This window comes from Diospyros lotus, chromosome 1, assembly GCF_014633365.1.
Source record: "Diospyros lotus cultivar Yz01 chromosome 1, ASM1463336v1, whole genome shotgun sequence".
Classification (NCBI taxonomy): domain Eukaryota; kingdom Viridiplantae; phylum Streptophyta; class Magnoliopsida; order Ericales; family Ebenaceae; genus Diospyros; species Diospyros lotus.
This window is the reverse complement of record NC_068338.1, coordinates 30,851,252-30,953,389: the sequence shown is the minus strand read 5'-3', so window position 1 is coordinate 30,953,389 and position 102,138 is coordinate 30,851,252. Positions and strand designations below refer to the sequence as shown.

The 102,138-nt window shown below is 34.9% G+C and overlaps 7 protein-coding genes across 11 annotated transcripts; 4 read left to right on the top strand and 3 right to left on the bottom strand.

Moving 5' to 3' along the window:
- Positions 1-24,392: 24,392 nt before the first annotated feature.
- On the top strand, positions 24,393-29,050 carry LOC127791364 (pentatricopeptide repeat-containing protein At2g28050). Its single transcript, XM_052321191.1, has 2 exons — positions 24,393-26,257; positions 28,911-29,050. The coding sequence occupies exon 1, from the start codon at positions 25,245-25,247 to the stop codon at positions 25,803-25,805; it is 561 nt and encodes a 186-aa protein (XP_052177151.1). The 5' UTR covers positions 24,393-25,244; the 3' UTR covers positions 25,806-26,257; positions 28,911-29,050.
- Positions 26,820-35,044, bottom strand: LOC127791351 (P-loop NTPase domain-containing protein LPA1 homolog 1-like). 2 transcript variants are annotated; one of them, XM_052321170.1, is made up of 8 exons: positions 34,644-35,044; positions 34,247-34,395; positions 32,977-33,296; positions 30,243-30,324; positions 28,846-29,271; positions 28,016-28,747; positions 27,805-27,915; positions 26,823-27,543 (listed from the first exon to the last, which is right to left on the bottom strand). In XM_052321170.1, exons 2-8 carry the CDS (start codon positions 34,391-34,393, stop codon positions 27,145-27,147), a joined length of 2,217 nt encoding a protein of 738 aa, XP_052177130.1. In that variant the 5' UTR covers positions 34,394-34,395; positions 34,644-35,044; the 3' UTR covers positions 26,823-27,144. The 2 variants fall into 2 exon arrangements, with proteins under 2 accessions (XP_052177138.1, XP_052177130.1); XM_052321178.1 differs by lacking the exon at positions 34,644-35,044 and having other exon boundaries at positions 26,820-27,543; positions 32,977-33,232; positions 34,247-34,370.
- An 8,100-nt stretch (positions 35,045-43,144) lies between these two features.
- On the top strand, positions 43,145-47,237 carry LOC127797178 (uncharacterized). The gene is made up of 4 exons (XM_052329803.1): positions 43,145-43,350; positions 45,570-45,865; positions 46,734-46,849; positions 46,948-47,237. The coding sequence occupies exons 2-4, from the start codon at positions 45,602-45,604 to the stop codon at positions 47,036-47,038; spliced, it is 471 nt and encodes a 156-aa protein (XP_052185763.1). The 5' UTR covers positions 43,145-43,350; positions 45,570-45,601; the 3' UTR covers positions 47,039-47,237.
- Positions 47,238-49,119: 1,882 nt separating this feature from the next.
- LOC127813231 (RNA polymerase I termination factor) lies at positions 49,120-53,236 on the top strand. The gene is made up of 3 exons (XM_052354100.1): positions 49,120-49,325; positions 50,306-52,163; positions 52,966-53,236. The coding sequence occupies exon 2, from the start codon at positions 50,372-50,374 to the stop codon at positions 52,145-52,147; it is 1,776 nt and encodes a 591-aa protein (XP_052210060.1). The 5' UTR covers positions 49,120-49,325; positions 50,306-50,371; the 3' UTR covers positions 52,148-52,163; positions 52,966-53,236.
- A 1,808-nt stretch (positions 53,237-55,044) lies between these two features.
- LOC127790160 (OVARIAN TUMOR DOMAIN-containing deubiquitinating enzyme 12-like) lies at positions 55,045-74,349 on the bottom strand. Of its 2 annotated transcripts, none has more exons than XM_052319467.1 (11): positions 74,112-74,349; positions 69,768-70,179; positions 69,528-69,700; positions 68,554-68,627; positions 68,306-68,360; positions 68,060-68,134; positions 67,858-67,931; positions 67,717-67,765; positions 64,085-64,169; positions 56,260-56,316; positions 55,045-55,070 (listed from the first exon to the last, which is right to left on the bottom strand). In XM_052319467.1, exons 2-10 carry the CDS (start codon positions 70,105-70,107, stop codon positions 56,264-56,266), a joined length of 978 nt encoding a protein of 325 aa, XP_052175427.1. In that variant the 5' UTR covers positions 70,108-70,179; positions 74,112-74,349; the 3' UTR covers positions 55,045-55,070; positions 56,260-56,263. The 2 variants fall into 2 exon arrangements, with proteins under 2 accessions (XP_052175427.1, XP_052175419.1); XM_052319459.1 differs by having other exon boundaries at positions 55,045-55,084; positions 74,112-74,348.
- Positions 74,350-76,204: 1,855 nt separating this feature from the next.
- LOC127796106 (ATPase GET3B-like) lies at positions 76,205-85,672 on the bottom strand. Of its 2 annotated transcripts, none has more exons than XM_052328150.1 (11): positions 85,464-85,672; positions 83,557-83,732; positions 83,387-83,449; positions 83,190-83,300; positions 81,044-81,118; positions 80,856-80,924; positions 80,724-80,789; positions 80,317-80,394; positions 80,143-80,241; positions 78,744-78,878; positions 76,205-76,763 (listed from the first exon to the last, which is right to left on the bottom strand). In XM_052328150.1, exons 1-11 carry the CDS (start codon positions 85,597-85,599, stop codon positions 76,626-76,628), a joined length of 1,146 nt encoding a protein of 381 aa, XP_052184110.1. In that variant the 5' UTR covers positions 85,600-85,672; the 3' UTR covers positions 76,205-76,625. The 2 variants fall into 2 exon arrangements, with proteins under 2 accessions (XP_052184110.1, XP_052184109.1); XM_052328149.1 differs by having other exon boundaries at positions 83,557-83,771; positions 85,464-85,671.
- A 6,220-nt stretch (positions 85,673-91,892) lies between these two features.
- On the top strand, positions 91,893-96,279 carry LOC127810823 (uncharacterized). Of its 2 annotated transcripts, none has more exons than XM_052350385.1 (10): positions 91,893-92,191; positions 92,327-92,377; positions 93,248-93,364; positions 93,530-94,009; positions 94,096-94,526; positions 94,829-94,928; positions 95,029-95,088; positions 95,201-95,290; positions 95,587-95,706; positions 95,792-96,279. In XM_052350385.1, the coding sequence occupies exons 1-10, from the start codon at positions 92,153-92,155 to the stop codon at positions 96,110-96,112; spliced, it is 1,809 nt and encodes a 602-aa protein (XP_052206345.1). In that variant the 5' UTR covers positions 91,893-92,152; the 3' UTR covers positions 96,113-96,279. The 2 variants fall into 2 exon arrangements, with proteins under 2 accessions (XP_052206345.1, XP_052206353.1); XM_052350393.1 differs by having other exon boundaries at positions 92,314-92,377.
- Positions 96,280-102,138: the final 5,859 nt, after the last annotated feature.

Here is a 102,138-nt window from a genome sequence, read left to right as displayed (position 1 = left end):
GATTGATTCTTTTAACATAGATGATGATCAAGTCCCAGATCTGAATGACTTCACACTGAAGTTTTTTAATATTTGTTTGGGAGGTAGTGGACTCCGACTTTCTAACTGCTATGCTGAATTTTTTTTTTTTTAATCAGAATATTTATTACGAAATGTGAATGTCATGATGATCAATGTTGTCTTTAAAGTATCTCACTTGAAGTCTGTTTCCCATTTCCTAGTGTAATATCTTGTGTAAGGTCATTATCAAGGTTATATTGGCGAATAAGTTGAAGCAAGTGCTCCCTAGTTTAGTGTATCTAATGCAAAATTACTTTGTCTTCGACAAATCAAAAAGTGATGATATTTTATTAGCCTAGGAGTTATTTTATCCACACCACCTCCGCAAAAGTATGCCTCGTTGTCCTATGAAAGTAGATTGTCACTTTTTGTTGACAACCTTGAAGGTTGGGCCAATGTATCTGAGTTTTTTGGGACATAAGAGAAAATATAAAAAATGAACTCCCAAATGTAATCGTTGAAAATTGAAGCAAATCTGAAAGAGTGAATCTAATGAGCCAATCGGCAATCGAGAGGCAACGAGCCACCAGTGACAGCGAGCAATGGAACAAGAGGCAGTGAGCCACCGACCGGTCACAACCCACAAGGACAAGCGACTGAGTAGAGCAGCGAAAGACGATGCTTGCTGGGTGAGCGACTGAGCAGCGAGCCACTGGCCACGAGGGCGAGGCAAGTCGGGTGAGGACGAGCGACCGCCGACCGAGCAGTGAGAGGCGAGAGAGCGAGAGGGTGAGCGTGAGGTCGAGGGCGAAGGGCGACGGCTCAGCAAGAGGAGAGAGAGGCAGGGAGCGACCGACGACAGAGCAGTAGTGAGAAGCGAGAAGCAATAGCGAGGGCGAGACGCGACGAAACAAGAGAGGTGGGGCTAGGGCAGTGAGCAAAAGAGAGGGAAGGAGAAATTTTGCAGACGGGAAAAGGGTGGGCGGCTGGGCTAGGCTGGGAAATAGGCCCTTACAAATGGAAATATTTTTTATTATGAGTCCCTAAGCAATGAAGTTTCCATGACATTTCCATGGGCCTTGAGACAGCTGTCTCATGGGCCTCATGGAAGGTTCAATATGGGGTTCCTTCGCCACCCCTCTCTCTCTCCTTATTCTTGCTATTCTCTCTCCTTATTCTTGCTATGGAGGTGTTATTGGGGATAATGGCCCATCATTCTTAATTGGATGAGTTTCAGTATCATTGCATTGTTAGAGAACAAAGTCGATGTTTACAAAAGGCCTGCTATGTTTTTCTATGCTGAGTTGACTTCTGTTATAACTTTCAAGACTGTTTGGGTCATTTTGTAGATTTATCGGGCTTGGTGGTAAATCCTTAGAAGAGCCACTTCTTCATGCGTTGCTATGATGAGCCTCTTAGTTAGAAGTTGTTGGACATGCCTGGTTTTTGTAGGGATTAACTTGCCATTCTTGTTCCCCAAATTACTAAGAACATGACTTTTGCAGATTACAGACTTATTATTGACATAATCTTGTAGTAGATTGTCGGGTGGAAAAGTATGGATTATTGTCTTTTGGAGACCATGATAATGGTACATGGCCAATCTTATGATTCTTATCGCGAAAACAATGTTAACAATTCAATTTATCGTGACATTTTGATATCAAAATATCACAATAAATTAAACTAAAAAAATCAATAATTTGAATCCGTTGTCTTCTCTCTCTCTTTTTCCCTGTCTCTGTTGTCGACTTCTTCTCCACCCATTGTTGCCATCGACTTCTCCTCCACCCGCCCCTTGCCTACTCTCTATCTCTTGCTCTGGTCGTCGGTCTCTTGCTCTTTTTCTTCTTCTTCTTCTTCTTCTCTCTCTCTCTCTCTCTCTCTCTCATTCTCGCCCTTGTCGTCATTGAAGTTGTCACCATCAACGCTTTTGGTCGCCACCGTCATTCACTTCCACCACCACCGCCAATGCTTCCATCTCTTTCTCTCTTTCTTTCTTTTTGGGTCTTCATTCTTTCTCCACCGACGCCTCCATCTCTAGTCCATCGCCGACGCCTCCATATGTTACAAAAGCGTCGATTATTTTGTTGTCGTCTTCACATCTGTTCAACGACTAACTAATCATTTTGCTTCTAATTTTTTAAAAATTAAACTAACACATATAAATATATAGTATATTTACTGAAAATATATTTGAATATAAGTTTGGGTTAAATACACATATATTTTTTAAATAAAAGTATAGACTAAACAGAGATACAAATAAATAACATATTTTGGGTTCAACATATTTTTATACTATTATTTATTTGTATTATTTGCATAACATGAAATATAATGCTATGATTTTGTGTAACTTAACATATAATTTCTTACTTTTATAAAATGTGATATTATGATTTTGTATAATTTTACATACAAATTTTAACCTTTTAATTCTAACAATATAAATAAATAATAATATAAAAATATATAATTATTTATACTTGAGATAATTATAAAATATATAAAATTTTATTTTTTGTATGAATGATAAAGAGAAGAAATATAATTTTATTGTGATTGATATATATGAATATATCTTTTTATTAAAAATAAATATTATAATATTATAATTTCATTTCATTTTATAACTTAAAAAATGAAACAAAACTACAAAATATTTTTTTAAAAATAGCAAGCCAAACTATTCTCTTAAAAGGTTCAACATATTACAAGTTATGCTCTTAAAATTTTTAAAAGTTGTAAAATAGATTTAATTTGGTCCAAATAATTTTGTATAATATATTTTTAGTTTATAGTTATATTTAAAAATATATTTGTGTATATTTATATATATATGTAAATCTTTAATGTAATATATATACTTAGTTTGTGTATATTCATATTTTATAGAATATACTGAAACAGTGGTGAATGGCGACAGAGGCAGCTATGTCGATGCGAAATAGTGGATGTAACACCCGAGAATAATTTTGAGGATAAAAATGATATTTGATAAAGGGCATAATTAGAATTTTGGAAAAAATAAGACTATAGGGCACACAAACACAGCTTTGGACGACCGAATTAATCAGAGGGAGTACCTCAGACCCTAGATAACCAAGGAAAATGGTATAGTATCGACGAGAAATTAAAATTATGATTTTTAGTGATAAAAGAAATGAGATCAGGAACAGTTTTTGGTACAGCAAAAATACAGCTGTCAATTAGGCCGTATTACCGAATTGTTGTAAACGACGGCCAAAAAGTCAACGGAGAGTGCCAAGGACTAGTATTCGATGTATAGAACAACCCTTAAGTGGTTTCAGGTTGAATCGAGTGGATTTGAGGTCAAATAAATCAATCGGGCCTAAGTGTAATTTCTAAAAAATTGCTCGAGGGAGGTCTAAACGGCAATTTTTCAAAAGTTTCAAGGGAGAAATGAGAAGTGCTAATCTTGAGGGTCTTAGTGAGGGTGTTAGAAAGATCAGGGGCTTGAGGTTAAGGGCCAAAATGCAAAAGAAAAATTTTAGGGGGCTAAAGTACAATTTTCATAAAATTGCTCAGAAATGGCAGATCTGGCCGAGATTTTGGCCGGAAAATACGGCCATTTGGACAGCCTAGGACCGTCAGGGAATGGCCTAGGGTGGCCTAGGAGGCGTGGGGAAGAAGGCTTGGCCAGAAATCGGCCACGTGGGAGTTGTTTTTGGCTATAAATACCGAAGGTATTCGACCGAGAATGAAGCACCAAATCGAGCTCGTTTTTGAATGATTTTTGGAGCTTTGATAGAGGGCTTTTGGTCTCTAGGCATCAAGGATCATTTTGGGAGTATTTTGAAGCATTTTGGTGAGCGTTTGAGGGGGTTTCAAGTTTGGCCGAAGGTTTGAGGCGGTCCGCCTAGTCGGACCTGTAACCGGCCATTTGGGCCATTTTCCGGTGGCCTTTCGGCCTGATTTTTGTGGCATCGTGATCGATTCTCAAAGAGCTTTCGAACGGCACCGGTTTCATGGCCATCGGAGCAACCGCCGGCGACCGACTAGAGGTAGAAGACGGTGGCGCGTGACTGCCACGCGCCAGCAAATTTTGTCCAACCACTCGCCCGCGCATGAGGGCGCGTGAGGCCTTAGGTAATTTTGAAATTTTTTATTTATTTTAAGAAAAATAAAATAAAAATTATGGTAGAAGAAAATTTTGAAAAATGTTGGAGAAAATTGTCATTTTGAAATTTTCAAGGTAAATAAGGCTTATGAAAAATAGGAGGAGATATTGAAAAATTTTTAGAAAATTCCAGAAGTTAGGAAATATTTATTTATGAATTTTTATGAAGAGAAATCGAGAAAAAATCTTGAGTAGGAATTTATTAGAATTTTTGAGGAGAAATATAAAGAAAATAGGAAGAAATTATGAAAAAATTGAAAAAAAATGATATGATTTTGAACAAACGTGATGACTAGGGTATCGTTGAAGCTCGAGGTTGAAGTATAAGAGCGTCGGGCGCAAGAATCGAGGTCAGACACGCAAATTGAGGTGGGCACGCAAATCGAGGCTACTCGCGCTCTTCAAGAAAATTGAGTTACAATGTGAGTGTTCGCCCCCAACTTTGTTTTGACTTGTGAGTGGTTCTACCCAAAAAGACTTTGAGTGACATGTGAATGGTTTACTATGAATGCTCATCCCTATGGCTTGATTTATTATGATTGTCCAAACAGTTATTTGCACATGCATTGAATTTCGTACGGTAAATTGCATATATTGAGATGTTGATTTTATGCATGTTATGATTTTTCGGCATTGGCATATTGTGTGGTTCACGTAGGACATGGGTTGTTAACCTGTGACGTAGCCCAGAGTGACAGCACTCAGGATGCATACCTAGGATTAATGCTAGGTGACCCACTTGGGACGGGGCTGAGACGGACTTCACCCTATGGGACCCAAGTGGCGGGGCTGAGAGTGGACACCACCTCGGTTGTTGGCTCAAGTGGCGGGGCTGCGAGTGGACACCACCCCAAGTTCCTTTGAGCAATAGCATTAATGCCGAGGTGACATCGATTCCGAGGATAGTGCTGATGTGACACTCTTGGGGCTAGGGTTGCATTGGGTTTTGGAATGCTTTTGAGTTGGAGCGTAAAGCCTAACAATGACAATGGGGTGATTCCCGGGTTCATGTGTCGAGGTTGTCCCTCTTAAGCATGATTGTGTTTGCCAATGGGCCGATGGGATCGTGTCGCCTTTAGAGAGATTGTATTTTTCCCGATTAGGGTTAAGTGCTATGTGGGATTCTCTTAGGCTGGTGCATGTCGGGACTTGTCGGTTTATATATGATTTTGCATATTTGCATGAAAATGTTTTGAACTCTCATTTAGATGATTCAGCATCTAATTTGGACTATGTCCCTGAAATATTCAACGTTCCAGGTGATTGTAGTGGCGCCAAGGGAAAGAATGTCATCGAGATGTAGCTGTTATGATTAGTTTTCATAGGTTTTGTCTATGAATACGATGTTCAGAGGTTATGTAATATTTTGATATTTTCATGTGAAACATCGATTCAGTTATTATCTGTAAAGGAAATTGTCAGTTATATATCATTGAGGTTTCGATCTTGCTTCCGCTGATGTGATTGATATTACTTGTCTTAGTCTATTAATTATTCAATTTTGATATGCTAAGAAGGTACGATCGGCATTGTCGGGAAATGATTATGTCGAGGGTATGTATATCAAGGGACTTATGTTGTGTATATGATATAAAAAAAAAAAATATTCCCAAAATCTCAAGGTAATGCACGTTGTGAGAAAACGGGGCGTTACAGTGGAGGTTGCAACGGCAGCAAGAACGAGAAGAGAGTAGGGGAAAGAGAAATGAGAGAAGAAGTTGAAGGTGAGCTCTCGACAAACAGATCAATAGCAAGATGGAATATCGAATGGACTGCGAGAGCGTGAGATTGACTATTGGTCACGCATTGCACGACAGAGGACCAAACGGTCATAGGCAAGAACCAGAGAAAGATAGAATACGTCAGAGACGTCAGATCTAGACCAAGTGCCATCGGAATCTAGCTAAAGAGACGATATCAAACCTGCCCAGATTTAACTGAAGATGTCGCAGTGAGAAAGAAAAGAGAAAAGAGCGAGAGAGATACGCACACACCTAGCAAACTAGATACGTACGTAGGAGACACACACGCAGCTTGCAAAAGTCGACAACAATAGTGGAAAGAGAAAAAGAGAGAATGAGGAAGAAGCTATGGGCAAGCCTTCGAAATATTGGTAAGAATAGATCTATAATTGCAACAGAGATAGATGTGTAATTTCAACTTGGGTTATCCACCAAATTATCATCGAGATTAGTTGTGTAGCATTATCCTGGAGGCCATTGTGTTCTCCAGTACCATTTGGTGCGATAGTCTTGAAGGTAAAAGCTTTTAGTTCCTCCATTTACCTTACGGTTGTCTTTCGTACCAAAAAAGATCATTGGATTCGAGATTCTATAAACCTTATGTGAAATAAAGGATTGGTGATGGGCATTTTGTTTTTCTTGGGTTGGATCCCTAACCTTAAGGGCATTTTGGTAAAAGACATAATCTCTTCAGTTAGCTCAAGAAACAAGTCTTCCTATTGAGGCTCAAGTTTCTAACATTATTCAGAGCCAGCCTAACAGAGTTAAGGGCCTTAGGCGAAAAAATTTGTTCAGGCCTTTCAGTATTGATTTTTTTAATAAAAAAATAAATAATATATTTTTTTATATAAATATTTTATCATTTTATTAAATAAAAAAAGTTAAAATTCAATCAACTACAAAATATAATGTCTCACAGATAAGAAAAAAAAGTCAAACAACTTACAATAATAAACAAAAAATAAATAGAACTAATTTTTCTTGAAAGTCGAAGAAAATCAGTGCGAACAAAAAACTATACATTAATGGTTCTCTTATAGAGAGAAACAAAATATAACATTAAACTGATAGTATTAAAAGATAAAATTCACCAAGAGCAACTTTTTATTCTACAAATATGTGTTGGACTATGTTCACCTTTATATAAAATTAATTTTTCTTGTCTTTTGAGATGCAAAATTATTAATTAAATCTCCATAATCAAGTTTATCTAATAAATCATAAGTTTTATGGGGAACACCACAGCAATGGTTAAAAAATGAAAAATGATGAAGGAAGTTAAAAAAAAATAAAATGTTTTATATTTAATTTTTAATAAAATATTAATTATTAAAAAATAATATATATATATATAAATATTACAAATTTTTAAAATCTAGAGTCTAATGCCATGGCATAAATGGCTTAAAGGTAGGGCCGGCCTTGACATTATTCAAGAGGCTCAAAGTCTTTCTATTTTTTAAATAATTAATTATTTTTCACTAAAAATTATACAATATATTATTATATATTCAAAGTATAGTTACTTTTTAAAAAAATTAGGAAAATTATATATTTTAAAAAATAAAATATAGGTTAAGTTATTTTAAATGAAAGCAACCAACCCTTGTTTAATTTATAAGTTAAAAGCACAATGATTTATAATGGGACTTACTATTTAAAAAAAATAAAGAATTTTACCCTTTACTTTTAGATATATTTACATAGATGTGAAAAGTTATATTCTATTTCAAGCCAACCCAATAATATTATCTATTTCAATAATCCCAAATTCAAATTTTATATACACACAGATATAAGAACAATATTCTTAATTAATCATAAAACTTTTATAAAAATAAATGAAAATGAAATAGCATGGTAGTAACACCTCTGTAATTCAAAATTAATTTGGTAAGTGTTTTTGTCCTCGACGGCCCATACATACTCTCTTTTGAAGAAATAAATGAGTCACCACCCAACAAAAAAGAATAAACACTAAATAAAGAAAGAAAGAAAGAAAGAAAGATCCCCACTTCAGATAGAACACTAAAAATTTCACTGCTGGAGTCCACATAAAGGACAAGAGTATTTTTGTCGTTTTGGACCCAACAGTCTCCACAAGTATAATTGAAGAGGGGAAAGTAAAGGGCAAAAAGGTCCCCACAGAAAGAAAGAAAGAAAGATCGAAGTGAAAATTGAAATTCATAAATGGCCACGTCACCGTTGTACGGACGTAGGCCCGGTAAAGCTTACGGTGGACAGCCTCATGAGTGATGATAGTGAGAATCCAGCACCCACATCATTTCCGGCCCCTCCCACAAGCAGTCATATTAGGTGACAAAGAGTACCCATTTCGGCCCCCCAATAACAGAGCACAGCAATTCGAAACGTGTACGAAGGATTTTTATTTTTATATCATGGTGTGTTCGGGTTTAACTTTTGATGAGGGTGAAAAATGAGAATAAAATTTATTTTTTATTTAAATTTTAAGAAATTTTATTAAATAATTTTTTTTTATGAAATTTGAATTCCATCTTAGTTCAAAAAATAAAGATTTTACTTGAAATCAAAAAATTAAAATTTTTAAGGAGTGGAGTGAGAATTAAAATTTCACGGAATTGGAATTACACATCTCTTTCTACTCTCCAATCAAACGCACTCTTAGTTGTTACGAATTTTTTAATTTATCTTTTTTATTGACATAATGAAATCGAGCAGTGGAGCCGTATGTGAAAAAACATCATCTAAAAAAAAAAAAAATACTCATTTCAAAGAAAAACGTTACCTTTGCATATGCTAAGGTCATGACATTTGGCAACCTTGGTTGCCTTATTCTTATTCATTTTATTCAATTACATTAAATAAAAATTTATCAAAAAATAACCTAATTTATTTATATTTATCATATAAAGTGATAAATAAAGTTTAATGAAGGTAATTTTGCATCCAAGCACACCATGAATCATATACAAAATACAAAAAAAATTTAATGTAGTAAAATAACCTCTTGTATTAGATAATATGGCATTACATAATATAAAAGATACAGAGTAATTTTTTTTCTTTCTTTTTTTAGAATGTCTATCTCTTTTTAGGTTTCTTAAGAGAGAGAATTTCATCAATCTAGCATGTGTCGCCATCAAATATCGACTAATTATGTCGTCACCGTAGTGAATCAATCGATTTTTGATAACGATCCCCGTCTTTTCTACTGGTTCTTAGACCACCTAATTAAAGTTTTCCCTTTCATTTGTTTGTGGTTGCTTCTTGACCCTCGTATATATTCGACTCCTATCTATTTCTATCCTTTCTAATTCATAGTTTTGACTCCACCTTCTAATCTCCTATTGTGGCCTTGGCGGAGACTTCATGAGTTGTTCCTCGATCGGCTCAGCGAAGCAAGGTATGTGAACATGGTATTGGAGCAGAGGGGATGAAAGGAAGGACTCAACAAAGGATCGGAGTGGTACTCGATCGGGGCTTGTTTGAGGCTTGACGACATTGAAGATTTTTTTCTCCTAGGTTGACGGAGTGGCATGTCCGATGTCAAGAATTAGATGCCATGGCAATGATATTCCACTCTTCCTTTTGGCATTCGGTTACTGATGAATGGCAACAACTTTAATCATTTTGTGGTGCTTTTAAGGGTTTGTTTTTTGGCCTCTTATGTCTTTTTTTATGGGTCTACTACTTAGGAGTAAGTTTTTGGGTTCATGTTGGTTTTGTCGTTGACCCTTCTATTATTTTTTAGTTTAGAGTACATCCTTTTGTTGGCACTGTTGTTAGAGGTTGAACTTTGTAGTATGAGATTTTGTATTTCAGTACTTTGTTCCCAGTATGGATTAACTCTTGTAATGAATGATAAAATAAAAAAGAAACTAATTCAAGGATTATACTAAACAACAATAAAATGTAATTTAATAGGCATCCCAAAAATTCTTATTAGTCCATGTAGTATTTGTTAAAATGAGTAAGATAAGATTATATTAAAATAAAGTTGAAATAATTTCCGGACTAACATATAGAATAGTCAAAATAAAGTTGTGAAGCATTTCAAGAATTTTATCAAACTATTTGTTAATTTTTTTGAAATACATTGAATGACTCATGCGCTATTTTTTCTTATATGTAATAATTAAGATAATTTATCTGGAGGAAGAGAGATAAATTTATCTAGAAAAACCCAGATAAAAAGTCGTTTGGCTTTTTTTTTAAAGGTTGTCAGATAAATTTAATAAGTATAATAGAAAATATTTTTGTCTGTAATGCATTTCATATTTCACTTTTTTCAGTCTATATCTTAGTTAACATACAGTACCCCAAACTTTTGTATCATTTTTATTTTAGTTAAACAAAACTCTCACTCACTCTCATCATAATATGAATTATATATATTACTTTTATTTTCTTAAAATATGTAAGAGAGACAAGATGAGTTAATATATATTTGTTATAAGGTTTAATAGGTTTTATAGACCTTATTTATTTATATTGTTGTAGTATAACCTCCGAAGGAAGATATCGTTATCTTAGAGAAGATTTTTCTCTCGGAGAAAGTACTTTTTCTCCTAATTCAAGAATCACATAGCATATTCACTTAGTTTGAATCACTCTCTAGAGAAGACAACAAGGGAGATTTTCTCCCAAACAAGCCACATGTAATAAAGAATTTGTTATTGCCCCGTGCAATGGCTGCTCGCCTTAAGGCATTCCTCTTAGACGATTCACTAGATTCATACTCTTTTGAGGGGGTTCCTTTTATACTTAACTTGAGACAACTCTGTGCACACTTCATGCATGTGTGTCACGTGTCCCACTATCATCATTTTAAGGGGTAGTTGTCTTTCACTTATAAGATGATCTTCTTTAATTTTCAGATGGACAATCACAACTAAAATATCAACATCACATACTTAAGTTTAAGCACGTCATTAAGCTGCTTACCCATAGCAATTCCATTTCTTCTCTCGAACTCTCACTATCATCATTTTAGGGGGTATTTGCCTTTCACTTATAAGATGATCTTCTTTAATTTTCAAATGGACAATCACAACTAAAATATCAACATCACATACTTAAGTTTAAGCACGTCATTAAGCTGCTTACCCATAGCAATTCCATTTCTCTCTCGAACTACCTTTGACTTGCTTCTGCATAACGGCCATGACCTATGTTGACTTAAGCATCAAATGGCTTATGCAGAAGGAATCCCTACATGACTATTGACAATACTATTCTGTGTTACAGCTATTCGATCCCAGACAATAAAACGCTCTTCCAAACAAGTTTTCATCACTCACCTTCTTTAACAATACTGCTATACTTGTTTGAGCCCACAACTACTTTTTCAAGAAACCAAAGCTTGTCCAGCTCTCTCCTTAAAGCAAGCATTTCCTTTTCTCCTAGATTGGTGATCACCTTGACTTCTATGCCTAGCTAATTTATTTCAGCTTAATTTCTCGCATTATAAATTATAATTATTATATTTCTAACAACATAAATAAAATTTATTTTCTTGCATAGTAAATCTGCACGGAAGAAGGTCGCGATGGAAATTAAGGTTTTCAGACTATGTTTTTAAATATTGAAACAGAAAATAAATTATCATAAAACTAAGCATGAACGGGTAAGACCGTTTTAAAAACATAAAGGACTAAAAACCTGAAACATATATCGACAAAGGAATCAACATATGAAATCAACAAATTAAGCCAAAATTAAATAAATCACCTTACATTTAACAGTTGTATATACACTCGCACATCTCTCTCTCCGGAGAAATTCCTCTCCTCAACCATAGCCATCTCTCTCTCTCTCTCTCTCTCTCTCTCTCGCACAGACAAACGCGACTAGGGTCGGAAAGTTAGATCTCAGGCTGCTTGTTTTTAGCTTCCTTTTCTCTCTTCTACTTTTTACTGTGTATTAATCTGGTTTGGAATAAGTAGATTGAAACAGTTAATTTTATGTTGCTTCGAATAGAACCTCTTCTTCTTTTGCTTATGTGCGTGTGTATATATAGTTATGTTTTTCGATTTAGCTCATCTAGGGCTACAGTTAATCACCCGCCAGAAACCTGACATGGGTAGATAGCCCTAGCATATGATTTTTCTTCTTCCAGTTTTCTTTTCTGGAATTTTTGTCGCCGGAAAATCTGATCCAAATAGTCAAAGTCAATAAAGGCTTTTTCTCCAAACCCTAATTTGCAAAAGTGATATATGTTTCTGAAGAAGAAAGGGAGTTTTCCCGTGTTGTATAAAAAAATGAGTTTTCTTGTTTTTGCCAAGTGTGAAAAATGAGTTCAGTTCTGTATAGATTCTTCTATATGTAGTATCCCCATATCATAGCTGTAGGTACGGTAACAGTTCACTGTTCTCTCTTGGCCATTGATATGCTAAGCGCTAGCTGTAGCACAATCTCAAATCTCTCTCTGTACTATGCCCTATCTGTGTGTGTGTCCTTTTTCTGTAATTTTTTAGCTAAGTTCAACTAAATAGATCTAGACCTCTCTTTCTTCATCGATCTCTGTTGCTTTAGTGCATGGATTGATTGACAGTCGTTGTTTGCGGGTGTAGCATCATCAAGATTCACATGCAGATGCTCGGTGGTGATGTAATCTCTCTCTCCCTCTCTCTCTGCGCTATGGCTTTTTGAATGTGGGAATCTTGATGATGCTGCATCGGCAATAAACGACTAGCTAGCTACAATGTTCACTACTGTGAGATACATAATGGAAGGCCTTACTACAAACCGAGCAACTTTGCATATCTTTATTTCAGGTGGGTAATTAATTTCTAGTTTCTGGGAGTATTTCTAATTATTCTTTGAAATCTGTAGGAAAAAAATATACATTCTGCACCATTAATTTGAGGTCTTTGACATTGTGAGAGCTAAGCATTTTCAGATCTTTCTCATATATCTATTCGTGTTGCAGAGACTCGGACTTGATCTTGAACCTGATTCCTGCTGATCGGTAGATCTGTGATTATTCTTCTGATCTTAGTAAAGAAGCTGTGATGCAAATGGAATCTCCTTGCTGAGTTGATTGAATAGGGATAAGGATTTGATACTCTCTACGAGGAAATGGACAGATATATATACTTGTCGTCGGGTATATATTCTTTTTGCTTGTTTGCGGAAAGATCTACAGCTGAACTTTCACAGATCGATCTTTGTTCTTGATTGTCTTTTAAAGATTAATGTGCTGTTAGTACAGAGCAGATCGGAAGAAGATCAAAGCACAGTCAAAAGGTGAGAGAAGAAACCGAAATCCTTTTTGTGCTTTTTTTGATCTGGTCTTTCTTGTGGTTTCGGAGATATATATCTTCTCAATTAGCTAGCGGGCTAGCTAGCTAGCTATTTTAATCATAAGAAATGGAGTTCGAATTTTTTCCATCTTCATAAAGGCTGCAAAGTTGTTTGATGTATATTTCAAGTAAAATTCTTCCTGGTGGGTTTTTGTCCTAGGAAGAAGCAGGTCAAAATTGAAACTAAATATGCCCTAAAAAATTTCAATGCAAAACCTTACTGTTACTAGTGCTCTTGATTGAGTCACCGTATATAGCAGCTTGTTTTCTTTTAAGACCCACCCTCTCTCTCTCTCTCTCTCCATATATATATATATATATATATTCTTGATCCACTCATTTCATTTCAACTCTTATAGAGATATGTGTGCTTCGATCACTATCTTCAATAAATGTGTTATTTTACATAGTTTGTTTCACTGAGCAACCAGAACTTGTGTGAAGTCACTAATTTCCTAACTGTACGTAACCTGCGCTATTATATGTTTAGATATGAATCTTCACCTTAAATTAACAACTAACTCAACTAATTTGTGTGTGTGTGTGTGTGGAGAGAGAGAGATTACATGTACTAATTGGATCTGATACTACGAGGGAAAGATTTGATATTACTGTCAAAAGATGCTTAAGACATAAGTGGCCACGGCCTGTGTTGTATTCTGTCAGAAATTCATCAGCAGTAATAGGATGTACACTGAGAAGCACTCATTACCACTACTAGTCTCTATGTATATGCTGTCACAGTGCTCCTGTGGATGGGGCACCACGATGAGTTGCTGTGTCCCTTTTTTTTTTTTTATTACATCTCATTACTGCGTCATCAACCTCACCCTAGAACTACACTGAAAAGATAAATGGAGGGATGTGTCTGCAGTGTCCCTTCTTTGTTCTGCTTGTAGACCCATCAAAGCATTTGCTCTATATTGCTATATACATGTGTGTGTATGTATTAGCTAATTATAGCTTCCTGGTTGCTTGATTCATTATAGTAGTTACCACTTAAATTTATGCTGGCTCAATTCTTTCCTTAAATCTTGATTTACATGCAATTAGGTAACTGAGCTGTAGGCTGTAGCTGCAATGGATCTTCATTACTGGTAATTTAATGCTGTGTGTGTGTGTGTGTGTCAATGATGCTGAACATCTTTAGAAACCTACAACAAAATTCTTGTTGGTTGGAAACTTTTGACAGTCTTAAATTAACCAGTTTTGAGCAAAACGAGTTGGCTGAAACGTAGATAATTAATTAATTGTGTTCTACCAGAAAGAAATTAAAGTATGTTTAGCGGGAGAAACAAAGCTCTGTCACCATTACTGTACCTAGGACAAAGCATGAATGCCTTGTATTAATGTCTTGATGAAATTTTTGTCTACAAATTGTAAATTTTAAATAAAAGTTTATTGATTAATATGCTTGACTATTACAATTTAGTTTTTACTATTTACACAGGCAAAATTTCAAGTAAACTAGTCTTTGTATCATGGTAAAATTGTTTTCAAATTAATTCTAAATTATAAATCATAAATTCAAATCTTATTAACATAGTTAGTGCCTGTTTTTTTAAGCAAGTTATAAGAAAAATATTTTTCAAAAACACTTCATAATAGAATAGAATAGATATATGTATAATTTGTCCATTATTTTTTCAAGCTTGAAATTTAGAGGTCTAGCTGCTCCTAGAATGTGTACTGAGGGGTCTAGAAGCTGCTCAGCGATGGAAAAATGACATTTTAATCATGTTAGAAATAAACCCAAAATATATAATTAACATGTTAATTAACTAATGTTACCAAGTTTTTTTGTTTTCATATATGTTAGATAATAACTCCTCAAATTCATGCATGAAGTACATTTAGTTTCTTAAATAAAAACCTATTTCATCCGGTTGTTAATAAGCATAGAAATAGGTATAAAATTTAAATTTGTCCTTTAGTTTAACTATTGCTAGACCACACTAATAATATGTGAAATAATATAGCCAAATTATTGTAGGTATATGTTTAGAGTGTGTGCCAATAACCAAATAATTACAAAATCTCTAGTGTACAGTGTTAGTGACTCGGTTATTTAGAATAATTAGGATTGTAATGATTAGTTTTCTATAGTATCCATGTAAATACGTCCTTAAGGGAGGATGTGCAAAACTACAAATTTAGCATATTATTTCATTAGAGAGATTATGGATATTAATATTGAGATCGAACCACGTTAAAAATGGTATACCTTCTCTTGATTTTATGTATGATCCGATCCTAATAAGTGATAACAAAATTGTTCTTTAAAAATTCGTGATTTTTATAAAAATTTGTTTAGAGAAATAAGAAATATTTTACTCCCCAAAAAAAAGTTAAAAAAAACATGAGATTTTACTTAGAGAAGTCGCAATTGATGATCAAGTTGTCAACGATCACTATTGGCTTAGGAAGAAAGTTTTGTCATCAGTAATGTGGCACATGTTTAAGAGGGAGGTGCCACATCACTTATGACATTATATGATGCCTTCTAGCATTTTTCATTGGCAAAAAGAGAACACCTTGTCATAACTGTCGCATTGCATTGAGAGAGAGAGAGGGAGTGTGAGAGTCACTCTATCACATGAAGAGAAATTATAGAGCAACTTTAACAAAGTTCATAAAATGGTAAATATGTTTTGATGCCATCACCACGATTGTTGTTTTTAAAGGAGGCCACATGGTGAAGGGAGGAAGCAAGCTAACATTTGAAGAAGACACTTGCGGAATAGCTTTAATAAAGGATCCATTGGCTAGACAATGATGGAGTCAAACATGATTTGATCTAGGTTTATGTATGTGACTTCACTTGTCTGGGTAAATATACATAAATAGATTTGGCCCGCATATGTGTTTTGGGATCACTTGATTGAGATAGAGATTCCTAATAAGAAATTTAAGTCAATTGGTGAATTATTTGATAACTCATCAAGTTCATATTATTTGATAGATATATATAAAGTCTTTCACATAAAATAACTTAATTGTGAATAAGAGTATAAGGGTTTTTAATTTTTAATTTTAAATTTATTTTTAATTTTGTGTTTTGAGTGTCTATTTTGAGATTGCTGAAAACGCATTTTTTTGTCTGAAATACTTTTTGCATTTTAAAAATTTGAAGTGTGTTTGTAATGAAAACTGTTAAAATGACTTTTTATTTTAAGTTTTATTTATAATTTTTTTTTATTTTTAAAAATGTATTTTTGAAAATATATAAGTACACATATTTTCATTATTTTGAAAAATAAAAAACTAAAAAAAAAGGCATATAAACAGTAAAAAAAAAAAGAGTACGGCCTAAGATTCTCTAAAAGTAAAATGTTTTCCTTGAAATAGCCATGGCTTCCCTCAACCTCCCCTGATTGCTATTGCTAGCATTTCACCAATCAATCCCTTTCCCTTTTCTCCTAACACTCTGTGAACATATTGATTGATGACAGTAAAGAGCCAATCAAAAATCGAAAAATGGTGTCCTCGGACACATCATCCAGAAAGTCTGAGGAATTCCAGCCTCGACGAAGTGTCATTTCCTTTTATCATTTCTACGTTCAAAGTGAAAATTTGATTATTTTTTAACACTCTTTACGCGCTCTAATTACTTTATTTATAATTTTAAGTGCTCTTAAGCAAGCATTAATCAAGCAGAGATGGAAAATGGACGGGTCGGCCCAGGCTATGAGACGAGCCGGTCCATTTCTCATCTCTAAATCAAGCCACACTACCCCCGACACCCAATTTTAATTCTTATTATTATTGTTTTTAAAACACTAAACATTACTAGCTATTTTTTTCCTTTAGACCATAGTTGGGACAAAAATATGTCGGTGGAAAGGAGAAAAAAAAAGTATATGTTTTTGTAAGGATATTTGTACCTGCATATATGTATATATATATATAGTTTTCTTTTTTGCTTCCACTAATTCTTATTCCAAACGTGCCCTATCTTTCATTAGTTATTTCAAACGTTAATATAATCATAATTCACAAATCCTATTGTATACCATAGTTTTGGGTCCAAATTGATAATTTTGAGTTTTGACATCCGAAGGGTTTTGGAGCTTCAAACAAATTTTAGGAGTGAATGTAAACAAAAATTGACAAAACTTGAAACGAAAATAGAAAATAAAAGACCCCCAATAATGCATTTGTAATTTTGTTAAGGTAATATCTTAACTCATATATTCCATCTCCTAAAGTCAATTATTAGTCGTTATATAGCCAACTTATAGACACCGTAGGCACTACGCTTATTCTACTTCAATGTGTTTATATATGATATGTATTTGTATTGTATTAATAAAAAAAACACAAAATCATTTTCCACACTTATTCCTCACATGGTATTGAAATAGGTCATCCTTGGGATATCTTCTACATAGGTTCTCATCTCCCTCCAAGGCCCCAAATCCTCTTTTCCATCAAAGATCTGCCCCATAACAACGTCGCCAGGTTAGATTCGGCCAATGCCCGCCCTTATGCATCACTACACAACATTGCTGCCAAAGCCAAAGATCATATCTGCTCCATCAAAAATCTCCTTCCTACGCTCGCCGGCCACTTCGTCGCCGTCTTCATCAATGCCAACATCCTGCCATCACCGTTGATATGCTCCTATCTTTGTTGTTGGCCACTTCGCATACAACCAACTACTATCGTCGTAGCCTCAAGCCACCATCAGATCTTCATCTTCGCCTAGATCTACATCTCTAGGCCTAGCGCAATTGCCATTCACTTTCGATTTGCGTCATCGCCTCAAGCCATCACCAAATCTTGTTGTGCCTTGGGCCACCACCAAATCTCCTTGAGCCGCCAACGACATACGCCCATATCTGAACACTTTGTGGCTTCAGATCTACTGCCAGACATCGTTGTTGTGGCTTATGCCTCAACGTTACAAGAAAAATCGATTTTAGTGACGGAAAAATCCGTCACTAAAATTTTAGTGACGGGGTAAAAATCCGTCACAAAAAAGGGCGTCACTGAATTTTAGTGACGGGGTTGAGCAATCCCGTCACAGATCTTTTCCATCGCAGATCGTTTTAAATAATAAAAAAAATAAAAAATAAAATATTAAAATTAATTTTAAAATAAAATAAAATAAATATTTATCTAATTTATAATATTAATTCTAAATATTTGAATTGAAATTTTATTTATTATTTTTAATGTTTTATGTTAAATAGAATTTTTTGTATTTTTTAATGTATATATTTTATTTATAACAATAAAAGTAAATTGTATTACATTTAAAAGTAAACTATTAAAAATTACAGTATTATATCAACATTTCCTATGTATTTTATTTAAAATTACAGTATTATATTTTAATTAAAAGTAAATTTTTTCAATTAAAAAAAAAAAAACACAAATAACCATTAAACTAAACTAATACAAAATAACTATAAGTAAACTAAAATAAAATAACTACAACTAAACTAACACAAAATAATCATTAAACTAAACTAACACAAAATAACTAAAACTAAATAACACAAAATAACTAAAACTAAACAACACAAAATAATTACCTCATTGACTGAAAGAGTGGCAGCAATGGCACCGGAGCAATAACAATACCGGTGGGAGACAGCAGCTGCAGAAAAATCAAGAGAACCAATGGGAGAATAGAGAAATGGCGTCGAAATAGGGGGAAGGGAGCGAGAAAGAGTGAGAACCAGAGAAGGGAAGGGGGAGATGGCTGTTCGGGATGGGGGTTTTAAACTTAAATTAGTGACGGGTGTGCCAGTCCCGTCGCTGATCAGTGACGGGCATGGCAGTCCAGTCACTGATATGCGACGGGCAAGGCATCCCCGTCACTAATCAGTGACGGGCATTGCAGTCCCGTCACTTATCAGTGACGGGCAAGGCACGCCCGTCACTAATCAGTGACGGGAATTGCAATCCCGTCACAAAAAACATGGCAGAAAATTTAGTAACGGGACTGCAATGCCCGTCACTGATCAGTGACGGGCATTGCAATCCCATCACTAAATTTTCTGCCATGTTTTTTGTGACGGATTTTCGTCACTGAACCCGTCACAAATTAGTGAGGGGTGGGCCCTCGTCACAAATCCCGTCACTAAATAATGATTTTCTTATAGTGCAAGTTTTCGTAGCCTCAACATGTGATTTACTCCATGCACTTGCCAGATTCGGCTAGATCCACTAAACAAGGCTACTATAGGTGCTAGATTTGCCAAATCTAAAAGAGATCTCGTCTGAGTATCGTTGTCGGTCCTCTTACCCACGACCACTATTGTTGTTCGTTGCCACCTCGTGTCTCGTGTTTAACTGTCGTCGCCGTTACTTTCGATAGCTGCCTTCTAATCGTCGTCGCTGCTAGATCTGATAGATGTAACAATTGCCTCCAGATCACGATCTCTTCGCTAACTCTATGCCACGTCGTTGCCATCCCTAGATCTACAATCTTTAGTTATAGTAATTTCTCCAACGAGTCAAATCCATGGCTACCTCACATTCTTCTTTTGCTCCTAGTGTCACACCTAACACTCAGTACACAGCTGACTCTCAACCCAAACCAATAGTCTTTTTAATTTAGGAACGCAGATAACACTAAAGCTTTCTACCTCCAACTATCAAGCATGGCGTCAACAAGCGCGATCCCTTCTATCTGACATGAAGCTTTTTGGTTATGTGGATGGATTTACTCCCTCCCAACAACTTGAGATTAATCAAGATGGTGCCACCATTCCAAATCCAAATTACTATGAGTATGCTCATAGTAAGCATACTCATATCCTCTATGAATGAAAGAAATAGTATAACTCTTTCGACTTGTGAGACTTCATGCCAACTGTGGATGGCTCTTGAAGCCAAATATGCGAATCCATCTCGCTCTCACATTATGTCTCTCAAAAATCAACTCCAACGAAGCCGCAAAGGCTCTCAGTCCATCATGGAATACCATTTTCTATCAAATGACTCATTGATGAATTATCTGTTATTGATCATGACATCTTTGATGATGATATAACCCTTTATGTGTTAAATGGTTTAGGTGCTAAATACAGGGATATTGTTACCTCCATATGCACAAAAGATCGTACATTCTCATTTGAAGAACTCCATAGTCATTTAATTGCTCACGAGGAGTACTTGAAACGTAATGATCTTCCCTCTGAAATCTCCATTCCCACTGCCCATATTCATAAAAAAAACTGCCTCGACCAGCAAGCAATTTTAGTTCAATCAACAACGTGAAAATGATGGGTTATATCCTCACAATCCACCTGGAAATGGTTCCTTCTCCCATAATCACGCCTATAATCATAGCCTAGGTGCCCAATCACACATACGTACTTTTGGTCCACAAAGTCACGGCAACAGGCCCCTTCCCAAATGTCAATTTTGTGACCTTTAGAGACATATAGCCAAATATTGCCCACAACTAATTCAATGTTCTCTCAAGCCTTTTGTCAATTTTGCAGCCTCCAACACCCCATCTTCATCCAATTGGGTGCTTGACATAGGCGCCAGTCACCAGTGATCTTCATAATCTCAACCTCCACTCTCATCATGATGGCCCTAAAGAAGTATCAATTGGGGACGATACAAGTTTGCCCATTACTCATGTTGGTTTAGCAAAAATTTTCACCCCCACCTTTGTCTTTAACTTGCATGAAGTTATGTGTTTTCCAAAAGCTCGTCATAATCTTATCTCCATTTCTAAACTTTGTTAAAAACAATAATGTTTCTGTTGAATTTCACCCTTTTTCTTTTTTTGTTAAGAATCATACCACGGGAGCGACATTGTTGCAATGGTCAAAGTAGTGGCGATCTCTACACCATCCAACCTACACCAAAACATTCAATCACGAGACCAACTACTCTCTCAACCACTCGCTCCACTCAAATCTTCTGGCATACTCACCTTGGCCACCCATTCCTAAAAATTCTACAACACGTTCTCAAGGACAATGACTCCATCAAGTTCAAAGCTTCTTTTCACTGTTCTGCTTGTTAATTAAATAAGAGCCATAAATTACCATTTATTGATTCCTCTGTTACTTCAACCTTACATTAGAACTTCCGTATTTTGATATGACCTTTACCAATTCCTTCAATCAATGGCTTCTGTTATTATCTCATTTTTATTGATCATTTCACTCGGTATGTCTAGTTATTTTTGTTGAAATTTAAAAGTGAAGTGTCTGACATTTTTCCAACATTTCATGCTCAAGTAGAATCTTTCTTTCATCACAAAATCCGCTCTATTTACACTGATAGGGACACTGAATACACCAAACTCAAATCTTTCTTTCAAACTCATGGCATTTTACATTACATTTCCCCACCATACACTCCTAAACATGTTGATCTTGTTGAACGCAAACATCGTCACATTGTTGAAACTACCCTTGCCCTCTTCACTCACGCCTCCATGCTTCCGAAATTTTGATGCTATGCCTTTCAAACCGTTGTGTACCTCATAAATCGCATGTCCACACCAACTCTACAACATGACACCTCTTTTTCCAAACTCTTTCACAAACCACCATCATACAAAACCCTAAAGGTATTTGGATGTTTTTGTTATCCTTGGCTTCGTTCATATTCCAATCACAAACTTGATCACCGTAGCACTCCTTGTATCTTTCTTGGCTATTCTTCCCAACACCATGCCTACAAATGTCTTGACCAAGTCCACAACAAAAGTTACCTTTCTCGGCATGTGGTCTTCTTTGAAACGAAATTTTCATTCTTTTCTCGTTCACCATCTACTCCTTTATATACATTTTTACCCCATGGGCCCACACCTATGTTTCCTCTGTCACGGTCACCATCCTCCACAACAAATCAAGTTTCCAATCCCACTCAAACTCTTGCATCTCATCCCCTAAGTCAACGTCTCTTATCCCTCAATACTCTACACTCACACCTATTCATTCCTCATTCTACCACTCAACTTCAAACAACATCCACTACAAGCCAACCAACCTCCGACCCCATGCATGTTGATACCTCCTCCTCATGTGCCAATGCCTTATCATCACCTCTTGCTTCGCCACTACTTGCTCATGCATCACCAGTCGCTCTCTCAAGGCCAGTTACTCAATCCATGCACAATATCCATAAGCCTAATAAAAAATTCCTTTTGACCACTAAACATCCTCTTCCACCCCTTGTTGAACCAACATGTGTTTCTGAGGCAATGAAGTCTCCTACATGGTGTGAGGCTATGAGCAATGAATTTAATGCCTTGCCTGCCCAAGGTACTTGGAATCTAGTTCCACGAGATTATAAGCAAAATGTTATTGGATGCAAATGGGTCTTCTGTATTAAAAGAAACCCAAGTGGCTCAATTTCTAGGTATAAAGTGAGATTAGTAGCCAAAGGATTCCATCAACGACTAAGCCTTGACTACACACAAACCTTCAATCCAGTTATTAAACCTACCACAGTTCGCTTGGTACTCTCTATTGCTCTCCAACACCGTTGGGTCATTAGACAACTAGATGTGAATAATGCATTTCTTCATGGCCATTTGAATGAAGTGTATATCGCTCAACCCCCTGGACCCATCACTCCTAAATTTGCCACCCATGTTTGTCATTATGGACTCAAGCAAACCCCCTGAGCCTAGTTCACTACTTTACACTCATTCCTATGCTCATATGGCTTTCATGCCTCCAAATCAGACTCATCTCTTTTTGTTCTCCATTGAGGTAACGTGCTACTTTATGTTCTTGTATATATGGATGACATTTTAATTACTAGCTCCTCTATTTTGGCCATCAATCATTGCATCTCTTCTTTAGCCACAAAATTCCACATCAAAGATTTAGGCTCTCTTCATTATCTTCTGGGCATCGAGGCTATTTCTACCAAGACTGATCTTTTTCTTAGTCAACATAAATACATTCGTGACCTTGAACAGACAAAAATGGCAAACGTGAAAAAGGTTCAAACTCCACTTTTAACTAGCACATCTCTCACATTACATGATGGTACTATAGCTATGGACTACTCTGAATACAGAAGTATTATTGGTGCTCTTCAATATTTATCCATGACACGGCCAAACATCGCATTCGCAATAAATCGCCTAGCTCAGTTCATGCACAAACCCACTATTATGCACATGGTAGCTCTTAAACGCCTACTACGCTATCTTAAAGATACAGTCTTTTATGGCATTTATCTTCATAAAGATCATCCCTCTTCTCTCTATGCCTTTAGTGACGCAGATTAGGCCGGCAACAAGGACGATTACACTTCAAGATCCATTTATCTTATTTTCTATGGTGGGAATCTTATCTCTTGAAAATTTTCCAAACAACGTGCAGTGGCTCGCTCATCTATCGAGGTCGAATATTGATCCTTAGCAACAATCTCGACTGAACTCATATGGATTCGATCTTTACTCTCTGAACTCTGCATCCACATAAATCCTTACCATCTATTGTGACAATCTCTGTACCACTTATCTTTCCCTTAATCTAATGCACAATCGAATGAAACATATAGCAATTGATGTGTACTTTGTTCGCGACCTTGTCCAAAAAGATATTCTCTGCGTGCAACATGTCTCCACCACCAACCAACTTGCTGACTACCTCACAAAGCCTCTATCCAATCAGCATCATCACTATCTCAAACACAAGATCGGTGTCCTCGATGGCACACCACTCTTGTAGGGATGTGTCAATGCAATATCTTAGCCCATATATTTCATCTCTTAAAGTCAATTATTAGTCGTTGTATAGCTAACTTATAGGCATTGTAGGCACTACCCTTATTATGCTCTAATGTGTATATATATGATATATATCTCTTGTATTGTATTAATAAGAAAAACACAAAATCATTTTCCACACTTATTCTTCACAAATTTATTAACAAAAATTCAAATTATATACAGCCTGCTTGCTTGTTTACGGTTCTAAAATTATATTATTGAATTTAGTTTCAAGAGAACATGTTGAACAGACTTAGTTTCAAAACTTATTTAAAAAAAATTATACTTTGGAAAAGAAAAAAAAAAGGAAGCTGTTAGTTTAGTTTTAAATTATAAAAGCTATTTTAAATGAAAATGACATGTGATGTGAATATAGAAGGTAGCAGTAGCACCTAGGAATACTCAAATGAAAAATTCTAGAAAGTCTGATGAGGTTAACGAAAGAGGATAAAAAGATGATTCTGCCCTCATGTCCTGCTCTCTCCTTCCCCTCTCATGAATTTGTCCCGCTCCTGCTGCTCTCACCGAGGCGAGTCAGTGATGGCAGAGAGGCGACGGAGGCGAGGCAAGGGGATAGCAGCGAGGCGATGACAGCGGCCATGGCAGGGGAGGCGAGAGCAGCAGGACGGGGGTAGTGGCCCGCTTTGCAAAGTTGTAAAGCAGGAGAGGGCAAAATCATCTTTTTGCGAGTGGGGGCAAAATCATCTTTTTACCCCCTTTATGTGAGCCGCTCAGTAAGCCCGTCGGGCCCTATAGAACGACTCTACTCAAACATGGACGTTGGTTTCGGAGCTTCAATTTCATGTGGCAAATATCAATCAAAATCGTCAAGAAAAGTCGTTCTACGAGGCTCGACGGGTTACCGAGCCCTATCTCTCGTCTCCGTCTCCAACCCCAACTCCAAAGCCGACTGACAAAGACGTTGCAGAATCAAATCATCCCCACAATCCTCAATTCCTCCTAACTCTTCTCAGCCCCTCCTATCCGATCTCACTCCCAGCCATCTCCATCTCCTTCTGTCGGTTTTGACATCGGTCCCACATCTCAAAACCTCAAAGTGCATCCACTTCTTCAGTTTCCTCTTGGAAAACCAGTCTTTTTTTTCCCATTCAAGCTTGATCTTCAAGCCCATCTCACCCTTCTTTACAGGGCAATCAAGGCACGGAAGGTCACAGATGCTGAAAATATGTTGTTTTCGCTCTCAGTGGATGAGAATCTCAGGAACCCTTTTCCTGCTCTAGCTTCTTCTTTGAGAATCACTATGAGGAACCCAGGGTTGTTGCTAAACGGTTCAATTTGGTGCTTAAGAGTTTTACTCTGATAGTCGACATTTTAAAGAGGCTGTGGAGGCTTTCAATTATATGGGAAACAAGGGGATTGAGATCAGTGACAGGACTTGTAGAGTTCATTTGGTGGCTCTTGTGAAATGGGACCAGGTGGACTCTGCCCTGGAGTTTTTTTGCCAAATGGTGAAATGGGGTGTTGATGTTTCAGTTTTTTCATTGACTGTCGTGGTTAATGGCCTGTGTAAGAGTGGAGAGATCAGGAGGGCCAGGGAATTAGTGGAGGAGATGGCGGGCAGAGGTCTAAAACACAATATCATCACTGGCAACACATTGGTGGATGCTTGTGCCAAGAGATGGAATTTTGAGGAGTTGGAATTGATCTCAGGTTTGATGGAAAGGGAAGGGGTGGAATTCAGTGTGGAGATGTATAAATTTTTGATAGACGGGTTTTCAAGCTCTGGAAAGATTGAAGCAGCGGAAAGGATGATTCAGGAGATGCTTGAGAAAGGATTTAAGGTAGATTCCCATTTGTACACCTTGGTTATCAATGAGTATTGTGGGTTGGGAGATATGGATCGTGCATTCTCCTTGTTTGATGAAATGACCAAGAGAGATGTTAGCCCAAGTGCATCTTAGGTACTTGTAGCTGAGCTACAGGCGAAGGAAATTGAGTTGGATTATGAGATACATAACGGGACATAAGCCGCCAACCCGAAGCAAAAACAATGAAATGGATTCTGCAATCCTAGCCAGTTTGACACTCTTGAGACTCCATAGCTGATAACTTTACAACAAAAGAAGTTAATATATAATAGAAGAGGGGGCTCTGTGTTGGTGTCTTGTGATCGAAGTGGCCAATAAGGAAACCAAAATTTCAACTTTCAGTGTAGAAAAATAACCCCTGAAAATTTCAACTTCCTGGATATATGCCTAAAGGCGAAAAGCACAGATAGAGGAGTCGTGGGGCTAAGTGGCTAACATCAATGCAGACATTCGTTGTAGCCATAAGGGCAAGATATTTGGCATCAAGCAAGAAGCATGAACTGCTGAACTGAAGTACGATTTCAAATTGAATGGAATGGACAAAGGTGAAAAATGAAGAATTTTGCCCTATTTTTTCGTGGAAGGCAGCTTTTTATTTCCTATGGTTGTCTTGACTTTTTGGTCTGGGTTTTCCCTCATGGTAGGAGACAGTGTCAACTCTAATAAAGTATAATCTATGTGACCTCCATGTCATAATGGAAAATCTTTACCATACATCCAGTGCAACTTCTTGTGATATATGCCAAGCATTCTATCAAATATATATTCTGTTTTTCAGCATTTTTGCTTTAGAAGAATATTCAACTTTGTGTTGTGCTGAGTTTCTACCAATTCTTCGCGCATTCTTTTGGGGTGTAGGAAGTTTATCCACCTTCAATGGTGCGTGGCAGCCAACCTGAATTTAGCATATATTGATTCAATCCAGTAGCAAGTCAGGAAACTTGTTATCTTCTTCCTTGTGTTATTTTGAAGTCTGCATGTGGATTGAGTAATCACCTCAGAAGTCTCTGTTTTTCCTATTTAAACCCGAAACTGAGACAAAGGAGAAGGGTTGCACCTAATAATCGCCAGATCTTATACCATATATTTTTTCTCTTAAAACTATATATTAGGGTTACATAGCCAAAAACGAAAGGAAAAACTAAATATTAGGGTTCATCATTATCATCCCCAAACAATTTTGACATACAGTGGGGGATTAAAATCAGAGGTGATAGTTTATTCAGAATCTCATTCATGATATTTCGTTTTCAATAAAACACTTCAAAAAATCTACCTGCAGAAGTTAAGAAAGCTTGTGCACCAAGCTAAATTGCTAGACCAGACAGGAATTCAAGCATTGCATTCCTTAAAACACTATACAAAGTAGAGGAAAGTCTCTTAAAAAGCAACAGAAGAAACTGGAAGGAAAAGCAAAAACACAAATTTTCAGCTACCTTTGTGGAGTTCCAGAGAGAATGGGATCTTTAGCCACTGAGCCATGCTTTCCACAAGCTGGTATGCTGCGAGAACGTCTTCCCATTTTGAAATTACCAGAAGATGGCAATGGCATTATCTTTTCGTTCTTCTCCCTCAGTAAACAAGAGTAAGAACAAGGAAGTTCCAACATTGTTTCACTCCTAGTTTCCAAGGACTGGTCAATATTTTGTTTGTCCTCTTCTCCATGGAAGCCAGTAACTTTGCAAGCCAATTTTTCCCCCAACATTGGCACTGCTTTCTTCATGCAATCATTGTCATCTGACCAGTAGCCATTCTCTTGGATATCCTGCATCGCTAGATCATCATATTCTTCGTCTGATTTAGTGGACTCCTCATCTACTGAGCCTTCCATCTGGAAGATATATTGTTTTAACATATGAACCATAACAAAATACCAAGCAAAACAGAAAACTTTCCACTACTGTAGAGTAGATCCATTAAGGAAAACAAAAGCTCAAAGGAAACTTATTCCTACTACATCAGCAATCTAATGAAATTATATAATCACCTTGGTTAGACCTCATTGCCTATGACTACCCAAATTATCTCTGTGCAAGCAAACAAGTTTTTTGCAAGATGATGCACCGGGACTCTCAAATGACTATAATCTTACCTCTTCATGCATTTGTTTTAGACCATCATCACTAAGATCCTCATCACTGTCCAACTCAGGAGGATCGTCAACCTCCTCATCGCTACCATGCACAAAATCCTCCTCCTTGAGCTGGATGAATAAGAAATGTAATATCAGAACAGCAAAATGATGTAGGAACAGATGTGGAGATTACTGTAAGGTTTTGTACTTATCATGGTTTTCAACTTACCTCCTTGGCTGGTCCATCAGATATCCTAGGAGAGCTGCAGCAGGACGAGTAATATCTACTACCAGTGTCAGTCATATCACCCTTCGACTCATCAATACTGCCAGCATGACTTGTGCCACCAGTTTCACTGGCCCAAGCACTAATGCCAAAGTGACCAAACTGAAGATTAACAGGTTCGGCCTTACCAATTTGCAATGGCCCATACATTGGTGCTCCTATCCCCTTCTCAGTCAATTGGCCCACTATGGGCTTTCCATTACCATCTATTGGCCATGCCTTTGCCACAGAACCATCAGTATTCAGAAGAGCCATTAGATGCCTGCTAGAACCTTGTCTTTGAATAAGTTGGAACATGCCCTTGGAGCTCAATGAATTGGCAACACACTGGTTCCTGTATTCCTCATCAACCACAGTGACTGTATTTGTCACAGGATCATAAAGTTGCTCCCCTGCCTCGCACCTTCTAAGGCAACTAAATACCGTAGCATGGATGGCAGCCACGCTCTTGTCAACATTAGTGTTATTTATTTTGGGGACCAGATGCTTGTCAGCTCGCTTGCAGAGATAATCTTGGATTGTCCTGATGTTTCGAATATATTTTACATACTTGTTTTTAGCAGGATCTAGTGTCATGTACTTAGCACGAACTGCAAATCTTTCCAAGTGTTTATCCTCATTTGTTATGTATATCATAAATGGTATAATTGAAGGATGTTTCTTCATAAGGTTCATCTGAAAATCATGGCACAAGTTGTGACAAAAACAGAAAAAGAAAATGCTAGTTGGACAAGTAAACTTTTATGGTAGAAATGCATATTCATTTCACTTACCACAAAATTAAGGCTTAAGTGGACCCCCTCAACAACTACTGATTCTTTTCGTTCTTCCCAAGCAGTGATCAGCCGATCAAGACTGTCAATGACCATTTCACTTTGCGCCTTAAATCCTTCAATGGCCATCTGTCTTGGACTGATAAATTCTGCAGAACTGGAGGCCACTTCTGGTGTTTGACTGTCAGATTTTCCAACTATAGAACAATTTGATGCATCATCCTTTGGTGGGAGCTGGGAAACAGCAGCTAATTTTTTAGCTTTCTTTTTGGCCTTTGCAGCTGCAACAGCCTCTGGATCCAAATATTCCCCAGCATGGTATGTTGAAGCCCAAAGCAAAGGATTTTGCTTTTCATCTACGAAGCTCCTCATCATATGGCGAATTGAGTCGGTGGATATCACAGTTGTGATGCCCAACCTGCTACCCTGTAAAGTTGATTCAAAAGCCTCAAGTCCACATGTGTACTCAACAAACAATGACAGCATATTTTAAGAGAATGACGACTGTAAAGTTTTCATGACCTTGAATGCAAGCATAAGTTGCATTTTTTTTTTTTTCTCTTTTTTCTTTTTTGGCTAGAACAGAAATCAAGCCAGAAGCCTACATAAGTTGCATTTTAGTTGATTAATTAAAAAGAAATATTTGAGAATGAGCTTTCCAGGATTGTAACTCGGGTTTGAATCTAACATTGTACGACCCAACATTTGTGAATATGAACTATCAATAAAGAGGGATTCATTTTAAATCTGTCCCACTAAAGGATTCTACTTACACAGCTTCTAGTGGGATGTATCTCTTCTGGAATTAGCTTCTAGTAGTTGGATGTACTCTTTTTCAATCAAAAACCTGCGCTGCTACACAGTATAAACCCAATGTTTTCTTCCAAATCCATACTGCAAATCAATCTAAATGCTACATGACCCACAATCTCAGATCATAATGCCCATTCCAGTGAATTGTGAGCAAGACATTAGTCCCCTATACCCGTTGAGCAGCAGATCACTATCTTGTACTCCGTGGATCTTTTACTTAAAAATAAGCATCATGGACAGCATAGAACAACTTGAGAACAGCAGTATGAGTACAAATATTCTTTTATTTAACTAGAGCTTGCACTAAAATCAGCACATGCAACAATTATCTATTGAAAGCCACTCATGCATCAATCATGTATTGAAACACCACTACGGTCCCACCAACAAAATTCCAGAATAACTGTAACATACATACTAGGGATTAACATCTTGATCAAAAATAAGAAAGAAAACAGGAAAAAGGACTTAGTAAAAAAAAGCTGAAAAAGGGCACGAGGCAGAAGTGCAATTAAATTTCCATGCCTGGACAGTAGAATATAGAGTATTGTTTTCCGCGCAGAAAAAGGAAAAAGAAGGCATACCAGCAATGCTGACAATGTAGATTTGCCACAGCCACTTGTTCCACACAGCAGCACAGTTACAGATTCCTTCCTTTCACGAATTCTGAAACAACAAAATTTCTGAAGAGTTATAAGATCTTTACACACTAAGAAAAAGATATTAATTCCTTTGAGCTGAACACCACAAGTTCCCCAATATCTCTTGTATTAACCAATCAACAACATAATGCAGAAATTAAAGCTGTAGCCAGTTCACCTATTCAAAGCACTGTTGCTGGCTGGTGCTTTCCACCCTTTTCACAAATTTGGTTAGTTGTGATTGGGTTAATTAAAATAGTCATGATACCACCAAATTAATTTTCATACTTACTTAAAAATCTAATATAAATTATCCATACAACAACACCAGATGTGAAAACTTTTGCTCCTACAAACCATGTTAAAATGGATTCACATAATGCTAACCACAAAATTAGAATCCATTATCAGCAATCAGACAAGATGCACAATATAATGTGAACAAAATTACGTATAACCCAGATAATTACACCCTCATGCTACTGAATTCACTATTTTAACCAATTAAGCAACAATTATCGAAAAGCAATAAAAATCTTTCTCCTGTTCATTGCAAGGGGGTGCAGATAAAAATCAAATCTAGTTCAGGAAGTTTATCCAAGTTTCTTTAACTAGGTGGCTGCCATTTAATTTGGAAAAAGAAAAAGAAAGTTGAAAGCAACAATACATGCGGATATTGACGGCTTTAGTGCACTACAAGGTCATTCAAATAATAGTTTTTTGCCATGGTAACGGATATGGAGTGTTTGATACTTAATTACCAGTGGAAGACAACGGCAGTGGAAGTTTTGGCTTGTAAAATAAACTTATATAGTATGGATGAGTCAAGCAAGAAGGCAGAATTTTAAGATTGTGATTGATGAAATTGTGAACATTTTTTCTTGAAATCATTCTAATCAACCAAATAGTTAACAAAACATTTACTGGTGGACTTAATTGGCTGTAACAATAATAATCATGATATTAATAAAGAGCATTATAATAGCAAAGGAATGTAAATGATTGGAACAGGACTAACTCAGCTACCCCTGACCACAAGGCCATTCAAGTAGTTGTAAGGAATCACTCCACAAACAATGATCATAACCACTAACAAGTAACAACCGACATTGATCGTTAAAATTGATGATGTAGAGAGATTCACTTCGTCAAAAGAAAAAAAAAAATTCTAATGTTGTTTGAGGTAGAATTTAGATGTGAATCATACAGTTATCTTAGTCCAAATTCTAAAAATAAAAAGTTTGTGCAAGTCCATTTGTGTATTAAAGTTGCTACAAATAGGACAGACAGAAACCGTCGCTAAATGTGCAATGGGGTTACGTCAAATGTTTCTCTGACCAATATTCAGACCAGATGACGCCAAAAAATTAGGTCAACAAGTTTTCAACAAAAGAGTTAATTGAGAGTTAATGTAGCAAACCTCCAATGCATTTTAGTTTACAACTCACTGTTCAAATTCTGAAACAACAACAACAACATATCCAAAATAAATTTTATATACAAATTTATGAAATTGAAAATATTGAATCATAATCATCATCAATTGCAACTTTTCAGCTAAAAGTGCTAGCTACTGTTGGGTTGGTTCAATCACCAACTAACAATCAAGTCTCATTACCTTAAGGGTCTCTGCAAACCCAACAAGAAGTTATTTTCTCTGACCCTTGCCAAAAAATAGAAAAGTTATCTTCCACTAAGGACAAAAAAGGTGTTCCCAGTTCCCACAATTTGAACAATTTAATTTAGCATTACAACACCCCCCCCCCCCCCCCCAAAAGAAAAGAAAAAAAACAGCTATTCGTAAGGTTTATTTAGGTATAAACTCAATTTCGTGTTTCTCTTTCTTAAGGGCACTAATGTTTCTAAGGTGCAGTAAATAACTTAATGAGTGCTTAAAATAGTAAAAAAAATCTTGGCAAGAGTTGGATATTTCCTAAATTTTGGTTAAAAAAAAAAATCTAGGCATTCAACATGCTAAAATATGCATATAGGAGCTAATGAAGACAAATTAGTACCATAGAACAAGAAAGGAAAACATATGACATGAATTGCCGCTCCTGATTTCCACATGTGATCATGATGGAGCTTCGACCGCTTAATACAGGAACCTTAACTCTTATGATGTCAAACAAGATGTAAATGGTGGTGAAAATTTTATGAAAAGGTCGACTTTTGGATTTAAGAAACAGAAGATTGTATGTAAAATTGTAGGAAATAAGGACGTGGTTATAATATAGCCAGGGATGGGTTGGAATGTCAAAGGATTGGCTATTAAACATTTCAGAAGTAAAAACTAACATAACTTGAGTGACAACTGAAACGCCAAAATAAAGGGGAAAAGGTCAGGATTTATTAAAGTTTCTGGGCTAGTTATTTAGTTATGACGTAGAGGCTGTAAATAGAACTCCAGGAAGCAGACAGATTTTGGCAACTAGCCACTAGAATCTAACAAAAAACTAAAGCGTAAAATCACAACAAATCAAAAAATTAGTATACGTACATACACTAACATATAAGCAGTTTGACAGAAAGAAACGATATTTGTCTATCTGAGCTACTGATAATGGTTCATGTACGAGTAAGAGGCATCATAGAAAATTTGATTCCATTGAGACATGAAGGGTGGCAGACTGTCAGGCAATAATATCAATTTTCAAATGGTAACATAACATTGTACCTGCAAGCTAAAACCAAATCCGCTCTCTGGTCAGGGCCCACGTACTTGTACTCAGCCAGAGCATCACAAACAACATCCAAGAACATTTTTCTTCTGATGACCACAGTTGTGCGCCTTTTGTACAATTCAAATGTTTCACTCTTATCTTTACCATTTCTGTCTAGAATCCCCTGGCTAACCCCACCCACTTTGTTCAAGCGACCATCTTCTTTCTGAGACTGTATTCTAGGAGGATGTGAATCCAACATCTCTATCCCTGCTGAAACCAAAGCATCCGCAGAGCATTCACTTTTCATCAATTCAAACACCCTTTGGCTAATCTGATGAGAGAAGACACGTGATATTCAGTGGAAATCACAAATCCTTAGGAATAGTCTAATGTTTAAAGGAAACACTAAAAATTCTCTGAATGAGTCCAAGCTTTAAGCAAAGACAAGAGAGCCACGAGGTCCTGAGTTGCTACGTCAAGCATAATTATATTTTTGTGACCTTCAAAAGGTTCAAAGTGTGATCTGCACCGTGATATTTTAGGATGACAAATGTATTGCAAAACATTGTCTCCAACTCCCTGACAACCAATAGAGGACAAAGATGGACACAAGAAAATCTAGAAACATATCTTTAATTAAAGAAATATAAAGGCACTTTACATGTTAGTCCATCGTGAAGGTAATTAATTACACAGAGGCTACTAGATAGAGGCCTTCACGTGCGAACACGTTTAAACCTTTAAGTGAACATAAGTTCAGAACATCATTCCAACCTATGCCAACAGCTGAATTTGCTTTATGCTTGCATAAATTTTTCACATTACCAATCCAAAACCAATGTCTAACGAGGGAGGAATGAATCCTTTTCAAACACAATGCTGCAAGCGAAAGATGATCTCATCCACTGTTTTGGCTTAGCTGAGAAGACCAAGGCTACAGCCTGCTACATGTTAAAGATTGAACCACTTGATGATTCTCAAGAAACTAAACCGACATTATGCGGACGAAATTACAAATAGTAATAATAGACAACTGCTATGACGAAACTAGAAACAGCAAGGCCCAGCCTAACTTAAAAATCAACCCCGCCCACATTTAAAAAATAGTAATTGTGAAAGATTCATATTAGGTTACTCCTCGTCCAGTCTATAACCCAAAAATTAGAACATTCTAAACAACTAGAAATTTGAAATTAGAGAAATAAAAATAAAGCTCGCATGCACAGATGAGATATAGATTGAACGCTGGGGGGGGGGGGGCTGAAATATGAAAAAGAATACCTTAAAAGCATGGCGAGGTTTGCAGCCCATGAGCTGCAGAGTACTCTGAAGAACAGAACGCGTGTACCGGAACGACTCTTTCCTTGTCTCTCTCCTGTCCTCATCATCCACAACCACTACGTACAGCAGCTTTGTCACCTCTCCCATCTCTGAACCAACCAAAACACAAAATATCAATACAGAATTCACAAGCAGAACAGTAAAACAGAAAAGCAAAAGGCGAAAAGCAGAAAACACAGAACGAGAAAGAAAAACAATTCTTAGAGCAATGATGACTGACAACCAGATCGTACACGTTTCAAATGTGAATTCGACGAAATATCCAAGGGGTGGAAGGGATTGGCGAAAGAGAAAGGCAATGTAGGATCAAATGCAACAAGAGAGAGAGAGAGAGTACCTAATTAAGATCAAATTTGATCAGATTGAAAGGAACGAGAACAAGAGGTGCTAGGGCTCAGAGGCAGGCGTCCCATTCCGACACCGATCCCTCACTCTCTCTTTACATATGTCTGTATATATGTAGGTCTCTCGCCATTTGCACTGTCACCTGTCTTCCACGCATCACAATCTCAAATGCTCCACGACTCTCTCTCTCTATCTAAATAGAAAGAATGCGAACACAGACAAAGCTCTCGCTTCCCCCCTCTCTCTCTCTCTCTCTCTCTCTAGATTCTGATTAATTGACGGATTTCGCCTCCGATTTGGACGCGAATTTCCGCTGGCTACGATGAACCAATTGGAGCGGTATTTATAGGAAAAAGGGGCGGGGCAGAGTGGAATCTCGAGGGTGGCAGGATCTGTAATTCAAGGGCAGAAGGAGGGCGAAGTGTTATTTGGCTATAATTCCTTCGGACTCTTGATATCGACTGCGCTGCTTTGTCCTAGTGTAATTAATAGAGAAATTAAAGCAAATAATTAGGCCCATAGTCTTAATGCCCCACCGTACAAATCCACCATCCATTTACACGGCGCGGTGAGGCCCACGCTAGCACAGTGGACTCACCCTATGATTATATAGAATTTGTTAATTAAAAAATAAAATATAAAAAAAAAATTAAATTAACAAATTTTATTATATTTAATAAATTTATCCAATAATTTACTGAAAATAAATCGCTAACTTATTATCTCTCCATCTAAATAAATTTATCCAATATCTTTCAAATAAAAAAAATAACCCATATGCTCCTAATACATTTTTAAAAAAATTAATAAATAATTAAATATAAATTTTTAAATAGTTCTCAATATTATTTTATATTTTAATTTAAAAAATATTATTATTTTATTTTATTTATTTTAGTAAATACTACGTAATTGTATAATAACGATGGCAATGGCATGATTAGTGGCTTTGAATAGATAAATATTTTTATAGAAAAACAATTAATATATTTGTTTATGTTTATTAATAACACAATTATATACTTTTAGTACTTTGGTATAAACTTTATAATAATATAATTTTGGCAAGTTGTACCATTACGCTTTTGAGAGTTAATAAACAGATCAATTGTACAAAAATCTTGTATAGTTTGGTTGGAAGAATTTTGTAATTTACTTTTGATCAGACACCACATTTAAAAATATTTAAATTACTAGAACAAGAGAAAACTAAATTATAGAAATTTTTAAATCATTTTAAACTTTCGGCCAAATGAATCAAATTATATAATATTTAATTTAATCTAATTTAATTTTAATTAATTAACCAACATGACATTTATACTATTTGTAATAGTAGCCTTCTGTTACAGTTAATTAACCCCAAAAAAATGAAAAAAACACGCGCGCGCACATGCGCAAAATCCATTGTACAAATGGGACCAGAAAATGATAAGACGCGACAGTGAAATAGTGAAAACGACATGAAATGGCGTTTTATATGAATGGATAGATCTCCTTTCATGTTCATTTGCAAATTGGGCAAACTTTATGTGTCCATTTACTTAAATTATATTATATATTTTTATGTCTTTAAAAATAACATCAGCTTCTTCTAAATTCTATAAATGTATATTACTTATTTTTTTTGTTACTAATAAATAATTATGAATGTTTTTAAAATTCTAAAAATTATTCTTGGAACCTAAAATCAAAAAACTTATCTGAATTCATTCGAACTTAGTATTAAAATCAAATTCCGCAAATTAAGAATACATCAAACAAGAAAAATAATAATACATAAAAAATTTATATAATTAAATTTAACAATGAGTCGCGCTACTTCTACATTATTTATGTATATCTTGAATTACATAATGCGCATAAATAACATAAATACCCATCGCTACATTGTGCCTTGGGTGAGAGCATTTTAAATATTAGAACATCATTATGTAGTTCAATATGTATCTCATAATGTATCAATAACACTTTTCTTTAACAATATACGTTGATTACTATCTCACCATATGGGGATAGTTCACTAGTCAAAACAAACTAATATTAAAGCTTTAGTTAACCAAAAAATCACATATTAAAACTCTAGTTATTAAGTTACACAACACAAGCACTAAACGAGTCACACCTATTTATAAGTGACAAAATCAGGGTTATACTGGGATTAGGATTCCCTTAAACCTACCCCAATCCCCTAATTAAACTCACTGTTGAAATAGAATTAATTTGATAAAATTTTCTTCTAACATTATCTGTAACCTAAACTAAAGAGACAAAAATACAACACAAATAAAACAAAATTTGAAAAGTTATTTCAACACTAGATTCCAAAAAAGAGGGATAGAGAGGGAGAAAAAAAAACTTACCAACTAGTTGCATATTTTTCGTCTTTTCTAATGATCTTGGTTTTGATTGACAAAATTGACAATAATAAATTATTTTAGATATGAGCTTTTCAGGTGAAGGATAAGAGAATTAGGTTTCTAAGTTAGTGAGGTTTCGTCAAAAGCCCCATCACCACCAGTAGGTTTCTACTAAAATTTAACCCATCAATAAGACAGCAATACATCTTAGATTGTCTTAACCTTAACAAGGAAAAGAAGCTATACAATTGATGTGAATTGTTTACATGTACATAAGATATTTATTTTTAATATGATTTTTAAAGTACAGCATAAAACAAATTATTATATTTTTTTCCAATAACTGTATTTAGTACTAAACAAGTAGTAAAGGGATAGGCTGAAAAGCTTATCTGGAGATTTCTAATGTTGGTTCGATTCCTGAAAAAGCAGAATATTTCATCCTGGAAGAGGACCTTAGGTGTGATATTAGTGGTGCTTAGATCTATCACCCTGATCACTTGGGCACATTCCTTAATTTACCTCCTTAGTGTAATTCTAGAGACGAGGTGGTCGAGTACGTCAATAATAAATCGTAATAAAAAATATATATATTTTTTATATCATTAATTCATTTAAGAGGGAACAAAATCCATCATAGATTGTCTTTTCTTTTTTATTATTATTATTATTATCCTATGTTGTCTTGTCAGTTTAGTATTTTGATAATAATTTATTTAATTGAATGCTTTTGACCGGCCAAAGCATCATACTGTTTTGCTACTTTAGCTTTCTTCCCTTGGGCTCGATTCGAGGACTTTGAATGCGTGACACTGAGACCAGATTTTTTATTATCGATGCATTTATTTATACTAATTACATTATAATAATTAGCATGTCATGTTAATTATTAATTTTTGTGGGTCATTTACATGAAAAAATCTTGGAGTAACCGCTTATTAATGTAAAAAGTTACTTTTTAAAAATCTTAAAATGCAAAAGTTCATTAAGAATATAGTCTTTAGTATAATTTGATATTTTTTTAACGATAAATCTATTTGGATAGAATCTATCTGGATAGAAAAATATTTAATGCTTGTTTTATATTATTTTAATTATATTAAACAAAATAGAAAGACAATTTTAACCTTATAAAAATTTTAACTCTTCACTCGTCTAAAATTCCCGCCTAAAATTACTGCCCAACATATTAAAGTTGCACATTTCCAAAACAAAAAAAATTAGTTATGAAAATGAATAATGACAATCACGACATTTAGGTGGCAGCATACCATTGACTGTAATCAATGTATTCTCTTTGCATTTTCTTTCTATTTTATTTCATTCATGGATTATTTTACTTTGTTCGAATTAATTGACGCATGGAATGACTAAAGACATCAAATAATAAAAATATCTTCATCTTAAAATTATCAACTTGCCTCGAATTAAACTGGCGGACTTCATCTATATTGAAGTCCGCCTAGCATCAGCCAGCATATGCAGCCCGCTGGCGGACTGCATTTAGATGGAGTCCGCTAGAAATTGGGAGTTGCCTGAATTATTGAGCGAGTTTCATTATTGATATTTTTATTATTTGATGTCTTTAATGATCTCGTGCATCAATTAATTCGAACAAAATAAAATAATCTGTATTTAAAGCCATTATGACTCTTGAGATTTTAAAAATTGTGAGAGACTAAAATTTAAATTTAATAAGGAAGAGAGAGAATGGAATTTTGAATTGTGACTAAAGAGGGTATTGTTGGTAAATAAAATATTAAATGACATAATTATCCTAACATTAATAATTAAAATGACAAAAAAAGACAATTCTATCCGGATAGATTCTATCCAAATAACAAGGTCTATTTTTCAATTAGCAACATAAACTAGTTAAAAGATTTGTGTTAAATAAAATTTAAGTATTAAAAAAGTTATAAAATTTACCCCCAATCGCAATCAATCAATTAAACCTATAGAAAATCAACGCAACCTATAATCTTGATTCAAAATCGTAATCCTTAATCAACCATGGAACTGTAAGGTAAAGAAGATAAATGAAGAATGGAGAGAAGAAGAGACTAAACAAAGGGGTAAAAGAGAAAGGAAAAGACAAAAAGGAAAGAGATGAAGACGGCCGAACCGGAAGGAGACGGAAGGTCGGCGCGCAGGCGCAGTGACAATCCTAGGAGTGGCAACTTGGTAATAAAGTGTGAATGCGTGGGCATCGCTGTATTCGCATTTTTTTTTACTTTATCGAATTAGTTCTCGCCGCGTTTTATCAGGTGATCGATTTGGTTTGGCGTTCCTCCAAATAAGGCCCACGTGCATCTCTCAGGATCTGACACTCCGGCAGTGGTCCCGTCCGTGCGCAGGCACGCCCTTTAAGAATCCAATCCCATCTCAAGTATTGCTCAGAATACTGATTAAACTATAAAAATGTATTTTATTTTTATAAAATTATTAAATTAATCGTGACAATATAATGTTTGCGGGAACAAATTCAGAGGAAACGTGAAGCTCCCCTCCTCCCCCTCGCACACCCCTTGCACGTCTAGGTCGGATAAATTTGATGTAGGTAAGAGGATATTTTTTTAATTTTTAAATAATATATTTATTATATTTTATTTGTAATATTTAGACAATTTAATTGATTAATTAAATATTTTAAAATATGATAAATCTATTATTAATTAATTAAATTATTTAAGTATTAAAAATAATATATATTTTATTAAACTAATATATATTTATTATTTATTAATAATTATTTTTTAAACAATAATTAACATTCTTTTTATAAAATAATATTATTTATTGACGTGATATTATATTTTAATTATATTTTTTCATCTATTCGTATCACGATGGTACATTTGTTTAACGTAAATATCATTTAAACACTTGGTTATAATATTTTAATGATAGTCATGAATTAACATAATATATATTTATATTACTATTATATAAAATACTCACGCATAAATATTACTAAAAATATCACAATCAGGCCATCAAATAACATTTTAATTTACCTAATTTGGTAGGTGATTGTATAAATTGATGATTCAATCGGATTAATGGAATTATTTTATTATAACTGAATCAAATTAAAATTTAACTCAAACAGTGAACATTCGCATTTCGCTGAATTTGTGTTTAACTAAAAAATAAAAAAAATTACATTCTGTAATTTGCTAATCCATCAAGCCCAAGGTTTATATTGTACAGAAATATTATTTAGATATTAAAATTTGATATTTAAAATGATATAATATATTAATATATGAGTATCATTATAAAAATTATTTGGCATTTTATTATGAGAATAATAGAATGTGGTGAGCCATTTCTTCTGGTGACTAAGAAGAAACTCGAACGGTTCCCATAAATTTGAGTGGTTTTTTAGTGCTAAAATGGATGGGAATGTATTCCATAAGCATCCTATTCTTTTCTTTCCAAAAATCACTTCTTCAAGGAAGATCGGATCCATAATTTTATGTTTTGTGGTTGGTTAGTTTCAAAGCGTCCATCCGCATTAAATAGATAGACGGCGCCTAATATGCATGTACGTACTTGGGAACTTTAAGAATATATATTAAAAATGTTGTCATGCTTATGCTAAGAGAATATCATGAACAAAAATAACACCTCTAGCTATTCTAGTACGTACCGTGGAACATTTAAAAGTCAATAACCAAAATTTTATAAATATTTAAAGAATCATGCTAAATGTAGACCCATTTTATATATTTTGAACTATATAAGGGGATATTATGACCAAAATACCTTGTGCCTCACGCGCTTCATGAGAGATTTTTAGCCTAAGATATATAAAATAGGTGTACCAATAGCATTTTACATGTTTAAATAATTATTGAGTTTGGGATGACAAATTAAGAATCGAAATTACATACCTTTATTCTTTCTTTGAACTTTGGAATCAACAACATTGAATTCTTAGGTACATTAAGGATATTATGGGTATTTTTTTCCACAATAAATATGAAAACCTCATAAGGTAAGATTAGTGATTAATGAAGTTAAAGTGACTAATTTTTTAACAAAATTTTGGCAAGTCATTTTCTGTTTTGAGACTAAAACTAAGCTTATTTATTTATCAAAGCGATTGGTTGTTTTTTTATAAATTTTATAATTTCTTAATATTTTATTAATAATAATTAACATTTATTTTGAAAAAACTTAACAAAAGTTGAAAAGGCCAAGTGCAGGTACAAGGGCTTGTTTGGGGGAGGCCAATGTAGGCAAAAAAGAGTGCTCGATTCATTGTCCAAGAGAGCATAGAAATGTCTTCGAAAGGGTTGCCTGAAGAGACTTCCAAAAAGAGAGATGATTTGCATCGCAGAAGATAGTTAGAGGGCACATAATATTTTTTTAGTGTATGCCTTTCGATACTTAAATGAGTCACTATTATAGTAAAGAGAGTACATAAATATAGTGTGCATGTGGTTCATGATCCAATTATGTGAAGTTTATCCCAAAAAGTTGCTTGAGTCACCTGAAGAACTAAACATACTTAAGTTAGGAGTCTAAAAAATGCGGAACTAAACTTAAAAGTCTCAACCATGAAGGGTTGAAAGATATTCATAGACACTACTTCGTAATAGGAACATGTGACACACATGTAGAAAACGTGCAACTCCTTGAATTATATGTTGTGTGACTTTCCTGATCACAAACAATATCTCGTGATTAGGTTTAGGAAGAACCTTAGTGAGAAATTCTCTCCTAATGAATGATCCCTTAAAGAAAAAAAAAAAAACACAAGGGGTAGGCCACGTTGTTTGAGACAACGTAGGGGTAAATCAATATCGGAGACACGTCTCTTTGAAGGCTCAGCTTGAGATGACTACTCAACCGGGTTGTTGCATATAGAAGAGGTTCGTAGAGAGCTAGCATTGGAGACTCATTTAGGGAAAAGCATCTTTCCCACAAATGACCACCTCCTCGAGAGTTTTCCCCGAAAACTGCTTCAGGGAAATTGCTCCAGAGGATGGGTAACAAAAGTTATAAATTTTAAATTATAATATTTTAATATAGTGTTACAAACTTTATAATCCCAACCCAACCCAATTTTATTTAAATTTAGTTAAGTTAATTTGATCTCGTATAATTTTATAAAATAATAAAAATTTTAAAATATAGTTATAATTAATTTAAATTTATATAAAATTTATACTGACCAAACCCTTTCTATAAGTTTAATCCATTAAACATTCTGGAAACCTTAAAAATTACTTACACTTTTCACTCCAAATTTATTTTTATTTAAAAAATAAAATTAAAAGACAATGCACAACTGAATTCATTATTCTTAACAAGCTTGTCGAGTTGTGTAATTAAGTTAAAATTATATAGTTTTTTAATATAATTAAAATAATAAATTTTTTAAATATCTAAATAAAAAGTATATAAATATAAAAAATAAAATATGTATTTAGCCAATGAAAATGATGTTGGGCTTTATATTTATTTATTTTTATAAAATCAAACTGCCATGCCTTTCAGATGGTGCACAACTGAACTCCCAGGGGAGCAGCTACCATACTAAGGACAAACACCGATTTGACCTGTCTCTTTGATTTTATTATTATTAACTTTATGTCACGATCAAAAGTATTTTTAATTAATTTATAAATTCCTGTTTACTTCCATTACTGTCTATTACATTTAATGTCCTTATTACAAATACCATTAAATTTTTTGAATGATGGTCATTTTGAACAAAATTTTGTCTTTTTGAATAAATCCATTTTTCATAATTTTGGTCCGATTTGTTATGTATGAGCTGGGTTGCCAAATCATTAGAATAGCTGAATGCTCATCCTTGCTAACTTCTGCAGATTGGGTGGCCCAAATCAATTTTTTGGGCTGGGCTAAGCATATTTACCATATTTTTGGTGTTAAAGCTCCCATTTGAATGGACGATATAATATCAATATTTTATAATTACAAATTTATTTTGAATATACATTAATATCAACATTTATGCACAAAAATATTATTTTTATGTATTATTCAAATATTGAATTTATTTTAACTGTAAATTAAAAAAAAACAAAAAAGAATAGGCCCGCGGCCCGGCCCGGTTGTCTACTGGGCAGATTTTATGGGCAGTGATTGGCCCTCTCTATCATTCTCTCATTCAGTTCGCTAATTCAATTTCCGGAATTACCAATTACGATCTCAGCAACAATCCCCTCCCCTCCCTTCAATTCCAATTCCAGAAATCAACCATTACAATCATCCGGTAGCATCGATTCTCACTCAATCCCAACTTCAATCGTCTCTTCTCTCTGCTGTGAAATCGAAATCCGAAAATCCCTCTTGAAAGAGGTAAACATCGATTCTTGTTTCAAGATTTTGTTCATGTAACTGGTGTGTTTGATCAAAGGCAATGTTCAATTGGTGGTCGATTGACGACGCATGACTTGCTTCTGATGGCTCTTTCAATGATGACATTTCAGTTAATGGTTGCAACTGGCTAGTGTTCTTGCTAGGTTTAAGGTAGCGATCACGATGTGGTCGGTCCATTTGGATCCAGTAGGTCGAATCTGTCTTACAGATGGTAGTGTATCTTTCGTGATTTAGGTTCTTGTGTAGTTTTATGCAACTAGTTGAAATGCTATTATTGACTCAATTGACCATGATGGAGCCATATAGATGTGCGAAGCTAGAAAGAAAAGGATGTTAGACCCTTCAGAATTGACAAAATATTGGTTTAGTATGGTCAAAGCAAAAAAGTTTCTTCCGTTTAGATTTAAAGAAGGCGAATGATGTAAAATGCTTGTTGCTGCTTGCTAATGATGTAAAACGCTAAACGCTGATTTGATTTTAAAGCCTTTAAAATGTTGTTGCAGGTGCATTTTTGATTGTTGATTGTGTTGCTTTAAAAGTTAAAATGCTGCTAGTTGTGATTGTAGATTTTGACTTCTGGTCATGTTGTTTTTGTGAGAATGGTGAAAATTTTTATGTGTTTTGATATTAGTATTATTTTAATGAATAATGCACCTCAAAATGAAACTAGTGTAATTTGAAAATTTATGAATAATGCACCTCATAATGCTCTTCCTATTCGCCTCATAGCATCCTAATTTTTGTTGCTTGTAAAGCTGTTAAATAATTTTTAAAGTAAAAGTGAAGATATTTTGGTATAAATAAATTACTGATTAAATCATAAAGAGAATGGATTATTTACCACTTTGATATATTTATCAAATTTTCTGTCATCGTCTCTTGTATATTTTATCAGTATGTAGTGAGGCCGTAGATGATTGCATGTTTGTCAAATGAAATGCTTAGCAGAGACATCATTTTGTCATTATGTCTGTGTGTCTAGTTTTTTTTAACAATTATTCTCAAGCCTGTAATGCACAGCCAGCCATTTAGTCATTTAGTTTCTTCACGTGGTAGTTACTAGTTGCAACCTCCAATTGGTGGTCATAATTTTATGTGAATTTCCTTTGTGATGAGGGATCTTTCTTTCCTCTGTTTTTTTTTGTGCGTGTGTGTATGTGCAGGAGGGAGAAAGGTTTTCTCTGTAACATGAAATAGAGCATGCTATTTTCCATGGCCTCAATTTATTTTTGTTGAGATATAAAATGACTGATTTTCTTACACAGCTAAATTACCATGCTAAGTTGAATCTTACCAGGGAGCTGCATGGGCCGCACATATTTGATCATTTGTAAATTCTGTGTGTTTTAGCCTTGTGTACTACATCATATGTTTCAAATATTGACATAGTAGCCAGTGTACATTCACATGAATTATACAATGTGAAAAATTTCTCATACTAACACCATGGCTTACAAAGAGTTATTGATTTCTCTGATCTACTTGGTACTAATACTAATTATTTGTGTTATTGTGTTTCTCACACGGGAGATTTCTTGGTATTGATGCTCTTTTTGTGAGCAATGTATGGATACACATGATTGTTGTACTCCTTGTTAATTCCATGTTGTAAAATCTGTATAAGTTCTAGAATCTCACTTTTCTTCCCTGTATCATCTTAAGTGGATGTTCAATGGGGTATTTCAAAGTTCCAATGTCGTTGATGTCCTACATTTCAAGTTCTCTGTTGTGTGATTTCTTAATGCAGCTTAATACCCAGTCAGTTCTCATGGACCATCCTCAAGTCTTACTCTAACTTTTTGTAGCCATACTTGTATACTGTTTTACCATTTAGACAAGTCCATCCAGTAATCTTCAAACGCCATATGTGAGTTGGAGGCTTAGCATATTATCCACTGTCTAATTTTACCATACTTGCTTCTTATATAGAATCTTAGTTTTGATCTTCCTGTTTCAGATCCAACACACTGCTACTGTAACTACATTTAGAAAGCTGTTTTTATTAGAAATATTTTTTTTTTATTATTGATGAAGCTGCTTTTTCTCATTTTTGAAGAGAGTGCTATTTTCTGGTTAGAGATTTTGTATCCAAATAGCCAGTGTGATGCATGTGATGCCAGTGATCTGTTAAAATACAAAGCATAGTACTAAAAACCTTCTATAGTCTAACAAATGACGTCTATGCTGAAAACACCCAGCTTTACCTTCATCCCAGAGAACATCACCTCCAATGCTTATGAAGCACTTTGTTTCCAGCGTTATTCCATCATTGGGATTCTCTTCATCGTCAAGACATGTTCTTAAAACTGGGGATGTTTTAAAGCAAGCAAGGATTTTTTCAAATTCTGATGTTCTGGAATATTCAAAGTTGAGCCATGACTTAAATCCTTTGCATTTTGATCTCGAGTGTGCCCAGAGTAGTGGATTTGAAGATCGACTTGTTCATGGGATGCTTGTTGCTTCCTTGTTTCCAAGGATAATTGCTTCTCATTTTGTAAGTTCTTGTCCTGGTTTTCTCAACTTCTCTTTATCAATTTGCTTTCTTGTTGTAGAAAAAGCAATTGATTATTATGTTATAGTAAGAAAATGTGACTTCATCCATGGAGTATTAAATTACCAATTACTATTTTTTTTGCCAGTTTTAACTTACAAATCCTGCCAAATAAAGAAGGGAGGGGGGGGGGGGGGGGGGGGGGAATATCTTGTTTGATCTGACAAGTTTAAGACAGCCCTCCTCCGTTATCTGGCTTAGGATTGGCTGTAAATAGGGGTCCACGGGCAGCGTCGGAAGGTCTAGAATTTCATATATTAGATATGCGAATCAGTGAGCTTGATTCTTGATTCTGTGTTGTGATCCAAAAGTACATCAATCAAGTTAATTTTATTATAATCAACAGTGTGCCATGCCACATCTCCTGGAAATAAGTTTTTGTTGCAATACCATAACCCGTAACAGAATCACTATATATACACGAGTTACAACTCTGTTCTAGGAAGAACTTGACCATTATTTGTAAGTGGCACAAGATCCCTATATGAGGGCATAAGCTGCAACTTTGATCTATAAAAATGTTGGCCATTATTTGTAAGTAGGATCAAAATGAAACAAATTCATATCCACCATGATTGTCATTTTTTGTGTTCTTTTCTACAAGAATGCCGATGCATGCTTCGCAGACCTAGTGGGTTCGCATGTGCGCACACATACTTTGACCTCATAGTTAAGGGATTTCCACAACTTAGACCTCTCCTTTGGGTTTTCTGTGGTGCTTGAAAGCCGTCTTGTTCTTATTCTGTGCTTGGTGTCTGATGTTTACGAATCGGGTTCAGCCGTCTAAATGTGTCATTTGGGAACCATGCAGCCTGGAGCCGTGTATGTTTCACAGAGCTTGCAGTTCAGATTGCCAGTGTACATTGGAGAAGAGATCGTTGGTGAAGTGCAAGCAACTAACATAAAAGAGATCAAGAACAAGTATCTGTGAGTAGTAATATTAACCAGATAGTCCTGTTATCTACTCTTAAAATGCAGTGCTTCTAGTAGCTCTAATCCTTTAGATGTTTGCTTTTGTCGGGCAGGGCAAAGTTCAAAACAAAGTGCTTTAAACACGGCGACCAAATTGTTATTGATGGTGAGGCCACAGCCCTTTTACCAGCTCTAGCTCTTTAGCACGTGCAATCTTAAGAGAAGTCCCCTTTAGCCTTTGGTGAGGCCCCATATGGCACTTTTTATTGATTCTTCTTTCCGCTAAATTGGGTTGGTACTAGGAGTTTATAATAATTTTTTTATGTAATTCGGGTTTAAATCGCTTTGAAGTGAATTTATATACAGATAAAAGAAAATGGAAGATATTTCTGATTTATTCTAACCCTTTCTGTTTAATATTTCTGCAAAAGTAAAAAAAATATATGCTAAAATACTATTAAAATTTACATTGAAGCATACAAGCAAAAATCACTATTTATCCAATATTATTGATATCATGAGAAAATTCGAGAAGATCTGAGGACATCGATATGACAATGCAAGTTTTTTTTTTTTTCCTTTTTTAGTTGCTTTAGTGGTTATGTTAGCATAAATTTTAGTTATGAATTTTGTGACAAAAAAAGTTAGAAACATAAGAGAAAGCGATCCTTCTGAGCCAATCATTATCCAACTTACTATTGTTTTTATTCTCTAAGAGAATATTTAATTCAATGTGATGCCCTGGATATTCTAATTCAGTTATTTTCGGCTGCTGTGTATATAAATTTTAAGTACATGGCATCTCTCTTGTTGGCTTGAAAACCTTTCTCCTAACACAGCACACTCAATCCTTTGTCATGTTGTAAGAACTGTCTGGGCTTAATATCTATGGGTGATAATGGTTTTGACAGATTTGATAATTAATTCAAAAATAAGCTATTTGATTCAACCCCAATTGTTCTTGGTAGATTAAAAGTTTTGTTGTATTGTTTTTATGTACTTTTAAAAAGTGTTAATTATAGGTTTCAGTTTTTTGGGTCTAATTTTTGTATGACTATATTTGGTTATACTTTATTTTTATAATTACTTTGTAACAAAGTCAATTTTAAATCTAAATTATAAATGAAATCAGAGTCTAGGCCTATCTAGTCCTTTTTTTTTCTCTACCTGCGTCCCAAGGGTACAAAAAAATGAGCATTAGTTACCAAATCTGAGTGACAAGTATTAATTTTCATAGCTTAGACAATATTATTAACTGCAAAAATATAATTTTTCTCTTAATATGAAATTCAATTAAAAAATCTTAGTCATATACTAATTTTTCATAATTATTGATTAAAAAAATGATCTACAATCTTAAAATAATAAAAAAAAAACTAATCAATTTTTAACTAATAAAAATATTAGATTTGTTTGCTTCACACATTGATTATTAAGGAATAAATATTTTTAGAAACACAAACAAGCTGTTAATCTTTAATTAACATACTCAATATGCATAATTTATAAATTATTACGGAATAATTGAAAATTTACTGAGGACACCTTCTAAGAATAATAATAGTTGTAAAAAAAAGTATTATACATAAAAACTAAAAAAGTAAACAAAGTGGGGGTGGGGTAGAGGTGTCAAAAGGGTCGGGCTGGCCAGAGAAATTGGGCCTCGGCCCGTTGGGCCCTTATGGGCCAGTAAAACCCTTACTTATTTTTTTTTAATTTTGTTATTCTTTAGTAATTATTAATATTGGATACTAAAAAATTTAATTTCGTAATATATATAAATAATAACCATCAATTTATTTAAAATTTTTAAGTTAAATTTTTTATATATTTAAATTATAAATAAATATTCTCCTTTTTATATGTATATTATTTTTCATATCAATTCACAAAAAAATTTATAAAGATATAGAATTTTGAAATATAAAATGATGAAATAATATTTAAAATTTAAGAATTAAGATAGAAAATATTTTAAAAAGAAAAAGAATTAATTTTATATATGTATATATTATATGTATTATTTTTAAAAAAATTATTTAAAAAAAAGGTTGGGCCCACTGGACCCGACCCGCTAGGCCCTGTGGGCTAAGGGCCCGGCCTGGCCCTCTAGCCCACGGGCTGGCCCGGCCCGGCCTTTTTGTAGGGGGCTGTGGGCCGAGCAGGGCCCTATCTATGGCAAAAGAACTTGGCCCGACCTTAAAAAGGCCGACCCGATCCATTTCCCGTGGGCCGACTCGAGCCGGCCCTTTTGACATTCTAGGGTGGGGACAGGGGAGCGCAAACTGGCAAAGCAAAGGGCGCCGGCAAATTGTGAAGGCCCGCATGGTTAGAGCACCGACAATAGCAAAGAGCAATGAGCAAAGAGAATGAAATCGATCCCCAATTTTGATTACTAAGTAGGAGGAGGAAGCAAAGGGAGCGGGAGGAGACTACTGCAAGGCCGATTGTCGCCGCCACGTCGTGAGCAAGCCAGGCCAGCCGCCCGCTTGTAAGCTTCCTATTCCATCCTTCGGTCCTTCCTTTGTCTTCTCTTCTCTTCTCTTCTTCATTTTTCTGCAATCGCCGGCAACTGTTTGCGCCGCCGGTGCCAGAAATTTCGGCTCCTTCTTCCCCTTTCCTCTTTCTTTTCGTTATCTGTGATGTCATCGCCAACGCTTCGAAGGACTGGCCGAAACCCTAGCCAGAGCAGAAACTAAATCAGTTGAGGGGAAAAAGTTTGATGCCGACCTCCGATTTGTTTGTTCTCTTATTTTTTTCTTCGGTACCACGAGGCTATATTATGTACTTGTTTCCACCTATCTTAGCATCAGATCTGTTCTTTATCTTTTGCGATTGATTTCTTTTGTTCGAGTTAATTAGTTACTATTTGATTGGTTAATCAGCGATTTTGTTGAATTTACAGTGGGATAAAGACTTGGTACGTTGTTGTTGTTGTACAGTTGAGAGTTCAATTATAGGGGAGACGCATCTTATGAATGTCTACCATGTTTCTTTGTGGTTTAGCATATTGTTTCTCAGGTGTATGCGTCCCAGAGAATATTAACTTAGCATATTGTTCCTGAGATGCTATGTTTGTAATGTTGAAGCTTTGATTTAAAAAATTTCCATTTCAGTCAACTATTCTCAGGGAAAATTAGGCGCATCTTTTGGTTATGTAGAACCTACGGACCAAGCTAGAAACAAAAAGGGGCGGCCTTCTACCTTAGAGGATGATATAAGTATAATCTGGCTGATACTCTTAAATATCCCCATCAATCCTGTCTCTAAGGTGTTTTGCTTCTCTGAAATTCATGCAATTCTCAAAAGGCTACCCTCTTTGTGCTTTCACTCTAAATTTATTGAATTTTTTCTGTTGTTTCCAGAATTTTTTCTTGGTTTTCTTTCAGTTATAAACTATGCAAAAAATGTTCCATTTCCTTTGGAAGATCTGTCTTTTGACTTATCCCAGTTAATTATTCTACTTTGCAGAATATCAGCAAAGGGGCTTGACAGAGGTTGTATAGGGTCGGCAAGACTGTGGAAGAAGAGGCAGCTATGGGAGAGCAGAGAAAGATGTCTAAGGAAAAGAAAAAATGTGTGGCCAATCTTTCAGAAGAGTTGAGTGACTATGGTGGTGCAGCATTTAATGAGGGGAATGGTGGTTGTAAACCAAGAAAAGAGAATAAGAGAAAGAAGAGGGATGAGAGGGAAGGTGAGGTTTCTATTGGCCTTGGACTTGATGATACATGTGATGAACATATAAATGTAGAAAGTTTTGCAGAAGTGGATGAATACCATCCAAAAGAGGAAAGGAAGAAGAAGAAGAAGAAGAAAAAGAGAAAATTAGATATTGTTGACAATAATGCACAGTTGGACAATGAAACTGATATGGGAGGAGAGGAGAGGAGGATCTTGGAAAAAGATAATAATGAAGTTCTTATGAGTGGCGATGACATCAAAGCAACAAAAAAGAAGAAGAATAGGCTCAAGGCAGACAGAGCGAAAGATAATAAATATACTTCCTCCTCAATGAGGGTCCCCAACGAGAAAGATGCAGAAAAGGTTGGGGAAGTTAAGGAGCAGAAAACTGCAGGTGCAGAAAAGCTTGGTAAAATGGGGGATGATGTGGAGGTTAGTGATACTGCCAAAAAGAAGACCAGTAGAAAGAAGAGAAAGAACAGAGATGATGTGGGTGAAGGAATGCAACAAGTGATGGCTGAGGAATTGGGAAACCACAACCTTGCAATTGAAGGTGGCAAACTTAATACTCTCACAACTAGAGGCAAGATACAGGATGCAAAGATGAAAAAGAGTAGCCGAGCCAATATGAAGAAGTCAAAATCTGTTGAAACTATTTTGGAAGATCCTAAACCTAAAAGGAGGTCCAAAAAAGTTAGTTTTTCTGGTCATATAGAGGTTTTCCCTTTATCTGATGATCCAAATGAGGGGATGGAAAAGAACCAAGAAGAGGAATTAGTGCAAGGTAAGCGATTTTCACCTGAAGAAGATGCCCTGGTCAAAGATGCTGTCTTTAACTATATACGGGTTCATGGCTTGGGTAAAGAGGGTTTGAATATGGTTATGAATTGCAAGGCTCACCCGGAATTAAAAGGCTGTTGGAAGGAAATTGGAGCTGTTTTGCCTCATAGGCCTTACACAGCTATATATTACCGAGCTCATACATTGTTCGAGAGGGCTGAGAGCCGTTCCTGGACTGCTGAAGAGCTTGAAATTATAAAAGAGTATTATGATAAACATGGACCTAAGTGGAAGAAGTTAGCTGGTGTACTTGGGAAGCACAGGGTTCACTTAAAAGATGCTTGGCGCAGAATAAAACTACCTAATGCTAATAGGGGACGTTGGTCTCAAGATGAGTATCAAAATTTATTTGATTTAGTGAACTTAGATTTAAGAATGAAGGTGTTTGAGGAGAGGAAGTCAAAATATGGCATGTTGAGAGATAACATCAGCTGGAGTGCAGTTAGTGACAAGTTATCAACTCGAACTGTTGCAGTCTGCTGTATGAAATGGTACAAGCAGTTAACATCACCTATGGTGGCCGAAGGAAAGTGGGCTGATACTGATGATTATCGTCTGCTTCATGCACTATATAGCTTGGATGCTTGCTGCATAGAGGATGTTGATTGGGACAATCTTCTTGACCATCGGTCAGGAGATGTATGCCTGAAGCGCTGGAACCAAATGATCCGTCACATAGGTGAATATGGGAACAAGTCATTTGCCGAACAAGTTGAAATTCTCTCAGAGCGATATTGCCCTGATGAGCTTGAAGCAAGAGAGGCCTGGGATAGAAAACCTGTTGTTCCCTGACTTCAATAACTATCTGGTACTGCACATTATCAGTTTTGTCAGAGAGTAGTGTGTATGGCATACCTACCAAAGATTTTTAGCTTTTGAATCCTTGTTTGTTCCAAACTCATTATTTGGTCGCTTTCCCTCTTAATTTTCTAGTTTTTCGTTGAATGCAAAAATCTCATCCTAGAGTCTATGTAAATATCCCACAGCGGGATTAAGGTTGGTTATGTTGTTGTTGATCCCCAACCTTTAAAGATAAAAGCCATATCACAATTTTGCTCGTTTGCATTTAGCAGTTAATTGACTGCACCAATGATGCAAGTGAACAACTTATAGGTTCGCAGATTAATGGAGGAACTGGTTAAGTGCAGCAAACATTTTAATCAGTTGCTCGTGTATTTTCTTATGCCAATATCCAAGATATACCAGTTATCAGACCATTTGTACCGTTATCACCTTTCTTTGCCTTATTCATGTACTACTTTAATGTGTGGCCCTGTCTCTCCTAGATCTTTAATTTTGTTGATAGATTACAGTGAATGGTCATAAACATTTTAAAGTGGTTTATCTTGAACTGTTAGCTGGTTACCTTAAGTGAGAAGAGCTTGAATGAGATCATTAATTGTGATCCCATTGATATAATCAGATGTGCTATCTTCTAATTACGACTCATTTTTCCAGGCTTTGTCTGGTTAGGGTAACTTCTATTAATTTTGCATTTTAGTTTCCTAGCAAACCTACTAATATATGAGAAGACATTAATGGAACCTGTGATTCCAGTTGACAACTAATTTTTTCTTGGTAATTACTGATCTGCAAATCCTTGTCTGCAGGTGCGGTTCAATATATGCTGGAGTTGTGGCGGCTTTTTGTACTCGCAAAACTCCCTCTAATGTTTCTGTTCCATTCTGCTTAATAGTTTCTGAGAGATTTTGTACCCTGGCCAACAGGAAACGTGATGTACCTCATCTTGGTAACTTATTTTCCTTAATTTATACTGCAGCTGAATATGTGCGTGGTTTAATTCCAGTGTCCCCCCAAAAATGAAACGTATTAATTGAACTTATGTATTACGTCCTTTGAGCTATGGTACATGTTTTGACATATTCTTCTCTAGACCCCTAGGGATTTTACACTTTGTATTCATTTATTGTTTTGATAGTAGATTGCTTATCTCGTTGTGGTTCATAAACTTAATTAGGGTTTAATAAATTTTAACATTTAATAGTTAATTTTTAATGGTTAATAGACCAATCAAAATGTGATAAATAAAGCTGCTATGTGGATGGGTTTAGAAACCCACCAAGTTTTTCAATCATATTCCACATAGATGTTTGGGAAGCATATCCGCTAATGTAGTTTATAAATTTGGTCAAAATTGGAATCCGGTGCTTTTAACCTTCCTGAGGCTTTTCACCTCTGCTTGGCCTGCCTAAGAGCAAGTTGTTATATCCTTCAGAGGGGTATTTTTGGACTTTAAATTGGCAAGGTATGCTCATTCATGACTCCTGAAGGCCCGCGATGACCACCTTGGAAGATTTATGCATTCTAGCTAGCTCCATTGAGTAGCAAAGGAACCGTAACATTTGGTCTGAATTCATCCCACTTTTGCAATGCAGTTGCTTTTTGTGATTTTCTTGCTTTCCACGGTAGAAAGATGAGAAGAATTTGGTGGTTTACATCTATTGTTGCATCAAAGGGGGGCCGTGCTTGGAGACCTATCGGTAATAGTTTTATGGCCAGAATTTTACTATATTAAAGTAATTTAGTTATTATTATTATTATTATTACTACATCAAAAATAAAATAATATACAATAACTACATTCGTAACACAATTATATTATAATATGATAATCTAAAATAACAAATTATATGAAAATATTAATCATTGCTAACATATTGAATTAATAACAGTTATATCAAAATTCAATATATTACATAATAATATGATTATATTCGCATGTTATATCAATAATGTAGTTATATTTTAAAATAATATAAAATAATATTAAATTAATTTAATTTCCTACAATTATTAAAATGTAAATATATTTAAACATTGATTTGTATATCGTATTACTAATATAATTATATGAACAATTTATATTGGTATAATTACATTTTAATTATCTTCATAGATTCGTTAATAATATAATTATCTAAATTATTTAGTATTATATTGTAGAGTTAATAATAAAAAAAATTATCAAATTTTAGCCAACGTGTCAATTCTACGATAAATTTTGAACTTAAAACAATTTTAGATTTAAACTATTAATTTTGCATCGATCTAATCTGGCATTAAAAAGTTATATCAACTTGTCCCATATATGTGATTAAACTTCCACCTTGGAACCAGCAACATTTTCGCTCTTCGTTTTTAATATTGGAGATAATACTTGGAGCCACACACTACTTGAAGAATCAATTGTAGGTCCTAATGCATGTTTGCAGCATGCAGTTGGGTTTTTCAAATTTGAGAATAAAGGATTTGAATCAGTGCAGTGCTTCTTCGACACACTACTAAACCATTCTGGCACACAATTATTATAAAACTTGCATATATTAGTGCATATGCAGTTATAAGATTTTGGGAAATAGCAATTAGAACCAGACAATAGTTTGTTGAAAAATCGAGTTGCGTTAAGGACATAAATGAATACATGAGGTCCAAAGCAAGGGCCAAGGAGGCCTAGGCATAAGAGAAAAATGTGCAGCAACTGTAGTATCTGACATCTAATCTGAGATTGCCGGATTCTCCACGAAATCAAAGTTAAAAGAAAGTTGGAACTTTTTTGAGAAGCAACTTAAGAAATAAGGTAGAAGACAATAAACATTACTGTTTCTGTCAATTACAATCATCTGGTGATTCAACATGTTTATCTTGAAAGGTCTACCGCCTTTTCTTCCCCTCTTGGTTGCAAATGCAGGCAGAACTGGAGCATGAATGCTACATGTAAGTATAATTACAATCCAAATCAGTTTAACTAGCATTCCAAGACTGTTATGCCATCACATATTGCAGTTTAACATAAATCTGAAAAGAGCCACGGAAATTATAAGAATTTCAATCCACACGCAAGATTCATAATGAACTAGATCCACACAGCCTTAGATTAGATACACTTTTGAAGTCAGCTACACATTTTCTAGCTTCCCTTTTTGTCCCAATCATTCAGCTACGGTGGCAAATCATGAAGATATGCAGAATTTGTGTTTTACTAATTTTAGAATAACACAATAACTCATGTAGTAGAGAAACTGGCAAACGAAATCCTTCAGATTAAGGCAATATTTGTTAGTCCTCTTAAAGCAAATATGCACATTTTTAGCATATCTTGCCACATTATTCATATACCAAATTCTGATTCTTGTTGATTAAAGTAAAAATGATTGTTTCTGTTTTATAATCAGGAGATCTATAATCATTGATGAACATCGCAGAGGACTCTCTTTTTGTTAATAATTCTTTGAAGCCCAAGAAAGGGCCATCAAAGGACATCAAATTCTTTATAACGTAATATATATATCTGCAAGAACAAAAAGTAGTAAATGAGAGTTAAAAATTTTGCAAATTTCACTGATGGCAACTGGATCCGTACTTACACATATATGTTACCAACATGGATGATTGCCTGATTGGGACTTCCCCTCCCCCCCAGGGGGGTCATGAGGACAGATTTATTGCATGAAAGGACAGAAATATAAAGGCCAGAAAACAGAAAGTTCAACATCAGTGTAACTGTCTTGGAGTCAGGTTGCTTCCTGCCATATAACGAGAATGTAGGGGCTTGTATTCAGAGTTTGCAAACCCTTCAATCTTTCCTATCGCTCTACCATATACCATCCATCTCTTATTCCTCTGGGTTTCTGAATTCCTTTGCCCCCTCTTCACAATCTTTATTGCCAGTATATTATTTCAAAGAATTTAGGATAAACTACAATTTCAGTTCTAATCTTCATTACCGTCATGCTTAACGTTACACAGTTATCATTTTAGTAATGTGGAAACTGAAAAGTAACACTGTTGCAGATATTAGATTACCAAGGGATTTTTGTTCCTTACTATTTGACCAAAAGAATGTCCAGTGTGTGAATTAATATAGGAAAGACTTGCATATTTACCTACTTAAGGATATATTGAGTTGTAGTGCACCTCAGCCCAAAAGCTCAAGAATATAACTGCACCAACAAAAAACACACTATAAAACTAACATGCATTTATATATACATATATCCACATATCCACAAAATATTCCTTCAATGAAAAATGAGCAAAAATTAAATGCAAGGAGGGGCCATTTTTTCAGAGCACATATGAGATTTATTGGCAAAAACTTGTAAAACATTAAAGTTAAGAGCATTGCAAAAGAAAAAGATAATTTTCCCAAAAAGTTTTCCATAAAAGTAAATTCATTACTAAGATTATCATAAAGAAAAAGACAAATCCCCTGAAACTAACCACCAACTATATACATTCAAACCATGCTATCCTCAATCAGAAAACGAGCAAAACAAGTTAATGAAAAAGCAATAAGTTTCTCTACAAAAAGGCATATTAATAACTTTATCACCTATAGTATGAACTCTGCCAAAACATGAGAATTCTCGAGTAAACTAGTTATTGAAACAAAGAGAGCTTCAGCTTTCAGAGTTCCAAATTTTCAATTGCATCCCGATAGTGAGACAGAAATATGGGCAGTGATCCCTTTTCATTGACCAGAACGGGTTCAAACATATGCAAGCTAACTACAAGAAATACCAACTCATTCACTCAATTAAATCACCTGAATGCTAAGCAGTGTTGTTGAAAACGTGTTCAACCACCATTAAAGCACAAAGCACAGTTCTAGTGCTTTCAGAGAATGCTACCCAAAATGCATGTTGAGTAAAAAAAAAAAAAATTCAGTTCCCCTAAACAAACAATCCCCTCTCCCCCCCTCAAAAAAAAAAAAAAAATAACAATAATAATAATAATAATAGTAGCAATCCCTCCTTTGAAATCCAGAAGCCATTACTTCTCCCTCCTTCACAGATAGCCTCCACCACTTCATATGCTCATTACACTCGTATACCAGCCAGCCTTGTCTCTTTTCTGTTTTTTCCTTTTTCCCAAAATCAAGATTTCAGTACACACTGTGTCTGAAATAATTATATTCAATGTAGTATTAACTTAGAGCATGCATTGTTCATACCAACACTGACTAAGAACCATATACCAATTTGATCCAACTTCCCCTGGAAGACATGAATGCACCTCTAAATCAAATCTCTGCTACATTCCTACAAGATGATGACACTTCTCGTGCCTACGGGTTATGCTCCAACATTATGAGAAGCTTGGCTATTTGTTCCACAAGATAAATGATAGTTCCCAATAAATCATGTTGGCTTTGGTCTTTGGTTAAGGTGAAAAGTTGGGGATAGATGAACAGCATGGTGTTGAAATAGAACCATGCTCTCAATATTACCCATCACAGAATGCAAACATACAAGCATGCACAGAAAAAGAGGAAGGGGGGAACAAATAGCAGCAAATATCAGTCTCAAAGCTGAGATGAACGAGGCTCCAAGTGAGAAAGCGCGACCAAATGTATTATCAACAAACCAAAGCCAGTGAAACTACAAATTTCAAGTCCTTCCGACTACAATAACCTTCGTATTAATCAACATTGCAATAACGTAGATGTTGCAATGATATAATGATTCTTGGACAAGGGCAATTTAATGGTTGTTTTGACCATTTTAGCCTAGACAGATTAATAGCATTAACTAAAATAAAATACTACAATAATTTGTTTTCCAACTACACCAGGCATTGGCATATGAGGAATATAAAAGAGAATCTGGTCTTTTAGACAACTACCAGTTTTCTTTTCTTTTCTTTTCTTTTCTTTTTTCGAGGTGGAATACAAAGCATACTGGACTATATATTGTGGTATTGTAATTTAAAGAAAAATTCAATTGTGGCTTTGACCATTTTTCATTAAGGAACATTTTTTTTAGAGAAGTTCAGTAAGCATCATACCATCTCTTCTCCTTTTAATTACTTTCTTCTTTCTATTGTCTTCACCAGTTTTAAGAGAATATGTCTAGGTAAATATAAACTCGTGCTGCTAACCCTTCCATGATCCATCAATTGAGTTCTTTTATGGATTCTTTCTAGATAGCTTAATATGTATATATAGGCAGTTCATTTCCAGAAAGAAAGTGAATGTGATGGGAACCAGAAAAGAAAATCCACTGAAGTTCTATTCAATTCACCAACTCAACCAGATTACAAGAAAAAGAACTGGGCATTCGAGAGACCCTTAACTCTCCCTAAGAACTCAATCAAAATTCTCTTCCCCCCTACCAATTTCTCCCTCCCCCCCCCCCCCCCCCCCCTACATATTCTTCTCCCCCTCCTCAACCGAATTCTGTTTCGCACTTGCTGACAACCCAGCAATTTCCCCACTCTACCCCTATGCACATGGCTGGCTGTTATGCAAGCCATCCAATTTACCACCCTGCCCCTTGGACCTTCTTTGATAAATCCAGTCAACTGGGGGCCTATCATTACTCCCCACCCCCCCACTTTCACCTTGTCCTTAAGGTGGAAAAATGGAAATTGTTGCTAGATCAAGTGGTAAGGCTCCCAAGTAACTTCCAATGAGGGTAGCCCCTTCCATTGTATGAGCACCTCTAATCCTCGTAAGTTCTTCCCGGTTCCTGGCCGAACTCCAAGCACTACCTCCAGTTCCACCAACATCTCAATGTCTTCATTCAGCTGTCGAGGAATCTCCACATTAGCTTCCAATGCCCCTCTTGCCTCTCGTAGTTGGGACACATGAAAAACATGATGGATTGGGCAATGAGGTGGCAGAATCAACTTATAGGCTACCGGACCTACTTCCTTCTCAATTTCAAATGAACCATAATACTAGGTAGCCAACTTTTCATTTGCACGGGCAGCCAATGATTTTTGCCAATATGGCCTTAGTTTCAAATAAACCAAGTCTCCTTCTTTGTACTTCACCTCCCTTCTTTTCAGATCTGCTCCCTTCTTCATCCCTGCTTGTGCTCTCATCAGCTGTGTGAAGGATTACATCTCTCTCAATCAGCTGCTACTCCACCATTGAAACATGGGTAGTTCCCTTCTCAAACCTCAATAAGTGTGGTGGTTCTTGCCCATACACTGCTTGAAATGGAGTCACCTTGGCAGCAGTGTGGTAAGAGGTATTTTACCATAATTCAGCACAAGGTAGCCACATGTACCATGCCTTCGGTTTAGAGGAAGCAAAACAGCGCATGTAGGTTTCTAAAGTCTGATTAAGTACCTCAGTTTGTCCATCCATTTGAGAGTGATAGGCTGTGCTTCTGTTGAGTTTGGTACCTTGTAGTCGGAACATCTTTTCCCAAAATTTGCTCATGAAAATTGTCTCTATCCAATACGATGGACCTTGGTATTCCATGAAGCCTCACCATTTCCTTAATAAAAATTCCTGCCACCTCTCCAGCTGTGAACGGGTGTTTAAGGCCAATAAAATGCTCGTACTTACTAAGTTTGTCCACCACCACCAAAATTGAATCCATCTTGCCCGACTTTGGCAATCCCTCAATAAAGCCATAGCAATGTCGTCCCAAATTTGGTTCAAGATAAGAAGAGGTTGCAAGAGTCCCCTCGATGCTAAGGCCATATATTTATTTCGTTGGCAAACTGAGCAATCACTTACATACCTGTATATATACCTCTTCATTCCCTACCAACAGAATTTGCTGCCACCCTCTTGTAGGTTTTTAAGAATCTTGAGTGCCCCCCTATACTCCCATTGTGCCCCTCATGAAGTAACAATGGAATGAGAGTGGATTCCCTTAGGTAAATACAGCCTGCCCTTGTAAAGGAGATGGTTGTCCACTAGCTGGAAGTTGGGGTGTGAAGTGGGATCAGCTTGGAGCTCCTAGATAATTTCCTGTAGTCTTTCATCTGCCTTCACCTCACCGGCTAACTTATCTAGTTGGACCACTTTAGGCACTATTAAGGCCATTATTGTTGCTGGGTGGCAGATTCATGACAGCCCATCAGCAACTTTATTCTCCAAACCCGGCCGATATTGTATCTCAAATTAAAACCCCATCAATTTCACCATCCATTTCAAGTATTCTGAACTCACCACCCGTTGTTTCATCAAGTATTTAAGACTCCTTTGATCTGTTCGAACCACAAACTTCCTACCTAACAAGTAATGTCTCTATTTTTGCACGGCAAACACTGTGGCCATCAGTTCCCTCTCATAAACAATTTTTTTCCCTCCCCAACTGACTAAAAGCATGACTAAAATAAGCAATCGGCCTTTGTTCTTACATTAATACAGCCCCCATACCTGTTCTCGAGACATTAGTCTCAATGACAAAGGGCTTCCCAAAGTCCGGCAGGGCTAAAACAGGTAGGGATACCATTTTAGCCTTAAGTTGCTGGAAGGCCTGCTCGGCTGCCACATCCCAAAAGAAGTTGTTCTTTTTTAATCTCTTCGTTAGACGCCTTGCTAACTTGCCATAATCCCTCACAAAGCGTCTATAATACCTCGTGAGGCCAAGGAACCCCCTCAATTCCTTTACCGATGTAGGAGTAGGCCACTCTAACATAGCTTGTACCTTACTTTGATCGGTTGAAACCCCATGATGAGATATAACATGGCCTAATTATTCAATTTCTAGTTGTCGAAACACACACTTCTTCCTTCTGGCAAAGAGTTGGTTGTTAGCTAGTATTTTTAAGACACAACGTAAATGTTGTGCGTGCTGTTCAAAATCCCTATTATACACCAATAATCATCGAAGAATACCAACACAAAACGCCGCAAATATTCTCTGAAAACGTCATTCATCAATGATTGGAAGGTGGCTGGCGCATTCGTCAGCCCGAATGGCATTACTAGGAACTCGTAATGCCCTTCATGAGTCCTGAAAGCTATCTTGAGAACATCCACCGACTTGACTCTAATCTGGTGGTAACCAGATTTCAAATCGAGCTTGGAGAAGACCCTGGCACCATGCAACTCATCAAGTAACTCCTCTATCACAGGAATGGGAAACTTATCCGGTATAGTGACCTTGTTCAAGGCTCTATAGTCCACAGAAAAACGCCACCCTCCATCCTTCTTTTTTACCAACAACACCGGACTCAAAAATGGGCTGGAACTAGGTTGTATAATTCCAGCAACCAGCATCTCCCCCACCAATTTCTCAATTTCATTTTTTTGCAAATAAGGGTATCGGTAGGGCCTCACATTAACCGGTATGGTTCCCATAACCAGATTGATGGTGTGATCCTTCCTCCTGTAAGGTGGCAACCCTTTTGGTGTAGAGAAAACCCTCTCAAACTCAGCTAACACCCCCCCCCCCCCCCTAGCATCACAGGGGCTTCCTTTTGAGCTTCTTTGATCTCTGCTGCCATGGTTCCCAATTCTAATAGCATTCCTTCTCCATTCTCCTTAAAGGCCTTCACCATCGCCTTCAAAGACACCAAGGTCTTGCTCAAGCTAGGGTCCCCTTGCAATGTTACTGTTATGCCTCCTACCTGAAATTTCATCGTGAGGGCATTCCAATCCATATTCATTTTTCCAACAACTGCTAGCCACTTAATTCCCAAAATCACATCTGAGCTCCCCAAGTCCAGAGGTAAAAAAAATCCTCTATAATTTGCAAATTTTGAAGATTAAGCTTCACTCCTTTGCAAATTCCAGCCCCTTGCACTGCCATTCCAGTTCCCATAACTACCCCATATCCAGTTGTTTCCTCCCTTGGTAAAGCCAACTGTTGTACCAACTTGGCTGCTATAAAGTTATGAGTTGCCCCTCCATCGATAAGCACCACTACTAGCTGCCCCTCTATATCTCCTTTGAGCTTCATAGTTTGTGGTGTAGTTAATCCAACTACAGAATTCATGAAGAGCTCAATGACCTCCCCCCTTTGCCTCGGCTCTCCTACTACGTCTTCCAACATTTCTCCCACATCTACCTCTTCTTCTACCTCTTTATCATATATCATCATCACTTGTAGCTCTTTACTTCTGCACTTGTGACCTATAGTATACTTCTCATCACATCAAAAACATAGGCCCTTATCCCTTTTTGCCTTCCACTCAGCCTCGCTAAGCCGCTTGAAGGGTGGGTTACTCCCTCTCCCATTGGCCTGTGGTTGATAAGGGTTAGGAGGACTAACCATCGTTTGTTTTGGGGGCTGTTGTGAGGGTGGCAAAATTCCCCCTCACTGGTAAGTCAAATTTAGGTTCGGCATGGCCTGTCCTTTGTTCAACCATGATCCACCCGCACCTCCCTGAACCACCTGATTCCGCTCCTATATACGTTGAGCGAAGTCCATCATCTACTCCAAACCCCTCGACCTCAACACCCTCAACTCGGCCTTGATATCAGGTTGTAAACCATTTATGAAATGTCCTTCCAGCATGGCTTCTGGCAAGTTTTCAAGGGACAATGCTAATGCCTTGAAACATTGGCAGTACTCCATGACAATTCCCTTCTGTCAGAGGGTTAGAAACTGCTCTTTGACGGAGCCTTCTTGGGTGGGTTGGAAACGGCTCCTCAATAGGAACTTGAAGTCCTCCCAATTCCTCACCCTTCGCCACTTCTCCTCCCATTGGAACCATGAGAGTGCAGCACCCTCCAAACACAGTGTTGTTGTGTCCATCTTCTCCTCGTCAGTCAGCCCAATCACCACAAAGTACCTATCAGCTTAGAATATCCAGCCGTCAGGATCTTCGCCTTCAAAGAGAGGCATCTCCAACCGTCGCCCTCAGATCTCCGACCGCCAACCCTCCTCGAAACCCCCTGCTTCAGCTCACCACACCCCTATTTTCGGCATCGCCTCGGAATCCTGAATAAATTTCAGAGGCTAGCCTCCCAACTTCTCTATGTTCTTCCTCTCCCGTTCCTGCTCCTCCCACCTCGTTCTCATCCAAGCAAATTGTTCCAGCAAGCTCGCTACATTCTTCTCTATCGATTGAACCTCACCCCTCATGGCATCAACTCCCCGTTGCATGCATTCCATCCTCCCTTGCAATTCACCTACTCGATCCGTCAGGTTCACCATTAAGATCGGTGATGCTCTGATACCAAATTGATGGGAACCAAAAAAGAAAATCCACTAAAGTTCTATTCAATTCACCAACTCAACCTACAAGAAAAAAAACTGGGCATTCGAGAGGCCCTTAACTCTCCCTAAGAACTCAATCAAAATTCTCTTCCCCCCTACCAATTTCTCCCCCCCCCCCCCCCCCCCCCCAACCCCCTCCTCAACCGAATTCTATTTCGCACTTGCTGGGTTGTGTAACAACCCAGCAATTTCCCCACTCTACCCTTACGCACATGGCTGGTTGTTATGCCAGCCAGCCAATTTACCACCTTACCCCTGTCCCTTGGACCTTCTTTGATAAGTCTAGTGAACCGATGGGCCTACTAGAACAGTGACCTGGATTCAAAACAGAGGGCCAAGGATTGCTTAGTTATGTAATATTAAGTTGCACTTGCTTGGTAATAATTAAACAAAAATCACTAATAAGAAAATAAGACTTGCATATATTATTCATCCAATTATTTTCCCAAAGCAAACATTGTAAACCAAAGCCAATCTAAGAATCCATACCCATCACAATACAACCATGCATTATAAAGTCAACTTTCTCTAATTTCTAAAAAATTCATCCAAATACTCTCACAACACCAAATATATACCATGAAGCAATGCCCAAATGATCAAACTATCTTTCACACTTTTTTATGATACCACTGGCATTACAATAGATTTACCAAGGTAATGTTATAGTCAAATCCCTATCAAACATAACTGCAATATAGTTGTTCACAATGGTTAATCCAAACCAAAGGTAACAGAATGTTGTTGAATCTTCAAAAAGAAACGAATTAAATCATTAAGACTTAGGAAAACCAACCTCGATTTGATCTTTGAACATTAGGAAGAATCTCAATGTAGCAGGTGTCTTTGAATGATGTTATGACAAATATTTTCACCCCATACTGCAATTAAATCAATAGCATGCATAAGAATACTATTTACTGAATATACCTACTAACTTTTTCTTGGGAGGTACCACCATACTCAAAGATGCTCAACAAAACTGACAGGTTTAATTCCCTGAAGAACCTGATGATAATGAGTTTGAAGATCGAAACAAAATGGATGATTTAGGGACGGAGGTTACAAGAAGCATTATGGGTGGCAAACTAGTAGACTGGGAACATTAATGGTTGTGAATAATGCCAGTTGTGCTTTAGCAAGAGGGATGCTTTTTCCATGTCATGCCTTTTTTTTTTGCTTGATATGTCATGTCTTTTTAATAGTGTGAATGATGAATTCTAGTAGGTGTTCAGATGATTCCTTAAACATACACTGTAAAACTATTGTTCATTGCTTTTAGATGACAAGCTCATTGCGGTTCAGAAGGCAAATTCAATATTTTTAATTTTAATAGATGAACACTGTATTATCAAGGAAACACCATCAAAGAGGTGAACCTTGCATAAGGAGAACACAGAAGAACAGGCAAGACTATTTCTATTCTTTTCTCTTTTTTTTCTGGTACTATCAATGTATATATCAAAAACACCATAAGCAACCAGAAGTTCACTTATCCAAACAGTAGATTCCGCACAACACTGTCAAGAGAGGTGGAGAAACACTCACTAATAAGTGTCTCCTCATCAGAAACCAAAGAAAACAAATCCGCGTGCAACTCATTCCAAAACTCACCCTTTGAATAATTTATTCAGGAGTCTCCCGAAACTTTCATGATAGCCATTTCCATGTATATTTTTCTCTGTTCACCATTCCTACCTTGGAGGCTTTTTAAAAGATTAGAGAAGTTACAAGATAATTTCCTTTGGGGTAATTTAGGGGACGAGTTCATGTATCATAAAGTTTGTTTGATGAGAGTTTTTACCTACCCATGCAAACTGGAGGATGGGGCATTAGAAGCACTGTGCACTAGAACAAAGGCCCTTTAGTGGCTTTGGAGATTTGCATGGGAATGACACCTTTTGGAAGAGACTGATGGCAAGGGAATTGCTAGCATGTGTGCACTACTACTACAAGGCAAGTTAGGTCCTCTCATTGGGTTGGAAATAGAAGGGAATTGATATTTTACTCTTGTGTTTGGTTTTGATGATGAAAAACAAAATCAATTTATTTCCTAAGTCATTTGTCAAGAATATGATTTGTTGAAGATTATGATTTGTCAAGAATATGAAAAACCAAATAATCTATAATTTTCTATAGATGGAGATTTGCACAAACAAGCTTTAAGATCTAAAAGAATCTCCTAAATGATTTCACCAAATTGGTTTTGAAAAATTGGATAGTGGATATTTTTACCTTTAATATAATTTTTCTAAGTCTAGAAAATTAGAGCATTATAAGGAGACATATAAGAAAATGTTTTTATTTTGAAAAACTATCTCCTGGTATTTTGATAGCTAGTATTCATTGTTGTTAAAACGATTTTTAATGAATTTTTCAATAAATATAGGGTATGTATTTTGAGAGTGAAAAATTTGTTAAATCCCGAGTTTGTACTAAAACCAAAATTCTATTTTCTTATGGTTATGGATTTTGATTTTTTAGATATTTTTATTGAATCCAAATAGGGGGTACTTTCTTATTTACATTTATGTATTAAAGTAAATGGAAGGAAAAATATAAATTATAGAAAATGAGGACATTTACTTAAACTAAAGAAATGTAAATATGTTTTGTATCATCATGCCTTCACTCTGTCGACTACATGCTTTCACTTTGTCGACTAATATATTGACTTGGTCGACTAAGTTATAGGATCTGTCGACCAACAGTGTGCTTGTTTATGTCTTGGTCGACTAACAGTGCTTATATTGTGTCTTGGTCGACTAACTCTTTAAGTCTGTCGATAGAGGGACAGCCTTGGTTGACTAAGTGTCATGCCTATTTTTGTCTTGGTCGACTAAGTGTCCTGCTGTTTTATGACTTAGTCGACCAACCTATTTTATCTGTCAACCAAGCTTGTTATTTTGCCTGATTCTGTCGACTAACTATTTTTATCTGTCGACTAACTCTTTTCGCAGAAAGATTCCAACGGTTAGTTTTTCAAATCCCAACGGTCACAAACGGCTAGTTTTCTCTTCAATCTTTTGGAATGCCTATAAATACAACTCAAGGATAAACTTGAGAAGGCTAATGGATGGGAATGAAGTGAAGTGAGCTTAAGGATTATTTCATACTTCTCGATTTACATTTGTGCTTCAACTTTTCTCTCAAAAGGCTCTGTACTAAATCTGTTTCATTTGATTCAAGCCTTGTATCTTTATTGAGAAACATTGTAACTAAGAGTGTATACTCTTAGAAACTCTCTTTTGTATATTTCTTGTTTTTCCTAGCTTGTATTGCAAGAGGGCTTGCTTTTCAAGCAAGAGATTGTATTTCCTAGCTCGGTGCTAGAGGGCCTATCCGAAGTGATAGGAGGTTTTAGTGAATTGTTTGCAAAATCCTTAGTGAGGAGCTAACGTAGTGGATTAGGTTTGGGTTAAACTGAATCACTATAAATCCTTGTGTCCATCTTGTTTGTGCTCTTTGTTTATTTATCTTTTCAAGCATCTTTATATTCCTCACTTAATTCGTATATTTAACCTCTCATTGAAAAAGATTTCATATCTTTCATTCTTGTGTTCTTCATTGTCAAGACAAAATTGTCTTTATACGGTTGATACCTCATCGTGCAATTTCAAGGTCTTGAGTTTAACGAAACCGTGGTCTTCACAGACGACATCTTTGTTTATCAAGATAATTTTTAATGGAAAAGATTTTTATATACCAATTCACCCCCCCCCCCCCCCCCCCCCCCCCCCGCGTGTGTGCCATAGCACTTCTATTCTATCATATCAGGATTTGGCATTGCTTCTATGACTTTGTACTTTGAGGTTGGTTGTAGGGCACAATGTGTTAATAGCATGGTTGAGTGTGGTAACTTTTGTGAGTTTCCCTTGATATTCTCTTTATATATACATCGCTATTAAAAAATGATTATCACAACAGAGGCTCATTTCCCTCTTCTTACAGAGTTTCTTCATGACTGAAAAGTTGATTTTATGCCAACTTTTTCAGCTTGTTGCACAATCATCCTTCAGTTGGCTCGGGGAGGACAAGGGGGTTTGGTTTTTGTTAAGATGTGGAATCTTTTCTATGCCATCATTCTATAAAGCCCTCTGCAGCAATGAGAGAATGAGCTTTCTTTGAAAGTGAGGTGGAAATCAAAAATTCTTCCCAAGACAACTTTTTTTTTTTCCAGTTAGCTTCTCTTGAGTCTATTCGTACATTTTATAATACAAGGAGGCAGGTGGCTCTAGATTGGTTTTTGTGCAAAAAGAGGAGGAATCAATTGGTTAGAGCCAAAACCAGCTGACATGCCAGTGAAAAATGTTAGACCAAGTTTGAGACCTTTCTATAGTTGTAAGGAGTCCATAAAAGTGCTAAGTCTCAACAAACCATTATCGATCTTGGGGGGCAAAAACAAAAGATTAAGTTGTGGAACTTTACCGAGTCTGCGGCCGCCTGCAAAGTAACATGATCCCCCCATTCACTGTTCCTAATTTTCATCACAAGATGACAAAAATAAAGATAAATTCATACCCAGCAATATTTAATAATAAAACTAATAAAACAGGAGCAGAGAAGTACTTGGACATCTTCCTCAAATAGTCACCATAAGCCATGGGGACATATCCCTCATATATCTCTGGGCAGGACTTAAGCTGATTAATTAACATATTACAACATAAGAATCAATATGATACTAGTACACACCAATTACAATAATATGACTCAAAATCATAGATGGCACAAAGATAAGCTATTATTACCATGATGATGGATCACCAACCTGATTCACAACTTGCTGTCTGACAAATTTGTGGTGCTCAGGAGTGCGATAAAACTGATCTGATAGAGCACGAAACTAGGGAAAATAGCACTAATGAGAAAGGAAATTAGTTGTTACTGTTTAAGTACTGCCTTAAAAAATAAACAGGCTTTTTTTCCACTGGGCAAAATGATTACACATCAAATCAATTGAAGCATACCATGAATAAACTCTAGAGCAAGAGGAAATGCATAGCAAGAAACTAACCTGACAATTTCCATCCCCTTGAACCTTAACCTCCACCAGCTGATATAACTGCAACCTGTAGAAAAACAGGCATTTCCAGTGTAAAAGATAAATTACATGAAATGAAAAGAGAGGCAACAATATATATATATATATATATATATTACAGGCATAAAGAAGCAAAAGAGATGAAGACGCATGGATCTTTTATTTACTCGATCCCAGGGTGAGGAGATATGTCCTCCATTCTGGGACAAATCCAAGCTTACCTGTCCAGCAGTCTCTGATGGTCTAAAGTTGCTTCATCAACAGAAGGTATCTCCCCATTAATTCTAGGGACATGCTGCACAAATACAGCAATAGAGATTGAAGATTTTGCATGATCAGTTTGAGGATCACAAAGTCAAAAAACCAAAGCAAGCACATGTGAAAAACTATTGGAGTACGAGTAAAGAACACCTCAAAAAATCAAGTGCAGTAAATTTGCCATAAATTGATCTCAATCATAAGTCATGGTGACAGTAGATAAATTAGAGGAGCAAATGTTTACCTAATACCATACTGGAACTTCAAAGCTAAGCGGATGCAGTTTTTGGCAGATTACTGGATTGAAAATAATTACGTGATCGCCTATAATTTCTGATGGTAAACATGGCAAGCATTATAATCATGTGCCTGAGTTTCACATAAGAACAAAAGAAGACCACATTTTCCTTCTGCCAAAAAAAAGTGGATAATCCCAGAGTGCACCTCCTCCAAAACCAGCACAAGCAACAAAATATAGAGGGATGTCACATTTAATATTATTGAAAACCTAAGCATAAGTTCTAACAAAGCTGTATTGACTCTTTAACACCTGCAAAAATGGAAGACCACATGTGATGATAAATCTCAGTTAACCATGAAACATTTACCTTGCATGGGGCCTAGGGAAACTGAAAATGCAGATTTGCAGGAGGGAGGATTTTACCTCAAGTGCTAAATGCAGAATTCAATGAATGTTTCACATGAAATATAATTTTCTAAAGAGATGCAGTTTAGATTATATCTTCACTATAATAAGAAAACTCTTGAAAGGGCATGAGATGATAACTCTAAATATCAAAAGTACCATTAATTTAAAATAATCAGCAAAAATCATATTCATCATTCAACTAAGTCATAAACTGCACATATGACAAACTTCTCTCTCCCTCTCCCTTTTTTTTTGGGGTGTAGATAAATGCACATGTGATACTCTTACCGGAATAGGAATCATCTGATTCAACCTTTTGCCCACTTCACCATCAAGAGCATATTCACCTGTGAGTTCGAGTACATATGACCATTCTTCGCCAAAATCTGACTCTCCTCCAGGGCTACTACGTGAACTACACGGTCCTACATCGTCTGCCTCTTTATGGCCATCATGATAATCTACAAGTAATAATATAGATAAGAAACTTCATTAAACCAAATGACCAAACCAAACAAATAACAGAACCTGTATTGTCAAGTTCTTCAACACCATAATTGTAGTTTCCCATAGATTGGCCAAGCAAGTCATGGGAGCAAAATGGTGCTTGCAAGTGTTCTATCCCTTGAGGGGATCCAGGTGCTTCTACAACAGAAAGTTGTGATAGTTCTTGGAGAGCATGCGCAGTGAACTCATCATTATCCACACTGTGACATCCACTATCATAATGGTCTTCTTTGAAATAATGGCCATGGTAGTAATCAGCATTATTTTGTGTCACACCACCATAATACCCACTATTTGAGAAAGGATCGCCTTCAAAAAGCTGGATACCCCACCAGACAACATCGGGATCATGCTCATACATGATCGTTTGCAAAATATAGAATCTTTTTATGCAAATCCAGTATCTTCTCCACGCAAATAATGGTCAAAATACCTTGACAATAATGACAAAAGGAATTCTCAATTATTAGTAGAGAACATAACTAGTTTGATCAAAGATGACATCACATAATTGTCTCCTTTCAAAACAAACTTTAAACTGCTATTATACTTGCAATCTTGAAATATAATTCAACAAGCTTCCCAGGATCAGAAAGATCAGTAGATACATATCAAAATCAATGAGAAATTTCCTCAAGATCTTTCATAGAAAGAGACTCAATTCAGCTCCTGGAGATAGCCAAGCCATGTTTTCAACATTCATAAAGTCAAAGTCACAATGAAAGTCATAACATCACAATCAATGAAAAATGGAAATACCATGGAAGATGTTTAATCCATCAAGCAAGTTAAACAATTGTCAGAAAAACTTTATAATATAATGGGATAGAGGGAAATGTAATCAAAGACAGTAAGCAACAGTCATGTCTATTTGTTAATTAAATAACATTGCACTGGCTGTCATGATTCCATTAAATGTTTCTATCTTTGATGAGATGGAACACAAATGCAGTAATTGTTTCATGAAATTATAAATACACTATCATGTCTAAAATGTGTCCTGTTCTCCTAACAAGGATCAAAAGTATAAAAGGTTCATATTGGTGTCTTCTTGATTGAAATGTTCTGAAATATCTCAATTAAACCTTCTGGAATTCCATCTTAGACTCTTAGACATCACTGCCAGATGGCATTTATAGTGCAGCAAATGTGTAAGTAGCCCGTTAGAAATTAATAGATCAAGGTTGTGTCTTCTACTGCATATATGGGTGATTCTATTTGTTCCACACAAGCAAAAGAACTTCAATCCTAACTAGTTTCCAGTTCTTCTCTTTCGTGTGGGGTGGATTCTTTTTGCTAGCTTGCAAGTCTCTTAATTCACAGATTTAAAACCACCCTCCATAATTTTTCTTTATTTTTCTTATACGCATCGGACTTGCTGGGGTTACATCTAGGGCACACATCAGAATGCCTATCCCAGACACCACTTAGGACATTATCGGGTTCTAAACAACAAAAGCAATATATCAAGCCTCAATCCCACTAGGTGCAACCAGCTACATGAATTCTAGCTCATGCAGCATCTCTATTTATAGCCCTATCTTTGTAAAGCCCCTTATAATTTATATCATATCCAAGAGTCCTCCATCAAATTTTTCTTGGTCTTCCTCTTAACTCTTTTGCTAAGCTTTCTTCCATTCCATCCACTCTTTGCACAGGAGACATATCAGGCTCTACATAGAATTTTTAAAATGTAGTCTAGGGTAAGAGCTTGCAAATACAATAAATTTCAGGAAAAGAACAAAATCCACAAATTGAGGCTTAAATTGCATTCCAATGAAAAAAGAACATGAATAGGCTCTCTACATCGCTACCATCCTCTGTCTTGATCCCTTCCCTCGTTCATTTTCCTTTTTACAAAATTATTCTTCGACCCTCATCACCTCTAGCCAACCTAACTCCAATAGCAGCCTTCTCCTAACAAAACCCTGATCACAACTCTAGCTAAAAAGTTGGAACTTCTCTTTTTGATATGTTAAATGATATTAATGTTATTGTTATTATGGATAAAATGGTATCTTCATGTAAAATTAATGGAATTTTTATAATATTTTTCATACATTATTATTGTTATGGACTGAATGATACATTGGACTTGTTTACTGGTATTTTCTTGATGTTCTTAATGCTTTTTGGTTATTGTTGTTTTCAATCTTTGCTTAAGCAATACTTTAAGGGCATCAAGCAATTGACCTTTACCCTTAAATAGCTATATTCTTGTCTCCTTATGTTTGTGGAGTAATAGGTTCATTCTTTTGTCTTTCGCCCATTTTCTTGATGAGTTGTTTCGAGATTTGTCTTCTTTTTTCTGGTTTTCTCTTGTTTTGGCTTTTGTTATAATTGGCCTCACACTATTTTTGGAAATTCATTTCTTAGTTTATCTAATAAAATATCTTGTCATACCCTTATTTATAAATCCCTCTAAAACACAAATTGCATGCAAACTATATCTCCTCCTTTTTTCTTTTTCTTTGGTGAGTATACTATTCTCTTACATGAATGACTTGAAAAGTACTATACCTCATAAATCCAGACCTTGGTATTTCTAAAATTATTCATAAGATTTAAAGATAGGGGAATAATGCTTACAACAAAATAATTATTCAAACATGAGAAATTAAAATTATCAAATAAAGGCCCCTCTCTATCAAAGAAAAAATCATTTTTTGGTTATAGCAATCAATTTGATCTAGATCCAAATCTACCAATTAAATCCTTAGTCACATACAACATGAGTCTTGAAATTTGATGATTTTCTTGCTAGAAAAACTACATACAGAATCCAATCAGAGTCACTTAATACCATAAAGCCAAGAAATATCAAGTTCTTTTTCTTGGGTGCATCACGGGGCCAAAGCCCAAACTTGGGAAGGGTGAGTTGAACCCATGACCAAAAGCATGGCCATAAATGCCATCTACCATTGAGCAAATCACTTTCCTCACAATCACAAATCAACTCAAAATGGCTCTCTAGTTCTAATAATCATCATATATATTTCAGAGACAAAAGAAAAAGGAATGTCAAAATGTATTGTTATGTATGTGCTACGCCATTATTGATTGTTCATCCTAAAGCTTGTAAGGATCAATGAATTCACCCTTTAGAAGTCCCAGTTAATTTCATCTTCCTCGGTTCTAATATTCTTTAGATATCCTTCGAGTCAACAAAATAATATAAAAAAAAACCAATAATGTCTATATCATGAGAGTTTTTTATGACTGATGTGTGCCTATTTACAGATTAGTTATTATTAACTTAGATTCTCAAGAAAGCTTCCAGTCAACAAAAGAATTATTTCTACAGCACAGGAGGTTTTATGACTACTGCATAGGTTTTCAGAGATGGACTTATCATTTGCTGCTCAAACTACGACAAATCTTCATGTTGGATTTTACTCTCTCACCTTGCAGTCATATTGGGACTCTTACTGCTTTATCACATTTTTTCCTCATTTTTAGTTTGATGTCCTTGTCAAATAAGAAATGAAACTATTTGATGAATGCATCGTAATTTTGAAATAAACCCTATTTATTTGATTAAAAAAAACAGAAGTAAATGAAGCCAGACAGTATTTTACAGTATGGTACAACAACAATCCCAGGCCTTAATCTCACTAGGTGAGATCAGTTACATAAAGTTCATTACAGTATGGTATGGCACCAAAACTTGTTAGATTTAAAGCATGGACTCATACAACAACTCAAGACTTGACCTCACTAGGTGGTGTCAAGTACAGGAATCCTATATCGCTAATCATTGCTATCCATGGACATTAAAGCACAGATTCATACTAACATATAAATCTTAGATTTATCAACCTAGTTTGTCGCGTCTATATGTGCAATTTAATGCAAGGACTTACAATAATAACATATAAATCTGGGATTTATTAACCTACTTCATTGCATGTATATGCTCCCCCCCCAGGGGGCATCAAAGTTGTAACTCCATTATCAATTTCACACACGTTACAATCCAATGTTGAATTATTGTGAACCAAAATGTACGCTAGTTTCGACTATACCCGTATTCTATGTAGGATAGCATAGATTATTGAAATGGAGAAGACATTTTGATCGTTTTACTAGTTTGAACTACTTATCTCCCATCCATCCTATAGGGAACGGCTTTCTGAGTTCCAATCATTCAATCTAGTCTAGCAAAAAATTAAAAAAGTATTGCCTCCGTACACTCTAAATGCTAGAAGGCCACACTGTCATTTCTTACAGAATGCAATCCGTAAAGAGGAAACGCCCGAGATCGGGCAAGATCAGCAAACCACGACGAGATCCGATCACTCGTTGCCTCAAAACAACAACATTGAAGAGAATGATTTTAAACAGTCGGAGAATGCACAAGCTCACCTTAGATTTCCGAACCGAATGAGATCCTAATGAAATGCATTCAAGACGCCGCATGCGAAGAAGATGATGATGTGATAGTCAGAGTGTGTATGTGTGTGAGAGAGAGAGATAGAGAGGGAGGGGGGGGGGGGGGGGGGGGAAGGAGGGAACCACTGATTGCAAGCGTCAGACGTCAAGTGACGGTGAATGCCGTCAACTTATGCGGCTTTTCTTCGCGAGGAAGGATCATTCTGTCGGGTTTTGTCTCCTGATGATAAGCGTCCGATTCATTGAACTCTCTTTTAACTCACTGTCCCTTGGAATTCTAATAATTATAATTTGATTTTTTTTTCAAAAATAATTTCAATGACGGTGAAATAACTGTATGAGAGATAAAAAGTAATAAAAAAAGGATTGGTTAGTTGTAGAAAATAATTTTTAATTTTCTATTATGAGTTTTTGAATCATAAATTTTTTTAATAATTTTAATAATAAAATTAATAAATATTTTCTTAATTTGAACGAACCAAAGTATTTAAGAGTGCATTACTCTTTCAAATGTTTGGCTCTAAAATACAATTTGTTTATTCCTAAAAAAAATCCTAATTTGTTTACCATGTATGAAATATGTTTGCGTCAATGTTAATATTCTTTTAAGATAATGATTAAAGTACAATAAGTATATTTTATTTTTAAATAAAATATATTTATTAGGCATTATTTTTTAAATAATATTTTTAATTAATAATAAATACATTGTATTTTAATTTATTTATTAAGGAATTAATATAATTAATTAAAAATAAAAAAATAATAGATTCACTTCATGTAAAATCAAAATACATTTATAGTACATCTTATGCTGAGAATATTAAGCCAATTAAGGAGTGGTTCATAATGTGATGAACTTCTAATTAAATATATTATTATTATTGCTATTATGACTATATATATCTAATCTCAAAAATTACTCATACTCAAAAATGAAATTGTACTTATTCAATAACCCTGATTTCCTATTGCCACCAACTATCTCCTTTACATAAGCTACAGTTTTCGAGTGCCTTTTAATTCTCTCTCTCTACATTTATTTTTTTATTTATTCAAAATATAATTAATATACCCCCCCTCTCTCTTTAACTTAAGATTCAAAAAATAATTAATATACCTCTCTTTAACTAATAATACACATAATTTTTTACTTAGCCTCCATTTATTTTGAGGAAAACACTTTCCTTATTTTCTTATGTTTGGTACTAGAAAAACAAGAAAGTCAAAGAAAAATATTTTTCAATCCATAGAAAAGCAAATAATGAAAAAATACATTTTTAAGATAACACTTGTTAATTACAATATAAATCAGAAAATACGAGATATAAAAAATATTTCGCATAAAAGTGTTTTTCATTGTATTTGTTAAATTTATTTTTAAAAAAATCACATGATCTCTTATTTTAAATTTTCAAAATAAATTTATCCCTTATTCCATTCGAATAATTTATTTTAAACTTTACAGATAAATTATATTAATAGAGTTTTATTTTATTTATTTTGACAAATGCTACCCAAATAAATAACTCCTCGTATGCCAAAAAAAAAAAAAATCATTTTTCCAAAACAACCACATATATTTTGCCTCTGTCCACCTACATCACTCCATCGGACCACCTCTCTATCTCTACCCCTCTCCTATGTTGCCATATGAGTCATTGTCTCTATCGCTCTCCATCTTTGCATTGGTCACCATCTTCATCATGCTCCACCTTTCTTAGTTTATATTGTGTTCCTCCTTTCTCAATCTCTAGTGATACATCACTATATGCATTGTCATCTTCATCATCATGCTCAACCTTTTTGCGTCTTTGTCGTGCCTCCGCCTCTCTTAATCTTCGTTTATATCATTCAATGCATCGCCATCCCTGTCAAAATCCACATCTTTCATCTTTGTCATGCTCTGCCTCTCTCAATCTTGCCCTACATCTCTGTCTCTACATGCGCCTACATCACCATTGCCATATCCGTCTCCCTCCGCCTTTCGCCAACCACTGTCTATCATCTAGCTCTTTCTTTGTTTATTATGCTTTTTTATTTTTTAAATTATAGAATTGATGAATATATATATATATATATCGTAATGTTTTAAGTACTAGCTAAACGCTAGAAATAATTTTTCAATAATATTTTCAGGTTACAACCAAACAACAAAAAATACAGCCTTAACTGCAAAGTAGGAGAGAAAGTTATGACACATGGTGCATACACAAAAAGTGACTCAGATATTTTTTTCCCTTTTCGTGTTCAAGTGGGGCACTTGGCATGCATGCAACTGCCAAGCAGATTGTTACGGATTCAATATAATTGTTTGTAACATAGCCTTCTATGCTTACATGGGAACGATGGAGCTGAACGCCACTTGCTGTATATCTCATTGCATAGTCTCTCTCTCTCTCTCAATAAGGCGAGGCGACTTCGCAATCTTTTCACCAAGCAGGTGCTTGAGCTGAACCTCATTTATATTCCCTTTCTCACAAAGGGTCATTTCCAAACCAAATCCCCCATAAACCTTAGAGCTGGAACCCCCATTATCTCCACATCAAACTGGGGCACCTGGACTAATCTCAAACTGGAGAGCTCTGCATCACTCTGGATCACATCAATGGCCCGTGCTTGATCCTGCAACATTTAGAAACATCGTCCAGAAGCTTAAAATCTGTCCACGAATGGAAATACAACACCATTTCTTCCCAATTCCCAATTGCTTAAAACTATCTTTAGCCCCCATCTATGCTACACAAGGAGATGTTTCATTTTCTAGATTTCTTATTATTACATAAGTTCATAACAAAGAATAATGTTTTCATTGCATTTTCACAATTTTTATATAATTTTATTAAATGTCATGTATATTATTTATCTACAAGTGTTTAATTTAAATCAAACATCACGTAACTATCTTCTAAATTTCCTAAATTATTATTTGTTACTTTCTCCATGTTTTTTACAATTACATACCATCCTTACATATATTTTTCACAACAAATAAAAAAATACAATTAATGTTGTTATATATTAAAAAATGAAAATTAAAAACAAAGCAAAGAATTTACATTGTATGCCTCAGAATGTTGGGGAATAAAACATCAACATATACAAAATATCAGTGCAAGATGGGCATTTGATGGATGTACGGTTATATGAGAAAAATTAATTCATATATTTGTAATAAAGTTGGAGAAACTTCGATTGATGATAAGATGCACTAAATGTAATTAAGATAATTTTGTCATGTGAAAATAAAAGCCAATAGAGGCTCATGTGAGGCAGGTAGACAGAAAACACAAATCTTTAACAAAAGGGGTAGATGGAAGACTTTTAGGTATTATATAAGTTACAGGACCTTACAAAGATATGACCATTGGTGAAATGATAGAGACCTTACAAAGACATGACCATAGGTGAAATGATAGGCGAGTTAGAATTCAAGCAGCAAACTCCACATAATAAAAATAAGACTTAATATGTCACTATTATTAAGATTTTTGAGTTACGAACAACATCATGACCAATTCCTCATGTTGAGTTCAGAAGTTTTCATTCAAAATTATCATTTTTCATGCAAAACTAAATAACAAGGATACAGAGAGGGGAGGACTCGTCAAGGACTAAAACTTTAGCTTACCGAATAAATTAAGAATAGCCTAATAAACAGAAAGATATGCATCTTCTTGATAAAGCTGATAGTATCCAAAACTTGCTGGCAAAAGTGCATCAATAGGTAAAAAACTGAAAAAATTAACATACCCCACCACAGATCAGGTTCTCAAATCAATTCAAGATTTTGTTTCATAGCGTTTCCATTTACCCACTGCCAATTATTATACCTACTTTAATAAAGTTCACTAACTGTACAATTAAGGGAAATGAATGATGGCACCTTCAAATCAAGTCAAAACTGCAAAATAAAAGACTTTTTCTTGTCCTAATCCTAATTTGTCAACAGCTACGCCCCCCCCACCCCCACCCAAACAAAACCCGTTGTAATCTGTCCCCATGATTTGGGACTGACACAAATGTGCATGTGGATGTATATTCAGTTTCACCATCTTTAGGTCCTCAAACTTTGCATCCAAAGCAGTACAATATTTCATTGTTTTGAGTCTCATATTTCTTCTAACACAAACTTTAAGGTACTATCAAGGTAGTCAGGGAGATTCCACCTGAAAATATGCATAATTGCTAAAACATAATTCAGGAAATTCAGCAGATGGAAGCTTCAGGTTGCACGCCAGAAGCCCAATATCCAATATAGAACAAAACTGGTGAACTCCACAAAAATTGCTATCAGGTTTACCCATGAACAAACTTAAAAAATATGTCAGTGCATGCCATCCATTTGTTGATGCATGACATATATACAAGCCAAAAAAAAAAAAAGAAAGAAAAAGAAAACAAGAAGCAGGAGGACAGGCACAGAAAGTACCAGAAATGACTTAAATGGATATTCTTCTTACCATGAACTGCTTAAACCAATACACAATGTTTTAAAAGGGAGATAAATAAGCCCTAATTGCATGCGTTGTTAATAATGGAAGTCTAGCAAATTAGCAAGTAGAATGACATTCCATGATCCATGTAGAAAGTTTCAGATGTTACCTTCCTTTTCATTGCACAAAATTTGCAGTCTGATGCAGATGGAGGTAGGACTTGATTAAGAATAAGCCTTTGCACTGGAACATTTTCTTTCTTCAAGGATGCACACAATCGTGATGTTTCTTTAGCTGCCATAACCTACATACAAAATCATATAGAAAAACAAGGCGAGTTCAGCAATTATGGACAAGAACAAATGATATATATGCAACAAAACAACACATGTACTGTGGCATTGGTTAGGAGGAATCAGTAGTCCACTCAAATTTTAAAGTCTGGATGGCAAGATTCACCGTGATTTTTTATTAATGAAAAGTCAGTTATCTGTATGAAAGTCAAATGAAAAAAAATAAACAAATTAGACAAGGATGAGACCATGATAAAAATTTCCAAATGCCTCAGGCTTTAAAATGCCACCCTCCCATAAATGAGAAGTGCACAAATATTTGCTGATATGTTTCATAAATACCAGAATACTAAATGTATTAAAATAATGTATGTGCATATCATATTACTTGAATGAGATGTATAAGGGTTATATACTCATATCCTACTCTAGTGGAAGGAAAGGATATATTCACTTAGCCAAAAAGAAAAAAAGAAAGGATAATATTCTAAAGATTTACAAAACATCTAAGAATACCTAAAAGATATATAGTTGCCTAATTTAAAGATCATATCTTAACACTAAAAAGCACTAACATGATGCAAACTGTGATTGCAATAGAACATCACTTATTAGGAGGTAAATAATCAGCTTTATGGAAAAGAGACAAAGGAAGATTCACTGTAGCTATGAACCAGGTGGCTGCATTTGTTTTCTGCTTCATGTTGTCACTTTCCAGTTTCCAGAGCATTGTAGCAGGTCTAAACAAATCGGTCTCAAATGTTTAGGGACAAAAGTCTCAGATGGGGTGTTTGCATGAACCATGAATACGTACCATCCAGAATAACTGACCAGCTAATGGAGTTCGATATGGTTATGTCTGGTTATGTCAGGTTGAAACACACAAACAGCCAATATAAAAGTATTATTTACTGAATCAATATGCTTAACTAACAAGATATATTTAAAAATACATACAGTATTTAATTCATCTAAAACTTGACAGGTTTCATAATTTTCAGAATTGTGCTTGTAACCATTCATGCACAAAAACACTTCTCTAGACATTTTTGGATTTACTCACTTCAACTGGCTATATAGGCTCATTTTGAACATATTCCAATAAAGAGAACTTCTGAAATCGCATTGAATGAATTCAGAACAAGCACAACAACTGGAGGAAATATGTGGTACAATTAACGGTTCAAGTTAACAATGGGGATCACAGAAGTTTCATTTACTCAGTTTTGCTTCTAAAAAAGTCAATGAAAGGAGGCATGTCGTAAGGGGTATTACGGTGGGGATTGACACTATAATGAATTCTGTCGTCTCTGAGTCACGAAAAAGTTCTTGTACTTTTGCCATCCTCTCCTTTAGTTGCTCCAGCTTATCACTCTACATAAACAAACATAGACTACTAAGTATTTTGAACTACTGAACAGGTCTGTCACAGGCCAATTTTGTGCTTACAGCATCCACTCGTTGCTTATCCTCCTTCCCAAGAAAAGCCTTAACAGCTGAAGTTGCTGAAACTATCTTCTGCTTTAGCTGAAATAAGTAAAAATGAAAAGTTAAATAAGAAAGGAGAACTGAAATTGAAAAAACTCACCAACAATAAGAAAAGAAAAAAAAAAGTAGATAGTTCAACTTCCAGCTGTTCCACCAAAGCATTCCAACCAATAACAGATACTTTTTGGTTGAGAGGGAAAAAGCAGCCTCTGTTGGCAGCCAAAAATGAAAACCAGGGAGTAACTAGTAGATAAAAAATGTAAAGTTTCTGCTGTTTTGAAATTATAGTTCAGGTCCAACTCAGTAATGCTCTTCATTCAGTAATTAACTTTACAAAAGGCAGTTCCCAGGACACAGCTTAGACATACCTTCATCATCTTGCCTATAAATGAATCCATGAAGTCTGGCAGGGACAAAAGCCGAAGAGTATGGCCCTGTAAATCAGCTTATAAATGACTGGTAGTACTTGGAAAAATTTACACATGTAAATCTTAACTAACCGTTGGTGCTGTATCGAAAACTATCCGAGTGATCATACTATATTCTTGCAACTCAAGAAATTGCACAACCTGCATAGCAGCTCTATCATTAGCAATGACACCCATCACCACCATTGAGAAAAATGCAATATGAAAAGCATCCACTGCCATAGCTTGAAGAATAGGAACCATTTATTAGTTACACATGCCTTGTAAATTGCAATAGCTTCATCTAGACCAGGTGGAGGAGTGTCCAACAGTTCTTCAAATTTCAGTTCTCCTACCTGTGACAATTTACTATGGTTAAAAGAAAATATTCTCGAGTTGAGTCATAAAGAGTAGTACCAAATAAAAAATCAGAACACATTCCCAAGAAGAAACAAGTAAAGGACAAAAGTTAAGGAAAGCAGATTGCCACTTGTGTGGGTAGTATGAGATGCTGCTACTTTGTTCAAGTTAAATCCCCCCCCAAAAAAACAAGAATTTCAGTTTTTGTCCAGAACTATCCATCACAAAAACCTTAATGAGCATTATAATTTTCAGTTAAGCTGGATAAGCTGAAAGAACAGTGTACTTGCTAGAAAGGCCTGCCTGATAATATAACTACAGGTAGATGCTGCCATCTTCGCAATCAAAAACCAAAAAAAAAAAAAATTAATGCATATTGTCACTCATGAATCTTATTATCAGCATTACTTTTCATGTCTATCTTATTCTTATATCGGTCACTCAAGCAATACTTTTTAGGCCTTCAGTTAAGCTGATAGATTGAAGGAATGGACAAGTCAACTATAAAGACCTTGCCTAATATGTAACCATGTTTTGTTGGGAATATCATGCTTCATAAACTTCAGCCAATGCATTTGAGAGCCTCCAATAAAAATTAGTCATATGGTAAAACAGTTGGCACTATTTGAAGATGGCATTGTCTTGGTGGATGAGATAAAAGAAGGTGTGAATACTAAGCTTAGGATACAAATAAAATCTAGAGATTTTAAGTTCAATATGTTGAAAATCGAACATATGGAATGGAAGTTTAATAAAAAAACAAGTGTGAATGATGTTAAGGTAAAACTTGCAGATCAAGTCATCTTAATAAAAGATTAGTTCAGATATATAGGATAACTAATCCAAAAAAACATGGAAGATTAATGAGGGCATTACCCATAGAATTAAAGCAAGATGGTTAAATGGAGAAATGTGTCTAGCATTTTATGTGATAGTAAGATTCTATTGAAAAGCTACAAGGGAAACCTAATAACAAGACTGTAATATCAGCTTATTATATGACATTAAATGTTGAAGCAATGAAGCACCAATACATGTAAAATATGAGCATAACAGATATGAGGATGTAACAATAAATGTTTGACCATACAAGAAATATAAAATTAGAAATGGTCTTATTTTTAACAAGGTTGAAATAGCACCTATTGACAATAACATGTCTGAAACACAATTAAGATGGCTTAGTCATGTGAGAAGAAAACAAATAGATGCTCCTCTAAGGAGAGTGGGTGGAATGGAACAAGTTTTCAACAAAAGAGGTAAAGGAACAAGAAAAACTTGGTGGGAGACTTTCAGGTATTATATGAGATATAATAACCTTACAACGGATAAGCCAAGCGATAATAGGGCTGCAAATGAGCCAAGCCCATAAAGCTCATGTTTATTTGTTAAGAATTTTATCAAGCTCCTTGGTTTTTTAAAAGCTTGTTGAACTCAAGCTCAGCTCATAAATATTAAACGAGCTTTAAACAAGCTTCAAACAAGCCTTAGTGAGCTTCATACAAGCCTTCCATATATATTAAATTTAAGGGTCATTATAAGCTTGATTTTAGGCTTCTTTATGTAGAACATGTAAAATTAGTGAATTGTGATATATTTTTAAATCTTGAATAATATAAATAATATAGAAACAAAAATTTTCACTTATAAAAAGCACACATTATTTCAAATTATACTCCGAACAAGCATATGAATGAGCTTACAAACGAGTCACGAATGAGCTTGTTCACAAGCCCAAACGAGCAAAGCACCTTAAAGCTTAAGCTCGGCTTGTTTGCTAAATGAGCTTAAAAATCAAGGTCAAACTTGTTTTTAACTAAATAAACAAGCTTGAACGAGCCCTAATCTAGCCAAGCTTCAAGTCATTTTTAAGTGGCTCTCCTCACTTGCAGCCCTAGGGGTTAGAATGATTGGCAAGCTAGAATATTATGTAGACAACCCCACATAGTAGGATTAATGCTTGATACGCTGTTATTGTTGTCCAGTAAGAGAGTCAGTAAACATTCTTAACACAATTCACAACATTTTCTACTGACCAAAAAAATAACATCATCAAAATGTTCACACCTGTTCAGCAAGCTGTCCAAGGCCCATGCTGCCCATAAATTCTTTGATGCTGCTACTACTATGTTTCTGACCGGCAATATGAAATTCTTCCCTCGTTTTATCAGGGTTTATCTGCCACAGTTTTAACTTTCTTTAATGTATAATTATACACATTAAATAACTAATAGATTAAATTAGAAGATATATTACACAAATACCTCAAGTGCAAATAGTGGAGAATCCAATCCTTGAACTGGAACAAGCTTCCCTCCAGAAAAATCCTTAATACAATGCACAAACAACATACAATGACATGTGTATTTTTCAATATAACCAATAACACCGCAAGGATATAAACCAAAAAGTATGTGAAAGTGCATCTAAACACCTGGTCAAAAGAATCGCTTAGTGAATGAGCTGGATCAGTGGAAACTATAATTGTAGGATGACCATGATTTGCAAATTTTACAGCAAGGGATGAAGCACAGCTTGTTTTCCCAACACCGCCCTTGCCACCCAACATGTAATACCTTCGCTGGGTCCCAGCAACCATTTCATCAAAACCTGCAACAGCTTCATCAGGAGTGGCTATGGATCTCCTCACTACAAGAAGAACATAAAATTAGGTGTCATTGAATCTAATTTTTCTGTCTTGGGTTTTGTGCCTTGACTGTCAATGGTCAATTACATCCATTGGTTTTACAAGTGTGGCATGGTACAAAAGTATAGTAAACAAATACTAAATGCAAGAGATCTGCAAATAAATAAATAAAATGATATAGCAAGCAATTGGCATATAGTGTTCTAACCCCAATAAATTACTGACACCCAATTAGTTAACGGACATTCTTGGTGTGGATGAATTCATTAGCTACTTGCCTATAACATCCATAGTGGTTGTCAATCATTTGTGGAAACAGAAACTCGGTTAGCATCCACTAAAGATCAAATAAAATGGTTACGGTATAAAGAATCCACTGAGAAGTAAAATAAGAACTTTCATAAAAGTGCTTACTTGCATAGGATCTCTTCTAAAGGTCCATACTTCTCTGTTACTGATTTGCTGGAATACAGAAGCATTTACATTGAACACTTGATAGTCCAATGGTATTTATATATATTGAGTATGCCTTACATATTTATGAATCCAGTCACCATACATGATCTCTCTTTTCTTTTTCCTTTTTTTATTTATTTGGATTGAGAGAAATGTTCACGGATTAGCTATAATAAAGCCCACAACCACGTAAACACAGATAACGTGGAGTGTTTTTTACCACACCCAAGTAGCTTAAGGAGTGTTCTTTTTGGTCCCCATTTTTCCAAGTAATGGAAAATTTGAACTTAATTTCAAATAGAGACAATTCTTTTGGAGTCAATGATGTCTGAAATTCCTATTGGCAACAGCAAGTTTCATATTCCACTCCTCCACATAGTGCAGCCGTTGACTTTAAGAAACAATCTGAATTTGGGAAATAAGATGAAAATTGCCTAGACCTAAGAAAAATCTTAAAACAACTTGATGGGCAAAGTAAAAACCTTCAAACACACGTGTGCACCCATGTGTACACATATAGAGTGACAGCTTGAATCATCAAGGCTTTATTAGATTGCCAAATATTGGGCTAAAGCTGGTAGCCTGGAGCTAGTTCTATCCAATCAATTGTCCATGACCAAGTATAAAAATTCAGTAGTCCAAGGAAAAATCTGGCTTCTAGTTCAACATTAAAACCAGTACCAGAGATGTAAACATTTCAACCATTGGAATCTCATACATCTTTCTTTCTTTCTTTCTTTTTCTGTCCGCGAGTGTATAACTGAATTAGAGAAAGAATCATGTATACGCTGGCCATATCAGACTTGCCAGTTGAGCGCACTACTATGATCGGGTGTGTCATGCTGTCACTGGGACTCAAATGGAGTCTCTCTACTTAGGAATCTAGCTCAGTTGCTAGCGATCCATGCTGTATACTGTCAATCATGACTTTCATTTTGATGTTTGGACATGTATCGTTAAACCCCAAATCCAAACAGGGAAATAGTAAAAAAAAACAAACAAACGAATTAATAGATACAGAAAAGCGCGAAATATCCCAGTTGGGCAAAAGCCAGAATACTTGGTATACGAATTCCTAGTCACCATAGTTCCAGTGATCCACGAACAAATGCACCCATGAACATTCTAAAACCTAATTAAGTGAAACAATGGAAAGAAAAAATAAAGCACTAACTAGCAAAATATACATTTGCATCGCAAAGGAACATGTAACGACATATGTATGACTGTGAGTTTACCTTGAAATGAGTTGCATAATGGTTTTCTGTTGATTGGGTTTGAGAGAGAGCTGAGGTTACCGGTGATTTTACAGAGCGAGATAAGGTTCTGGGATTTGGAAATGCGATGGAAGAAGGCCGCCATCGCCGTGGGCATGGAACTTATTACTGATTTGCAGGGAGTCTGCAGGAGGAGAGCGCAAAGGCGGTGGCATATATTATGGAAATGGTGTTTATTATAAATAATTGTTAGTTACAAATATATTAATAATAAATCACTTCGTTATACAACAAATATATATATAATATGTTTAAAATCAATTTTAAATTTTTTATACAACGAATTGAATCTGAACCCAAAAAAACCAAAGTCAAATTATTCCACGAAGCCTTGAAACCCTAAAATGGAATTGAAGAAATCAACTCCAACAATACATCATTGAATTTATTATTTTTCATATATATATTTTTAGTAATAAGATAGTTTATGTTTTTACTAAATTGTCAAATGCCCTTCTTAAGATCATGACAAGGCTCGTAGTAATTCTTGTAATTTACGTTGAGATTAGTTATTTGTTAATTACATTTTTTGCTCCAATCTAAATAAAAATATTATAAGTAATGATTTGAGAATCAAATTAAACTTAATTGAAGGAAAAAAAAAGGTCTGGTTTATGTCCAAGATATCGATGAATTTATTTTGCAATTAAATTATAACTCAAATAAGCCAATCCACTAGTGACCCAATAATTTGCAATTGTGGTGTGAATTTCTTAGAATATATCTTAATTTTATCCAATTTTAACAATAATGTCCATTCCCCCGTCCATGAGTGAATGAAAATTTCATTTTTGGGTCAAAAATATTGAGTCAACTTATTCATATTAATTAAATTTTGATGATTAATAAAAATATTTTTATGATATAAACGTATTTTTTTATATAAAAAATAAATTTATTTTGATTTAAAAATAGGTATAAAGAGTAAATTTATTTTTAATTAGAGGTGGATTGTCTTTAAACATGTTTCCTTCTTTTGATCATTTATGTCTCAAAAGTTTATGTTTGAATTTTAATTTATTGATAAATGCTTTTATTACTTATACAAAAAATATATTTATTTTGAATTAAAGGATAATTACTTTTAAACATGCTTTCTCTTTCTCATACAAAAAGTAAATTTATTTTGAATTAAAGATAATTGATTTTAGACATATTTTTTCTTACTCATGTAAAAAGTAAATTTATTTTGAATTAAAGGAGATTGCTTTTAGACATGTTTTTTTGTTTTAATCATTTATTTCTCAAAAGTTTATATTTAAATTTTCAAATATTGATTTCTTATGCAAAAAGTAAATTTATTTTGAATTAAATATGAGACATGTTTTCTTATTATTTGAAAAAGCCTAAATATGTTTTGAATTTCAAATTTTATATTGATCATTTATTTAGTGTCTAAAATACTTATAAATACCCCCAAACTCATTTTTTGAACATCCAAAGCTCCCAAGCTAATTTCTAATCATTTTAAGACTCTCAAAGATTCATTGTTCATTTATTAAAGAGCCACAACGTAAGAGAAAAAAAAAATTTCAAGTCTTTCACGACAGATCCAAACTTCTCAATTTGATATTACAAATTTATTTATTTATTTATTTAAATATTTTTATCTTGTATAATTTGTTATTAATTGTTTATTTGTGTTTAAGTGTTGACAAATTATTTGTAAATTTTTAAATTATTATTGAGGTTTGTATAGGTTTCTTAGATCTGTTAAAATCTAGGTGAATCTAGTTTCCAATATAAGTTAGGAATAAAATCTTGATATAGTGATTGCCTAAAATCCATTGTAATCTAGGTGTGTATATAGTTTTCATGGTGAGGTACTGTGAAAACCTTTGTGATTTTGATTTAGTGGAACCCTAATGGTGGTTAGACTTTATAAGAGTGGAGTAGGTGTATGTGAAGATACCGAACCACTATAAACTGTCATGTGCCTCATTATATTTATTTTTGTTATATCTTGTGGTTTACATTTATTATTAATCTTAAATATAATTTATTATATTTATCAAATATATATTTTTTAATAAAATCATTAATCAATAATATTTATTAAAATTAATAAAAATTTTAATCACTCAATTCACTCCCTCTTGAGTTGCCATACTCTAAAAGACTAACAATAACTAATTAAAAATGCAAACTCTTATGCGTGTTTATTTGTGAAAAATTAGAGTATCTTTTCAAAAAATATCTCTACATAGGTAGAAGATTATAAATTGTTTGAAATGACTTTTTTTTTTTCTAAATTTGAGAATATAAAACAATTTTTTTTATTTTTTAAAATTGTATTAAACTTTCGAAAATATCTTTACAATATTTTTTTAAGAAAAACATGTTTTCTTAATTTGAATTATGTCAATAATAATTTACTCCCTATTATTTTTCTTTTTACTAGTGTTTCATTGCATTCACCCACACTCATTCATGGTGCCTTCTCTCTTATTTCCTATTGCCTTTTTGTCATTCTCATCTCTTGATCAATACCATCGTGTTTCTCTCTGCCACTGCAAGAATAACAATTTAAGTGGTGTTCTTTTTGTATTTTATTTTTTATTTTGAATTTTAAATTTGAAGTGTTTGTTTTGAAATTGTTGAAAACGCGTTCTTTTCATTCTGAAAAGGTGTTTCTCAAAATTGAAAACTAAAAAACATGTTCACTTTAATTTTTTTAAAAAAATTATTTTATGATATTTTATTCAATAAATTTAATTATTCATTAAATTGAAACAATTTAATACTAGTATATTATTAAATAATATATACATTTTAAAATTGATGAATTTGCAATGTAAAATGTACGGAACCTTTTTCACCCTTAATTGTGACAATGCCATTATCATTCTATATATAAGCAAAGAGAACAATATATATATATTTTTAAATCTACCTTACTCATGGTAGACAAAACTCTGAAGGGAAAATTGCCAAAAGGTGAAATACTATTTCCACCATTCGTTGCCAGGCCTGCAACGGTGATAGTCGTGATAGGTGCGCTGCCAACCAACAAGGAAAAGACTCAGTCAGATATGGAAAAGAGGGAGTCGGATGGTGGTAACAGATGTGGTCCACAATGACGAGTGACAGTGATGGCCGCGATAGACGCGTCGTCGGCCAATAAGGAAGAGACCCAGTCAGATCTGGAAGAGAGGGAGTCAGATGGCGATGACAAGGATGGTTCACAACGGCGAGCAATGGTGATTGTTGTGGTAGGTGCGTCGCCGACCAAAAAGGAATAGACTTGGTCAATCTGGAACAAAGAAGGAAAAGAGAGAAACTTGGATCTGGGAGTGAGAAAAGGCAAAAGTGACCGTTTTGCACATTTTGGTTTTTTGGCTGTGTTTTGGCTAAAAACAACTAAAATGATTTTTGTTATTTTGAATTTTTTTCTTATTTTAAAAAATATATTTTTGAAAACAGTAAAGAGAACACGTTTTTATTCTTTTGAAAAACTAAAAACAACCCGAAAATAGTAAATAAACACAGGTCTTTATCTTTTCATTATATCACTCTGTGTATTCACTACTTCTCTAGCCATTGATCTCCACATCTTTTATTCCTTAAAAATTTGAACACATTATCTAATTTTTTAAAATAAAAATCTAATTTCATATTTAATAAAAATGAATACTTTTTTATTTTTAAATTTTGTTGTAAAAATAAAAGCACGAAAAAACATAAATAACAAATAAAAAAATTCTCCATATAAATAAACAAACGGACTCTCAATTTCTTCGATCCGAACAACCCACCTTGGATTTAGACGTCGTGCACATGGCTTGACCATCGCAAGTTTGTAACTGCGCAACCATGATTGAGTTTGGTGGTGAAACTAGATTGCACGATGAAAGAGAAAATGGAAGATTAAGAGAAAAGAAACATTGTAACAAGAGAGAGTCAAGTTCAACGAGATGATGATTTCCTTTTAAACGTGGCCAAATGAGCATTTTGAAGATTTTTATTAGTTTTTTTCCTCAAAAGTTTCTAAAATAGAACTGCCTTAAGAATTATCGATGGAGGTTCATGCATTTTCCCGTGAAATAATATTTGTTAAAATGAGTTAGATAAAATTATATTAATATAAAATTAAAATATTTTTTAAATTAAAATATAAAATAATTAAATAATTAAAAAGATATTTAGACAAGAGAATAGACGATTGCTAATCTACAAAGAAAAGATCCAATGATGAATAAAGTGGTAATCAACGTAAAGAATGAAGAGATTCGACAACAGCATAGAAATGAAATTAGCAATCGATCTATTAGAGGTAACGTTACTCCAACGAAGGAGGCGGAAAAGGAAAAGAAGATGGGAGAAGAGGGGTAAGATAATTTTTTTTTATGTGTTTTGATTTTATACAAATTTCATATCTTATTTATGAATTAAAGTATAAATAATAACCTAAAATGTTAATATAAATTCATAATGTGTATAATATATATGTGTGTGCCCGTGCGCAAATTTGGGTTTGGGGCAAAGAGTAGTATTCTTAATTTGTCTCATCCTCACTCTTTATATTTTGAGTTTATTCTAATTCAAAATCTAAACTTGAATCAATTAGAAAAAAACTCATTTTTATCTTAAATGAGTTCAAATGAAGACTCCCAAAATTGGTACAAATTGCCATCCCTATATATATATATATATATCTCATTCTTGAATCAAAATCTTGATCCAATTTTTTTATGAGCATTTGTAGGGTTTATTTTAAAAATTGAACCACTTTTAAAAATGGAAAATGCTATTGGTACACCTATTTTGTACATCTTGGACTACAAAATGGGGTATTATGACAAAAAACCCCTCATGAGGCGCATAAAGGCGCGTGAGGCGCATGGAGAGGTGCATGGTATTTTCGTCATAATACCCCTTATGTAGCCCAAGATGTACAAAAATAGTGTACATGTAGCATGATTCTTTAAAAATATGATTGATATTATAGTAATTAAATCAATTAAACATTCAAAATATTTATGACACTATGATATCGAAATGGATATCATATGATATCAAAATATTTACTATATGATTGATATTTACTATATCACCATGATTCCATGATTACGGTTAACTGGATGTAATTTTTAAAATATATATTCATATAATAATATTTATAACACAATTATGATACTCTAACAAGAAAAGTAGAGCGTGAACAAGAGCAATATATATACATAATAATTGTCATTAGTCTAAAACAAGACATTAACTACGAACATCCCTAACTAAAAATGAGTGTAATTTGATCATTAATCAAAGGAATCCCTGAGATTTATTTTATGAAAAATGATGATAACAACAATCTAATAACAATTATAATATTGATAAGCTTTAATTGGCTAATTAAATTGGCTTGTTATACTTTTATTCTAGACTTCAAATATCTTTCTTTGTAATTATAGTCTCAATAATCATTATGTTTAAAGATTTGTCATTTTAAAATGTCAAGAAAACTCACTCATACACATAATTACCTCATTCATAATACATTTAGTCCTTTATCTAGATATCAATACCCATTAAGTTTAAATTAAAAAAAAATATATTTATTATTTATTTCACTTAATTATCTCAAATTCTTAATCAAAATTTAACATATATTATATTTACAAGAAAATATATATTATCCTCGGGAGGCATCTTGTTCCCATGGGCTGGCTGTTGGTATATATTATCAAATAACAATCCATCTATTTATAAAACCAAGAAACATAAATTCATATAACATAATATATTTTAAACGAAAATAAAGTCATCAACATATATACATGATTAATTAAGGTTTTGTAACTAAGGTTCTAGTTCCATTTTTTGTCATCTGAATTGGTCACCAGGAATTAACACATCTCAATATATATATATATATATATATATATAAACAATATTTAAAATGCATAAAAAAAATCTCTTAACAGTTTCACGACGCCCCTATAAGTTTTTATTACATGATATTCTATTATAAATATTCTCTAATAAGTATATAAGATGCGATGCAAAGTAGAGTGTGGTTAATAATAATTCGTTATATGTTGTATATAGTCAAACAGAAATACAAATTTTAACATGTTTTAAGTAGATGAAATGCTTAATAAAAGTAGATGAATTAATGATGAACAATAGTGATAATAATAATTATATAAAGAAATGATTTTTCCAAATCTGTTCATACACCACTAATTTACTGGCTTTAGCCTTACAGGATCTAATAATGCATATGATTAGATTAAGGCTTGTGGAACAAGGCATAATACACGACAACAACTTCTACTGCTAAGCCTCAACAAAAATTCATTCGCTGCAAGTGCAAGCTACGCCAACCCACTACTCCCCCATGATGTTCCACCCACACCCACAATCTCTTTCTTAGTCGGCGGTTATCGGAAAACAAAAAACTAAGAAGCCCCTGAAAGCTCTCTCCCATCTTCCCACAGCAGCCAATTGGCCCTTCCCCATTATTCAACAGCAGCAGTAACAACAACCAGCAGCCATCTCTACATTAATTCCTTTAATTCTAAGCCTAATACCACACGTTTCATTTTGAGGTTCATGATCAAAACCTTAGCGCCAATCCCAGTCTTGTTTTAATTAGCCGCCTCTTCGTGTGGAGCACTTCGAGCTCGTCCAAGGAAGCTGCAGCCTTGTCCATGGCCAGTCCGGCGGTTCATCAAGAGCCATCCAGGATGGTAAGTTATATTGTTTTTCTGGGTTATTTTCCTCAATTCGTCTGAGAAAGAACGGTCTAGGAGAGATGGTAGCTAGATTGGTGTTTTTCTTAATTTGGTTTTCCCTCATTGAATTTCCCTAGTTTTGGTTGACAGAGGAGGAGGAAGTTCGGCGGACAGCAGAAGAGAGAAGAGCTTGAAAGAGAGGTAATTAGGGAGATGATTCTACGTATATATATCTTTGATACGTACGTTTCATTTTGTATGTATGTTTGCTTCAACTCATACACACACAACAATATATATAATCGAGTATGAATGATGGGATTTTCTCATAATTTTAGGATGATGATATACGTTAAGAAATGATGTGTTGTTTTTGTATTTTGAGACAGTAAAATGATTCTTTTATTAATATATTGAAGGCCAAACCATCTATGCATGATTGTTATCTTGTCTTTTTTTTTTTTTTTGTTTAAGATACGTCGTTGCTTTGATGAGATTCTAATATTGTGGAGCTTATCTTTGCGATGCATATCCGAATTTACTTAATTTGATGGATTGGCTTACCTATAAAAACCCTCTATAAGAGGAAGGATACATGCAGCTAGCAGTATCACAGAGGAACACAATTTCAGACCCCTTTCCTTAATAAACGTTAATTGTTAATAGTGAAAAACCCTCCATATGGCAAAAAGTAAAGGCCCAGCAATATCAGTTCTTACCTACCCAAAGAGGGATGCCAACCAGTAACCAATATATGCTATGCAAATAGAGTATCAAATCTTGCATATCTTAGTTCTAGTTGTTCAGATAATTATCATTGATGTATTTTTAGTCTAATTTAAATTTATTTGTTTTCGGACTCAAAATTTTTAAAAATCATTAAATTAAGTTAGCCTGTTTTTTATGTTATTTTTATTATAATAACGACTTTTTAGAATCGGTGAACATATCTTTTTGTGGATCATTAAGAATTTGGTGCTTTGATATCATCTATATTAAACAATAATTTTAAAATCACAACCGAACAGAGTACATGAAATGAAATTTTACTCAGAAAAGGTTATGTTACAGGTCTCTGTGCTTCGCAAAATGCTAGATCATGAACAAAAGGTTCAAGAAACATTACAGCGCTTAAATCATCAAGACCAAACCAGAAGCTTACCTATTCCACACTTCCTTCCTCCAAAGGTAACCCTTTCTCTTCTACAGTAAACGATTTCGAGGTGGGTTACTAACAGATAATCCATGTTTAATTAGACGTTTTTCTTTCTCTTGTTTTATTATCATGTTAAATTATTAAGTAAATAATGTTATTCATCTAAAAGTTTAAGCTCCTTAACGTGGACTACCCAGGTAAAGGAGCTCCTAGCAGAGTTGGACATGGTTGAGGGAGAGATAGCTCGACTGGAAGCCCAAATCCGGCAGCTTCAAACCGATTTGAGCCATGAAAAGGAAGTCACGAAGGACTACAAACTCAAGCAATATTTGCACCATGCAACCATCAAAAACCCAGCCGGATATTCGCCGCTTCCATCGTATAATTCCCACTCTGCAACCAAAGCGGCGGCCGCCACCGCCACCGCCACTGGAAGGATGCAGTTCGAGACCAAGGCTTTGCATTTCATAAGCAAAGCAATAAAGGGCGATTACAACCTCAACGACTTCAACGTAAATATTGAGAAACCAAGAGTTATCTCCGATCACAAGGAAAGCAATAATTTCCGCGACGACGAGCTCGCATTTCAAGACCAGAAGGTTCCCAAGAAAAGCGGGATCCTGAAACCCGCCTCCCCCTTGCGGGAACCCAGTAGAAATCCAACTCCAATTCCAAGGGTATGTACGGTGTTGAATTTATCAAAGTTAATTTTTTAATAAATTACAAAAAAAGAAATTTTATGGAGCATAAACTTTCTTTTCAGAGAGAACGCAACGTAGAGTTCGCCATAGACTTCCCGCCAAAATCTGCAACCAATACAGCTCCCTCAGAAGAAGAGAGCATCCAGAAGTGGCCCCCCAACAAGCTGGCCGAGAATATCATGAAGTGTCTGATCTTCATCTTCGTGCGGCTGCTTCGGACATCAAGAGCCATGGAGCTGGAGAAATCGGGGCCCATTTCGAGGTCTACGAACTTCTCTTTGAGCTTCAGGGTTGACATGGCCAGCTCCAACTCGAAGGCCGCCTTGTTGCAGAAAGAAGCAAGGCAGCAAGATCCTTACGGTATATTTGACACCGAAGAATCTATTCCAAGGGACATAGGGCCTTACAAGAACTTGGTCATGTTCACTTCTAGTCATTTGGATCCCAAATGCATCTCCAACTCTAGCTCTGTTCCTTTGCTACAAAGGCTGAGGTAGGTCGAAAAAATGTTACTCTACATTATTTTGGTGATATTTATTGTACAAAAATTCTGTAAGGGTTTCCTTTTCATTACTTATATATGGTTTTGTGTTGAGAAAGACAGTCATTACCATGTTGATTTTCTCGCTTCGTTTTAATTAATTACAAGATACTTAATTACCCACCTCTATATAATTTCAATAAAGAAGGGCAGTTACACAAATCAAATGATAATTGATAGATAAAAGATAAATTAATATTAAAAGGATATCAATCTGATCTCTGATATTTGCTTTTGTGTCTGTTTGAGTACAGGATTTTAATGAACAGTCTCCAGAAAGTAGATCTGAGATCGTTGAGTTACCAGCAAAAGCTAGCTTTTTGGATCAACATGTACAATGCTTGTATCATGCATGTATATAGATTTTGAACAAAACCATTAATTCTTCTTTCTGCTTCATATATATCTTTTTTCTTGTTTCTCCTTTGACATACTCATCTTTTATCAATTGCAGGGATTTCTCCAATATGGAGTGCCTTCTAGCCCTGAAAAACTGCTTGCCCTAATCAACAAGGTGCATTAAATATCCTTCCAATAAGTTCATCATCGAGTCATATCATTAATCTCACCTGTTTTTGTAATTGATCTTCGGTCTAACTTTCTGGATTGGATTTGATTTGATTTAGGCAACGCTCAGCATTGGAGGAAATACCATCAATGCTCATGCCATCGAACATTTTATTCTTCGAAAGCCAGAATCTTCAATCTTAAAAGAGGTGGATGTTAGCTTAAACTTGGTTTCTTCCTCTAAAGGTCGATCATTTGTAATTGTGTTCTTTTTTTTTTTTTTTTTTATGCAAGTGGTAAGTCTAAATCCGTGTATAAAAAGAGTAAACCTAATCCCTCGTTAACCTTCTCCTGCTACACTTAAATATCATTCAAGAAATTAACAGTGGCTTCATCAATCTATTCATTCTTTGGGATAAACGAACTCCTAAATACTCGAAAGGAATGACTTTTTTTGAACCTCACTTGTATATATGATCTCATGATAAACGAAATATTTGTGCAGGTTTACCGCAAGGCAGATAAAGAAGATAAAGAAGCAATGGTTCGCCAGCTTTACGGACTGGAGTCGTTGGATCCCAACATCACGTTCGCCCTGTGCTGCGGAACTCGCTCTTCTCCGGCAGTAAGTCAGGCAGCCAATTAATTAAAACACCACCCAAAATCCATTAATTATTTTCAGAGATCGTCAATTTCCTGTATTAACGCAGGTGAGGATATACACAGCCGAAGGCGTGGTGGCGGAGCTGGAGAAATCAAAGCTGGAATACCTGCAAGCTTCGATCATGGTAATGGTGACCACGAGCACGAAGCGGATCGCTCTCCCGGAGCTTCTGCTCCGGAACATGCACGACTTCGCGCCGAACATCGACTCTTTGCTGGAGTGGCTGTGCCACCAGCTTCCGACGTCTGGCTCGCTCAGAAAATCCATGGTGGATTGCTTTAGAGGCCTCGCCAACGGCAAGGACGTTTCCGCTATCGTCGAGAAGATTCCCTATGATTTTGAGTTTCAGTATCTCTTATCCATATAAGCAGTACGTAGCTTAGTTTAGGCCTATGGCCGGCATATATATATATATATATATATATATGATTCTGCTCCTATTGTTTGATTGATTGAACGAAGAGAAATACTGCAAATGTTAGTCTGCTTCCTAATCGGCCACAAACTTGGAAGGAGACCCCATGATTCATTGACTTGGTCAAAACTCAGAATTAAGCAAATTTAATTAAACTTCAATCATAGAGTAATTAGAACTGGATTAAAAATAAAAAAAAATTATTACCATATCCATATCTTGTTTCTCACAGTAGTGTTTAACCACTAACTTTATGATGATATGATGGATTTATGTGGGTTTTTTTACGTATTGGACGTCATAATATCAACTTATGAAAGAACTAAGGCTATTTCATTTTGAGGGCTTCAGTGAGTGAATAATTAATCAATTATTATCAATAAAAACCAAAATTTGGCTTATAATAATTAAGATGCTTTACTACTTTAGTGGCCCATAATTTATGTTTTATTTAGTGATCAATAAATGTAACGACTCGTTATCGAATCTAAAAATATTTTATCTAATTTATATGTGAAAAATATGTTACTATTTGAGGAACGTATTGATAATATTTTATGTGAAAAAAATAAAATATAATAAATAATAAAAAAGAGGGAGAAATCAAAATTTTGAAAATGAGATTACGTGTATATATATATATATATGATAATAGGTGTAAAGTAGATTAAAAAAAAAAGGTAAAATGACCACAAAAAAAAAAAAAAAAAGGCATGGTTATACATATGTGAGTGTGTGTGTGTGTGTGTGTGTGGGGTGGGGGGAGGGGACATTCCCTAAATCCCTCTGCACTTTCCTCTCTCTCCCAATTGATTTTTTTTTCTTCTTCTACTACTTATTCTTTTTCTTTAGATAGAGCACAATGAGAGTAAAATTTGAGCATTTAGAAGGTTACCTCTCCTCCAAATTTCATCATTTATTAAGGCAAATTCCATTCCTTTTGTGCCATTCATTTCGAAGTTATTAAATTTTGGGCCAAAATGTGCATGTTGTATGCTTAAGGCTATAATTTGTTGTGTTTCTCTCCAAATCGAGATCCATTTATTACGTTGTAAATTTGATTTTTTGAGCTTTATTTTGATATATTATTTGGATTATTTGGTCAAGTATTGAGCCTGTAAGTGCTTTGTGAAATATTTACTCGAATTTAGAATTTCTATTTTCATGTAATCTACCATTGTTTTGGTGCTTGTCTATAACTTTATGTGTTTATATCCAAATTGAGATCCATTTGTTTCATTGTAAACTAAACTTATTAAACTTCATTTTGATATATTATTTGGATTATTTGGCCAAGTATTAAACTTGTAAATTCCTTGTGATATCTACTCGAATATGAAATTTATGCTTCCGTGTAATCTGTAATTACTCTAGTTTATGGTCTATAACTTTATGTATTCATAGACAAATTGAAATCCGCTTATTTCTCTATAAACTAAATTTCATGGGCTTCGTTTTGATATATTACGTAAATTATTTGGTTAAGTTTTGAGCTTATAATCGCGCTGTCAAATCTATGTTTAAAATCTAAAACTTACGATTTTTGTATAATTTGATCATGCTTCGATTTTTTGGATATAACTTTTTGTGGTTATATTTGATTTGAGATCCATTTTTGGTTCCATGAACTAGACATCCTTGTTGAGCCAAATTGCTCCAATCAACCTATTGTGTATTTTTATGTTTAACAAAACATAATTTTAGTAAAACTATTTTTGGTATATTTTAAATCCTCTAATATATTTTCGATATATTTTATGGTGGATAACATATTTTAAGTATTATAGTATTTTGTGTATCAAAATGAACCAATAAATGCTATTTATTCTAATTGGAATATTAGCGCATTGTAAATGGACAAATAAGAAAATATTTTTATTTTGAAAAACTATCTTCCGATATTTTCATAACTAATATTTATTGTTGTTAAAATAATTTTTAATTAATTTTTCAAGAAATAGAAGACATGTTTTTTTGAAAGTGATAAAATCGCCAAATCCCAAATTTATACTAAAATCAAAATTATTTTTTCTTATTGTTATGAATTTTAATTTTTTAGATATTTTTATTGAATCCAAATGGGGGTATTTTCTTATTTATATTTATATATTAAAGTAAATGGAAGGTAAAATATAAATTAAAGAAAGTATGAACATTTAATTAAACTAAAGAAATATAAATATATTATAATATATTCATGCTATGGATTGTATCATCAAGCAAATCTTTATTTTTCTAAAAATTTGGATTAATAGTCGACTCCCGGTGAGAGACAATCGACTGTGTGTTATGCAGAATCGAGGTAGCCTATAGTAAGTTTTGGCTAGTCGATTGTAGGCTAATGAGAGTCGATTGTCAACATCTAAAGTCGACTATCGGTTAGAACAATCGACTGTTAGACTCCAAGAGTCGGATTTTTCTGGTCGTTACAGATCCATTGGAAGCTCAAATATATATATATATATATATATCTTCAAGAGATTTTTGGAGAAGGTTAATGCACTATCAAGATCTATCATTCTAAAGTACACCCAAACTCTCAAGCACTCAAGAAAAGCAATCCAAAACCCAAGCATTAAAGATACATTATTTGGAGCCCAAGCAAAGAAGAATAAGTTTTCTTTTTGTTAGTAACTCTTGTATTATTTATATTTGCTTTGTATTTTCATTGTGTTTAATTCCATATTAGTCCAAAGTTGTTTGGACTTAGGATTTATTTCTATTAATTGTGGATTGTGAGTGGTATTCTAGAGCCCGTTGTAATCTAGGTGTGTTATAATAGTTTTCGAGGTGAGTTAAGGGAAAAACCTCGGTATTGTGTAAAAGTTTCCTAGACGAACTTATTGGAAAACCTAGGTGTGATTATAGTAAAATCTCAAGTGTCAAGTTAACTTTGAGAAAGTGGAGTAAGTGTTGGAGACACCGAACCACTATATATTTTTGTGTTGATTATTATTGTTTGTGTATTTATATTGCTATCATTCTCAAACAATATATATATTTATAACAAGTATTTTCTTTGTATAAGAAAAGTTCAAGAGCTTTAAAAATGGAAGAATTCGATTTAATAAGTTTTTAGCACTCAATTCAGTACCTCTCTATTGAGTGACCATTGTATGTCAAATGACCAACAACCCTAAGCTTCGTTTCGATATATTACTTGCATGATTTTGGTTAAGTTTTGAGCTCGTAACAACCTTGTTAATCTTTGTCAAAAATCTAAAAATTTTACTATCCACGTAATTTGTCTTCCTTCGATTTTTAGGAAATAACTTCTCGTGGTTATTTCTGATTCTGAATCTGTTTGTTGTTTCAGAAATTAAGACTGCGTTCTCTTTGTTTTTTAATTTTTAGTTTTGAGTTTTGAATTCATTTTCAGTTTTCTATTTTGATAATCTGTTTTTAGAAAATTAAAAACGTGTTTTTTTGTCATTTTGAAAAACTATTTCTCAAGACAAAAAATTAGAAAATACATTATCTTTGAAATTTTAAAAACAATTTTTAATGATATTTTATTCAATAAATTTGATTATTCAGTAAATTATAAATATTTAATGTTAATATATTATTAAAAATATATATACATTTTAAAGTTAATGAATTTTGTAATATTTTTTCCATTACAATAATAAAATATGAATAAATAAATAAATAAATGTGTTTTGAGTTTAAAATTTATTTTGGATGAAAACACTCAAAACAACTATTTGTTGTTTTGAGTTTTCTTTATAATTTTTTTTATTTTTAAAAATAGTAAAGAGAATGCGTTTTCATTATTTTACAAAGTCGAAAACTAAAAATAACTTGAAAACAATAAAGAGAACGTAGCCTAAATATCCGGAACTTCGATTTAAGTATATTATTCATAACATTTGGCTAAGATATGAGCTCGAAATAGGCATTTGAAGTTACAGTTTGAAATTTGATTTTTTTTTAAAAATTTACCTAATTAATATTTTTCTGTGTTGGTTATTCTTCATATGATTGAGATGATATTTAACCTTGTTGATTTTATTAAATACTTGATGTATTTTATTCAAAAGCCTCAATAGAGTTTCAATCCACTCTATATTTCTTAAGCAATGATGCATTTCTTAATTAGGGTCATTGTTATACAAGATCTCAGTGCTATCTTGCATATACTTTTGGTTTTTTCTCGATTGTCGACTAATTATTTCTGTTCAACTTTTGTATGGCCTTAGTTGTCATTAATAGCTAAGGTATAGTCCACGGGTTCATCTTAATAATTGTTGGACATTTTGAGGGGGTAAAAGCATGGTTGTGGGATAAAATTGATAAAATATTTATAATTATTCAAAAGTGTACATTTATGCATGAAAATTGCTATATCATTTATGCATTGGGGCATGAGCTTAGTATTGTTATGAATTGATACAATTGTTATGCATGAAAATTGTCATATATGGGCATTGCATGGAGTATTTGGGGACATGAGACCAACCACGAAATTTTATATGTTTTTAAGTTGATATATGTGCATGATATATATATATATATACACATTAGCGCTGTAACACCCTGCTCTTTTAGAAGGACGTTACGTAACGTAAAATTTTGGAGATATAAATTTTTTTTCTAAATAAAAACTCATCACAAAAATTGTTCTCCGAAGATCCCGTTACACCTTCTCAGTATATCAACTATGAACCATCAATAAACTAAAATAGGTACATCATCTCAAATGCGGAAGCTAGATCGAAACCTTAATAGGTCATAATCGAAACCACTTTATTTATAACATAAAGTTGAACCAACGTTTACATGACGTTCTCAAAATAAACAACATAACCGAAATGACATAATATAAAAACATCCTCTAATTGCTGTCACTCCTCGGCAATTCCCTTTCCTTTCGCACCGCTACCTTCACCTGGAACGTTTGAATATTTCAGGAACATAGTCCAAATTAGATGATGAATTATCTAAATGAGAGTTCAAAATACATTTTTCATGAATGAATGCAAGACATGAAATAAACCAATACACTCGGTAAGCCCTTGCCCAAGAGAATCCCACGCGCTTAACCCTACTACGGGAAAAGAGCAATCTCTCTAAAAGCTATGCCACCATACCGATTCGACAACACGACGATACGACACTATTCTAGCTTAAATGGGGCTGTCAACGCATCTCACCAGATTACGTTCCCACCTTAAGCATCTAGGAACCACCATATAATCCCAACTCCAAAATTTCACATGGACCACCTAGTCATCCTAGTGCAACTTCCCTGACCAAATGGCCTAGCACGGAAACCAAGACGGTTATCCTGACATGCACACCAGCATCAGATACCCATATTATTCCGTCACGCCCTTGGAGAATTACGGCTACACTATCCAGACAACATCCTAGGCTGACATCCCACATGAACAACACAGTATGGACCACCTAGTCGTCCTAGTGCAACTTCCCTGACCAAACGGTCTGGCACGGAAACCAAGACAGTTATCCTGACATGCACACTAGCATCAAATACCCTTATTATTTCGTCACGCCCTTGGAGAATTATGGCTACACTATCCAGACAACATCTTAGGCTGACATTCCATACAAACGCACAAAACGCAAGACAATGCCACATTTCACAATTCAATGCATCATATAAACAACATTTTATAGAATACAATGCACAAGTTCAAAACGTTTAGGGACGAACTTCCCTTATAAAATCAACCGTCATCGGTTATCATTTGCATGCAAGAAAAACCATTTGCATGAACAAGTCAAAACCAACTTTTGGGAAAGAACCATTCACAAGTCAAAACAAAGTTTTGGGGGAGAACACTCACAACTCAAAACCAAGTTTTCAGGTAGAACACTCACAACTTAAAACCAAGTTTTCAGGTAGAACACTCACCTCGACGTATTCGGATCATCTTGATCCTCGTGCAATGCCTTGTTTTACGTGCCAAAACACAAATACTCGAACTTACAATTCAACCTCGAACCAAAAC

Coding starts and splice junctions, on each gene's coding strand:
- LOC127791364 (XM_052321191.1), top strand. CDS start 25,245: ATGGGAAACAAGGGGATTGAGATCAGTGACAGGACTTGTAGAGTTCAT.
- LOC127791351 (XM_052321170.1), bottom strand. CDS start 34,393: ATGGGAGAGGTGACAAAGCTGCTGTACGTAGTGGTTGTGGATGATGAG. Junction 30,325..32,976: donor GATTTGGTTTTAGCTTGCAG/GTACAATGTTAT, acceptor TTGTTGTTTCAG/AATTCGTGAAAGGAAGGAAT. Junction 27,544..27,804: donor TAAAACAAATGCATGAAGAG/GTAAGATTATAG, acceptor TATATCTTCCAG/ATGGAAGGCTCAGTAGATGA.
- LOC127797178 (XM_052329803.1), top strand. CDS start 45,602: ATGCTTATGAAGCACTTTGTTTCCAGCGTTATTCCATCATTGGGATTC. Junction 45,866..46,733: donor GGATAATTGCTTCTCATTTT/GTAAGTTCTTGT, acceptor GGAACCATGCAG/CCTGGAGCCGTGTATGTTTC. Junction 46,850..46,947: donor GAGATCAAGAACAAGTATCT/GTGAGTAGTAAT, acceptor TTTGTCGGGCAG/GGCAAAGTTCAAAACAAAGT.
- LOC127813231 (XM_052354100.1), top strand. CDS start 50,372: ATGGGAGAGCAGAGAAAGATGTCTAAGGAAAAGAAAAAATGTGTGGCC.
- LOC127790160 (XM_052319467.1), bottom strand. CDS start 70,107: ATGTATGAGCATGATCCCGATGTTGTCTGGTGGGGTATCCAGCTTTTT. Junction 69,701..69,767: donor TGAAGAACTTGACAATACAG/GTTCTGTTATTT, acceptor TATTACTTGTAG/ATTATCATGATGGCCATAAA. Junction 68,628..69,527: donor ATCAGATGATTCCTATTCCG/GTAAGAGTATCA, acceptor GTATTTGTGCAG/CATGTCCCTAGAATTAATGG.
- LOC127796106 (XM_052328149.1), bottom strand. CDS start 85,599: ATGCCCACGGCGATGGCGGCCTTCTTCCATCGCATTTCCAAATCCCAG. Junction 83,301..83,386: donor CTCCACTATTTGCACTTGAG/GTATTTGTGTAA, acceptor AAACTGTGGCAG/ATAAACCCTGATAAAACGAG. Junction 80,790..80,855: donor TTTTCGATACAGCACCAACG/GTTAGTTAAGAT, acceptor GCTGATTTACAG/GGCCATACTCTTCGGCTTTT.
- LOC127810823 (XM_052350385.1), top strand. CDS start 92,153: ATGGCCAGTCCGGCGGTTCATCAAGAGCCATCCAGGATG. Junction 92,192..92,326: donor ATCAAGAGCCATCCAGGATG/GTAAGTTATATT, acceptor TTTGGTTGACAG/AGGAGGAGGAAGTTCGGCGG. Junction 94,010..94,095: donor ATCCAACTCCAATTCCAAGG/GTATGTACGGTG, acceptor CTTTCTTTTCAG/AGAGAACGCAACGTAGAGTT.